This window comes from Mangifera indica, chromosome 6 (genome assembly GCF_011075055.1).
Source record: "Mangifera indica cultivar Alphonso chromosome 6, CATAS_Mindica_2.1, whole genome shotgun sequence".
NCBI classification, from domain to species: domain Eukaryota; kingdom Viridiplantae; phylum Streptophyta; class Magnoliopsida; order Sapindales; family Anacardiaceae; genus Mangifera; species Mangifera indica.
The window spans coordinates 13,796,485-13,940,663 of record NC_058142.1 but is presented as its reverse complement, the minus strand read 5'-3'; the positions used below and the strand labels follow the sequence as shown (position 1 = coordinate 13,940,663).

At 31.7% G+C, this 144,179-nt stretch overlaps 7 protein-coding genes across 7 annotated transcripts in view; 4 read left to right on the top strand and 3 right to left on the bottom strand.

Annotated features, from left to right (window-relative positions):
- Positions 1–27,465: 27,465 nt before the first annotated feature.
- LOC123219447 (phospholipase A1-IIgamma-like) lies at positions 27,466–29,055 on the top strand. The gene is made up of 2 exons (XM_044641425.1): positions 27,466–28,131; positions 28,278–29,055. Exons 1-2 carry the CDS (start codon positions 27,565–27,567, stop codon positions 28,896–28,898), a joined length of 1,188 nt encoding a protein of 395 aa, XP_044497360.1. The 5' UTR covers positions 27,466–27,564; the 3' UTR covers positions 28,899–29,055.
- A 27,183-nt stretch (positions 29,056–56,238) lies between these two features.
- LOC123219459 (phospholipase A1-IIgamma-like) lies at positions 56,239–57,810 on the top strand. Its single transcript, XM_044641438.1, has 2 exons — positions 56,239–56,897; positions 57,040–57,810. Exons 1-2 carry the CDS (start codon positions 56,331–56,333, stop codon positions 57,658–57,660), a joined length of 1,188 nt encoding a protein of 395 aa, XP_044497373.1. The 5' UTR covers positions 56,239–56,330; the 3' UTR covers positions 57,661–57,810.
- Positions 57,811–76,452: 18,642 nt separating this feature from the next.
- On the bottom strand, positions 76,453–78,529 carry LOC123218412 (berberine bridge enzyme-like 21). The gene is made up of 2 exons (XM_044639868.1): positions 76,792–78,529; positions 76,453–76,652 (listed from the first exon to the last, which is right to left on the bottom strand). The coding sequence occupies exons 1-2, from the start codon at positions 78,371–78,373 to the stop codon at positions 76,549–76,551; spliced, it is 1,686 nt and encodes a 561-aa protein (XP_044495803.1). The 5' UTR covers positions 78,374–78,529; the 3' UTR covers positions 76,453–76,548.
- Positions 78,530–96,786: 18,257 nt separating this feature from the next.
- LOC123219148 (berberine bridge enzyme-like 15) lies at positions 96,787–98,579 on the top strand. The gene has a single exon (XM_044640909.1). The coding sequence runs from the start codon at positions 96,832–96,834 to the stop codon at positions 98,419–98,421; it is 1,590 nt and encodes a 529-aa protein (XP_044496844.1). The 5' UTR covers positions 96,787–96,831; the 3' UTR covers positions 98,422–98,579.
- Positions 98,580–100,095: 1,516 nt separating this feature from the next.
- Positions 100,096–103,151, bottom strand: LOC123219149 (probable small nuclear ribonucleoprotein G). Its single transcript, XM_044640910.1, has 5 exons — positions 102,997–103,151; positions 102,540–102,585; positions 102,407–102,429; positions 100,592–100,713; positions 100,096–100,489 (listed from the first exon to the last, which is right to left on the bottom strand). Exons 2-5 carry the CDS (start codon positions 102,572–102,574, stop codon positions 100,427–100,429), a joined length of 243 nt encoding a protein of 80 aa, XP_044496845.1. The 5' UTR covers positions 102,575–102,585; positions 102,997–103,151; the 3' UTR covers positions 100,096–100,426.
- Positions 103,152–137,639: 34,488 nt separating this feature from the next.
- On the top strand, positions 137,640–139,243 carry LOC123218736 (berberine bridge enzyme-like 22). The gene has a single exon (XM_044640327.1). The coding sequence runs from the start codon at positions 137,640–137,642 to the stop codon at positions 139,233–139,235; it is 1,596 nt and encodes a 531-aa protein (XP_044496262.1). The 3' UTR covers positions 139,236–139,243.
- Positions 139,244–139,323: 80 nt separating this feature from the next.
- LOC123218735 overlaps positions 139,324–144,179 on the bottom strand; it is a 7,922-nt gene continuing 3,066 nt past the window's right edge. Inside the window, exons 5-9 of the mRNA XM_044640326.1 lie at positions 142,876–144,179; positions 142,568–142,698; positions 141,664–142,463; positions 140,550–140,662; positions 139,324–140,048 (exon numbers count right to left, since the gene is read on the bottom strand). The exon at positions 142,876–144,179 is cut by the window's right edge and continues 300 nt beyond it. Coding sequence (XP_044496261.1) covers positions 139,733–140,048; positions 140,550–140,662; positions 141,664–142,463; positions 142,568–142,698; positions 142,876–144,179 — 2,664 coding nt within the window. The 3' untranslated portion in view covers positions 139,324–139,732. The remainder of the gene's footprint in view (positions 140,049–140,549; positions 140,663–141,663; positions 142,464–142,567; positions 142,699–142,875) is intronic.

Below are 144,179 nucleotides of genomic sequence, written 5' to 3'. Positions count from 1 at the left end.
CAAAATGAAATAAGAAAGACAAATGATTATGGAAAATGTAAGTTTTACTGATAACTTTGTAAATGGAAATCATAAGTTCAATACAACTACTAGTTCATATATTTTAGAATTCTGATAAACATTGATAACCTTACACATATGCTAAGTCTACTGCTATGCAAGGCATTCAAGAGGTCTGCTTTTTCCTTCAACTCTTCTTCCTTCTTTTGAATTCTAAATATCTCTCTTATTTTATTCTCTTTAGTAGTCTGGTGACTCTTGTGTGTTGTATTGGTTCCATTATCATTTTTGGTGGTCCCACAATCAGTTTAGTAAATATCTATCCTAACTTTTTGTTGCCATTTGTCCTTCTTTCTCTAGAATTTCTTTTCCTACAAGAGACATATATGTGAGTCCTAACAAATCCATGGAAACTCTTATAGGTTTCAAATTACAACATAAAAACTTGCTCGGATCTTAGCTATAGTCAATGAATTCAATTTGTATCGAGAACCTCTTAGAAATATTCTTAATCTTTATTGAAAAACCTCATTTCAGTACTAATTTCATAAATTCTATTAGTATCCCAATGAACAAGCCTAGACCTAGCTAACCCTTGTTTTACACTATACAACCTTTGTTTCTTGAATTTTATAAATTTCTATACTATTTGAAATATTACAAAACTTGACAAAGATAAAGAAGACACATAAATAGTTCATCAAAAAAATATTCAACTTAAAAGGGATATAAAAGCTTTTCAAAAATTAATTTCTTCCACAACACATGAACGCTGCCACAGTTTTCAGATTTGATAGCTCAAGTTTTTAGTAATTTTAAAATGTCTTATATAACTTATAAAATTACAAAATTTTGCAAAACTAAACTAAACATATTAATGTGTAAATTAAAAAATATCAATCATAAAATAATTTGAAAAATCCTGTAAAACGAATTTCCTTCACAAATCAATACCACTGCAAAATCTTCTAGACTTAACACTCAATTTTATAACATTTTTAATAAATCATATATAACTTGTAAAATTACTGAAATTTCTAGAATTAAACTACACATACTAATTTATTTATAAAAAATGTTCAAGTTAAAAAGGATTTAGAAAGCCCTAAAAACAAAATTCTTTTACAGGACACAAACTTTGTAAAAGAAATTCCAAGTTTGACACTCAATATTATAATTATTTGAATAAATCATGTTTAATTTGTAAAATTTTAAAAAATTCCAAAACAAAACTAGACATATTAAGTTATATCTAAAAAACTTTTCAATTTAAAAATAATATAGAAAGCTATGAAAAAAATAAACCTTTTTACAAGTGACAAAAATTGCCAAAAATTTCTAGTTTTAACACTTTAAGATTATAGTAAATTTTACAAAATTTTTATAACTTATAAAATCATGAAAATTTATAAAAGGGTTAGTAATATTTTGTGACATCTTAAATAAAATTTTCAAAATTTTTAGAATACTATACATTAATTGAAATGCCCAAAAATTTGTTCATGGAGGTAAAAGTTCCTTGTTAGGAAGGTCTAGCCCAAAATTGTAATTTGTGAAGACTTATGAGGTTATGTGAAATATTGTGTAAGTATAGGGTTTAAAGAGTAAATTTTCCTTTAACTTAATAAATAAGGCCATCAGACTTTTTTCCTTTTCTACGGGGAAAAACAAAAAGCATAGAGGAGAAGAGAGAAAAAAGAGAAAGGGGAGAAGAAAAAAAAGAAGAAAGGAAAAGAGAAAAAAAAGGGGAAAGAAAAAGAAAGAAGAAGAAGAAGAGGAAATTGATAGGAAAATTGGGATAAGGTGTTAGAATATGCCCTAAAAACCATCGTTTTGTTGGTTTCAAGGGTTTTATATCTTGCATATACATTATTAATAAAAGAAGAGTTTTGTTATACTTCATATGTTTTCTACGTCACTTTTATATCTATGTTGTAGTTGTATATTATATCTATATTAACTACATGCATATGACATGTGAAAGGTCCTGATGAGTTTTAATAAACATCATCAAGTTGTTTCTTGCATAGGCAATCTATTTGGGCAATGGTATTGCATAGTGGGGTGTGTGCTATATCATCACAGTATATCAGTGGATGATATTAGACATGGTAGATATACATATGGGTAAACAATAAAACCATTTGATGATTAGAGAATTGATCAAAGGTTATTATATTATATTGTTTATTGTTTATCGAACGTGACTACTGAACGATGATCATATGGGCATTAATATGTAGTCAATGATACATCGTAAATCATACTAGTGTATAGATCCTTTGACTTGAGATATCACAGTTATGCTTCGTTTCGGAATGTATAGTTCATACGATGTATACCACAAGGCTAATCATGTCTTATTCAGATGCCACTTTGATCATATATTGCTTGAGTGAGAGGATAAGTGATGATCATATAGGGATCTGTCAGCTCGACTGCTCTCGAGTTCCTATACAAATATCGAGAAACATGAAACTCTAAGACACTGGCTAGTGTAGATAAATGACCACATGAAGAGAGTTTCAATGTGGCATGTTATGATATATTACTTGATATTTGAAAAGATTAAATATTAGATTTTGACATTCCATGAATCCAACTTAATTGGGATGTAACAACACAAGGATTGGACTATATGGTAAGTATGAGTAAGAAAGGTTCATTTGGCATTATGTGAAACTTGTACTTTATTGTGATGTAGGGGTTATGGGACATTGCTAGATGACACCATATAATCAGTGAGAGCTTCGTTCTGTAGCGGGAAATGAAGTATATCGGTTAACGATAATTTTGGGTTATACAATGATATAATAAAATATATCGTCAGATATGGGGCCCATAGCTATGTCACTATAAACCTTGAAGGTCATACCCATATTTCAAGGAAGAAAATGGTGTTATGAAGTTGAAAATATTTATCCATGGTTGCCTAGCACTTTCGAGGATAAAAATTATGCTTTTCAAATAAGATTCAGAAAAGGGGCAAAATTGTCATTTTGCACCTTTTAAATTGTTTAGAAAGTTGCCTGAATAATTTTAAGCATAAATTATTCAACATATGTCAAATTATGATTTACTCTTAATTATCAACCAATGGGAATTAAATGCATGATTTAACTTGATAAATATCAAGTTTTAGTTTAATAAATGGGAGAGAAATGTAGAAAAACAATACATTTTTTCTTTTTCTTTTTCTTCTTCTTCTTCTTTTGCTGGGAAAGCTTCCATTTTTCTTCCTTGAAGGTTGCAAGTTAAAAGATCACTTATTTTAGTGATTTAAGCTTCCTAACTTCAAATTAAATTACAAGGTACAAGGTAGTTTACATGTTTCTATGTTTTATTTCTTCAAACAACATGTAAATTTTATATTACTATTGTTATATATGATGTGAACATGATCTAAAAATTTTAATTTCCTTACCATAATCCTACAAATGATATCAGAGCAAGAGTTTGATGCTTGAATGACAAGAACATGCCGTAATTTTAGGTGTTTGGAAGTGTTAGTAATCAAAACCTAAGATATAAGTTTTGTTATGTGTGATTGGTTTAAATCAAGTGTAGATATGTTATTAGGAATGTCTTAATAGCATTTGATAATCTTTAAATTGTTGAAATTGTGTTGGATAACGTTTGACATAAATAAAAAAAAAACTATAATTTTAGAAATTTGGGTGTTTTTGAAATTAATGGTTTAATCATGATTTATACATGATTGTCATGATATACACATGAATTTTAATCTTGACTTTACATAGGAATGTGTTTTTAAGAAACTTAGTTTGTATGACTTGGTGAAGGGCATGAACAAGTTGACATGATTTTCATGTGTTTGGTTGATGGAAATAACATTCAATGTTGATTGAATTGTTCTTAATTCATTAAACTAGTGTTTGACTTGGTTTGATTTGAGAATTGAATTCTTGATAGCTTGGATTGGATAATTATTACATGGTGAGATGGATTATGTTTGAGTGATGAATGATTCATTTGGTGAAATGCATGACACTTGTGAATTTGGCTCACATTAGGCATGTGTTATGTATTTATTTTACAACTAGTCATTCTAAATTCTATTCATGTTTAAGTATGAACTGAAACATGTTTAGCAAGATTTTGGTGAACTTGGTATGTGTTTTGGAAACATCAAGAGTTAGGGTTTCATGGTTGGTTTCAAGAAAAATGTAATATAAAATTTTGGTTTAATTACTTTGTATACTTGTGATGGTTTGATCTTGTAGACATCAAACATTGGATGTGTTTGTGTTTTAGCAAACTTGAATAAAGAGCATAAAGTATGGTAAGTTATTTGTTAAGTTTACCAAATTACAAATTTAATTTCTAAGTTTGAATGTTTGACTATGGTGTTACAAATATTAGTATAGTGCCCACAATGTCATGTTATTATAGGTATATGTGATATGTGTGACATATGTATGCTATATGTGAGACATTATGACATGCTAAACATCATGCATCTAAATGCTTAACATTATGTATGCTAGATTGAAATGGATTTAACATATTAGATATGTTTGTTGTCTTAGATACATAAATAAGAACTCAAGTTTGCTAGTCTAGGATTAAGTTATAAGATATTGGATCTCTTACATGCAAGATCAACCTATTGTATATTTTAGATATGTGATATGCTAAGTTGTATGAAAATATGACTTCTTTTTATTATTGAATAATATAGTTGATATGTGTTCAATAGCATGCCTAAGTTTTATGTTTTAAATTATCATATAAATTATTTATGGCATATGATACATAGTTTTGTGTTTTAGAGAACTAAAACTTTTAGGCATGAAATATTATTACAAATACCATTTAGGATATTAGAAAAGTTTTCAATTGCATAAATTGTAAGAATATGGTTTAGTAACATGTCTTGGGTGAGAAATATGTATCCAAAGATATATACTAGACTACTCAAGATATAAACTAAACCTAATTAATAATAATAAAATCTTCCCCAAATTTTCAATATCAAATTCGAACCTTCTATTATTGGTTGATTAGGGTTACATCATAAGGTTGAAAATCCTAGATTTCTATTATATGACGAATACTATGCCATATGACATAAAATTAATCGATTGGTGTCTAGAGTACTATTTCTGTCATTCATTAGATTCTATTATGTGTAGGAGTGATGGGGTATTATATCTGGAAAACACGATTAGTTGAATTTGACTAGTTTAGAGTGCTTAGATCTATTATGTGCGGTGCTCAAAATTAGAGACTTACATGAATCATAGCTTGCATTTGGAATGCAAAAGGAAATCGATTCTAACTTATTAAGCTTGACAAACTTAGATATATTATATGTTGTTTGACAAGTTTGATAAGAACTTGATTCCCCACTAGAAAGTGATCCAATGAACTTTCCGAATCTTCAGCTAGGGAAGTATAAGATTTGAATAAAATAGTGGGAGCTAATAAGATTAGGTTTATTGGTCATTACTAATGAATTTGTTATTTCTTGCAGTATTCTCTCTTGTGATATAGAATCTCAAAATGTCAATGACAAACAATATACTCCTGAAATTGATGGACTCGCATATGCTTATTGGCCCCAATTTTAAAGATTGGCTAAGAAATCTAACAATTGTTCTCAATCTTGAAAAGTCAGCATATGTCTTGGAGGCACTTTTACCAGTAGCAGTGGACCCTGATGCCCCTGAGGAAAAGTAAAAGGCTTATACTGAATGGGTAGATGTTGACTTACGAGTTCTCAATTATATGCTAACATTAATGAATTCTGAACTTCAAACTCAGTTTGAGAACATGCAGAGTATGTATGAAATTATCACTACTTTAAGACAATTATATAGTGAAAATGCTCGAGTAAAGGATTATAATTTGATGACTTCATTATTCCCTCCAACTTTATATAGTGCATATGGTTTAAGAAGGGCATTTCCCTATATGATCATGTAATTAACAAGACTGGGGAGTTACAGATTATAGGCACAGATTTGTAGTATAATGTTCAGGTGAATTTGATTCTCCATTGACTCTCTTCAACTTTTAAGCCGTTTATTACAAATTATAATCTCAATAAGATTGAGAAAAAAAGGAAAACACCAGCTGAGTTGCTAGCTACTTTTGCCATGAGAGGCAAAAAAAGGCAAGCTCAAAAGCCTTAGATGAGACCAAAAGTACAAAGAAAAAGTTTTAAGAAAACCACTACCAAGCCTTCTAGGATAAAGGGTTCTAATATCAAGCTAGCATGTTCTCAGCCTCCATGACCATCTGTTCCATAGAAAGAAAAGAAACAGAAGAAAAGCAATTACTTTTATTATAACCAAGAGGGGCATTGGAAGAGGAACTACCCTTTAAACCTTCATGATTGAGAAAAAGCAAAACAGATACATATCAGTGTTATGTAATTGAATTTGAATTAAATATTAATTCAAACATTGATTATTGGATATTAGATTCTGTTGCAATTTCACATGTTTGTGCTTGTTTATAGCATCTATAGAATAGGTCTGCCTTGAGACGTGATGAGATTATACTTAGACTGGTCGATAGGGCACAAGTTTCTGCAAAGGTTGTAAGTGTATATAGTGTACAGTTACCTACTAGACATGTAATAACTTTGTATTTTGCTAATGCCACCAGAAATATCATCTCTATTCAAGTTTTGTATAAAAATGGTTATCAGTTTACATTTAATGGAAATGAATGTCTAATTTATTTTGGGAATAAATTAGTAGGAAATGTTATCAATACAAATGGTTTGTATATGGTAGAACTTGATTTACATAGCGTCATGTATTCCAAATCATCTAAAAGAACTAGAGAACACTAATCCAATAGTTCTATGGTATCACAGATTTGGTCATATTGGAGAGGATCGGATTCGACAATTAAAAGAAAATAGACTTTTAGGTTCGTTGGGTTCAAAACCCTATCCTACTTATGAATCTTGTCTTCAAGGAAAAATAATCAAGCTTCTATTTAAGAATAAAGGGGGTGAGCCAAAAATATATTAGAATTGATACACACTAATGTATGTGGCCTCTTTAATGAAATGGCCTGAGAGGGTTTTTCATACTTTATTACCTTTATCGATGATTATTCTCGATACGAGTATTTATATTTGATGAAATACAAATCTAAAGCTTTTGAAAAGTTTAGAAAGTTCCAAAAGGAAGTAGAAAACCAGATTGGAAAGAATATTAAAGCTTTGTGTTTAGATCATAAAGGTAAATACTTAAGTACAGAATTTTAAGAGTTCTTAAGAGATACAGGAATACTATCTCAGTTGACTCTGTTATTCACACTACAACATAATGGTGTATCTGAATAGAGAAATCATATTATATTAGATATGGCACGATCTATGATGAGTTTTACTGATTTGCTAGTTTATTTATGAGGATATGTTCTTCAGACAACACTACATGTGCTGAACAAAGCATTATCAAATTTCATTTGAAAGACACCATACGAATTATAGTATGACAAACTTCCAAGTGTAAACTACATAAAAATCTAGAGATGTCCAACATTTGTCAAAGTGGTTAGAACTGATAAATTGGAGTCCTAAGCAGAAAAGGGTCAGTTCATTGGGTATCCAAAAAAAATTTTAGGATATTATTTCTACTTTCACTTTGATTAAAGGATTATAGTTAGTAGAAATGTACATTTTCTTGAAAAAGAGTTCTTGGAGAAAGGTGGTGCGTGAAGGAAAATTGTGCTTAAAGAAGAGTTTAGAAAGCTAGTGACTGAGCCTGTTTACATAAATCCTCCAAGTATACAATCACCTTTACCAACTACAATAGCTCAAATAAGAAAGTCTGCTAGAGTTCCTTGACCTCTTGAGAGATATGGATTTCTGACAGAAAGGGATTTTGAATCGCTTCTAATAGGAGAAACTGAGCATCTAGAGGATCCAAAAACTTATCAAGAGGTAATGTTAGACATTGACTCTAGTAGATGGCTAAAGGCAATGAATTCAGAAATTGAATCTATGAATGCCAATCAAGTATAGATACTCATTGATCTACCTGATGGAATAGTTTTAATCGCATGTAAGTAGATCTTCAAGAGGAAAATTGGCAAGGATGGAAAAGTTGAAACTTATAAAGTTCAATTGGTAGCTAAAGGTTATACTTAAAAACAAGGGTTAGATTATGAGGAGACTTTTTCACCAGTCGCAATGCTTAAATCCATCAGAATCCTACTAGCCATCACAACACACTATTATTATAAGATATGGCAGATGGATGTTAAAACTGCTTTTCTCAATGGGTACCGAGAGGCATAAGTGTGCAAACTTCATCAATCTATATATGGATTGAAACAAGCTTCAAAAAGCTAGAATATCCGATTTGATGAAACAATTTGAGTATTCAGTTTCATTAAAAATCTGGATGAGTTATGTGTCTATCAATTGGATAGGGATAAAATTATCGTTTTCCTAGTCTTGTATGTAGATGACATATTATTAATTAAAAACGACATTGGCACTATGATTGAGATTAAGCTATGGCTAGTGAAATCCTTTTCCATGAAGGATCTAGGATAAGTAATCTATATTCTAGGTATTCGCATCTATTGAGATAGAGCGAAAGGATTAATAGGTTTATCTCAAAAATTGTAGATAGCGAAAGTGTTGAAACGTTTTCACATGCAAGACCCTAAGAGAGGTCTTCTGTCATTTCCTCATGGAACACATCTATCAAAAGATATGTGTGCAAAGACTGATGAGGAGCGATAACAAATGTATGAAGTGTCATATGCTTTAGCAGTAGGTAGTCTCATGTACGCCATGTTTTGTACATGACCAGACATTGCTTTGTAGTTAGTGTAGTTAGCAAATATTAGTCAAATCCTAGGAAAAGGCACTAGACAATAGTAAAAGCTATCCTAAAGTATTTAAGAAGGACTAAGGAGTTGATATTAAGTTATGGAGGTTCAGAATTAATGCTCAAAGGATACTCAAATTCTGATTTTTCGTTAGATGTAGATGATGGAAAGTCTATGTTTGTATTTTTTTTTGTTTGTAATTAAGGCACAGTCAATTGGAAAAGTGCCAAACAGTCGACTACTATAGACTTTACTATAAAAGCTGAGTATATTGCCTCTTTAAAAGCTACAAAAGAAGTCGTTTTGATGCATAAATTCCTTATAGAGTTGGGCGTGATTCCTCAAATGAGTCAACCAATAATTATATTATGTGACAATACTGGTGCCATAACATAGGTAAAGGAATCAAGAGCGTATTAAAGGTCAAAACATGTTCAACGGAAATATCACATCTTAAGGGAATTTGTTAGAGCTAGAGATATTGTCATTAAGAAGATTACTTCGGCGAACAATCTTATTAACCCACTAACTAAAACACTAACGCAAAGACTATTGGACCAACATCTAGAAAGGATAGGTATTAGGTACTATAGCAATTGGTTTTAGTGCAAATGGGAGTTCTTGTTAGAATATGCCCTAAAAACCAATCATTTTGTTGGTTTCAAGGGTTGTATATCTTGCATATACGTTATTAATAAAAGAAGAGTTCTGTCATACTTCACATGTTTTTTGCGTCACTTCTATATCTATGTTGTAGTTGTATATTACATTCATATTAGCTATATGCATATGACATGTGAAAGGTTGATGAGTTTTAATAAACGTAATCAAATCGTTCCCTACATAGGTAATCTGTTTGGGCAATAGTGTTGCATAGTGGGTATGTGTTATATCACCATAATATATCAATAGATGATATTAGACATAATGGGTAAACAATATAACTATTTAATGATTAGAGAATTGATCAAAGATTATTATATTATATTATTTATCAAACGTGACTGTTGAACGATGATCACAGGAGCATTAATATGTAGTCAATGATACATCATAAATTATACTAGTGTACAGATCCTTTGACTTGAGATATCACAGTTGTGTTTCTTTCTAGAACGTATGGTTCATACGGTGTATACCATGAGACTAATCATGTCTCATTCAGAAGTTACTTTGATCATATGTTGCTTGAGCGAAAGGACAAGTGATGATCATACAAGGATCCATCAGTTCGACTACTCCCGAGTTCCTATACGAATATTGAGAAACATAAAAATCTAAGACACTGGCTAGTGTAGATAAAAGACCACATGAAGAGAGTTTTGATGTAGCATGTTATGATGTATTATTTGATATTCAAAAAGATTAAATATTGGATTTTGACATTCCAAGAATCCAAGCTTAATCGTGATGTAACAATGGAGGAATTGGACTACTTGGTAAGTGTGAGTAAGAAAGGTTCATTTGGCATTATGTGAAGCTTTTACTTTATTGTGATGTAGGGGTCATGGGACATTGATAGATGACACACATGATCAGTGGGAGCTTCGTTTTGTAGCAAAAAACGAAGTATATCAGTGAACGATAGTTTTGGGTTATACAATGATATAATAAAACGTATCGTTTGATATAGGGTCCACGACTACGTCACTATGAACTTTAAAGGTCACACCCATATTTCAAGGAAGAAAATGGTGTAATGATGCTGAAAATATTTATCCATAGTTGGCTAGCACTTTCCGAGGATAAAAATTATGTTTTTCAAATAAGATTCAAAAAAGGGGTGAAATTATCATTTTGCACCTTTTAAAATTTTTAGAAAGTTGCATGAATAATTTTAGGCACAAATTATTCAATACATGTCAAATTATGATTTACTCTTAATTATCAATCAATGGGAATTAGACACATGATTTAACTTGATAAATATCAAGTTTTAGTTTAATAAATGGGAGAGAAATGTACAAAAATAGTACATTTTTTCTTCTTCTTCTTCTTTTGCCAGGAAAGCTTCCATTTTTCTTCCTTGAAGGGTGCAAGTCAAGAGATCACTTATTTTAGTAATTCAATCTTCCTAACTTCAAATCAAATTACAAGGTATAAGGTAGTTTACATGTTTCTATGTTTTATTTTTGAAACAATATGTAAATTTTATATTACCATTGTTACATATAATGTGAACATGATCTAAAAATTTCAATTTTCTTACGATAATCCTACATAAGGTATCAAATTTTCATCTAATAAACTCTAGAGTTTGAAATCACTATTTAAATTGGGGATTTCCAAATTTGAACTATGTTGCTTTAAATTGGTGTGACTAGGTGTAATTGCTTCAAATTTTATATTACCATTGCTCAAATTGTGAGTGAGAAACAAACCTTGAACTACATTTTTAAATTATGCAAACTTACGTTTTTGTTTTCAATCCTTGATAAATGATATTGTGGATTTTATTATGCATACTATTGATTTTGACTATGGGTAATTATAGAGTAAAGGCAACTTAAATTCAATGTTGTGTATTATTGTAAATTTGAATGTTAAATTAATTAAGGCTATATGTATGGCTGGGAGCAAAAGTCAATTAAGTAAAAAATGGCTTACTGAAATTCTGAATATTTAATTAATGATGTTGAGTAGTTGTAGAGATGAAAGGCATTTAAGTAGTTTAATGGGTGATTGAAATTTGTTGAATTTAATTGATTTAATGTTTGTGTAGCTTTAAAGTTGAAAGTATTTAATTCAATTCTATAGGTGACTGGAATTTTTTTAATGTTAGTTGATTTGACATTGTATGTAGCTGTAAAACTGAAAGATATTTAAAAACAGCTCTATGTGGGCCTAAAATGTCTAAATGTTATTTGAATTGATGTTTGTGAGCATGTAGAGTTGAAGGTGATTTAAATCTAGTTTATGGATGATTAAAGTTGCTAAATAATTTATTTATTAATAGGTGTATAATGGTAGAGTTGAAGAAACCCTAATTCAGTGATGGATATGGCTATATTGGTGAATGCTACCAAATTGGTATTATAATGGGATGTAGAATGAATATAGTTAATTCAGTATAGGAGGTCATGGTTATCTGATGATGATTAGACTAAGATTTTATTATTGAGTTATTAAATTATGAATACGGTATTAAAAGAATTATATCGTTGCATATCTAGTGATTAGTTGCTCTGCCTGTGTAGTATTTCACGCTAGGTATAACAGATGTTAGTTGGTCTGTTTGTGCAGTGTTTCATGCCAGTTATGACAAATTTTCAATTACTTTGCCTGCGCAACATTTCATATCAGGTATGACAGATGTTAGTTACTTTGCCTACACAGTATTTCATGTCAGGTATGACAAATTTTCAGTTACTCAGCCTATGTAGTATTTTACCCCGAGTATGACAGATTTCAATTGCTCTGCCCAAACAAGATTTAGCATTTTAGATATGATAGTTCTTTCTCGCTTTGCTTATGTTGGGGACACCCACCGAGTATGATAGATTTCTCCTTGAGAATATTAGTAGTGATGTATAGCTTAAGTTATTGTATTGGTGAAAAGTTCAGAAATAAAAAAATAAAATAAAATATGAGTTGTTGATAATCAGATCTTCTTTTTAAAGATGATATTCCTTAAGCATAATTTTATCACTCATGCAATGTGTGTTCCTTTAAATTTATTCAAAATATTGAGTACGCATAGGAACTGTTGGCAACCTCGTTGTCATAAGTGTGTTGCCATATAAAAAAAAAATATTGGATGTGGTCATGAACTTTGTTCAATGGTAAATGCAACTTTTGAAATATTTTGGAAGGTTATGTGTTCATTCAGTAAGAATTTCAATAATTAGTTCAAGTGTGATATTCCTGATTAATCTTAATTATTAGCAATAAATGATTTTATTTTAGTGATGATAGTTCTAATTATTTCTTCAGAATTAAATATCTTTGAATGGGTTAATATATTAGGAACTTTTGCATATTTTTATTGATATGTATGTAGTATTCAAGAATGTTTATAAACTTCCACTCACTGAGTTTTTAGCTCACCTTTATAGAATTTTGCCCTCTAGGACCGTATCGAGCAATAACTTTGCCTAAGGTTGTGCCACGATATAGGATCTTCAGTAAGTGTCCCAGTTTGTATACATATATTTGGATTTTCTTTGAGAAATTTATGAAACGTTGAAGGCCAGAGGCCTAGTTAAACTATTTTCATGATTTTGATTGGAAATCAAGATGTAAAATTATTGTTATGCATACGATAAGGTCGGAGGCCTAATTAAAACTTATTTTATGTTTTGAATTTGAAATCAGGTTGTTATTTTGCTATATAATTATAGTAAGGCTAGAGGTCTAGACATGATGTTAAAAAAAATTAAGTGTTACAGATGTGTGTGTTGCAAAATATTTAAAAAATTTACGGGATGCGTTTAGATCTCCTATGTTTCCATAAGGGTGTTTGGGTGTTATGGGGTTAGAGAGTTGGGATGGTTCCTGTCAAATTGGTATCACAGCCTAGGTTTTAGATTCAATGGGCATTTCATAAAGCATACACATGAGTTTGGTCTAAAGTAAATTTAAGTGCATGTTGTAGACATTAGCATAAGACGACGTGGCTAACCTTGCACGAGGCTTATGGGAGATTTCTTAACTCCCAAGTTGCAAGAGGGGAAATGCCTTTGAGTTGAAGTAATAGGAGTATTTATCTTCATTATTTTTTTTGCAAGAAGTAAATTCTTACCCAAAAAAAAAAAAGAAAATAACTAGACATGTATTCAATGTCTTGTTTAGGATATTGTAGACTTCCCTTTGAAAACCGTCTGACTTATGTCATTACTGCTTCTTCAACTAAGGATTACTCGTGGAAACTGTTTGCATAAATTTTATTACATATAGAGATACTAGGTTTGGAGTTTTTTATATATATATAGTAACTAGTTTGAAATTGATGAAATATCTCTTTTAATTATTCTCACAAAATTCATCCTTCATTTAACTCTTGCTTTTGACATGGATGTTATTAACTAATGCTCAATTGGTGTAGTGTTTTTCTTTACATCAGATTCAACATATAAACCCTTGTTTATATGAAATTGACTCAGAAACACTATTTGATCTAGTAAAGGGTAATTCCTCTTTTGTTTCAAGACCCTTAGCTTTACTAAACCTTCTCAATAAAGGTGATTAATTTCATGTCCTATCTCACTTTGATCAGAAATCAAAAACTTAGGCACCTAAGACTTTTTTATACCAATCTTGCTTGGCCAGACCTTAGGCATATAATACATTTTTCCTTATTGTTCCAATTCAAACAGAACTTATTTATTACCCTTATTCCAATATACATATCGATTAATATATATTTATATATATTTCCTTTGTTTGAGCACTTTGACCTATACAGGTGCAAGCATATTCTCTGGCTTAATATCCTTTTGGTTTTTGTAAAAATTGCAAGAAAGTCACTTAGTTATTTTGGAATCTTGTGGTATTTAAGTTCACTAACTATTATGTATGATAGATATCTTAAAATTTAGCATGTTTGTGTAGATGATTCCTTTTAGTTTAATTGATGTAGATGTCCTGAAGTTTTTGTAGCCAATTTATATTAGAATGACACCTATAATAACTTATTTCTTACAGGGTTATAGATATTGTTACTTTAGCGACTTTTGAGTGATGACAATGCTAATAAAAGGAGTACTGTGCAATGCATTAGAAAGTTGAAGTTGTTATGCATTTGTAAATTATGATAAAAGATTAAACAAGATGCAAGTATGGATCTTGATTAGTAATCATTTATTAATCTAGAACTCTTGATTTTTTGAATTTAGACTTTTATTTTCCTATTGTCTTGTATTCCTGAACTGTTCATCACTAAAATACTATCACACAAGAAGCGTACAGTCTACTTATCATCTATTGATTTAGTGTTCATTAATGGAGGTTGGTTTTCATCTTGAGAAAAGTTTGATGTACTTGTGTTTTCCCACATTTAGTTATTTGTTTTTGTTGCTCGACATCAATTTTAACATTACCAAAGGGAGAAAAAGAGGAATTATATGGACTAAGATATGGAGTTAGTAATTAGAAAATAAATAGATGCCTTATGAATTCTCAATGGCTATTGTGACTTGACCATCTCTCCTTTCTCTCTCTAAGATGATGATCGGTGATGCTTTTGCAATGTTGGCATTACTTAGCACAAAAATATTCTATGTGAAACAAATATAAGCTATGTTTGGAAACATGTTTCAAGAGTGCAGGTGTTTATTGAGATTAATGGAGTTTTCAATTCTTGTAAGTTAGTGATAGAATTTTGGAGGCATGAGCAATATTTGATGGACGAAAGATAAATGACTTAACATAAGTAGCTCATCATTATCCTCAAAAGTTCATATGCATTAAAAAATCAATGTATAGTATAATATATGGTCATATTAAGTATTGGTTTGTGTTATCTGCATGAATAATGGAACTTCAAGAAAGGAAAAAAATTTATAGAGAGAACATAAAAGAAAAAGAAAGGGTCTCTAAATGAAGTAATGGATTGTGAGTTGATTTATAATAAAAGATGATGACGTGCTAATGATGGGAAATGGAATGGTGTACCAGATCATAAGAGAAATTAAAGAGGGAAATTTTATAATAGGTTCATACTTCAGCATATGTCTTGCATATAGGTAGTACTGAGATGTATCATGCCTTGAGGGAACCTTATTAGTGGCAAAGAATGAAAAGAGAGATCAGAGAAATTGTTTTTAGATGTTTAGTACGCCAACGAGTTAAAGCTAAACATCAAAGATTAGTTAGATTCTTGCAACCCTTCCTTATCCCTCGATGGAAATAGGAGCATGTTACCCTGAATTTTCTGTCAAGCCTCCCTTATACTAAGAATGGTCGGGATAACATTTGGGTCATCCTAGATCGTCTAACAAAGTTAGCTAACTTTTTGCTAATCAAAGCCACACATTCACTCAATAAGTTAGAAACTATTTAGGTTTTAGAGGTTGTATGCCTTTATGGTGCTTCAATATCCATAAAGCCAGACAAAGATCTTAGATTTATGTCTCAATTTTGGTTAAGTTCTGGTACGAGTTGAAATTTAGCATGACATCCACTCTCAAATAGATGGGTAGTAAGAAAAAACCACTCAAACATTAAAGGATATGTTAAGGGATGGTGTGATGGAGTTCAGGGGAAGTTTGAATAATTAATTGTGTTTAGCAAAATTTGCCTACAATAATAGTTATCAAGCCAACATTGGAATGTCTCTATACGAAGCCTTGTTTGGTAAGAAGTGTAAAACTCCAATATGTTGGAGTGAAGTAAGCAAGAAGGTATTGTTAGGCCCTAAGATTGTGCAACATAACAATAAGAAGATTAATCTAATCTGAGAAAGACTAAAAGTAGTTAAGATAGATCGGAAAGCTATGTTGATAGGCATGGGAGAGAATTGGAGTTCAAGTAGGTGTTTCTATGAGTTTCACCCTAAATGGGAAACAAGGTAAGTGTTTCACATAAGAGCCATTCCTTGGAATGAGGTATAATGTGAAAAATTAGTTGATGAAGGAAGTGACTTGGGAACACAAAGAAAACATGCGAGCTTAGTATCAAAAATTGTTTTAATTAGGTATAACATTTTGAGGACGAAATTTTTTTAAGGGGGAAAGGTTGAAATACCCAAAAATTTGTTCATGGGGGTAAAAGTTGTATGTTAGGAAGGTCTAGCTCAAAATAGTAATTTGTGAAGACTTATGGGGTTATGTGAAATATTATGTAAGTATAGGGTTTAAAGAGTAAATTTTCCTTTAACTTATTAAATAAAACCATCAGGCTTTCTTCTTCTTCTATAAGGAAAAACAGAAAGCGCAGAGCAGAAAAGAGAAAAGAGAGAAAAGAGAGAAGAAAAGAAAAGGGAAAGAAAAGAGAAAAAAAGAGGGGAAAGAAAAAGAAAGAAGAAGGAGAAGAGGAAATTGATAGGAAAATAGGGATAAGGTATCAAATTTTCATCTAATAAACTCTAGGGTTTGAAATCACTATTCAAATTGGGGATTTCCAAATTTGAACTATGTTGCTTCAAATTGGTGTGAATAGGTGAAAAATAAGAAAGATTCATAAAAAATTCTAGCATCAACTTTGGGTCCGATCAAATTGTGAGTGGGAAACAAACCTTGAACTATATTTTTAAATTATGCAAACTTTTTTTTTTGTTTTCAAACCTTGATAAATGATATTATGGATTTTATTATGCATATTGTTGATTTTGACTGTGGGTAATTGTAGAGTAAAGGTAACTTAAATTCAATGTTATGTATTATTGCAAATTTGAATGTTAAATTAATTGAGGCTATATGTGTGGTTGCGAGCAAAAGTCAATTAAGTTAGAAATGATTCATTGAAATTCTGAATATTTAATTATTGATGTTGAGCAGCTATAAAGGTGACAGACATTTAAATAATTTTATGGGTGATTGAAATTTGTTGAATGTTAATTGATTTAATGTTTGTGTAGCTTTAAAGTTTAAAGTATTTAATTTAGTTCTGCAGGTGACTAGAATTTTTTTAATGTTAATTGATTTGACGTTGTACGTAGTTGTAAAACGGAAAGATATTTAAAAATAGTTCTATAGGGGCCTAAAATGGCTAAATGTTATTTGAATTGATGTTTGTGAGCATGTAGAGTTGAAGGTGATTTAAATCCAGTTTATGGATGACTAAAGTTGCTAAATAATTGATTTATTAATGAGTGTATAATGGTACAGTTGAAGAAACCTTAATTCAGTGATGGATATGACCATATTGTTGAATGCTACAAAATTGGTATTGTAATGGGTTGTAGAATTGAATAAAGTTAATTCGGTATAGCGAGGTTGTGGCTATCTAATGATGATTAGTCTAAGATTTTATTATTAAGTTATTAAATTATGAATATGGTACTAAAAGAATTATGTTGTTGCATATCTGGTGATCAGTTGCTTTACCTGCGCAATATTTCACGTCAGGTATGACAGATTTTCAATTGCTCTACCTGCGCAATATTTTATGTCAGGTATGACAGATGTTAGTTGCTTTTGCCTGTGCAGTATTTCATGTCAGGTAGACAGATTTTCAATTGCTCTGCCTATGTAGTATTTTACCCCAAGTATGACAGATTTTAATTGCTCTGCCCAAGCAAGATTCAGCACTTTAGATATGACAATTCTTTCTCGCTTTGCCTGTGTTGGGACACCCACCTGGTATGACAGATTTATCCTTGAGAATATTAGTAATGATGTACAATTTAAGTTATTATATTGGTGAGAGGTTCATAAATAAATAAATAAAATAAAATATGAGTTGTTAATAATCAAATCTTCCTTTTAAAGATGATATTCCCTAAGCATAATTTTATCACTCATGCAATGTGTGTTCCTTTAAATTTATTCAAAATATTGAGTACGCATAGGAACTATTGGCAACCTCGTTGTCATAAGTATGTTACCTTATAAAGAAAACAATATTCGATGTGGTCGTGAATTTTGTTTAATGGTAAATGCAACTTTTGAAATATTTTGGGAGGTTGTGTGTTCATTCAGTAAGAATTTCAATAATTAGTTCAAGTGTGATATTTCTGATTAATCTTAATTATTAGCAGTAAATAATTTTATTTTAGTAGTGATGGTTCTAATTATTTCTTAGAATTTAAATATGTTCGAATGGGTTAATACATTAGGAACTCTTGCATATCTTTATTGATATATATGTAGTATTCAAGAATGTTTTATAAACTACCACTCATTGAGCTTTTAGCTTACCTTTACAGAATTTTACCTTCTAGGACATCTCTAAGACCATATCAAGCAATGATTTTGCCCAAGGTTGTGCCACGATATAGCATCTTCAATAGGTGTCCCAATTTGCATACATATATTTGGATTTTCTTTGAGAAACTTATGAAACGTTGAAGGTCAAAGGCCTAGTTAAACTATTTTCATGATTTTGAATGGAAATTAAGATGTAAAATTATTGTTATGCATACGATAGGGCTAGAGGCCTAATTAAAACTTATTTTATGTTTTGAATTTAAAATCAGGTTGTTATTTTGCTGTATAATTATGGTAAGGCTAGAGGCCTAGACATGATATTAAAAAAAATTAAGTGTTATAGATATGTGTGTTGCAGAATATTTAAAAATTTTACGGGATGTATCTCGATCTCCTAAGTTCCCATAAGAGTGTTTAGGTGTTATGGGGTTAGGGAATTGGGATGGTTCCTGTCACTAATAATTTAATTTCATTAAGTTGATATGTAAACAAACTATTAGAAATTCAAGTTTTTATAGAATTTAATTAGTAGACAAAATAAAATAAAATACATATGAAATATTTTTATTAGAAAGTAGAAAAGTTCAAGGATAATATAAATCTTATAAATAAAATCAAGAAAATAATATATATATTTTATTTATTTTACATATTAATATGTTAATATAATGGAGCAAAGAGTATACAATGTAAAATAAGGAATTTTGTATCCTCTAACAGTAAAATTGAATTGTAATTCTAAAAAAAATACTTTAATTCTCGAATCATAAGTCATATTCATACACAAATATTTAAATATTGAGACTTACCATTCAACACTTCTAGCAATACTGTTTTACTACATTAAATTGTTATTCAGCAATGTTTTTTTTTTTTCCTCTTAAGGTAGTAATGATAATCTCTCTTATTTTTCTTTTTAGTTTTCTTGGTAGGTTGAATGAAAATTCAAAAAGCTTTAAAATGTTATCATAGTTAATCTCCAATTAATGAGAAATATTGGTGAGTTAATTCCTTATTCTTATCCCTAATTTATTTAAAACTTGCCAAATTCAAATTCACCTTGCCCTTATTAAAATTTATGTCCTAACACATCCCTTATCCCAATATAAAATTTATCCTATTTAAATAATAATAATAATAATAGTGCAGGGCATACAATTTCTCCTCCTAAAATAATTTTATCCCCAAAATTAATGAATACCTTAAAGAGTTAGGGATACTTCTCCCTTATTTTTGCCTTTCTTTCCCACGTGATCTCTCCTAACGAGTGATTTCTCCAACACATTTTTACAAATGGGATAACTCTAGTTCGTAGAAATTGCCCCTTTCTATCAATGATTTCCATTGTTTGTTCTTTATATAACAAATCTTCTGATATTTGGATCAATTGGTAGTCTAGTACATGGGAAGGATTAGGTAAATATTTCCTTAACACTGAAATATCAAACACATTATGAAGCCTTGAGAGACATTCTGACAAGGCCACATGATATGCAACTGTACCAACTTTTTCTAAATTCTTAAATGGTGCTATAAACTTAGGGCTTGGTTTCCCATTCTTTCCAAATCGAAAAACTCCTTTCCAAGGTGGTACGTTTGGAAAAACAAAATCCCCAACTTCAAACTCCAATTCTCGCCTATGATGACCAACATAATTCTTTTGTCTACTGTGAATTGTGTGAAGCCTTTCTCTAATTAACTTAATTTTATCAAATGTAATTTGAAAAAGTTCTTGTCCAAACAACTTTCTTTCTCCAACTTATCCCAAAAAATAGGTGATCTATACTTACATTCATACAAAGCTTTATAAGGAGTCATCACAATAATAGAATGAAAGTTGTCACTTGAAGCAAATTCTATCAATGGTAAATGGTCTTCCCAATAACCAACCAAGTCTAACATACAAGCTCTTAACATATCCTTAAGGGTTTCGATGGTCCTGTTTGATTGACCATTAGTTTAAGGATGGAAGCGGTAATAAAACTAAGTTTTGTTCTAAGGTTTATTCTAAGCTTCTGATGAAAACTTACCCAAATTTTAAAGGAGAACTATGCATCTTCATTGAACACAATAGACTGAGGAATTCCGTGTAATCTCATAATCTCTCAAATAAACAAGTTAACAAATTGGAACATATTATAAGTAGTTTTCACTACTAAGAAATGTGCTAATTTGGTCAAATGGTTAACCACCACCCGTACAAAATCATATCCCTTTTTTGAATGAGGTAAACCACCCATGAAATCCATTGAAATATGGCTCCATTTCCATTTGGAATAGGTAATGGCTATATAAATCCTCTAGGTCTTTGATGTTCAATCTTCCCTTATTTACACATCAAACATTTAGAGATATATTCAACAATATCATTCTTCATTTTCTCCACCAAAAGTTATTTGTCAAATCATGATACATTTTAATACTCCTTGGATGAATGTTATAAGCAAACTCATGAGCTTTGCTTAAAATTTCTTTTCTCAAATTATTATATTTAGGCACACATATTCATTTTCCAAACCTCAAAATGTCATCATCAGACAATCTAAATTCTAATTTGTTACCCTTCTTTACTTCTTTAGAAATCTCTAATAATAACAGACTTCCTTTTGAGCCACATTAATCTTCTCAATTAACGTCAGTTGAACCTTTATAATTGCTAGTAAATGTAAAACTTTCATCCAAGGTTACCTTTGTCTTTTGGTTGTATTTATGATTAATTATGTTTAATTATTAGTGTGTATGAATTTGGAGTGCACGATCAAATAGGAATGCCACATGCCCATGTATGTGTTGGCAAAGGTAAAATAGTCCTTTTCCATTTCATGTTTGATAATTGGTAAAATATGGATTACATGCATGCTTATGTATAAGTAGGTACATGCCCATGCATGATGGCCATACATGGTTAATGTGTTTGAATTTTAAATAAAGAGCAATTTCATGATGATTTCGAAAATTGTCATTAATAGGTAACAACATACACATTTTATGAAAATAGTACATACCCATTTATCATTTTTTCAATTAAAAAATAAAAGGATCTCAAACACGTTTGGCTAAGGTTGATCGTAATTCTCACAAATAATGCTCAGAGAGTTAAAAGGGATTTGAAGCCTTGGACACAAGAGAAAGTATTTGGAGATTTATCTAACCCAGATAAAAACAAGTATTTTGTTGGAAGGAAGGTAAGTAGGCAAACCTTATACCCAAGGTTGTCAAATTTTATGTTTAATCTAGATTGATTGATTATGTGATGATGGATTTATTTTGTAGGTACGTTATTGGATTGAAAAGATAAACTCAATGATTAATTGAAATTACTTGATGTAAGCTTATATGAATCATGTGTATGATTGTGTTCACGTATGGTTTTATGAATGAAATATTTGTGAGTGTTATTTGAGATCTATAATGGTTGTAAAGCATTTCAACAATAGCAGGTAACAGATTCAGTAGATGTGATCAACATATTATACATTTTAAAGAAAGGCAATTATGTTGAAGATTATAAGTAAAACAAACAAGCATATTACTTTGTGATTTGGATGTATTGAGTTACTTTTTTGATGTATACAATGGTAAAGTTGTGAGATTAGTATTGGTATATGGATTGATTTTGAGGCTATTCATGATGTCAAATGGACTAGAAAACACATAAAACATAATTCAATAATATATATTTGTGTGTTTTTAAGGAAAATTCTACCCATGTTAGGGTGAAGCTAGAGAAGTGTAAAATCAAAAATGGACACACGCCTGTATGGTATGGGACACATAATTGAACATAATAATCTGAATCAAAGCATTGCCAAACTATCTATAAAAAGGAAAAAAGGCCAATACTTGCCCTTCAACAGTTGTTTCATCTTTACGTGTTTGAAAAAACTTTCGATGATCCACTCTCCTTAATGCTTCTCTAGTCACATTAAAATCTCCTTTTTTCTTACTATTTGGCTGCAAAAATTAAATTTGAAAACCAAACATCATTTTGCTAACTTAATCAAGTCTTCCGCCTTTCTTTATTTTCCAATCAAACGTATTTTGCTAACCAAACATGATGGATGGTAATGCATCTTTTATGCACAAACATTCTTGTCATCATTTAACTTAAAACTTGTCCCAATGCTATTAGGAAACGTATCTTATCAAATTTTCAAATTCAATGAATGGATGAATGTGCATGCATTCCTATATGCTTGAGTGTTTATCATTTCCATGCACTTAATGTGAAATGACTGTTTTACCATCCATGAGAGACAAATGGGCATCCATCCTTGTGATGAACAACTGTTCGCTCACTAAAACAACTTACACTTTATCAAGTCACATAATTCAAAAGAAAAGACTAAAATAACCTTGTATGTATCTGTGGATATTACATAGTCACTTTTTACTTCAAATTGATTATGTAAAACCCTCTTTAGAAGTGTTGTCTTCTAGAGAAAGATGTCACTAACTTTGACAAAATAAGCATGAACAACTTAAAAGCATAAACTATATATGAAATACAACCATTCTAATTTACAAAAAATACCATTATATCATAACTTTGTGAAAACATAAAAAAGATTTCATATAAAATTAAATTCATTATCCAAATGTATAGAATGTTTGTAAGCTCGTTGAACACTGCTCATCTTATAACCATCAAGATCACTTATACCTACACATATAAAAAAGTATAAGAGTGAATTCAAAGTTACTCAGTAAGTAGAAAACTAAACTAATATTTTTTTCATAATTATAAAAATTCCCTCAGATCAATTTATCATAATTTCGTTATATAGAGTCTATCCTTAAACTTCTATTAGGATGGTAAAGGATCTTATATCTCACAAGAGTAACTCATTTTTGTACTTGAGAACCTTTAAGCTACATAACATATCTCTCGAGGTTACCTATATCCCACTAGGTCATTAAGGAATCATTATAGATCCCAAATTGACATGACCATATCATTCCTCAATGCAAGTATTATCATAGCAATAAACTATAGTTATATACTTAGTTGATCAAACTGGGCCAATATGGGGATTTGACATCTTGGCTATGTAAGCATTTGTTATGTAGTCCACTCATTTATACCATTATTGGATTGTCATATTGTAATTATAATTATGTTCCATTACGAGCAAGTACCTTACTACGAGTACAGTATCCTACTAAGTGCAGTGTAAGGAGTATATATTTATGGTGCCCCCTCCTAATAATCCTATGATATGTTTAGCATGTAGACATCTAGAGCATTAGATCACCTTGATATCATCTTAGTTTTCACTCTATACATAACTTGTGACCTACAATTATCTCATCTCTTTGGCACATTAGGTATTACTATACACACGAAACATTTATATTATCTCTCAAGACGATCTAATAAACATTTAGTCTAGTTCAACTTTCTTTACTTTGCTCTTATAAATAGGCATCCCTCATCAAGATACATGAGTGTTCATATTCTTACATACTAGACATAATTATCCCTTCAATGGCGTGCCTTTCTATCACTATAGGGACAAGCATGCTACTTTCAGAAGGTGAGACATCTCTTTTTTTTTATAACATGAACAACTATCTAACTTCATCAACTTTCATGGTACCCTTCTTTAAACATGAATAGGAGTTCTTTTATCGAAAGGATGGGCATGTATCCTGAACCAGACTTAATTTTTTTCAATACTCATCTCTATTTCAACCTAGTCATTTCTTAAGGCATTTCTATTATTTCACCTCACATAAGATAGTTCTCAAAACATGAATTAGGAGACTTCATGCCCTAGTTGACCAATCATCAATAAACGACATCTAATAATTGTTAGATTGTTATAAAAACTCAACTTAAAAACTGGGTCATGCATGAACGGATGTGTGTCCCATAACACATGACCTATAATATATATGTTTCACCACAATGGTCATCGTAATCATTACATAAAACCAGTAGGGGAAGACTCATCAATCAATCACTAACATACTCTATATAAAATTGAAAAGATCCTGCAAACCTAACTTTCCAAACTTGACGATTTGGAGATGATCAGAGACCTTCCTTTTCTTTTTCCTTGCTACTAATAACATCACTAGAGCCTTTGAAACAATCATCCTTGAACTTTCCCTTTTTCTGGATATTACACATGTTTGAAGAGGAACAAAAAAATTCTAAAACATCACTAATGACCTTCATTTAAATTGCTCATGCTTAACGCCATGAACAAGCGTGCATGCCTTGCACACACAGCTATTCATCATTTAAAATATTTTGATGTGGCACTTATCTTCAACTAATGTTGCCAGAGATGTATAAACATTCGTATCCCATGCACAATCGTGCTTCATTTTAATTTCATAATACTAAACTTATTTCTTCTTATCTTAGTCGTAAACATGCTTAAACAAAAAAATACATGAGAAATGACTATATTACCCTTGAGATGTACTCGTGGTTGTCACATAATATTAAATTGTGTCTTCCTACATTATACCATATTCACTACTTTCTTGACTAAAGTGAAATTGATCATTCCCTAAAAAAGTAAATCAAATCTATAGCAACACTTCAATACAATATGACCACTCTTTTCCACACAAACAAACCACTTTTATGTTCCATAAAAGACCTGTTTTTTCCTTTAGACAGATAACCATCATTGTTATAACCTCTAAGCTGTGATTATTGTCTATACCTAGAATCAGTCTTTATTGGACTACTGTTATCAACAAAAGCTCTCATATAACACATCACACTGCTAGACATAATTTGTTTTATCTCACTACCTTTAGTTCCTCTAGTAAAATTTGCTAGTCGCCATTTTACATCAAAGACATACCTTGAACCTCAAGTTAGCCTATGTTCAAACTTTTACAACAGATTTTTAGTTTCTATCAAATTAATCTTTTCTGTTTCATAATCAAGTCTTATCATAAGATCATACTCAACTCCTAGCCCATCTATGATAAAACTGTTAACTCCTCCTCAATAATTAATTGGCCACTCACAGTTATGCTTTCATAAATCTTTAAATGGGTAATTCTCATTCTAGATTCAGAGATAAAAGGACTCTTAAGAGAACTCCATATCTTATTAGTAGTGACACATTTAGACAAATTAGTGAGCATATTCAAAAATCGAAGCTAAAAGCTATGACATTAATACTCTATCATGTTTCTTCCAAGCTAAATACTACATACTTTGTCTTTTAATCATCTTGAAACAACTCTTGTCCTTAACATACATGGATGTTGAAGGACAAATTAGTAACTCGATTAAATGATCTTCAAGATCAAAAGTTCCTACCCCATCTTATTCAGACTCTGTGCTCCCTAATATTGATAGTTGTCTTTTGTTAACTTCAAATTTAGCACAAATATCACCATCCCTGAAACACCTTTGATCTATGCCACTAAAGATGTACCAACACTTTCAATATAGTCATTTCTCTTTGGTGTACTCATACCATATTGTGTTGCCAACGAATCCATCATCTTGGCACAACTAAATGATGTCACTAGTGGCTTAACTGATGTCATCAATGACATAAACCAACGAGTTGATAAATCTACCTTAATAAGGACTTTGATTCCCTCTTGATTATTAATTGTGACAGTGTCACAAACCCCTCACATGGCTACCTTGTGTCTCCACCAACAGAGACATGAACAAGGTGTGCTCAAGCTAAGCACCCAGAACTCTTTTTTGATGTACAAATGGCAACTGATATAACAAACTTACTGTTTTTTGACGAAACACGAACATACAGTGTGCAACTCCTCACTCATCTCATGAAGTGCCAACCCCCGAACATAACTCACATCCCAAAATCATAAGCAGCAATATACAAGTCATAACTTAAATCATGATAATGTGTAGGTCATGACTCACATTAACATAGTGTCAACATATGATGAGTAACCATTAACTCATGCCATGAAAACATAGAATCTCAACGTGCATCATATATCAGACATACTATTTACGCTATTTTGACATCAAAACCAAGGACCCCAATCCCCTCTCATCTGCTGCTGTTACAAAAATACAAACTTCTCACATTGCTACCCTTCATTCCCCTCGACATAAGTCAAAAGTTGTTTAATGGAAGGAAGATCGCCTAGGTTTTGGTAAAAGATTAAAGTCATTCTTGGGCAGCAAAGCTTAGAAGAGTACATTTTTTTTGTTTTTTGGTTTCTACAAAAGAAAATTCGGCCAAAAACCAAGTCGACTATATTGAATATTCCACACAATGGCATTTTTATGGCTGCATATTTCCAAATTTGAATTTCTCAATTGCAAAACAAACAGTATTATGGAAAAGTATTGACGTTCTTCTCCGAAGCCGAGTTGCTTACAACTACAAGTCAATGCCAGTGAGTTATAAGCCGAGTTGCTTACAACTACAGGTCAATGCCAATGAGTGATAAGCCGAGTTGCTTACAACTACAAGTCAATGACAATGAGTGATCTAAAGAAACAAATGACTTGGACTTCTTCCAAAATAAACTTAAAAGGAAAACATACGGAAGAAATAAAACAAACGACTAATCAGACGTTTAATGTAAAATTCATTCGGTTTCATTTTATTCGTGGAAAAGTCTTTAATTACTGCTTCCCCATGTCTGGTATCCTGGGAGAATGAATCTCCGTGTGCATGAGTCAACAGCAGCGCCAAATTTGATTATTTTGGCACGAAAATTCTTTGAAAGAGAGATTTTTATAGCGATTTCCTAGGTAATTTATCCCCCGCCATTTGTTTGAATGTGTCAATGATCAATATACTCTTTGTCAACTAACTGAAGTCTATAAATATCGTCCGGCTTTTCTTTGAAAGAACACATTACTCCATCTGCTTTCTCTTTGAAAGAGTACGAACATTACTACATTCTTAATTGATTTTTCAGATTCCAAGTCGCAAAACAAAAGCAAGAGTATTTGATGGGTGACATAACAAAGAATTGGAAACAACTAAGCGGTGAGAATGACTGGGAAGGTCTATTGGATCCTCTTCACATCAATCTCCGTCAATATATAATTCACTATGGCGAGAGGGTTCAAGCTGTTTACGACTCCTTCAATCACGACAAGTCATCTCCATTGTATGGATTTCCTCTATACGCACCCAAAGATCTCTTCTCCAACGTTGGCCTAGAGAAAGGAAATCCTTTTAAGTATACCATCACCAACTATCTCTACGCAATGACAGATATCGATTCCAGTATTGATTGGATTGTAAAGGACCAATCTTCGTGGATCGGTTACATTGCTGTGGCCACAGATGAAGGAAAGGCTGCTTTAGGAAGGAGAGATATTCTCATTTCCTGGAGAGGAACTCTTTTGAGTGGCGAATGGTTGAAGGATGTCAATTGGCCTCTAACTTCAGCTTCAAACTTATTTGGGGACACTCCTCACAATCCTCACCCTCATGTGCACCAGGGATTTCATTCGCTCTACACATCGTCAAACCCAAAATCACAGTACAGCAAATTCAGTGCTAGAGATCAGGTATCCATAAATGCTGAGATCATGAGAGAATTCTAATCTTAATATTAAGCATTTACTTAATAGTTTTAATTTGGGGTAATATGTGGTCATCTTGCTTTTCAAGTCACTAATGAATACTTTTTTTAAACTAATTACTACTCATACAGGTACTGCGTGCAGTGAGGAAATTGGTAGATAAATACAAAGACGAGGAAATTAGTATAACAATAACAGGTCATAGCTTGGGTTCGGCACTTGCGACATTGAATGCAGTAGACATAGTTTCGGGAGGATATAATAAGCCCACGGGAGCGGATAAAGCATGCATGGTCACAGCTTTTGTGTTTGCAAGCCCCAAGGTGGGAGACAAAGGCTTCAAGACTGCATTCAACAAATTCAGCAATCTTCATCTCTTGCACATTAGAAACATCGGTGACATAGTTCCTAAATTGCCTTTTATTTTCTACTTTAAAGTGGGAAAGCAGCTAAAATTTGACACTACTAAGTCGACGTACGTAAAAGCCGATAATGCTGAGGAAATAGGTGCTTTGCATAATTTAGAGAATTATCTGCATGGAATTGCAGGGACGATGTCAGAAGGGAGTGGTAAATTTGAACTGATTGTTAAACGTGATATTGCACTCGTGAACAAAGGAGCAGATCTTTTGAAGAGTGAATTTGGTGTACCACCTGAATGGTGGGATCCTATGATGAACAAAAGAATGGTTCAACAGAATGATGGCTCCTGGAAGTTGGAGTATTATGTTCCAGAGTGTCCTAGTGGCTAATATTCTTGGGAATAAAATGTAATGTTGCAGGACTCAGCTTGGGGGTGCTAATAAAAGCTTTGTTACCTAGTTTTTTGCTATTTAATAATTCATTTATTGGTTTGTAGCTCGGTGTAACTATAATCAATAAAATGCCTTGCTCTTTTTCCAGTGTTTATTTGATGTCATATTTATAGAAGAAAAGTTCGATATTAGTTTTAATGACATTAAATGGATTTGATTCATGGGCTGCCCAAACAAAGATCAGCTGTAACATTAATTCATAGTAAACTCCCTTAAGTCAATTATTAGTATATTAATCTTCTTCTTTTTTTTTTTTTTTCTCTTGTTGTTGAAAGTTGTCCGTGAGGGCCAAGACGTGAAGAGTGATTGTGAGTTATGTTAGGTAATGAAGGATAAACAATATATGAATATGTCAAGCTTTGCTAGAGTGTTAAACACTCAAAAATTATTGTCCAAATAATCAATTTCTTTCCAAAGACACAATTACTTATTGCTTTGAAACCCTATTTCTGGTGTATTATAGTTTACAAACATATAATGACACAAGTTAATGAAGCTATAATGTATTAGCCTGAAAATTTTTCATATAATTTCTATTAGGTTTAGGTTTACTCATAATAGATTGATTCGATCCGATTACATAAACTATTATAGACAATTAGAGGAGTAATTGAAGAGATAGTTAGATATATATAAAATATCCTAAAACTGTCACAGTTAATATGCTACGTAAATCTTTCTCTTCTCCAAAAAGAACATAAAAAATTTGTTCTCCCAAATACGCAAAATTTGATAGAGAATGCAGACATATAGAGGCAACAATGACATGAGACCTCCTGAAATTTGGAGATAAATTGGACATTGTAACTAAATATATGATGCATGTTGGTTTTGTATACACTTTATGGGTACAGTTATCACGTAAATAAATCAAGGGCCAATTTATCGATTTATTGATTCATTACATGCTGAAATTAATCACAAAATGAAATAAAAATAATCAAAAGTAAAAACGGTAATGGGGAAATAGTGTTCTTACATCCATGAGACCAACTCCAACCAATTTTAATTAACTAAACTTGTCAAATGTCAAATACAAGGAATTTGATCAAATGACACAACTAACCAGCTTACCCTGATAAACTTATAACTAATAAAGTATACACATATCTGAAATAGATACAAGTACCCACCCATGTTTTTAAGCTTTCCACTTAGGGTGCATTTGATTTGGGTAATTTTGTATTACCAATAATAAATATTACCAAAAGATAGATTATTTAAAAGATTATTAGGTATAAATTATTACTATATTTGATAAAAATTTGTTTGGATAGAAATAATAACATATTACTGAGTTATCATTTTAATTAAATGATCTTGGTATAATTATTTTAAAATATTATTTATATTACTTGTTATATTAATTAAAAATGAAGATATTTTTATTTTAAAAAATTAATAAGTAAGAATACAATTGTAGTAAAAAGATTCATAAACAATTTAAATAACATTATAAATAAAAGATACATTATCGACTAAACACCAAATTACCACCTTATTTTTTAAAAGTTGGATTGAATTAGTATCACAAAAAAATAGAAAATTTATACATAAATGTCCAACAAAAATAGCTCTTTTGCTATTAGATTTTGATACAATTATCATACAATCCATACTAGATTTCATATGGATTTTCTTCTTATTGTTGCACACAATTTGATTTTAAGTTTTATTAGAACTAACAAAAATATTGTATATGATGCCTAAATAATCTACAACAAGAAACCTCTCATCTTCTTCTTCTTCCTCCATGATTCATCTTGCTAGTAAAGTCGAATTGATGAACTAGTTGAAGAGAGGTGAGCAAAGACTTACAAAGCTTTACAACAATGGAGCATTCTTGAGAAACTTAAATATTGAAATGATTTTCTCAAGAATCTAGACCGAATGGATTGTGAGTCAATGGGTCACCCAATCCTAAGTCAATGGTCAGCACAATGACAGAGCAACAGTCGATCGAGTCAACCAACAGGTTGTTTGAACCAAAATCTAGGTCAACCTAAACCACTCTTGGCACCGTGCATGTAAGCATGAGCATTTTCCATCTGGCATGTGGAGGCAAGTTGTTAGCGTGTTCTTAACATTGAGTTTGCATTGGGCATTGCTGATATTGATATAGCATTACAAGTTGATGAACCTCCAAGACTTATTGATAAGAGTTCACCAGTTGAGAAAGAGTATTATGGAAAATGGAAAAGACCTAACACACCCAACATTATTACTATGAAAAGGATCATTGTTGAGTATCTTTTAGGTAGCCTATCAAAGTTCACAAATGCTAGAGAGCCTTTTGATATCATTAGATAGAAATATCAAGTTTGCAATCATGCTAAAGCTTCTTACTTGATGAATGAGCAGTTAAGATGATAGTTTTAAAGGGGTTAAGGAATTTATTTTGAAAATTGTGGGGATATAACCAAAGCTAAAAAATCATAATGCTCCCCTTAATGGCAATTATATTGTCTATTATGCCCTCATTTCTTTTCCTATATAGTTCATTCAGATTAAAATGGTTTATAATCCTGTAAGAGAGAATTAGACTGTTAACGACTTGATTACTAGATGTGTGAATGAAAAGGAGAAACTAAAATTAGAAAAGTAGAAAACTATAATTATGGTTGGTTCATATAAGAATCAATCTAAAAGGAAATGGCATAGTAAGAAATTCAAGTTTCATGGTCTAAAGAATACAAGTATTTCTAAAAGAAGGGATTCATATCATTCTTAGATGAAAGTAAGAATGAAGGATAAATGTCTTTTCTACAAGAAGAAAGGTCATATGAAGATAGATTATAAGAAGTTGAAGACTTGGTTGGAAAATAGGAAGAAAGGATAAGGTAATGTCCTAGCCTATGTGTGTTTTGAATCTAATATTATTGATGTGTCTAAAGATAGTTAGTGGATTGATAGTGATGCTACTATTCATGTGACTATTTTTTACAAGGTCTAATTAGCTGATGTAGATCAGTTGATAGGGTGGCCAAACTTAAAGTGGGAAATGATGTTGATATTGAAGTAATTTATTTTAGCACTACCAAATTATTATTAGAGACTAGTTTTGAATTTTGTTTAAAAAACTATTTTTATATACCCTTTTTTAGGAGGAATTTATTTTCTGTTTAATTGTTGGACAAATCTGGTTATAAACTTATATTTGGAAATGGAAAGGTTAATTTATGGTTAAATTCACAGTCTATTGGTAGTAGTTTTCTTTCTAATAATCTATATAGACTTTGTTTCTCTCGCAATAATGTTCATTATTCTTTCAATGCTAAAAATGTTGGCATTAAAAGGTCTTTGATTAGAAAGAAGTCATCCTTATTTTGACACAGATGGCTAGGGCATCTCTCTAAAGAGAGGGTTGATAGAATGATTAAAGATGAAAGTCTTCTATCTTTGGATTATTAAAATCTAGGGACTTATGTTGATTGTATAAGGGAAAAATTAAGAATAAAAAATGTTGTTCAACTAGAATTATGAGCTTCTAGAGCTTATTAATAAAGATATTAGTAGGCCCTATTCATCCACCTTATGTGGTAATAAGTATTTAATCACCTTTATTAATTACTATTCTAGATATAAGTATGTTCTTTTAATTAAAGAGAAATCTAGTGTTCTTAAAAAATTCGGATTTTTAAGATAAAATCAGAGAAACAAACTAGGAAATCATCAAGGTTGTAAGGTCTAATCAAGATGAAGAGTATTCTGGTAGATACAATGATTCAAGGCATTAAATCGATCCTTTTGCCGAGTATCTGCAAGATTGTAGAATTATTTCTTAGAACACCATGTCAAGGACTTCTCAACAGAATAATGTAGTTGAAAGGTGTAATCATACCCTTAGGGTTCATTTGGTTCCAAAATTTAAAGATTACCTTAGTAATCTATTTTTTATTATCTTGTTTGATTTGTCAGTAATAAAAAATTACAATAATCTTTTATTACTAATATTAACATGATAGGTAATATAGGTGGTAATCTGATTACCACTTTTACCTCATGTATTAAAAAATTACCAAGGTAATTTTGATTTTATTATAATTTATTTATTTTTCAAGAAAAAAAAATTTATTTTTAATTAATATAACAAATAATATAAAAATTATTTAAAAAAATTTATATTCAAGGATATTTAAGTAAAATAATTTACTAGTATTTTTTTTTATCTTTAACCAAATATAATAATTATTTATACTTACCAAATTTTATCAAACATAGTAATTATTTATACCTACCAAATTTTATCAAACATAGTAATTGTTTATACCCAATAATCTTCTAAGTAATCTATCTTCAAAGTAATCTCTCTATTTTGGTAATAAAACATTACCCAAACTGAACGCCCTCTTAAAGATATGGTTAAAATTATGATGTATAGATCTAATTTGCTAAAGTATTTATGGGGTGAAGTTATCAAGACTACATTATACATTTTGAACAAGGTTCCTTCTAAATCATTACCCAAGACTCGTTATGAGCTTTGGATAGGAAGAAAACTTAGTATTAGACAATTTTGAGTTTGGGGTTATTTTGTTGAAAAAAGGGTTTATAATCCTAACGAGAAGAAATTAGATCCTAAGACTATTCAAAGATTTTTCATTGGTTATCATATGCATTTCAAAGGATACATATTTTATTACCTTTTTTACAACACCAAAGTGGTTGAGTCACTAACAGCTAAATTTTTTGAGCTAGATTCAATAGAAGGTAATAGCTTTTAACCATTGAAGGACTTTGAAAAAGGTTTATATGGATTGGAGCTATTTACTAAAGTATGTAGTGGTATTTTATTAGCTCTTATTGAGGAACCCAAATAATAAGACTTTGATAATCCCACAAAGCATGAGCCTATTCAAAATAAAAGCACTATTGACGACACTTTTTTAGATCTCTCACTAGTTTAGTTGTTTATGTATGATCCTATACTCGATAAGCCCATAATTGTAATTCTAATTAAAAGATCATCTAGATATAGACAACTATCTATCTTTGATGATTATCATGTTTATCTTGGTGAATTTGATTATGCTATTGGTAAGATTGTAGATCTTGTGAATTTTAAATAGGCCATTTCTTGCCCTTAGTCAGATAAATGATTTAAGGCTATGAAGGAAGAAATGTAGCCTATGTGTTATAATGGTATATGGGATCTTACAAAGCTACTTGAAAAGAGTTAAATCTATTTGTTGTAAATGGGTTTTCAAGACCAAAAAAGACTCTAAAAGTATAACTGATAGATTTAAAGCTAGATTGGTTGCTAATGGTTTTACCTAGAGTAAATGCATAGACTTCAATGAGACTTTTTCCCTTGTATCTATTATTGATTCATTCAGAATTACTATGACTTTGGTGGCTCATCTTGATTTAGAGCTTCACCAAATAGATGTGAAAATGGTTTTTTCATTTTTAATGTAAATCTTTATAAAGAATTTTATATGATATAGCTAAAGTTCAATAAGAAAATAACTTCATATGAGTTTTTTTAAAACAAATTTGATTAAATATCAAGATCAATGGGAGGTGATTCATCTTTCTAATTTTTATGTTGATGATATTCTGTGGGCCAATAATGATGGTAATTTGCTTTATGAGTCGAGGCAATTTTTGTCTAAGGCTTTTGATATGAAAAACCTTGGAGATACACCTTTTGTCCTTGATATTAAGATTCATCGTGGCAGGGATCATATGTTACTAGAATTATCACAAAGGGTTTACATCGAATAAGTGCTTAAAAGATATAATATGCACAATCATACTGGTTGTGAGGTACCTGTGGTGAAAGGAGATAAGCTTAGTGTTAAGCAATATCCTCAAAATGATGTGGAAAGGGTATTTATTTCTTATGATCCTTATCCTAGTGAGATAAGGAGCTTACTGTATGCTTAAGTTTATACTAGGTCAGACATTGCATTCATTTTAATGTGCTTGGTTGTTACCTTTCTAATCCATGTACTAATCATTGAATTACAATCAAGAAAGTCACGAGATATTTACATAAGATAAAAGATTTCAAACTAATATACAAAAGGGTTGAGAATCTTAAAGTAGTAAGGCATCATGATTCAAACTTTGGTGACTACATTGATTATTACAAGTCTACTTTAGGATTCTTTTTAATGCTCTTTGGTGAGGTCATATCATGAAAAAATGCAAAATAGACTTTGATAGCATTTTCAACCATATATGCAGAATTTGTTACTTGTTATGATGTAGCCATACAAGTAATGTGGTTGAAGAATTTTATTGTTAAGCTTTAGGTAATTGATTTCATCTCAAAGCCTTTGATAATTTATTGTGATAATAATGCGGTTGTATTCTTTTCTAAGAAAAAAATTATCAATAAATTAAAACAGATGGAAATAAAGTATTTTATAGTCGGGGGTCTAGTCAAGAAATGTGACATTGTCATAAAATACATTGATGTAAACTTTATGTTGGTAGATCTACTAACCAAAAGACTAAAGCCCATTATTTTTAAACAATGTATAGTGAATATAGATGTCTTGGAATCTTTTGATATCTTAGGTTACTATAAGGAATTATTAATGTATTTCTTGTTGTCTTCATAAAGTTTATTGTGATAAGCATTCAAATATATTTTGGTATGATATTCATTGACTGATATAAATATATTAAATATATGTGCATATATTTGTACATACTATTTTATAAAACATGTATAATAAGAATAAGGTTTCTCTTGAGTATGACCATTTTACAATTGATGATGTTATGATATAAGCACAACATGTTCTCAAGAACAAGGTTTATGTTGAGTATGAAAGTTGTACAAGCATTTCTTTTGCATATCTCAAGATTATTGGTGAAATATGCAGGCTTCGTTGGAAGTTGTAGACTTTATTTGAAATTGTGAGATTTCTCTTGTTTATTTTGCAATAACAAGGTTAAAGAAAAATCATATAAAAAGGACCAACAAGGCATATATTTATTATGATTACATATGATATAATTGTAGATAATTGTAATTATGGGCATCCTATGTTGTTTTTTATAGATTTAGATTGTCTTGGTTCATTATTGGCATAATTGTTTTAGATTTAAGTGTTATTTTTGAACTATATTGTTTTCTTATAAATTAGTGGTCACTTTAAAATAATCAAATATCATTTACCCGAATTTATTTTAAAGGATTTTATATGTATGTATATATATATATATATATATAATATTGTAAAAGTAAGAGAATGTTGGAAATGGGCACACATTGATTAAAATTTTTATCATTTAATAAAACCAGATGAATATGTATTCTAGAAAAAAATTTATTTTATGAGCTAGATGTGATCATTTGGAAACGAGCTAATACACTTTATATTATGGTTATTAATTTAGATTATAAGTGTGGTCTAATATAAGACTATTAGGCTTTTGATAGGATAATCTAATTAACCAATTTTATTTTTTCAAAAAAAGAATAGGAGGATCTCCTTCCCAATTACGCAATATAATTCTTAACACCACTTCTATGAATCACTATAGAAGACTAGTAAAAAAGACTTACAATCCTGCAACACTTTTCTGCAATAAAAACTCAGAGCGCTCATAATCGAGTTATTTTGCAACAAAGTGGTGCAAATAGGTTTGTCTATATCCCTAATCTTCAAATATAGGGTTTATATTTTATTACGATTAAATCATAAGTTTGGGTAATCATTACGTTTTGTGATTTTGTAGTTGGGTGTACAATTATATTTTCTGCTTACATATTAATCCAAAATTTTTCCCAATAATAAAAATTATTGACATCTCACTATATGATATATTCATTTCAATATATATTTGGTTATTTTTCCAAAATCACTGAAATTTTAAACCCAATAATACAAGTTGTTCATCTATTAATTTAAATTTTTAACAACCGAATTTGGTATAGTGAAAGAAAGAAACAATCTTGTTTTGTTATAACATGTCAAATGTGTGGTGCCTATTAGTCTTGTACAATTATAAACCCCAATTGTAAGTATAGGAGTGTATATATATAACTTAATTAGGCTTTTACATACGTCGCTTTCACCCTTGAATCACATTACCCTTATGCCCTAACTTATGTGTACACACTCTTTGAATTGTTGAAAGACTGATTGTCAAGGACTTTTTGGTGTCATCTATCGTAGGCCATTGTCAGGATCTATGAAAGATGTTGACATTAGAAGTATTTACGTTCTTCTAGCTCCAAATTGTTGATTTGATTTCTTGTCACAAACTAATGTAACACCCCAAAACAATCATGAAACCTACATACAATACACTTGAGAAATTTCTTAAAAAATGTGAAGTCTTGAATACAAAATTTTTAACTAATAATTGTCCTCAACCTAAAACACAGAACCAATAAATATTAAGACTCAACTGACTCTTTAAATTTTTATTCCTGAGTTACTAAATAGTCACTTATACTCTATGTAATCTTTAATCTACAAAAAGTTAATGACAAGGAGGTGAGTTGTCAACTAGCTAAGCAAAAATTAAGCACAATATATGCATGCATAAACATTTAGTTCAAATACTAGTAGAAAAGTTATCAAACAAAAGAAGATTATTTCAAAACCTTTCAAATACCAAACTTAATTTAAAATATATTTTAAACTCATGTCACGTAGTGTCACCTATACTCTTGGTGACCTGACAAGAATTTTAGAATCATATATAACCTCTAATCTCAGCAACTTGACCAAAATTCAAAAGTCTACACAACGAAACAAATAATCTTATTGGACCAAACTTATAATTTCAAAGTTTAAAGTAGATATTCAAAAATTACGAACAATTAGTCAAAACTTACATATATGCAAAATCTCATATTATACATGAATAATACGTTTCTCCTTTTTTTTAGAAAATATGTCATAAGCAATTCTATTTTGGTTACTAAAAAAAATAAATTTATAAATCAATATCTAGTAAGTAAAATTTGGATAAAACAAAAGCATTTAGAGATAAACAAAATGAAATATATATAAAACTTACGAAAACATTTGTGTAAAATTTTGGTTTCAAAACAGAATGTTTAAAAAATATTATATAACTAATGAAAACCAAATTTTTCAAATTTGGCTATCGTTTCTAAACATATAGGGTCAAAATCAAATATTTATGTATATACAAAACGAATAATTTCTACTTACCTTGATTAAGAGCAAAGATCCTGATAAATACCTAACCAGTTGTTAAACGCCCCAACCTTCTCTTTTCTAGCTCCAAACACTTAAACTGCACCTCCAACAAACTTCAATAGTCTCACAACACTTAATAGTCCTCCAAACAGGCAAATAGCCAAGCAAGTAATACTCAATCAACAATTCAAATGTAAAATACAAAATGACACAAGCAAGATAAATGATTTTGGAAACGTAACTTTTACTGATAACTTTGTAAATGGAAATTATAAGTTCAACACAACTACTAGTTTATATTTTTGAGAATTCTGATAAATATGGGCAACCTAACGCCTACACTAAAACTACTACTATGCAAGGCATTCAAGAGGTATGTTCTTTCCTTTAACTCATTTTCTTTCTTATGAATTTTGATTATCCTTTTTGTTGTTTTCCTCACCTCTTTTATTCTCCCTAACAGCTTGGTGACTCTTATGTATTATGTTGCATTCTATGATCATTGGTGGTCCAATAATCTGTTAAGTTGACATCTATCCTAACTCTATTGTCATTTGTCCTCTTATCTTCATAATTCCTCTTCTAACAAGAGACATATATATGAGTCCTAACATTTTCCCTCCCATCTATAGACACCTTGTCCTCAAGGTGAAAATGAGAAAAAAGTTTACAAAATGAAGTAAACAACTCCCATAAGTTTCCACTTGTAAAAAGGCCTTTCCATTTAACTAAAATTTCTAATTTGCACTTCTATGAATAGTTGTACTATAACACTTCAAAGAGTTGTGTTTCTAGCTCTCAATCCTATATTATACACTTTGGAAGTGGTTGACTATGCATTGTGGAACTAACCGTCTTTTTCAATTGAGAAACATGAAAAACAAGGTGGATTTTTGCTAATGATGGTAAGGCTAGTTGATATGTTATTGAACCAATCCTCTTTAATACTTTGAAGGGACTATAGTACCTCAAGCTTAGCTTCTCGTTGGGTTAAGATGTTAATGATCAAAATCGGCAAGGTGGTATTTTAAGAAAGACAAAGTCTCCCACAGCGTACTGAATTTTTTAAATCTATTTGTCGATTTTTCTTTTCATTCTTACTTGCTTTTTGAATAGATTTTTCTTTGATTCATCTAAGATTTCATTTTTTTCATCCATCAACAAATTAACTTCCTCTACTTTTAAAACCTCTTCTATCTAGTGTAGTAATACTGATGAGTCTTATTCATATAAGGTTTTAAATAATGCCATCCTTATGAAGTTATTAAAGGTTGAACCAATATTTTGTCCATGGTAGCCATTTTAATGATTGTCATGGTTGATGAAAATAGAAACAACAAAGTTATGTCAATAGGCTTTAGTTCATGACTTTGATTTAACTGTCCAATTAAGGATGATATTTTGAATTAAACTTAAGAGATGTGCTAGTTGCTTTAAAAATATTGACCCAAAACTAACTTAGAAATAATTGATCCCGATCAAAAACTATAAACTATGGAAACCCATGTAATTTCACCAACTTTTGTATAAATTTTTTAGCCACTTTTACTATCGTAAATAGATGACATAGTGCCAAGAAATGCCCGTATTTAGTTAGGCAGTTGACTACCATTAAGATAGTGTCTAAATTCTATGTTTCAAGAAGCCTAATTATAAAGTCTAAGGATATGTCTTCCCACACTTGGGTTGGTACGGGCAATGGTTGAAGTAGCCTAATTGGAGAAATTGCCTCTTCTTTTATGTGTTGGCAAATTTCACACTTTTGTAATGAATTTCCTTACATCAGCTTTCATACCTTCCTAGTATAGTACTATAGCAACTTATTTGTACGCTCAAAAGAAACCAGAATGCCCCCCATGATATAAGGAATGAAATTTAGTCAAGAATATCAAGATAATGAAAGAATTTTTTGGTAAAACTAACCTTCCCTTATACAACAATCACCCTCTTCTCAGTTCGCACCCTTTGCATAAGTCTAGATTGGCCATCAAATCATGGATTATATTTTGAAGTCGGTCATCCCTAGACACCTCATGTTTTATTCCTTTCAGGCTGACTACCTATGTAGTAGTTACCACTTTCATTTCTCCTTTAAAATTTAGGTTCCTCGACATTGCATTCATTACTCTATTCTCCCTCCCTAGCTTGTATTATACCTCAAAATCAAACTCCAACATTTTTATTACCCAGTTCTATTAGTCATTTGCAATTTCTCATTGTTTAGTTAAAAATCATAGACTTCATTAATCTATTCAAACATTAAAATACATTCCTAAAAGGTGACAATGCCATTTCTGAAATGTCATTACATTCACTATTTATTCTTATTCATAAATAGGATTTCCCTTGTTCTAAAGTAATAAGGCTTTGTTGATGAAAATGATTGGTATCCCTTTTTAACTTAGGACAACTCCTAATCCCAATCCAAACGCATTAGTTTCGACTATAAATTATTTAAAGAAATTTGGTAGTGCTTAAACCAGGACTATTAAGATGGCTTCTTTAAGATTTTTGAAGGTTGTGGTTGTTTCATTTGTCTAAAGGAAAACATTCTTTTTTATAGCTGAGTAAGTGGCTCGTAAATTTTTTTGTACTTACAAACAAAGCTTCGATAGTATCTCATTAGCCTTAAAAACCTCTTAAATTCCTATAAGCATTTTGGCAATGGCCATTCGCTCATTACCTAAACCTTTTATAGGTTTACCATAACCTCTTCTAAAAAACCATATGCCCTAAATAACCTATTCTACTCTACCCAAAAGTGAGCATTTTCCAATTCACCACCAACTTGTGATCTTTCAACAACTCTAACATTACCTTTAACTATCTTTTGTGATCCCTAATGTGTTGATTGTATATCAATATATCATAAAAAACAAAACAAAACATTGCAAGTAGGGCTTGAAAATCTCCTTCATGATTCCATGGAATGTCATAAGACCATTTGAAAGGTTGAAGGGCATAATAAATAATTCATAATGCCTATCGTGTATTTAGAAAGTCATTTTTTTTATGTCTTCCTTTCTGACCCATATTTAGTGGTAACGAGATTTTAAGTCTAGTTTACTAAATGTGGTTATCCCTGCCAATTTATTTAATAGCTCATCAATGGTTGAAATAGGAAATTTATCCAAGATTGTTACCGTATAAACAAGATGAGACTAGAGAAAGGGCTTACACTTAACCTGATTACCCCAATAACTAACATTTCTATGGTCAAATGTTAGGCGATAAGGCATTCGATAGTAGTTTGATAGTGTGGTCCTAACTTCTTTAGAGGAGAAGCCTTGTAGGTTCTAGAAATAGAGTCTCACATTCCTTTAATAGCTTTTGTAACCATTAACCTATTTTTGGTTCTCCAAACTCCGCTATCTAAAAGAGTCCTTTAAATTCAATCCAATAGTCCTCTCTTCTTTCTCTCAACAAATTAACCTTCTTTCTAAGAGACAACTTTAGATGACATAGAGGAACATCACCCTTTAATTTAGTGTGCTTGTCTTCCCAATCATATTTCATTATCTATAACTTCTAGTTCACTTTCACATCTTCCAGTTTATAGAGCTAATCAACACATAGAATTACATCTATATTTCCCAATTTAAATAGAAAAAAAAATTTGTACCACTTTTATCCCCAGACATTCTTTTTCAATCCTATCACATCTTTCTGACCCTTTAAGCCTTCATTCATCCCCTACAGTAATCATGAAACACATTGGCACAATTGGCAAACTAGGTTCTTTTACCATCCTCTATGATATAAAATTAAGGGTGTGCCACTATCTAAGAGGATAATTACTTGTTGGCCTTTGATTCTACCTATGAATTTCATAGTCTTAAGGTTATCCAATTCCACCATTGATCTCTTGTTCAAAGTCAACTTCAACTCCCTTTCCTTTATTACTGTTTCTTTCTCCTATGGTACTTCCATCTTTTCCTCTTCCTCTTCCTCTTCATCTTCTTTCAAAGCCACTATAATCCAAAGTTGACAGAAATGACATATATGCCTTAGGTAGTACTTTTCATCATATTGGAAACAAAGTCTTTTTTCTAACCTTGGTTAAAACTCCTTGACAAAAAGTCAACGATAGCTTCTTTCTTTTGATGGCTGATTTACAAATTCTATGAAGTTGTTTGCTCTATTTCGTGTCACATCGATTGTCACATTTGAGGATGTAGCGAATTTTATCAATTGGGAATTTGGTGTAATATTTAGTAACTAGTTCAAACCAGTTTAGGCAATGGTTTGTAAACTTGGGTTAAGTTGGTTTGGGAGTTAGTTAGGTTATGTATTTAGGATGAAGCTTTGGGCGTGGGTGGGAGCTTAACATGGCATTAGGCTTTGGCAATAGAATAAGAAGTAATAGAGTTTAGGGATTAGGTTTTCACATTTGAGCATTCGAGCAATTCTTGGGTCATGCATCAATTATTCAATTTTTTTCATCGATCTCTTAAGCTTGGATCATTGCTTCATTAAAGATGGACAAACCAATGAATTTAACTTCATCTCTCACCTTATTTTTTAGACCATTCATAAATGTCGATAGCAACAACTCATCTGATGACTCTCTTAATGGTGTCAATATCACCTTAAATAGACTCCAAAAATCTTTCATAGTATATATTTACCTCAAAGCCATTAAATCCTTGTATAACGACCCCTTCTATGTTGAACAAAACTGAAGAAGCAACTCTTTTTTCAACTTATTCTAGTTAGCGAATAACTGCCAAGTCTCATTCTATTAGAGCCATCTCAGCGTTTTCCCATTCATACATACGGTGATGGTTGCTAGCTTCTCACATTCAGTAAGTCAATTGATAGAAAAGTAATATTCCACCTAAAAAATCCATCTTATCAGATCCTCTCCCACGAATACAAATAACTCTAGAAGTCTATGCACGAAATCACAATAGATGCCCCTTACATTATTACCAATGTTGATCCTCTATTCTCTCAGTTCTTTTTCTTACTCTTGCTCTTCGATAATGATTCATGATGAAGAAGGTGGAGGCTTCATAAGAGGTTTTCTTTAATCTACAATTCTGTTATCCTTTGCAACCAATAGCTCCCTAAATTCATGTAAATACTCTTTTATTTTCTTTATTCCTGTCTCTACGCCCATCAGTCACCCCTTAACCTCTTTCATATTTCTGTTCATATCTCCTATTTTCCTTTTATGGCCTTCCTACTTGTCTTTTACCATCTCCCGTTCCCTCACCATTCCATCGACCTTAGCCTTCATCCTTGTTATTTGCTCTAATATTGGGTTTGATAGATACTCGACTAGTTATTAAACGTCTAGCCTTCTCTCCTTTGATTCTAAACACTCAGACTTTACCTCTAACAAACTTCAGTAGTCTTACAACACTCAGTAGTCTTTTGAACAACCAAACACCCAAGCAAGCAATACTATACTAACAGTTCAAATGTAAAATGCAAAATGAAATAAGCAAGATAAATGATTCTGGAAGATGTAAATTTTATTGATAACTTTATGAATGGAAATCATAAGTTCAATACAGCTACTAGTTCATATTTTTTAGAATTCTGATAAACATTGATAACCTAATACATATGCTAAGTCTACTGTTATGCAAGGCATTCAAGAGGTATGCTTTCTCTCTCACCTCCTTTTTCATCTTCTGAATTTTGAATATCTTGTTGACTAATTCAACAACGTAGCTTATTGCATGTCTTTTTAAAACTTATTTAGCAAGTTTGTTGCTTATTTTATTCCTAGTCTTATGAGTTGTCCTTGTCTTTAGGAGAAAATAATTGAGATAAGTTAATATTTTATTTGTTGTTATTCTCTAGTTCACAAGTCTATATAAAGGCTTGTTCGTGAATTTTTAGTGTACTCTGCCACTCATTTAATAAAAAAGAGATTAGAGTTGTTTTCTCAAAATATTTGTGTCCAGTTTGATTTTCTTTCTAACTAATAACATTGTGGAATCAGAGCAGGGTTTAAAAGGCAGAAGAGAGATAATATGCAAAAGGAGCAGAGAAAAAAAAAAAAAAACACCAATTGTAGAACAGAACAGCTAGAATTTGCCAAGTCTGATGGCATTTAATAATAATGCTAGTCAGAACATTCCCATTTTCAGTGGTACCAACTATCAATTTTGGGCTACAAAGATACAGACTTTTTTTAAGTCTCTAGATCTATGGGACTTAGTTGAGAATGGATTCAAATAACCTATAGAAATCGATCACACTCCAAGATTACCAGCAACCCAACGAAATGTGTTAAAAGAATAGCAAAAAAAAAAAGATGCTAAAGCTCTGCACATCATTCAACAAGGTGTAATAGATAATCTATTTTCAAAAGTCATGGGAGCAGATACTTCAAATGAGGCATGAGACTTGCTCAAAGAACAATATAAAGGGTTGAGTATTGTAACAATAAGACTACAGTCACTACGATGAGAATTTGAGACTTTATGGATACAACCCACTGAGTCAGTTTAAGAGTTTTTAGTAAAAATAGATTCTCTTGTGAATCAAATCCGATCCTTTGGTAAAGAATTACTAGATCAAAAAATTGTTGAGAAGGTGTTAAGGAGTTTTCTCCCAAAATTTAATCACATTGTAGCACCTATTGAAGAATCCAAAGATTTGTTAGCATATACATTAGTTGAACTAATGGGCTCCTTCGAGTCTTATGAATCTCATTTGAATAGATTAACCAAGATGCCTCTTGAGCAAGCTTTTCAAATGAAGATGGATGTAGAGAAATCTTCAGATAGTGCGGGAAGAGTTAGAAATAGTAACAAGAGTGGATGTGGGCACGGTCAATCATATCGTGGAAGAGGTCGAGGTCAATCAAATGGTCAAGGGAGAAATCAAGCATGTTCTCACAGTGGTAAAACTAATCGCATTGAAAAAAAGTGTTGGTATAAAAATAATGATAAAAATGTTATTAAATGTTACAATTGCAATAAGTACGGTCATATTAAAGAAATTGTAAGGTGATGTAGTAGGCAAATTTCCATAATAAGAATAAAGAAGAAGATAATTAGTTAATAATTTGTTTATTGCTTGTTTGACTACTAATATTGGCTTGTCTTCTAAAATTTGGTTCTTAGATAGTGGTTGCAGTAACCACATGACTGGTAATAAAAATTATTTTGTAGAGATTGATGACTCGTGGAATTTGGAAGTCACTTTAGGCAATAATAGTCAAGTATAGGTGTGTGGTATAGGCACGATTTCTGTGGAGTGCAAAATTGGTAGGAAACTTTTTCACAATGTTATGTATGTGTCTGGTATAGCTCAAAATCTTTTGAGTTTGGGTCAATTATTGAAGAATGGTTATTATGCCATATTTGACAATGGAGAATGTTTGATCTTTGACAAAAAAAGCAATAAGCTAGTGTATTCCATGAAGATGTCAGCAAATAAAATGTTTCCTATCAATTTTTCACATCTTTATTTTATTGCCTTTAAAGTCTTATGTGATGATGCAATGTTGTGGCATAGAAGATATACACATCTTAGTTTTGGTGGGTTGAATATATTGCATAAAAAAAAAATGGTGTTAGGCCTACCATTGATACAGTTCATTGACAACAAATGTAAACCTTGCAATTTTGGAAAACAACATCAGGATAAGTTTCAAGAAGGAAAGTTTTGGAGAGCTAGCAGACCGTTAATGCTTATTCATGCAAACATTTGTGGTCCTATGCAAACTTCATCCTTGAGTGGAAGTAAGTATTTTCTCATCTTTGTTGATGATTTTTCAAGAATAACTTAGGTATATTTTTTGAACAAGAAATCAAAGGCTTTCAATTATTTCAAACAATTCAAGACAATCGCAGAAAAGAAATCTAGAAACTTAATCATAAAATTAGGGATTGACCGTAGGGGTGAATTTGCTTCTAAGGAATTTCAATTATTCTGCAGAAATGTTGATATACAATGACAATTAATGGCTAGCTACACACCACAACAAAATGCTGTAGCAGAGCAGAAAAATATAACCATCATTGAAGCAGCCAAGAGTATATTCCTAGACAAGAATCTTCCAAACAAGTTTTGGGTAGAGGCAGTAGCTACAACAGTGTATATAATCAATCAATCACCAACACGAGCACTTGAAGAAAAAATTCCTTATGAAGCTTGGTGTGATAAGCGACCAAATGTGAGACACTTGAAGATTTTTAGATCCATTGTCTATGCTTTTGTTCCAACAGAATTAAGGAGGAAATTAGATGAGAAAAGTGTCGAGTGTATTTTCATCGGATATAGTGAAGAAACAAAAGGCTACAAGCTCTTTAATCCCATCACCAAAAAATTAATTATTAGTCGGGATGTTATTTTCAATAAAGATGAAGCTTAGGTTTGGGAAGATGAAGCTTAGGTTTGGGAAGATGAAGCTTAGGCTTGGGAAGATGCTGCTCTACAAACCTATAAAGAAATTTTAGATAGTGATTTTGAGTTTACAAATACTCTTTCTGATGTTCCTTTTACTACAGATTCTCCTTTAAAAAAGGTAAAAAGCTTATCAAATATTTATGCTTCCACAAAATTTGTCTCTTTTGTTGCAAAGCCCACTTATTTTAAAGATGCAGTCATTAGTGAAGAATGGGTGAAAGCGATGAAAGAAGAGATAGCAACCATTGAAAAAAATCAGACATGGACTTTGGTAGACTTGCCAGAAAAGAAAAATGCAATTAGCTTGAAATGGATCTACAAGTCAAAGTTCAATCCAGATGGTACCTTAAAAAGTAATAAAGCTCGACTGATTGTGAAGGGCTATTCTCAAGTTCCAGGTACAGATTTTACAAAAACATTTGCTCCTATTGCACGCTTAGATACAATGAGGTAAATTTTAACTATAGTTGCTCATCATAATTGGCCTATCTTACAATTACATATTAAATCAGCCTTTTTTAATGGTGATTTAATTAAAAACATATATGTTGAACAACCAAGGGGTTTGAAGTTAAAGGAGCAGAACATAAAGTGTATAAATTACACAAAGCATTCTACAAACTCAAACAAACACCACGGGCATGGTATAGCCAAATTAATTCTTATTTGGCTAAAACCGATTTTCAAAAAAGTGTTAGTGAACCCACTTTGTATGTTAAGAGTTGTGGAGATGATTTTTTGATAGTATGCTTATATGTAGACGATATAATTTACATTGGAAATTCTTTTGAGATGATGGAAGCCTTTAAGGAGTCTATGATGAAGACTTTTGAAATGTCTGATTTGGGACCACTCCATTATTTCTTGGGTTTAGAAGTTGTGAAAGATACAGGTGGAATATCTCTTTATCAAAAAAAGTATGTTATGGATCTTTTAAAGAAATTTGGAATATCAAATTGCAAAACTGTCAATGCTCTACTTAATGTGAATGAAAAATTGACTTTAGATGATGAAGTTGAAAAAATAGATGAAAAGTATTTTTGAAGCATGGTGGGTGGTTTGATGTATCTCACAAACACACAACCAAATCTGATGTTTGTCGTAAGTCTTATCTCTCGATTTATGCACAGTCCAAGCAAACATCACCTTGGAGCAACCAAAAGAATTATAAGGTATGTCTAGGGAATAATCAGCTATAGGATCAGGTATGAGTATAGTTCAAGCAATGAACTTTTAGCTTTCACAGATAGTGATTGGGCTAGTTTTTTAGATGATAGGAAAAGTACAATAGGATATATTTTTTGTCTGGGGACTAGAGCAGTTTTGTGGATGTCAAAGAAGTAACAAGTCACTACCTTATCTAGCACAGAGGCTGAATATATAGCTACTACAACCACAGCTTGTCATGCAGTCTGGATAAGAAGAATATTGTAAGATTTGAAGCATAAGCAAGCCTAACCAACAACAATTTTTTGTGACAAGAGATCCACCATTCATATCATAAAAAATCCAGTTCACCAAAGAAGAAGCAAGCACATTGAGACCCGATTTCATTTAATTAGAGAACTAGTTACCAAAGGAGAGATTAATTTGCATCATTGTAAAACTCGAGACCAACCTGCTGACATGTTAACAAAAGCTTTGACTGAAAGCAAAATTGAGAAGTTACGAAGTATGGTTAGAGTAGTTTCCCTTCTTTAAATAAAGGGGGGAATGTTGACTAATTCAACAACTTAGCTTATTATGTGTCTTTTTAGACTTATTCAGCAAGTTTGTTGCTCATTTTAGTCCTAGTCTTATGAGTTGTCCTTGTCTTTAGGAGAAAATAATTGAAATAAGTTAATATTTTATTTGTTGCTATTTTCCAGTGTCACAAGTCTATACAAAGGCTTGTTAGTGACTTTTCAGTGTACTCTGCCACTCATTTAATAAAGAAGAGATTAGAGTTGTTTTCTCAAAATATTTGTGTCCAATTTGATTTTCTTTCTGACTAACAACATATCTCTCCCTTTTTATTCTTCCTAGTAGTCTGGTGACTCTTGTGTGTTATGCTGTGTTCCATTATCATTTTTGGTGGTCCAATAATTAGTTGAGTTGACATCTGTTCTAACTTCTTGTTGCCATTTGTCTTCCTTTCTCTAGAATTTCTTTTCCTACAAGAGACAAATATGTGAGTTCTAACATATCCACACAAACTCTTACAAGTTTCAAGCCATCACACAAGAACCTATTCAGATCCTACCCATAGTCGATGAATTCAATTTGTATCAAGAACCTCTTAGAAATATTCTTAATCTTCATTGAGCAACCACAATTCAATACTAATTTTATAAATTCTAATGGTACCTGAATGGACAATCCTAGATATAGCTAACTCTTGTTTACACTATATAACCTTTGTTTTATGAATTTTATAAATTTTTATACTACTTGAAATATTACAAAACTTGGCAAAGACAAAAAAAAAACATATAAATAGATCACCAAAAAAATATTCAACTTAAAAAGGATATAAAAACTTCTCAAAAAGTAATTTCTTCCACAGCACATGAACACTACCACTGTTTGTAGTTTTGATAGCTCAAGTTTCTAATAATTTTAAAACATCCTATATAACTTATAAAATTACAAAATTTTGCAAAATTAAAGTGAACATATTAATGGTTTACATTAAAAAATATCAACCTGAAAATAATTTAAAAAATCCTGTAAAACGAATTTTTTTCACAAATCAATAACACTACAAAATCTTCCAGACTTAACACTCAATTTTATAACATTTTTAATAAATCATATATGACTTGTAAAATTGCTAAAATTTTTAGAATTAAATGAGACATACAAATTTATTTATAAAAAAATGTTCAAGTTAAAAAAGATTTAGAAAGCTCTAAAAGAAAAATTCTTTTACAAGTCACAAACTTTGTAAAAGAAATTCCAAGTTTGACACTCAATATTATAATTGTTTGAATAAATCATATCTAATTTGTAAAATTACAAAAAATTCCAAAATAGAACTAGACATATTATGTTATATCTAAAAACATATTCAAATTGAAAATGATGTACAAAACTAAAAAAAAAAAAAACTAAACTCTTTCACAGGTGACAAACATTGTCAAAAAATTTCTAGTTTTAACACTTTTAAGATTCTAGTAAATTTTATGAAATTTTTATAATTTATAAAATCATGAAAATTTTTAAAAGGGTTAGTAGTACTTTGTGATATCTTAAATAAAATTTTCAAAAATTTTAGAATACTATAAACTAATAATTTCATTTCATTTAGTCAATGTAAACAAATTACAAGAAATTTCAGGTTTTTATAAAATTTAATTAATAGACAAAATAAAATAAAATAAAATGTATATGAAATATTTTTATAAGAAAGTAGATAAATTCAAGGGTAATATTAATCTTATAAATAAAATCTAAAAATAATATATATTTTTTATTTATTTTATATATTAATATGTTAATATCATAGAATAAAGAGTATACAATGCAAAAAAGACATGTTCTATTCTATAACAGTAAAACTGAATTGTAATTCTAAAAAATACTCTAATCCTTGAATTATAAATCATATTCATACACAAATATTCAAATATTGAGACTAACGGTACAACACTTCCAAACAATACTTTTTTGCTACATTAAATTCTTATTCAACAATGTTTTTTTTTTTTCTCTTAAGGTAGTAATAATAATTTCTCTTATTTTTCTTTTTAGTTTGCTTGGTAGGTTGGATGAAAATTCAAAAAGTTTTAAGATGTTATCACATTTAATCTCCAATTAATGAGAAATATTGGTGAGTTAATTCCTTATTCTTATCCCTAATTTATTTAAAACTTTTACCAAATTCAAATTCATCTGACCCTCTTTAAAATTTAAATCCTAACACATCCCTTACCCTAATATAAAATTTATCCTATTTAAAATAATAATAATAAATGCAGGGTAATACAATTTCTCCTCCTAAAAAATTTTATTCTCAAAATTAGTGCATACCTTAAGAGTTAGGGATATTTTTCCTTTATTTCCACCTCTCCTTCCCACATGGTCTTTTCAAATGAGTGATTTTCCAACACAATTTTACAAATAGAATAACTCTAGCCATAGAAATTACTCCTTTCTATCAATAATTTTTAATGTTTGTTCTTCATATGACAAATCTTCTAATATTTGGATCAGTTGCTAGTCTAGTACATAGGAAGGATAGGATAAATATTTCCTCAACACTAAAATATGAAACACATTGTGAAGCCTTGAGAGACATTGTGGCAAGGCTACACGATATGCAACTGCACCAACCTTTCCAAATTTTCAAGTGGCCTTATAAACCTAAGGCTTACCTTCCCTTTTTTTCCAAATCAAAAAACTCCTTTCCAAGGTGATACTTTTAGGAAAACAAAATCCCCAACCTCAAACTCCAATTCTCACCTACGATGACTAGCATAACGCTTTTGTCTACTTTGAACTGTGCAAAGCCTTTCTCTAATTAACTTAATTTTATCATAATTAATTTGAACAAGTTCTAGCCTAGCAACTTTCTTTCTCCAACTTCATCCCAAAAAATAAGTGATCTACACTTACATCCATAAATAGCTTCATAAGAAGCCATCACAATACTAGAATGAAAATTGTTATTGGAAGCAAATTCTATCAGCGGTCAATGGTCTTCCTCAGAACCATCCAAGTCTAACATACAAGCTCTCACCATATCCTCAAGGTTTTGGATGGTCCTTTTTAATTGATCATCGGTTTAAGGATGGAAGCGATACTAAAACTAAGTTTTTTTCTAAGCTTTATACCAAGCTTTTGATGTAAACTTACCAAAACTTTAAAGGTGAATAGTTGATCTCCATTGAACACAATAGACTGAGGAATTTCATGCAATCTCACAATCTCTCAAATAAACAAGTTAGCCAATTGGAACATATTATTAGTGTTTTCACTGCCAAAAAATGTGCTAATTTGGTTAAATGGTTAACCACTACCCATACAGAATTATATCCCTTTTTCGAATGAGGTAAATCACCCACAAAATCCATTGAAATATGGTCTCATTTCCATTTAGGAATAGGTAATGGCTATAGAAGTTTTCTAGGTCTTTGATGTTTACTCTTCCCTTGTTTACATACCAAACATTTAGAGACATATTTAATAATATCATTCTTCATTTTCTCCATCAAAAGTTATTTCTCAAATCATGATACATTTTAGTAATCCTTGGATGAATGCTATAGGTAGACTCATGAGTTTCACTTAAAATTTCTTTTCTCAAATTATTGTCATTAGGCACACATATTCATTTTCCAAACCTCAAAATGTCATCATTAGCCAATCTGAATTCCAATTTATTACCCTTCTTTACTTCTTCAAAAATCTCTAATAATAACAGATCTTTCTTTTGAGCCACCTTAATCTTCTCAATTGATGTCTATTGAACCTCTATAATTGCTAGTAAATGTAAAACTTTCATCCAAGGTTACCTTTGTCTTTTAGTTGTATTTATGATTGATTATGTTTAATTAATAGTGTGTATGAATTTGGAGTGCACGACCATGTGGGAAGGCCACATGCCTATGTATGTGTTGGTAACGGTAAAATAGTCAATTTCCATTAGAGGTTTGATAATTGGTGAAGTATGGATTATATGCATCCTTATGTATAAGGAGGTACATGCCCATGCATGATGTTCGTACATGGGGTTAGTGCATTTCAATTTTAAATTAGGAGTTGTTTCGTGATGATTTTGAAAATTGCCATTAATGGGTAACGACATACACATTGTGTGTAAATAGTACATACCCATTTATCATGCGTTTCAGTTAAAAAAATAAAAGGATCTCAAACACATTTGGTTGAGGTTGATCATCATTCTCACAAAAAATAGTCATAAAGTTGAGATGGATTTGGAGCCTTGGGGAGCCTTGGACACAAAAGAAAGTATTTGGGAATCAATCTAACCCACGTGAAGACAAGTATTTTGTTAGAAGAATGGTAAGTAAGCAAACCTTATACCTAAGGTTCACTAATTCTATGTTTAATCTAGATTAATTGATTATGTGATGATGGATTTATTTTGTGGATATGTTAATAAATTGAAAAGATAGACTCAATGATTAATTGAAATAACTTGATGCAAGCTTATATGATTCATGTGTATGATTGTGTTCACGTATGGTGTTAGAGATGAAATTTTCTTGAGTGTTATTTGAGATCTATAACGGTTGTAAAGTATTTCAGTAATAGCATGTAACGGATTCTATAGATGGGATCAACATATTATACATTTTAAAGAAAGACAGTGATGTTGAAGATTATTAGTAAGGCAAATAGACATGTTACTTTGTGATTTGGATATATTGAGTTACTGTTTTGATGCATACGGTGATAAAGTTATGAGATTAGTATTGGTATATGGATCAATTTTGATGTTATTCATGATGTTAGATGGACTAGAAAACACATAAAAACATAATTTAAAATTTTGAAATTCAGCAATATACACTCTTGTGTTTTAGGAAAAATTCTCCTCATGTAAAGCGAAGCCAAAGGAATGTAGAATTAGGAATGGACACACGCCCATATAGTATGAGACACATAGTTGAACATGGTTATCTCAATAAGAGAACTGTCAAACTATTTATGAAAGGGAAATGAGGCCAACATCTTACTTGCCTTTTAATAGTCATTTCATCTTTGCTTGGTTGAAGAAAATTTTAGTGATCCACTCTCCTTGATGCTCCTTTGGTCATATTAAAGTCTCTTTTTTTCTTACTAGTTGGCTACGAAAATTGAATTTGCATGACTTAATCATTTAATTTTGCTAGCCAAACGTGATAAACGATCATGCACCTTTTATGCACAAACGTTCTTGCCATTATTTAACTTATCCTGGAGCTATCAGTAAATGTACCTTATCTAATTTTCAAATTCAATGAATGGATAAATGTGCACGTATTCCTATATGCATGGGTGTTTATCACTCTAAAGTTAATATTTTTCGTGCACTTATTGTGAAATGATCATTTTACCATCTATGAGACACAAATAGACATCCACTTTTGTAATGAACAACCGTTCACTCACTCTAACAACTTATACTTATCAAGTCACAAAATTTAGAGAAAAAGACTAAAACAACCTTGTATGTACCCATGGGTGTTAGATAGTCACTTTTTACTTTACTCTTATTATGTAAAACCCCCTCTAAAAGTGTTATCTTCTAAAGGAAGATGTCACTAACTTTGACAAAATGAGCATGCACAACTTAAAAGCATAAACTATATATCAAATACAACCATTCAAATTCACAAAAAATATCATTATATCATAAATTTACGAAAACGTACAAAGGATGTCATATAAAATTAAATTTATCATCCAAATGTATTTAGTGTTTGTAGTCTATAGATCATATCAACACAAACTAGAACATAACACCAATGCCCTTATGCCAGAACTAAACTCGTTAAACACTGCTCACCCTACAACCATCAAGGTCACTTGTACCTATATATATGAAAAAGTCAGGGAGTGAATTCAAAGTCACTTGGTAAGTAGAAGACTAAACTAATATCTTTTTCATAATCATAAAAATTCCCTTAGATCAACTGATCATAACTTTGTTATATAGAGTCTATCCCTAAACTCCCATTAGAATGGTAATGGATCCAATATCTCTCAAATGTAACTCATTTTTGTACTTGAGAAACTCTAGGCTACATAACATATCTCTTGAGGTTTCCTATATCCCACTAGTTGAGTAAAGAATCATTATAGATCCTAAACTGGTGTGACTATATCATCTCTCAGTGCAAGCACTACCATATCATTAAACTATAGTTATATACTAAGTCGATCAAACTAGACTAATACAAGGATTGGCATTTTAGCCATGTAAGCATTTGTTATGTAATCCACTCGTCTAAACCATTGTTGGATTGTCAACTTGTAACTATAACTATGCTCCATTGCGAGCAAGTACCCAACTATGAATACGGTATCCTAGTAAAAGTAGTATAAGAAGTACATATTCATAATGCCTTTTCTAACGATCCTATGATAAATCTAGCACGTATGTATCTCGAGCCTTAGATCACCTCGATCTCATTTAGTTTTCACCTTATACATAACTCATACCCTACAATTATCTCAACTCAACTTCTAGTCCATCTATGATAAAACTAATGAACTTGTCCTTAGTAATTAACTGGCCACTCACAGTTATGCTGTCATAAATCTCAATATTTTTTCTAATATATTCACATATGTTCTTTAACCCATTTGTTAGTGTTTGTAAGCTTGTTTTTAAATGGGTAACTCTCATTCTAGATTCAAAGATAAAAGGACTTTGAAGAGTACTCCTAATCTCATTAGCAGTGACACATTTAGACACGTCAGTGAACATATTCAAGATTCGAAGCTAAAAGCTATGACATTAATACCCTATCATGTTTCTTCCAAACTAAAAACTACAGGCTGTATCTTTTAATCATCTCAAAACAACTCTTGTCTTTAACATACATGAACAGTGAAGGATAAATCACTAACCTAGTTAAATGATCTTCAAGATCAAAAGCTCCTACCCCACCATATTCAGACTTTGTGCTCTCCAATATCAATAGTTGCCTTTTGTTAACTTCAGATTTATCACAAGTATCACCATCCCTGAAACACCTTTGATCTATGCCACTAAAGATGTACCAACACTTTCAACATAGTCATTTCTCTTTGGTGTACTCATGCCATACTGTGTAGCCAATGGATCCATCATCTTGGCACAACTAAATAATGTCATTGATGGCTTACCTAAGGTCATTAATGACATGAACCAGTGAATTGATAAATCTACCTCAACAAGACTGCGACTCCCTCTTGATTATTAGTTGTGACAACATCACAAACCCCTCACATGGCTACCTTGCATCTCCACTAACAGAGACACAAACAGGGTGTCCTCAAGCCAAGCAGCCAAAATCAAGGACCCCAACGCCCGCTCATCCACTACCGTTACAAGAATACAAACTTCTCACATTGCTACCCTTTATTCCACTTGACACAATTCAAAAGTTGTTAAATGGAAAGGAGATCAGCTAGGTTTTGGTAAAAGATTGAAGTCATTCTTGGGCAGAAAGCTTAGAAGAGTTCAATTTTTATTTTTTTTTACAAAAAGAAAATTTAGCCAAAAACCAAGTCGACTATATTGAATATTCCACACATTGGTAATTTTATGGCTGCATATTTCCAAATTTGAATAATTCAATTGCAAAACAAATATTGACGCTCTCCTCCGAAGCCGAGTTGCTTACAACTACAAGTCAATGAAAATCAGTGATAAACCGAGTTGCTTCCAACTACAAGTCAATGAATATGAGTGTGTCTGAAGAAAGAAATGACTTGGACTTCTTCCAAAATAAATTTAAAAGGAAAGTATACGGAAGAAACAAAACAAAGTACTAATCAGACGTTTAATGTAAAATTCATTCAGTTTCATTTTATTCGTGGAAAAGTCTTTAATTACTGCTTCCCCATGTTTAGTGGCCTGAGAGAATGAATCTGCGTGTGCATGAGTCAACAGCAGCGTCAAATTTGATTATTTTGCACGAAAATTCGTTGAAAGAGAGAATTTTTATGGCAATTTCCTAGGTAATTTATCCCCCGCCATTTGTTTGAATGTGTCAATGATCAATATACTCTGTCAACTAACTGAAGTCTATAAATATCGTCCGGCTTTTCTTTGAAAGAACACATTACTCCATCTGCTTTCTCTTTGAAAGAGTACAAACATTACTACATTCTTAATTGATTTTTCAGATTCCAAGGCGCAAAACAAAAGCAAGAGTATTTGATGGGTGACATAACAAAGAACTGGAAACAACTAAGCGGTGAGAATGACTGGGAAGGTCTATTGGATCCTCTTCACATCAATCTCCGTCAATATATAATTCACTATGGCGAGAGGGTTCAAGCTGTTTACGACTCCTTCAATCACGACAAGTCATCTCCATTGTATGGATTTCCTCTATACGCACCCAAAGATCTCTTCTCCAACGTTGGCCTAGAGAAAGGAAATCCTTTTAAGTATACCATCACCAACTATCTCTACGCAATGACAGATATCGATTCCAGCATTGATTGGATTGTAAAGGACCAATCTTCGTGGATCGGTTACATTGCTGTGGCCACAGATGAAGGAAAGGCGGCTTTAGGAAGGAGAGACATTCTCATTTCCTGGAGAGGAACTCTTTTGAGTGGCGAATGGTTGAAGGATGTCAATTGGCCTCTAACTTCAGCTTCAAACTTACTTGGGGACACTCCTCACAATCCTCACCCTCATGTGCACCAGGGATTTCATTCGCTCTACACATCGTCAAACCCAAAATCACAGTACAACAAATTCAGTGCTAGAGATCAGGTACCCATAAATGCTGAGATCATGAGAGAATCCTAATCTTCATATTGAGCATTTACTTAATAGTTTTAATTTGGAATAATATGTGGTCATTTTGCTTTTCAAGTCACTAACGAATACCTTTTCTAACTAATTACTAATGCAGGTACTGCGTGCAGTGAGAAAATTGGTAGATAAATACAAAGACGAGGAAATGAGTATAACAATAACAGGTCATAGCTTGGGTTCAGCACTTGCGACATTGAATGCAGTAGACATAGTTTCGGGAGGATATAATAAACCCACGGGATCGGATAAAGCATGCATGGTCACAGCTTTCGTGTTTGCGAGCCCCAAGGTGGGAGACAAAGGCTTCAAGACTGCATTCAACAAACTCAGCAATCTTCATCTCTTGCACATTAGAAACATCAACGACATAGTTCCTAAATTGCCTTTTATTTTCTACTTTAAAGTGGGAAAGCAGCTAAAATTTGACACTACTAAGTCGACGTACGTAAAAGCTGATAATGCTAAGGAAATAGGTGCTTTGCATAATTTAGAGAATTATCTTCATGGAATTGCAGGGACGATGTCAGAAGGGAGTGGTAAATTTGAACTGATTGTTAAACGTGATATTGCACTCGTGAACAAAGGAGCAGATCTTCTGAAGAGTGAATTTGGTGTACCACCTGAATGGTGGGATCCTATGATGAACAAAAGAATGGTTCAACAGAATGATGGCTCCTGGAAGTTGGAGTATTATGTTCCAGAGTATCCTAGTGCCTAATATTTTTGAGAAAAAAATGTAATGTTGCAGGACTCAGCTTGGGGGTGCTAATGAAAGCTTTGTTTTGTAGTTTTTGGCTATTTAATAATTCATTTATTGGCTTGTAGCTCGGTATAACTATAATCAATAAAATGCCTTTTTCTTTTTCCATTTTTTATACTATGTTATATTTATAGAAGAAATAGGTCGATATTAGAATTGCAAATATGGCTACAATGACATGCGTCCTCCTGAAATTTGGAGATAAATTGGACATTGTAACTAAATATATGATGCAAGTTGGTTTTCTATTAGAGTTTGTGAGTACAGTTATCATGTAAATAAAATCAAGGGCCAATTTATCAATTTATCGATACATTACATGCCGAAATTAATCACACAACGGAATAAAAATAATAAAAAGTTAAAACGGTAAAGGGGAAATAGTATTCTTACATCCATGGGACCAACTCCAACCAATTTTAATTAACTAAACTTATCAAAATGTCAAATACAAGAAGTTTGGTCAAATGACACATCACCAACGTGCTCTGATAAACCCTAAGCACAGAGAGCTTTTTTGTCCTCTTATGCAAATACAATTGTTTTTGGGTTCTAGCAAACTTTGAGTACGGTCAAACCTTCATTGTTGTTTTGTATAAATATCAAATAGCTCACTTACGCTTAGTTCTAAAAACATGAATTCTCACCATCAAAAAAAGACCAAGGAGTTGCCTACACTGATATATCATATATACACCCTATGAGTATTTTAATAAAATGTTTGTGAATTTATCATACTATGAGTGTAATCCGAAAGAAGTTTTTACAATTTGTTTATATTGTTTAATTAAAATATTGAATTGTTCTAAGACTACAAATTCCTTACAATTGATGCACATTTATTTGATTCCGCATCATGATCTCAAGCAATCAAGGTTGTTAGTTGATTGAGCTCATTTTTCTTTTTATTTTCAACAAACTAGTGACTCAGCTCTTTCAAAGTGACACCTTTTGAAGCCATTCCAAAATAAAAGTGATTGATCATTCAAGCAAATCAGAATGAAAAGTAAGCTAATGAAAGTATTCTCAAATGGTGAACAAGAATACGTATTTGGGGTTTAAAATATGTGAAATTGATAAAAGTACATTTAAATCATTTATTTAGTATTGGATAATAAAGCAATCTAACAACCCAAAAAAACATCAAATTATGTTTACAAGTGGTTGAGCATGTGACCACAACTAATAATAATATTTCCTCGAAGGAAAAACTGATCACAAGGAAATTTTTAAAGAGATCGAGCACAAATTGACAAACCTTTTCTTAATAAAAGAAATTTAAGTTCAAATCACCATTGAAAAAAAAAATTCACAGGGGGTACATCATCTTTTGAGCACGCCCCACCACCCCCACCATGCAAACACCGCTCCCTATTGTTCCCATTCATGTAACTTTGTGTAGCTCTCACACTTACAATGAGGTAACCCTCTCCACAATAGATCTTCCAAAACATAAGGAACAATACATTAAAAAAGATTAATCAAACATGACTTTCACACTCCAAGGTGAACTTTGAGTGTCAACATGACACTTAATAAGATTCGGTCATGCATGACCAAGCAATATTAAATTATACATTTATTGATCATTATATTAATTAATTCTAATTGAATCAGAACAATTAACTTCCTCAAGTTTACAAAAGTTTGAAAATCAAGTGTCTTGGTGAATAAGTTAGTCAATTGTGCATTAGTACGAATGCAATCTAAACAAACAGTTTTCTTTTTCAACACTCTATGAAGTGAAGGTTTTCTCAGTAGTACCTCTTTTGTTGCCATGATCAACAAGACAAGTAGTTAGTCTTTTACCAAACTCTTGGAGCTTGATTGAAACCATATAGTGCCTATTTAAGTTTGCACACATGACCATGCAAGTGAGGATCCTCAAATCCAACAGCTACTCCACATATACTTATTTCATCAAGAAACCATTCAAAAAAGCACTTTTACATCCATATGATATAGTTTAAATTTTAAACAACAAGAAAGTGCAAGCATCAATTGTTTCTATTTGATTGTATCCTTGAGCAACAAATGAAGCCATATTCCTTACAATATTACCAAACTCATCAAATTTGTTTTAAAAATACTCATTTGGTTCTAATGACATTTTCATCAGTTTGTCATAATATAAGACTCCATATGTCATTCCGCTTGACTATTGCTCAAGTTTTTCTTGCATAACAAAAATCCAACAATCATTCATCAAGGTTTTTTTTGCAATTTTTCGGCTTTATCAAAGAGACAAAACATAAATGATTTATATCATTTTTCAATTTTCTCCTTGTAACCATTACCTCTTCTAAATTCCCTATTATAATTGATGGTGAACGAACTTTATGATGGAGTTTCCCTTCTTGATCTTCTCTAAGGTTAAGTAGCTTCCTCTATTATTTTCAATGTTGTAGGAAGTTTGAAAAGATTCAACTTCTCAATCAACTTAGTGGTTAGAACTTCTTGTATGTACTTCAGAAGTAGAAGATATGGTTATAGTAAAGTTTGGTGTTAGCACAAAACTTTTGATCTCATCTTCCTTTAAGTCTTTACATAATTTTCCTCTTCACAAAGCACAACATGTATAGATTCTATAATCTTCTCAATTTGCATATTATAGATTTTATAAGATCTACTGTTAGCTAAATAACATAAAAATATTCCATCTTTTATAGCATCAAATTTTCTTAAATGTTATCTATCATTAAATATGTAACACCTAAACCTAAAAATATAAATATAAGATTGAAAGGACTAGGTGCCCTAAGCTCATACTAGATCTGATCAAGTCAATTTCAACTCCTTACAAGGTCAAAACTGAAATCAAATATGTAACATTTGATGAATAATATTCATTTAGTTTTGCAACCCTAATTTGAATTTCTTCATGGTATTAAAGTGACAAAAGTCCTTCTATTTTTTTCAACTCTAAAATTTGTTTCTTTAATTTTTTAATTTTGTATTTAAAAAAAAAAAACCTATTTTCTTTACTTTCTTTCTCTCCCTAAGTTCATGTCGTTCTTTCTCTCTATGTTGCACGACACCCCTTTATCTCCAAGAAGCATCACACTGAGACCAAGCATCTCGCACTTTATTCTATAAGTCGGTTCTTCTCTTTTCCAGTTTAACACTTCTCCCCTCCTGTGGATGAGTTATCTTATTCCAGTCTCTTTTGCTCTTGAGTTCTTTTCACCAGTCGCCTTTTTCAATCGTCTAATCATCAGTCTATATGGTTGATTTGAGAACAACTCCGATTTAGATGCCTCTCGGTAGTCCTCCCCTTAGTTTCTTATTGTTGACCACTTCTTCTCCTACCTCAATTCTTATTGTTTCCGTGGGGACTACTTCTTTTCATCATATCTTCCTCTAAGCATGATTTCTCTGACTATTCCTAGCTCTTGTGCCTCGCTCCCTATAATGATTAATATTGGTAGCTATTTTTCCTTGCTCATGGTACGCGATATGTATCTTGCATAGAAGTCTCAATTTATGAATGTACTTGCCATTCATCATTTATAATATTTGATTGTTGGTGATACACATCCTCCACCATCATTACTTCTTGATGGCTCTTCTAATTTGGCTTACTTACATCGGTTACTAGCCAACAAATTACTTTGACTTGGATTAAATCAATAGTATCACCTATAATTATTCAGTTTTTGTTGTTACCCTATGTTATTATTGTTGAAACATTGTCTCTGATTGATCGATGTCCGAATTCAATTTTGAGAATTCATCTTTGCTCCCTCCATGACAAATTGCAAACTCTCTAAAAAGCTTTTAATCAGACCATGATTGATTATCTCATTGATGCCAAGTTTATATTTGACTCTCTTGCTATAGTGGGATTTCCTATTCTGGATGTCGATTTTGTAAAGTATGTCATTAATGATTTAGGTCCCAAATACCAACTGTTTATCACATCTTTGCTTTTTCATCCTTTTATAACTTTTGATGAATTATATAATCTTCTCCTTCTTGAGGAGCATTTTCACAAGAACATATTCAGGTATATCCTATCCAGATGTTGCTATGGCTATGGCTATGGCTTGATCATCCTCAAAATCTTCTGGTTCCTCTAACTTTTCTAGCAAACACAACTCTTATTTCTGTGGTGGTAATAATTGTTGGCATAGGTGTAGGCGTGGTCATGGCCATAGGAGCGGCGCTTAGTCTACTCCTTCATAACCTATGTATCAGCCTCCCTTGGTCCTGACTCGACTAGTGTTCTTCCTTAAGGGCCTTGTCAAATTTGTGACAAACATGGGCACTCTGCTCGGGTTTTTCCACAACAAGGAAACTTTACATATATAGCTGATTTTATGGCTACTTTTTTTGCTGCTATGTTCTTATTCAAATTAGTTTATAGACTCTAGAGATATACATCATATGACACCTAGTGCTTCAATTTTCATCCTCTCCTTACCATTCCACTGGTATGTCTTCTGTGATTATTGGAAGTGGTCATTCATTGTCAAATCACATCAGAGGTCTATTTGTCTCCTAAATTACCTTACTATCCATTTATTTCTATGATGTATTGTGTGTTACATCATTCTATAAAAATTTGTTATCCATTCATAAGTTTACCTTTAACATTAATTTCGTATGTCTTATTGACTCATATGGTTTTTTTATTAAGGATAAATAGATAGGTCAAATTCTTTTTTCTAGTTGTAATAATAATATCTGTATCAATTTACTTCTCTTATTACTATCGTCTATTCCTCTATTCATGTCTCATCTAATGTTTTGGAGTAGTCTTTTGTATTCATGAAGTACCCTTCTGGGTTCATAGACCTTAGTCAACCATCCCATATTTGTCATCTTATTAAGGCAATCTATGCCCTTAAATAGGCAGCTTGAGTGTGGCATCAATTGTTATATTCCTTTTTACTTGACTTTGGGTTTGTCAACAGTCATTCTAATCCCTCACTCTTCATTCATCGTACCTTCACATCAGTTGCGATTATATTTATTTATGTGGATGATTTGGTTATTACTTGCTCTAATACATCAGTTGTTACAGAATATGTTTCTACTTTATGTTCTACCTTTGCTTACTAGAGTTTGAGTGCCTTCAATTTCTTCCTTGGTATGGAAGTTGTTCGACAGTCCATGACTTTGCATCTATCTCAATGGCGTTACATGGTGGATTTGCTCTGTCAATTCCAACTTGGCTCGTATGGTCCTTATGCCACCTCTCTTATTAATTTCAAGGTATCACCATCTATTGATGATGATTTTCCCAGACCCTACACTCTATCATAGCATGATTGGTGGCTTATAGTATCTTACTCTTATTCGGCCTGATATCGTCTTTGTTCTCAATCAAGTAGCTCAATGCCTCTCTACACCTACTCACAAAGACATGCGTGTAGTTAAGCATATTTTTGAATGCATTAAGGGTTCTTTATGTCATGGCCTCATATTTCTTTGTGACTTTAATCCTCATCTTATTGTCGACTCTAATGTTGATTAAGTTGTTGATGTTTCCACACACCACTTTGTTATTAGTGGTTACATTTTTTTTTTAGATGCAACCTTATATATTAAACCACCAAGAAACCAGTTGTTGTGTACTAATCTAATGTCGAGTTAGAGTTATGTGTCCTCGCACATATGATTGTTGATGTTTGATGGTTTTGCATCTTTTACAGGAGCTCAAAATTCCACTTCATTCATCTCCACCTTTGTTGTGTGACAATCAGTTAACTCTGCACATGACTACCAATCTTGTGTTTCATGCTTGCACTTAGCATATTGTCATTAATCTACCTTTCATTTGTGAGTTGGTTGCTCATGGGTTTATTCGACTTTGACATGTTCTTACCATATCTCAACTTGTCTATATATTTACAAAAGGACTGTCTCATGAACACTTTATCTCCTTGTGTCATCAATTGTAGCTCCATGAACTATCGCTGCAATTGTATGGGAGTGTTAAATAAAATATTTATCTTATTATTTCATGTGTAATTAGTTTTAATTATTTACTAGGATTAGTATTCCCTATACGATTCATATTATTGTTCATATTAAGATTCAAAATTCTATTAATATTCAGAGTGTCTTGTAATATTATAAATTTTACTTCATTTGATGAATAATATTCATTTAATTTTACAATCGCAAATCGAATTTTTTCATCCCCAAACTTGGTTCAACTCTTAGATAACCTTAAAAGCCAAAATTACATAAACAAACTTTTATCTTGAAAATGTTAGTAAAATTGAGACACTATGAGATAAAAGTGCTGAAAAAGAGAAATGGAACTAAGGGATAAAAGGGTTACCTTGAAAGAGCCTTAATTTTTGGGTCACTTTTTAAGTGAACCCTTCAATACTAGTCAAATAAAATTTTCTGTCAAATTTGATAAGGATTTATTAGTTTGATCCTTCACACTTCACAATACTGGTTTATAGGTTTTGCAGTATCTCTGTGGAAATTTTTGGGCTTCTGGAAGTGGACTCCATAGGGTTTGCTAAATTGGTTTTCCAAGGTCCACTAATCTTAGGCCAGAGTTTTTAGGCCATTGGTTAAGTTGTCTTTTTCATCTTTATGTTGTAAGAGGGGCAAATTTTATATATTATGTGTGTCCATTAGTCAATCGATCATGTCACTCTTACGGGAGATTGGACTTGATCATAGATACATAGGAATATAATACAATAATAAATGAGGGATTAAAAGGATGTTAGTATTATCGAGTAAGTTTGAGATACTGTAAGACTAACTTTTTATCATTTTATTCAAGTTGAAACGACTATGTTATTCCTAACAAATGTATAGTAAATTAGCTCCTAAAGTAGGTTGCAAGACACATTTATCAATATGAATTACTCTATTGTGTGAGATTTCTGTGTAAAAGTTCTTAGATTTGAATTACCCCATCATGTATGAGTGGGAGATATTTGATCTAGTCCACCCATGATTGATTGACCCACTCAATTAAAGTTAAAAGATGTCTTTTTTTTAATAATCCTTATATTAAAAATAACTTCTTTGCTCTTGGCAGTTATTGAAGTTAATTGTCTCTCTTTCTTTTCAATAAAAAAGTCATGTAACTTTAAGAGTATGTAAGTTCTGTTTTAATAGAACTCTCAAAACACGCTCTTTTTACTGTTTCTCCTCTCTGGAATATTTCTCATAGAAAATAGAAAGGCAAATTAAGCAAAGTGTGTTATGGGTTGTTAATTAAAACATATCGGATTACTAATCATCATCAGAGTACAAGATATTGAATCTGGGTATGTTTTTTTTATGATCTTGGATTTTTTTTGTTTCTACTAACAAGAGATATACAATATGCTCTCAAAGTCGTGGCCACCATTACAGATTTTGAGCTAATAACCAACATGTTTGGTGCAAATAACAACTATTTGAACATGGGATTCTCACAATAGGGTCATGATAAGTAAAGGCTTTGGCATTGATGAAGAATTGAACTAAGCAATTTTGATATACGCTCGTAAAACCAAGGTATATGATGCATTTGTTTTATTGTAGACTATGTTGGAGACTCATTGTGTGGAGTTTCTTTGATCTGTTAAGCATTGGAGAAAGGTTTCATAGACTGAAGAAGAAGTAGTCCATGGAGTAAAAGAAACAGTGGAATAAAATAAGTTAATTTTTCCATTAGTGTGTGGTGACTGGTTTGTAAAGAGTTTCTCAAATACAATCATGAATAATGTAGTGAAATTTGGTAAAGTTAAGTAGAGGAGTAGTAGATGCGAACAAGTAAGACAAGCATAAACATTGACTCATAAAATGTGAGAATAATCAGATGACCAAAGCACTTATTCCTACCCAAGTTTTAGTCGACCCCAAGCACTCACCTCTAGGGTTTTAAAAACTCAAATTCTCACCTATCATCCAACTGCAGTTAATTTTTTTTGTTAATTGTAAGGGTAAAATCATCATCATACTATTAATATTAAAATAAATAAAATTACATCTTATTTTCCCGTCTTAGTTTAAAAAACTAACGATTTTTCTCACCTAAAATTTTAAAAACTTGCATTTTCCACCTATTAAGGTTGGTTTTTTCATTTGGGCTTTCTGGTGACCAATTGATTTTGATTGTTGGCTAGTCATTTGTGCATCTTTCTCCCCAATGGTTTCTTTGCATGAAAACCACCAAAATTTGGTCAAAATGAAAATCTATGGGACATTGCATAGATTTATGCATTGTCAATCATTTGTGCATTGACCAGTCTGATGACTCACAGATCCATGTGACATTGCACAAATATGTGCAATGTTGTCTAACTATTTTAAGAAGATTTTGGATGGTTTTCATTTCAGGAAACCACTGGGAGGGAGGTGCATAGAAGATCGGCCAACCATCAGAACTGATTGATTGTTAAAGAGCCTAAATGAAAAAATCAAACACTAACAAGGAGAAATGCAACTTTTCAAATTTTTGGGTGGGGAAAACTGTTAATTTTTTATATTAAGAGGAGAAAATGAAATGTAATTTTATTTATTTTAATATTAATGATAAAATAATAATTTTACTCTTATAATTAAAACCTTATATATGGGTGTTTGAGAAGAAACTAAAACTTGGGTGGGAATAAGTCTTTTGACCTAATCACTCTGATAGTGATGGGGATCATAGTTAGTAAATATACATATTATTCATGTTCCTATATTATTCGTGTATTAAACATGTTCAAACCAAAAAGTATTAAATACGTATTTCATATCTTTCCCATATTAAACACGAATTATATGTTATATTTTTCGTTTGTCATATTTTTTAATTTTTGGCTAAACGTAAAGTGCAAAATTGTCACTTCTATTTTTACTTATTTATGAAAATGACACTCTCATTTTAAAAAAAAAAAACCCTACAACATTTCTTTCTTAGTTCTCAACCCTAATTTTGCGTTTTTCTCCCCTATGACTTAAACAATGATTCAGTCTAATCTAAAGTTTGAAATCCAAACTAATTAATTTGTTTATTTTTTCAATTAGCTGGTACGTTACTTATTATATAAAGAATTTTGATTATATATTATGTTATATTATATTTAATAGTTAATTAAATATTTTACATTTTAATTGTTATATTGATTTTCAATAAGAAATTCGTAAAATGTACTAAAATTATTATAATATTATCATATTTTTAAAAACAAATTATTGACGATGTACCATATTGAACTCCTATATTCATGTTTTATGCTTTTCTTGTATGCAAATTTTATGCGTTTTTTTTACAAACATATTTTTCATAATTCATTGTATTATACCCGTATAATTCATGACTAGGGTGGGGATGACAAGATAAGAAGTTCAAAAAAAAAACTAATTTTTTTTCTTGATTCAAACAATTTTCGAACATTTTGGGTGAAATAAAAAAAATGAGTTTATCATTAAAATTTTAAAAAGTCATGTAAAAATTCCACATGTTGTATAAAAGACTTCATGTGATCCCCCAAAACTTACACAAAATTACATTTACCGTTTAATTACACAATTTGTCAGTCTAATTAGTAAAGACACGAATAATTCATATTTAATTTGCATACTAAATATAGTGTTTTGAATTTTTAAACTCAAAACGTATTAAACGTGTATTTTACACATTTTCCATATTAAACACATATCAAACAGTTGTTTTATTCATTTTTTGTTTTTTTAATTTTTAAAGAAATCCAAAATGACATTGTTTCGATGCCCAAGGTAAAATACAAAAGTGTCCCTCTAATTTTCAATTAATTACCATAATGTCAACCCATTTTTTTCAAGTGCCTAACCTCTCCATTCATCACATCAAATCCGTATTCATAACAACATCAAATTTTTTTGTATAAAATTTTTTACAGCAGATCGATGTTTTTCTTTTTATGAGGCTCAACACCTTAACTGTATTATTCTCCAAAAAGGTAAATTTTCATTATCTTTTTCTTCGCTTATTTGTAACTTCGTCATGTGTGTAATTCATTTATTGTCTAATATATGGATTGATTTGAGGCACCAATCTTTCATTAATTTTGTTACATATATCACTTGGATGGTGTAGTGGTTAAATATGATGTATTATATTATATTAGTTTTAATAGTCAATTAAATATTTCACATATGAATTATTATATTGATTTTAACAAAGAGATTAATGAAAAGTGATAAAATTATTATTGATATTGTCATATTTTTAAAAATATAGTACTGACGATATGTTGTATTAAACTCGTATGTACATGTTTTGTATTTTTTTAATCCAAATTTTATAGCCATTTTTTTTTACAAACATATTTTCACCATTCACTATATCATACCAGTATAATTTATGTACCCTTTTTTCATGTTCTCGTATTTACCAACTAGATTTGCAAGTTTAGTGTAAATTTGTAACAATGTTTTTAAAATCGGACCAATGATTGAACCGCTTGTTTCAATGGTTTATGGTTCGACTGAAAACATGTTAGTTCAACTTATTATCAAATTATAATGAACAGATTTTTTTTTTTAAATTTGTAAAAAAACTAAATCAATCAGGATATTTAAACCTATGGTGATTAAAACATATCATTTTTAAAGAGTGATAATTATTTATTTGATTTCAATAAAATAATTAGAAGAAAAAAGTCTCTATCTCATAATATTGAAAAAATATATAATTCTACAAATCAGTGTCTATAAAAAAAATTTCATTTTATTTGAGTGAAAATTACTTATCTAATTCCAATTAAACAACTAGATGAAAAAAATATCCTCATCTCAAGACAGGGACAAAAAAAATAATTCTATAAATCATTGTGTACAAAAGATTTTTTAATAGATATAAGATATTTTTCTTTTTTATTTTATTTTTAAACTTATATTTTCTTTATAAACCTTTAAAAATTTATTCAATCTAATATAAAATAATTAAATTATCTAAAAATAATTAAAATTTGAAAACCGGTCAATTTTTCGCATAAGTATGGAGGGGGTTTACGCTAGTTTTATGAAACCACCTAATACTCACATTTCAAATATGGAGTGATTTGTAATGTGAGTTTTAGGTAGTTTCTGAAAATTTTATGTGACGTTCGCAAAACTAGCGAAAACCCCCTCCATACTTATGCAAAAAATTACCAAACCAGCTCCAAAGTCCGTACTCTCATAAAACATGCCAAACCCCCTCCAAACTCGCACAAAGCATTCATCTGCTCCCAGTCGCGTAAAAAAATTCATATACGCCAAGGAAAAAAGTACGCAACCTGGGTTTAAAAATTTTATGAGCTGGGTGTATTTTTTGTCATTCATGTTGAACTTTTTTTCCAACTTTTTGCATCCTGAAATCTCTAAAACTATTTACAAACTTATGTAAAACATATTATGCACTATTTAAAGTTAAGATTCATCTTCATACTAGTAATATTTTTCACTTGTTTTAAGATTTTGAGTGTGAGATAATCTAAATAAGAGTTTTAGATGGATTAGATTATGTTTTGTTTCAGGGTTTTGATGAATCATTAAATATAATCACACACAAGGTTTTAAGGACTAGATTAGATCATAAACCATTTTGAAGTCTAGTTCTGATTGAACCAATCAAACTGATTTGATTGACTCATCCAACCGGATGTTTTATTTTATGCAAAATTATATAGTTGTCAACATACATTATAACACATAAAATTATGTAATCATCAACAACATACATACCAATAGAAAACATACAAAGAAGGGACCACACTGAACCGGACATACTCAAAATAAATTACATAACAACATATATAACAAATCTATAATACTTCATATAAGTCCATTTATCTGTAAACGGTTATCATTAATGAATTTTTGTCAGATAAAATGATAAAATATACAATTTATATGGTAATAAAAGAATTTAATTTTCAATACATATTATAATCGTTACATCAAAGGAAAAACTAAAACCTATGCCTCTTTTAATTATGGTATCAAATACTTTTATTTGAAGGTAAAGAAATTGTCAATGCACCATCAAAATACACACTTTTTTTATTCTTCTTCAGCCAGCTCATCCTTTGCGTGGCAAGGGCCCTTTTTTCCTTCTTCAACCAACATTGTCCTTTGGCAGATCAAATATGATGATGATGATGATCAGAGTGATGGGATGGTAGTGGTTTCACGATCTATCAAACCAGCAGAGACGTCACACAGAAGCAAACCAGCATGCAGAGCTGAAGTTGAAGAAGATATAATCCCTTTTTTTTTTTTTCTCTTAAACTTTAAAAACTAAAAATTTCCTCTAACCAAAGTTTTAAAAAATAATAATTTTCTCCTAAAATTTAATTTTTAAATCTCCGATGTCATCTCTAACGCTATTGTTAATAACTTATCTCTCCCAAATTTTCTCTTCCTTCGGCGGTCTCTCTCCACCTATTTAGACACTCAATCAATGTCGAATGAGGTTTGGGGGAAGATGGGAAACGAAAACGAGATTTTGTCTTGGTCCTGTAAAAATTTTGGTCTGGTAAGAAAGTGTTATGGTAAAATTGTAATTTGATCTTATAAAAAAGTGCTTTGTAAACCTAATGACGATACAGTAGTGCTTAGGGTAAAAAGGTATTTGTGATTAAACATTTAAAATTTGAGGGTCCATTAATTCATTTTTCCTCTTTTAAGGTTCCGTTTGATAAGAAATATAAAAAATTACCATACGAATGTCGACTTGGAAACCTTACGATAACCTAGCGAGTGATATTGTGCGCATTAATTTATAATTTTTTTGAAGGAGGTGTGGAACATGACTTTCATAAATGAATCAAATAAGCAAGGCTTAAATTCCACCAACCCTAACAGAAAATATTGATGACTATTAATTTCAAGTTGAAAAAGAAAAGACCTAGTCAGCTGAAGGACAAAGTTTAGCCGCCTATCTTTATCATAGTTTCTTGCACTTCTTCTGGCTCTTAGGCAGGTGATAATTGTAACATCTCTGGTCTAATAATCTGGTTCATTGTCAAGCTATTATCTACTTTGAACACACAGTTCATCATAGTTTTATTTTTAGGTTTTGCAACCCAAAATTCGTTTTAATAGTTTAAGGAGCTCACAGGCTATTTAACCAGTCAAATCTCTCACCACTAACTGATGTGGGATACATAGACAGACCTAGCATCTCTCCCATGCTTTGTTGATGTGCAATTTGCCTAAAGGTATCACACACACCCCCCTTACGGGACTCAGCCCTCGCTAACGTTTGCCCTACCATCATTCAGAGGACGCATAGAGCCACTCTTATACCATTTGTAACATCTTTGGTCTAATAACCTAGCCCACTATCAAGATATTATCCACTTTGAATACACAGTCCATCATGGTTTTTTTTTTGGGTTTTGTAACCCAAAATACGTCTTAATAGTTTAAAGAGCTCACGGACTATTTAACTACTCAAATTCTCCCACTACTAACTGATGTGGGATACATAGATAGAGTACAGACAGACCCAACATCTCTAATGTATTTTGTCGATATGGGATTTCTCTCAGAGTATCATATATACCCTCCTTACGGGACTCAACGTCCTCCTTGAGGTTTGTCTAATCATCTTTCAAAAGGACACGTGGTGCCGCTCTTATACCATTTGTAACATCTCTAGGCTAATAACCTGACCCACTATCAAGATATTATCCACTTTGAACACACAGTCCATCATGGTTTTGTTTTTGGGCTTTGCAACCCAAAATGCGTCTTAATAGTTTAAGGAGCTCACAGACTATTTAACTACTCAAATTCTCTCACCACTAACCGATGTGGGATACATAGATAGAGTACAGACAGACCCAACATCTCTTATGTATTTTGTCGATGTGAGATTTCTCTAAGAGTATCACATACACCCTCCTTACGGGACTCAACGTCCTCCTTGAGGTTTGTCTCATCATCTTTCAAAAGGACATGTGGTGCCGCTCTTATATCATTTGTAACATCTCTAGTCTAATAACCTGACCCACTGTCAAGGTATTGTCCACTATGAACACACAGTCCATCATGATTTTGCTTTTGGGTTTTGCAACCCAAAATGCGTCTTAACAATTTAAGGAGTTCACAAACTATTTAACCAGTCAAATTCTTCCGCCACTAATCAATGTGGGATATATAGACAGAGTACAGACAAACCCAACATCTCTCCTATGTTTTGTCAATGTGAGATTTACTTATGGCTATCACATACACCCCCCCTTATAGGACTCAATGTCTTCACTGAGATTTGCCCCACCATCGTTCAAGAGGACACGTGAAGTTACTCTGATACCATTTGTAACATCCTTGGTCTAATAACCCAGTCCACTGTCAAGATATTATCCACTTCACACATACATTCCATTATGGTTTTGCTTTTGGGTTTTGTAACCCAAAATGTGTCTTAACAGTTTAAGGAGCTCGCAGGCTATTTAACTAATCAAATTCTCCTACTACTAACCAATATGGAATACATAGATAGAGTACAAACAGACCCAGCATCTCTCTCATACTTCGTCAATATGAGATTTGTCTAATGGTATCAGAGCAGCTCCACGCGATGGTGGGTCAAACCTTAGCGAGGAGGCTGAGTCCGTAAAAAGGGTGTATATGATACCCTTAGGCAAATCCCACATTGACAAAGCACATCGAGATGTTGGGTCTATTTGTACTCTGTTTATGTATCTCACATCAATTAGTAGTAAAAGAATTTGACTGATTAAATAGCTTGTAAGCTCTTTAAACTGTTAAGACACATTTTGGGTTGCAAAGCCCAAAAGCAAAACCATGATGAATTATGTGTTCAAAGTAGACAATATCTTGACAGTGGGTCAGGTTATTAGACCAAGGATGTTACAAATGGTATCAAAGCGGCTCTGCATGTCCTCTTGAACGATGATGGGGCAAACCTAAGCGAGAACATTGAGTCCCGTAAGAGGGGGTATATGTGATACCCTTAGGCAAATTCCACATCAACAAAGCATGGGAGAGATGTTGGGTCTGTTTGTACTCTGTTTATGTATCTCACATTGGTTAATAGTGAGAGAATTTGGTTGGTTAAATACCCTGTGAGTTTTTTAAACTGTTAAGATGCATTTTGAGTTGTAAAACCCAAAAGCAAAACTATAATAGACTGTGTGCTCAAAGTGGATAATATCTTGATAGTTGGTCGGGTTATTAGACCAAGGATGTTACAATAATGGATTAATTATGTTCTTAACTTGATTACTTATTTTGCCTGAAGTAATGTTAAAGTTTAATTCACATTGTGAGAATAGTTCTTTTCATTAAATTATCACCTTGTTTAATCCTTAACCATGCTTAAAGGTTGCTTGTTTTTATCACTTATGTCTAATCCGAATAGGGTGTGCAGGAATGTTGTCGAAGCAAAAAACTACACTAACGGGATGTACATTAAATTGTGATATCAATTCAGTACAAAGAATTAAGAATAATATATATAAATTATGAACTAATTAAGTGCAATTTTTAAATAATCATAAATGAAGAAAAAAAGATGTTGGTGAAGATGAAAAGTCGTGGAAGAAAATGAATTTGTCAGAGATTTGCTTGAGTCAAGCTAGCTAACCTATTACTGAGCCAAACACCAATTTGGGGAACACTTTACTCTTGGTATAACTGTGTTAAATGCTACTTGAAAATTCAGAGTGAGATCCTACTCGGTTAACCTGATATGGAATATCGTAATATGAAAGAAATCTGAATTAAAAAAAGTAAAAGGGAACATGACCATTCATCCACTAAATAATTTATCAGCAATACTAACAGTATTTCTCATTGTAGTAGTTGAATAACTGCATATACATGCAGAAACAATCGCCAGCTTGGCTATGCACTTTGATGAAAAGTAGCACAGCCACTCTGCAAGATTTTTGTTTCCTATAGGAAATGAAGGTTTTTTACACCTGAGCAAAATGAGTTTAAACATGAATGGAGTTTATTTTAGCCTAGTAATATAATTTTTTATCTAAATGAATATTAACCATATCCATGGATAACTCTGATACGAATTACAAAAAGACCGAGAATTGTCCTATGGCTTACTTGGAGGAGGGATACTCTGCTTATTCCAGAAGAAATTTTCTGGATCAAACATTGTCTTTACTTTCACCAATCTCTCATAGTTCTAATTAAAATACTTCAACTCATAAACTTCACCTTCATTAACACAGTCTTTTCCATTATGGTTAATGCCAATATCAAGATCTTGTAGTTCAAGTAAGCCCTCCTAGGATTTTTTTGACACAAATTGAGTGATGAAATTGTAAAGGTTTATTATCTGAAAGGTGCAGTTCTTTTCAACCTCAATATCAGGCTTATCCCAATTCCCTGAGTATTGTATCTTGGACAAATTTCCAGCTCTGTGTGGACATGTTGTCTCGGATGATGAAATTTCACTCATTCTCCCACCATATGGATTGAAAACGAGTCCATTTTTTTTTTCCAGTTCGATCAAAGTTTTATGTGCCCTTATTTATTTCCAATAAACATAGTGGGTACATATCGTATAGGAATATACTTTTGTTCTCGCTGGTTGATTTTAATTCAATGGTGCACAGTACCTCAAAGCCAGCATTGTTGACTGGATTTGCAATCACAGCAGGAGATATGAATGATGATAATTCGTTTCAACAAAACCAGCAGACAACCTGACAAACAATAAATAATGAACCATGACTATTTCAGCTTTTCAATTTTGAAGTTGATGAAAATAAAAATAGCTAGCTGCTGAAACAAACCGACTAATATGCCTAGCGATTTAGTCTTGGTAGCTTTGTTATCATTTTGGTAAACCATTCCCATCTGATGGACTTAGGGTAGGTTCCAGCCAGCCGAGCCTGAATGAAAGTTAACTTGAGCTTTATTTGAATTTAAAAATTTGAGTTCTAGTTAAGGATGAATTTGACTGATATGTAACTGAAAAATGCCAAAATAATCATCAAAGAAATAGAAATTATTAACGAAGAAGAAAAATTATTGAAAATGATGAATATATTAATGACTTGCTTGAGTTAAGTTAGCGTAACTTAAACCCAACTTAAGTTTGGTTCATTCTTACTAAACATTAAGATGAGCTTGAGTCATCCCCTCTGTAGATCCATCCATACTCTTAATATAACAGTATCAATGCTACTTAGAATTTAAGAGAATAAAACGTAATATTATACTTTTGTCAACAAACATGACATTTAGGGACACTTAGTTTAGAGAATGTTTTATTATTGAAATTAGAGATTATCTTGAAGATAGATTATCTTGAGAATTAGTGGGTATAAATTATTTTTATATTTGATAAAATTTGATAAACTAAGCAGGTATAAATAATTATTATGTTTGGTTAAAGATAATAAAACAATAGTAATATATTATTTTACTTAAATATTTTTTAGTATTATTATTCTAAAATTTTTTATATTATTTGTTATATTAATTGAAAATAAGATTATTTTTACTCTAAAAAAATTAATAAATAATAAAATAAAGATTACTTTAATAATCTTTTTAATATCTAAGATGAAAGTGATAATCAGATTACCCATTATATTACCTGTCATATCACTATTTGTAATAGAATATTATTAAAATCATTTATTACTTATAAATTAAACAAAGTAATATAATTAATGAAAGATAGAATACTAGAGTAATCTTTAATACCTTCCAACCAAATACATCCTTAGTTTAAAGGATTCATCATGACCAGTCCAATGCCAATTGAATCATGTATCCTTGAGAGCAGCATTATGCATTCAGAGTGAGATCCTACTCGGCTAACCTGATATGAGACTGTTGGTTTTAGGGTTAATGACCAATTTAACCCGTTATGGTAATCTTTATGGATAATGCAAGCAAACGTAAAGCATCAAAAGAAACTCAACCAAAAAAGTTTCTTGGTTCGGGTTTGCTGACTGATCCCAACATTTAATTACTTTAATCGAATCCACTTGATATAAGAGATTTATAGTTTATGGTACAAACAAATGACCTCGTTCTAGACAAGATATTATGCAGAATTCTCGAAACAAAGCAATACAGGATCACAGCCAACTAATCTCATCGAGACCAGATCAAAAAGCAAACAAACTATTTTCTTTGTTCCACAATAAACCCTTGCAGATAAAAATGAAAGAAGAGAGACGAGCGAAATGCTCATTAAAAAGCGCCGACTCTATTAACCTTGGTTTATATACCAAGGTCAAGAACGATATTTACCCAGCAGATGACTATTTTAGCCCTACAGACAATTACATAAAACTCCCTGCATATCACAATTACCTTTATAACCGTGACGTTATAAGTCTAAGACAGTTATATTACAGAAATATTCAAATGTGAAAGAAATCTGTATTACAAAAAGTTAAAGTGAACATGACCATTCATCCACTAAATAATATCAAAACGAGTGGAGCCAAGATTTAAATGACAACTGACAATCTTATTGATTGGTTAAACTAGTATTTCTTAGTGTACTGGTTGAATTACTGCATATACATACAGAAATGATAGCCAGCTTGGCTACACACTTTGATGAAAAGTAGCACAGAACCCACTCTGCAAGATTTAAAGGACACTAGAAAATCTAATTGGTTCTACATCTAGTTGTATTTCATAATGTAATGTTTGAATTACTGCACATACAAACAGAAATGGCTTTACAGCTTGTAAATAAATTTTGATGAAATGTAACACAACTCCAATTGCTAGATTTTGTTAAGCTTGGAGAAGAATATTGAAGTGTTGGGCCACTCGGATACAATTTTGCAGTCCGCAAAGAGAAAAGTGTGTGCCAATTTGGATTTATTTAAAAAAAAAAAAAAGGCCTTAACGATACGTCCCACTGAAGATCCAGAGTCAAAAATTGCAATAATGAAAACTCCTTTATGTCAATATAATTCTACAAAAGAGAAGCGAGTACATCAAGAAAAGAACTCCAAGCAGCTTCCAGGAAATTGAGTTGGAGGTCCATTGCATGCTTTTTACACCTGAGCAAAATGAGTTTAACATGAATTGAGTTTATTTTAGCGTTGTAATATAACTTTTTTATCTGAATAAATATTAACCATGTCCATGGATAACTCTGATACGAATTACACAAAGACCGAGAATTATCCTATGGCTTACTTGGCTGAGGAGGGATACTCTGCTCATTCCAGAAGAAATTTTCTGGATCAAACATTGTCTTTACTTTCACCAATCTCTCATAATTCTCATTAAAATACTTCAACCCAAAAACTTCACCTTCGTTAACACTGTCTTTTCTATTGTGATTAATGCCAATATCAAGATCTCTGTAGTTCAAGTAAGCCCTCCTAGGATTTTTTGACACAAATGGAGTCATGAAATTGTAAAGGCTTCTTATCTGAAATGTGCAGTTCTTTTCAACCTCAATATCAGGCTTATACCAATTCACTGAGTATTGTATCTTGAACAAATTCCCAGCTCTGTGTGGAAATGCTGTCTCAGATGATGAAATTTCACTCATTCTCCCACCATATGGATTGAAAACCAGTCCAGTTTTATCCAATTCGATCAAAGTTTCAAACAACAACATCAAGGAATTCTTCGGAATTGGCTTCTGAACATAATCTGATTTCCTCTTCAAGAAAATAGCTGAGTCAAGTTCTCTATCAAGCAGAGCACTTGCTGAAAATGAAGTGCCATTGTTAAGCTTATACCACCAAAGAATTGAATCAGCCCAACTCATCTCCATACAATTTTCTTTCTTCAACCCTAGTTCAGGAAAATCCTTAGCCAACAGAGACACAAGACTCTCAGCCCCGCCTAAATACAATGTCACAATCGATATTCTAATTGTCTTATTCTTATTTCGAGTAATGGGCTGTATAAGCATTCTCATGAACAAATTATTATCAGTCACTGGTGCCACAAGCTGCCATTTATAGGCCACCTCAATCGCATTTTCTTCCAAAACTCTTTCAATTCTGAATACAGTAACCATTTCAGGAACAGCAACCAACTTGATTTTATAAGATAAAACAACCCCAAAACTTGCTCCACCGCCTCCTCTAAGCGCCCAAAAAAGATCCTCCCCCATTGCTTTTCTATCAAGAATTCTCCCCTCAACATCAACAATCTTTGCATCCACAACATTATCAGTCGACAAGCCGTATTTTCTCAACATATTGCCATAACCGCCGCCACTCAAATGCCCACCGACACCAACACTGGGGCAAATACTAGCTGGAAAGCCATGAACTTTACTCTTTTCCCAAATCGCATAGTAAACCTCACCCAATGTGGCGCCGGCTTCAACCCACCCCGTCTCTTCTCTTATGTCAACAGATACAGATCGTAGATTCCCCATATCAAGAATAAAAAAGGGGTGGTCAGAGATATACGATATGCCCTCAAAGTCGTGGCCGCCACTGCGGATTTTGAGCTGATAGCCAACTTGTTTGGTGCAAATAACGGCTGCTTGAACATGGGATTCTTGTAATGGGGTCATGATAAGGAAAGGCTTTGGCGTTGATGAAGAATTGAACCGGGCGTTCCTGATATACGCTCGTAAAACTGAGGTGTACGATGCATTTGTTTGGCTGTAGACTATGTTGGAGACTTGTGTGGAGTTTGCTTGATGAGTTAAGCATTGGAGAAAGGTTTCATAGACTGAATTAGAACTAGCCCATGGAAAGGAAACATGGAGTAAAAGAAGAAGCAGAAGTAAAGAACTTGATTTTTCCATTAATGTCCGGTGATTGCTTTGGAAAGAGTTTCTCACATACAATAATGAATTATCTAGTGGAATTTTGCAAACTTGAGTAGACGAGTAGCAGATGGGGACAGGTAGACAGGCATAAAGATTGAGTCGTAAAGGGTGAGAAGAATCAGAGTGGCGGAGGTGGGGATGAGCACATAATAAGAATAACTAATTTAAATAATTATTTAACAAGTGTAGACACGGCGTCGGGTTGGACCGGCTTTGGTGCTGCCCACTATATCTGCGGGCCATATCAGGCGAGGGTCTATATAATAGCAGGTCTTGTCGACCGGGTCAGCTTGCACAAACACTAAGGCTCACAGTACGGCCCACTCTTTAGGAGGTTGTATCATATCATACTCTTACCAAGTCGATCCACAGATCTTGTCATTGACTGACTTGGTTTTTAATTAATAAATTGATTTTTTAAATTATTATTAAATTTTATAAATTTATATTTATTTTTTAATTAATACAACTGATACTCCTAAATAGTAGGTTGATCCTTCCAATAATATTTTGTATTTTAAATAATGTAAAATTATTTTTATTACTTATTATTATATTTTATTTAAAAAAACTCTTCATTTCATCCGTTTTCGCATTGAGACTTTTTCTTTAACTATATTTTATAGTTCACTTGACATTTGAGTTAGGACAACTATCGCTCATACGTTCCCCCAATAAAAAGAACCAAGAAACTCGCGTGAATGGGCATCAAACATTGTCGCTTTTGTCTTTTTGTTTTATCTGCTACTCAACCATTTGTTGAATGACTAATAACTTAGTTTTGATTTTGTTTTAACAATTTTGTTATTTTTTTCTTTAAAATACCTCAATAATGAAAATTTTTAATATATTTTAAACAAAAAATGTGTTCAAACGATTGAAACAACTTCACTTTTATAGACTCAATTTACCCAAAATAAGTATAGTGTAAACACTATAAAAGAGACCTTATAGAAACAAATCAAAACTTTTATTTGTTTTGATGAGGTCTCTCTTACAGTATTTATACTAAATTTATTCCTTTTCATTTAAACCTATAAAAGTGAAATTGCCTCAATTGTTTGAACACTTTTTCCATTTAAAACATATTAAGTTTTTTCTTAATTAACAAAATTAGAAAAACAAAGTAGAAAATAAGTTGTTATACATTAAAAAAATAGTAGAAGTATCATATAAAATGAAAAAACGAGTGACACTGTCTGAAGGTTATACGTGCGACTTTCTTAATGCAAATGTTGGCGAAGTGTATGAATAATAACTATCTTGGATGTCAAGCATTAGGTAAACCAAGAAAACGTAGTTAGAAAAAAAAACTTCACCCAACGTAATTGATAAAATAAAGAGTTTTTTTCATTAGAATATAATAATAAATAATAAAAAATGATTTTAATCATTTAAAAATAAATACAAAATCATTTTAAATCATTTAAAAATAAATATAAAATGTGATTTAGAGAATCGACCTACTATTTATGATCCTCAGTTGTATTAATTTGAAAGTAAGTATAAATTAGTAAAATTTAATAATTAATTTTTTTAAAAAAATTAATTTATTAATAAAAAACTAAACACAAAAAAATAAATGAAAAAAATACAAAATTGTTAAACAAACGGAATCTAAGTTACTAGAGAGAATTAAAATTTGATTGAAATCTAAGAGAGTTTGAGATTAAAATTAAACGAAGAAAATGTTGAGAGTGATTGAGAAATCACGTTTGGGTTGTGGTTTGGAGGGTGGGCAAAGGGGTTTAGATAGAAAATAAAAAAAGAAAAAAAATTAAAAAATGAATAAACTTTTTCAAGGCACGACTTTTGCGGGTGCAGAAGCAGTTTTGCACCAACAAAAACCATTTAAAATTTATTAAATTTATTTTTATTTTTTAAACCACCTACTAAAGTAGGTGGTCATATCAAGCTAACTTGTTCTAATAATGGGTCATGCTCCCACAAGCTAGGCTTTATGAAGGGCCTCAAGCCAGGCCTTGAGCTGGCCGAACCCTCTTTGCCCTGTCTAATCAAGTTTTAATAAATATAATTAATAAAAGTTCATTTTTTTTCTAAGATTTTTATATATTAATTTATATTAAAACCATAAACAAATATAATTTCAATAAAAGTTAATATTATTAAGATTTACCACAAAATCAAAGGAAAAAAATCATTATATCATTACTATTATCATACTTCACTATTTAAAAATCTATGCATCAATTGAAGGTTAAAATGTTTTTTTTTTTTAAGTTAGGGTTTTCGAGTTTTTAATATTGATTTCGATGTAGTAAAAGAAATTATGAATGTTGTTAAGATTTAAAAGATTAGAAGTGTCTATTTATTTATCTATTGTTTCAGGCAGTTTTTTGACAATATGGGTGAAAAAAATCGATTTAGATTAATCACTTAAATATAAAAAATGTATTTTATGTTGCATTAAAAAAACTTGAGGAACCATCTAAAACTTTCATGAAAAGTTCACTTACCTCGTAATTATATGATATGATAATTAAGTATAATTTGTTAACTCACATTTAAAGGTTTTTTTGAAATATTACCTAACCCATGTAAAAATAGTAGTGTTATATATACAATTTTAATGCATAAACAATAACGTGTCATTATATAATTGAATACTTAAAAATTAAATATAAAATAATACCCAATAGTATATGATGACATATTGTTGTTTGTATACAAAATTATGCATAAAACTTGTGCATATAGTTTTATTGGTGTAATACTTAAAAAGAAAATGACTAAACTCCCTCCAAACTCATGTAAAAAAATTATTTACTCTCACTCATGTAAAAATAAATCATATACCCATGTGAAAAAAAGCACATAAAAATTGTAAGGGCTTGGTATTTTCTTTGTTATTCAAGTTTGACTTTTTTTTACTATTATGCACCCTTGTTGAATCTCAAAAACTATTTTCAAACTTATGTATAACATATTATACATCGTTTAATGTTAAAATTCATCTTCATACCTAAACATAATAATGCTTTTCATTTAATTTTAGATTTTAAATTGTTAGGGATGTGTCCTAAGCCAATTGATACAAGGTCATCGAATTGTCTTATACAAAGACCATTATGGTTTGACAACACCTAACGTCCCACCACCAATAGAGGACACTCTTGAGCACAAGAGAAGACATTTCTAATGAAAATACTGAAAAACATCAATGGCCATATAAATCTGTGGTCATAGTGGGATTGGGTTAAAGCCTTATCCAGATTATTCAATCATTGATGAATATCATTTCATATCCAAGACTTGTTGAGATAAACACATATCTGTGTCTTAGCTTTGAGAGATGTTAGTTATTGAAAAGATCATATTACGCGTAACTGTGGAGTTGGTAAGACTTTAAAGTTGTTCATTGACACTATGTTCACTAGGTGGTCATGATGTTTTGTTAGAAACCAATCTTGGTTTATGTTTAAATTCAATCCGAATTCAAACACTACCAACTCAATAGAGAGCTTATAGGTCACACATATATTAGGAGTTGTTTTAGACTCATAAGACATAGGATTATCAGAGATGGATCTGTTTCAGATACTGGATTGAGGGTATTGAGTCTTGGAAGGTTTTAGAGACCAAAATGTAATAATCTTGGAGTTTATGGGTTGTGGAGAAAATGTGATTGAATTGGGCTTGCCCAGTAGAACTAAAAATCTTAATTAGCTTTTGCCAAAAGAACAAACAATCATTCCTCTTACAAGAACACTCGTTCATGTTAATTCAAATTTGAATATTTTATTTGAAATCTTATCTATGTGCGCAATGCAACTTCCAAGGTTTCACATATTTGGATAATATAAGATAAAAAGTGGAATGATCATGTATTACAGTACAACGATCGTATATAGATAAGGTGCTGACTAGATTCAATATGCAATCAATAAAAACCTGGTTATCTAAGTGTTTCTCCATAAAGGACTAAGGCGAAATAGATCTCGTAGGCTATTTGGACTAAGTCAGAATGCATACATAGATAAGGTGCTGACTAGATTCAACATGCAAAAATCTAAGACAGGATCTTGCCCATGTCTCATAGTGTATATCTGTCAAAAGAGATGTGCCTTTAGAGACAATTTGAGAGGAATAAGATAATTAGGATCCCATATGTATTTATTGTAGGGTCTGTCATGTATGTCATGCTATGTACAACGATTCATATCTCATACGCTTTAAACATTTGCAGTCGATATCAATCGTATCTAGGTGAAAGACACTTGAAAACTAGTATAAACATTCTAGAGTACTTGAGAAGGATTAAGGATCTATTTTTAGTTTATAGGGAAGAGCCTAAACTCATTGTAAGAGGATATAGTGATGTGAGTTTCCAGATAGATTAGAATGACTTTAAATCCCAATCAGGATTTTTGTTTTGCTTGAATGATGGTGCATTTTGTTAGAAAAGCTCTAAGTAAAGTACAATAGCTAATTTCAATATAGAGTCCAAGTACATTGTCCTTTCTGAAGTGGTAAAGGAAGTTGTTTGGAGCAAGAAGGTTATTTTAGAACTTGGAGTGGTTTCCAACATTGTCGAACCAGTAAAGCTATATTGCAACATTAATGGAGTCATTTCACAAGCAAAAGAATCGCAGTTTCACCAGAGGTCTAAACATATACTTGGACAATATCATCTGATTCAGGAGATCATTCAACATATAGTTATACAGATAGATGATAATTTGCTAACCCATTGACAAAGCCTATGTTACAACAGAAACAATGTAGACATGTAGTCGTATATGATATTAGACATATGAATGATTGGTTGTAGTGTAAGTGAAAGATTTTTAGGGTTATGTCTTAGAGCCAATCAAATTTGTGTATTTGTAATTGAATATTTATTAATTATTATTAATAAATGGTTTTATCATTTATTATATTTGTGATTTAACAATATGTTCGTAAAAATGATATACCTATAGAATAGTATAACTGTGACGATAGAATCAAATAACCAATCATGGAAACCCTATATACATATTAAGTGGTCATTCTAAAAGCATCTATAATCTTGACATTACATTGATTAAGGGCACAAACAATGATAATGAGATTATCATTGTGTTGAGCAACTCTATTGGAAAATGGCGATAGTTTCTGTGGAAGGCTTAGTGCAATACAAGGGTGCATATTGTTATTCTAATGTCAATGGAATAAATCCTCTAACTCATGGGTGCATGTGATCCTTTAACTTGAGGTCATCAGGGCATCTCATACAAGCACTATTATGGTTTGATGTTACTCAATATGTCATCGTAAAAAAGGTAGCTATAAAGGTGGTTGTTGGTCATATCAAAATCTGTATGGAGGCTATAGTAGATTAATAAAGGATTTGCCACTCTTCAGCATGAGATAAGACATCTCTAATAAGAATACTGGAGGGTATTAATAACCACTTAAATCTGTGGCCATAGTAGGACTAGGTCAAAGCCGATTTGGATAATTCAACCATTAATGAATATCAGTTCATATCTATTGATGAATGGATCATATTACGCATAACCTTAGATTTGGTAAGGCCTTAGAGTTGTTCGTTGACACTCTATTGATCGGGTGCCATGAAACTTTATTAGAAGTCAATCTTAGTTTGTGTCAAGATTTGATTTGATTTGAACATTATCATCTTAATAGAGAGCTTATGGATTGCACACATATAAAGAGTTATTATAAACTTAGGAGACATAGGATTATCCGAGATAGATTCAGTTTGGATATCAGATTAAGGGTTTTGAGTCTTGAAAGGTCTTAGGGACCAAAATGTAATAATCTTAGTGTTTATGGGTTATGGAGAAAAAGTGAGTGAATTAGGCTTGTCTATTAAGATTGAAAAGCCTAATTAGCTTTTTGCCAAGAAGACGAATGACCATTCCTCTTGTAGTTTTAACCTAGTTTATTTGATAGGGACCAAACTATAAGTTTTTTGAAGTTTTGGGTTGAATTAAAAAACATGTAAAAATTAAGAGAGTAAAATATAATTTGACACTTGGATATTCCATTTGCTCAAAAAGTATAATGAATTATTTATAGTTGATGATGCTAATAATGGTGCTTCTAGTTCTTTCTCACAACCATCAACTCTACCTAGTCTTTCCTCTCCAACAACTTCTACAAATCCTCATAGCTTTACATCTTCAACTCTGATCTCCTCTTAAAGCTTTTCATCAACTCTTCCAAGAAAATGGAATTCTTTAAAAGAGATTTATAAATAGCTTGAAAGATGTCAATTTACATCAGTTCAAGAGTTAAATTGTTTTGAAGATATTGTCCAAATCAAGGAATGGTATGCATCTATGGATGAAGAAATCAAAGCTTTAAAGCAACATGATGCTTGTGACCTTGTCAAGTTAGCAAATGGCAAGGAACAAGTGGGTTTAAAATCAGATATAGACCTAATAGTTCAATACAAAAATACAAAGTATGACTGGCTGCTAGAGGCTAAACACAACATGAAGGTATTGATTTTAATGAAACTTTTGTTCTAGTAGCTAGATTTAACACCATTAGAATTGTTTTGACTATTGTTGCTCAGTATAAATGGAATTTTTATCAATTGGATGTAAAATCAGCTTTTTTAAATGGTATTTTGAATGAGGAAGTATTTGTAAAGTTGTTAATAGGTTATTAAGTTAAAGGGGAAGAAAATAAGGTTTTATCAACTAAAAAAGGCTTTGTATGGCCTTAAGCAAGCATTAAGGGCTTGGTACCCAAAAATGAATGGATATTTCAGCAAACTTGGATTGAAAAAGAGTTCTAGTGAGCCAAATTTGTATGTCAAAGCTAAAGGAACTCAATACTCATCATTTGTCTTTATGTTAATGATTTAATTTATATTACAAATAGTGTTGCCTTGATGAGGGATTTTAAAAGACTGATGATTAATGAATTTGAGATAACTTATTTGAGTTTGATGAGCTATTTTTTTAGGATGGAAGCAAAGCAAAATGGTGTTGGAATTTTTCTTTCTCAAGAGAAATATGTAAATGATCTACTTGAGAGATTTCAGATGCAAAATTGTAATCTAGTGAAGACTTCTCTTAACACTAAATAGAAATTCAATTTAGAAGATGGAGAAGAAAAAATTGATGGCGATATGTATCAAAGTTTGATTGGAAGTCTATTATATCTCACCAATAATAAGCCAAACATCATGCATGCAACTAGCTTATTGTCACAGTTCATGCAAAATCCAAGCAAAATTCATTTTGGAGTTGTTAGAAGAATACTTAGATATTTGAAAGGAACTACCTTTTATTGGCTTTGGTTCTCTAATGTCAATAATCTTGTGTTGTGTGGTTTTTCACATAGTGATTGGGCAAGTTCTCCTGATGATCAAAAGAGCACATCTAGATATGTTTTTAATCTTGGTTTGGATGTTATATGTTAAAACTCAAAGAAGCAATGACTGCTATTATATCCTCATTAGAAGCTGAGTGTGTTGTTGTTACTTCAACAACTTGTCAAGCAATATGGTTATAGTGAATACTAACTGATGTTGGGCAAAAGCAAGAGAATGAAACAACTATTTTTTTGTGACAACCAGTCAACCTTGCTATGACAAGGAATCCAATGCATCATAGTCATTCAAGACATATTGAGACTTGACATCACTTTATAAGGGAATTGGTGACTAAAGAGAATATAAAGATAGTTTATTACAACACTAATGAGCAATTACCTGATTTTATTTACAAATACTCTTTCGCGTGAAAAGTTTGAGTACTTGAGGAATATGTTTGATGTTGTAAAATTCTACATTATGTGGGAGTGTTAAAGAATAATGCAAATATTAGTTAGTGTATTTTCTTATAATTGTGTCATTACTAGGTCAATTTGTAGTTATTTGTGGGTTGTGTTTCTAGTTTGTAGGAGTTATGTGTTAAGCAGTGAATGTGTTTTAGGAGTTGTGTTAAATGGTGATTGTATTTCTAGTTTGTAGGAGTAGTGTGTTAAGTGGTGATTACGGTGTCTAAACTTTAGGTATTATTATTTTATTTGTTGTGTATTTAAAGGAGGCTTGATGCATAATAAACTTGTAATTTTCTGCTCAATATTTCTTATGCCTATAACCTATTTGATTAAAAAATTTTCCTAATTTTCACTTTTTTATTTTTTGTCATTGAAAAGAGAAGCTTGTGAGAGTAATAGAGCAAAGACAACGCGGAGTGGTCCTTGATCACTGTACTGAATATAGAGCAAGTAAAGAGTAGTTACGATCTTCTTATCATGCTATGGGAAAACTGCCTGCACCACGCACCTACTTAAGATTATTGAATGTAAATATTAGGCCAAATGACTTTCCCACCCAAGGTTTGGTGCAATTTCAACTTTTTATTCGTTAACTATTGAAAATCTAAATATCCACCTGTCTATTAAATTTCACTGTTACTATTAGGGATAAAATCATCATTTAAAGATTTTATTTAAAGGAAAAAATCCTTTTCCCACCTTAGTTTTAAAAACTAACAATTTCCCCCTTAGCCTCAAATTTCCCATGTTTAAAAACTGATTTCCTCCTCCCCCCAAGTCTAGGGCTTGCACAACATCTATATTTGTTCTATTGCAGCCACCCCCTAACCTTCTAAAACATTTGAGTTTCACTCTCACTTCACCATTAGCTTCCAAATCGTCGCTGGAAACCTTCTTCCTCCGTCTTTGACATCTCTACCATCAAGCACGAGCCATCGACATCCATCTCCCTACCATATCTCTACCGTTCAAAGCAAAAATCGATAGAAATCAAGTGAGAGATCTTGCTCGATTTCAGCCTCCTTGGTATATCATGTCAATGTGAGGCACCAAAGAGGCCGAAATCGAGCGAGATCTCTTGCTCCATTTCCATCGGTTTTTGCTTCGAACGACAAAGATATGGTAGGGAGATAGACACCAACAACTCATGCTCGGTAGTGGAGATGTCGAAGACAGAGGGAGAAGGTCACTGACGACGATCTGGAAACTGATGGTAAAGTGGGGGTGAAACTCAAATGTTTTAGAAGATTGGGGGGCAGCTGCAATAGAAAAAATATGGAGATTGTGCAAACCTTAGACTTAGGGGGAAAAAGTCAGTTTTTAAACTTGGGAAATTTGAGGCTAGGGGAACATTGTTAGTTTTTAAAATTAAGGTGAGAAAATGAACTTTTTTTATATAAAATCTTTAAATGAGGATTTTACCTTTACAGTAACAATGAAATTTAATAGACAGGTAGATATTTGAATTTTTGATAATTAACATATGAGAAGTTGGAATTGCACTAAACCTTAGGTGGGAAATAGTCATTTGGCCTAAATATTATCGAATGTAATTAATATGTAAAAAGGATGGAAATTAAGAAAAACCCACTATGTGAAATCGGAATCTCAATACCATTACTGATCATAGTATCATCCATCTTTACCATCATATTCGAAATGAATGGATAGGTTCTGTAACAAACATGAATATTTACGATGAGAGGCTTTAGGGTCTAAATCCTGTTTTTATTGCAGGGCAGATACAAAACGAGATTTACAGTGTAAGGTAATGTGACCCAATTTGTTATAGAGCTTGCAAATTTCACAAGACTGACTGAAATTATTTGATAAAGGCGACCATCTTGTTGGCCAAATATATGGGTTTTTGTTCTCATCCCAGCAATTCTGATGGTTTTTTGTAGGACTAGCATGGCTGTTATTGTTGTGATGTGGTTAGCTCCCTTTCTTTTACAGTTGTCGAAGCAACTTTTATGCTTTTTCTTTGCTTTTTGTTACGTTGGTTGAATTAGCAAGGTAGTGATGAGCTTATTTTCTTTTTTGGTGTCTTCCCTCCTAAGGGAACTCTCATAGTTGCCTAATTTGTTACAAAGATCTTCTAAAGTGACTAAAATGTCCCCTTCATGAATAATTTTAATCTTCTTATATTTATGTTCAAGTTAGTTAAAACATATAGAACTAAACATCTTGGGTATTGGGATTCTTTCATTAACATGGGTTTTGTTCTTATGCCATGAATAGTTTCATAGAGTACAGTTTGCAAGCTCGAATTTGAACTTGCTATTATTAGAGTTAGTATGGCAATTCTATTATTGTATATCCACAATATTATTCTCACGTCTCAACTATTACCCATTTACATAGTTTTCTTCAGTTACTAAAGAATGAATTCATCATGACCAATCTTGGATCATTGAATTATTGTTTTGGGCATTATACGCTTCTCATAATGATGAATAGAACATACATGTTATTCTTTCATCTATCCCATATACCATTTATATACGATGATAATGTAAGTGCTACATACATGGCTATCAATCCTGTTTAACATGCTCAATTCATACATATTGAAATAGCTGTTCACTTAAGTGAAAAAGTTATTATATTATTCTGCACAAATGGTTACATAGCGTGGTGTTGTTAGGCCCTATCTAATTTTATCATGCTCAAAGATTGGTCAAATTCACATATAATATAAATCCTGAAAACCAATTTTCTTTTTTCAGTACTGTAATCATACTTGATTTGTACATTAGTATTTGTAGTATTTCCAATACCACGGATTTCATTAATGCAAAAGATGATGGTTCGCTAGCCGGACATGGAGCCATCGCTGTCACTTTTGCCATAGTAAACTGGATCCAAGCCTCTCTTCAAGATGCAGCCCACATTCTACTATGATAATGTCAACACAATACATACATTTGTTTACTTCACCCATACTTGTCTCTGGCCTGAAACACATTGATTTCAAACACAAGGTTAAAAGTAGTTTACAAAGAAAAACTTCTTATAGTTAAAATCAAGACTGGTGTACACAATAATTGCACACATTCAGGGGTGTGTATAATTCAGTTTGGTGTGGACAAAGGTTCCTATAAAAAGGGGAAATGCCCTACCTTTGAGTGCGGTTTGAATCATTGATTTACGTAACTGGAAGTAACTAATTAGGTTTATTACAAAACCTATGAATCAATCACTAATCCAATTTGAATATCTCTTTTGTATAGGCCTCAATAGAAAACTAAAGAGTAATAGCAATAAGTGTTCAAATAGATTTTCATATGAATTTTCTTTTTTTATGAAAATTTTCAAACCAAATTGAAAAAATATAATTTGTTTTTATTTGGATTATGTTTTGAAACAATAAAAAATTGGTATACTTACAAATATTTTCTACTTAATAAATAACAACTTCTATTTCAATTACACCATTGTCCCTATAAAATAGAATAGACCAAAAGCATTCTTTCTTTTTTTTTTTCAATTTTCAAAAACCTATGAAAAAATTCATTAACACTCCTCCTATTTTCAAAACTTAAATTTACCCCAAACATACGAATATATATCATTAAAATCTCTATCTATATTTATTCTAGTAATTTTTTATAATTTATAATTGAAATTAATATAAATTAAAATAAAAAAATTATTTAATAAAATTTGGAAACAAATTATATTTACTTTAAGTGTTTTTTTAAATCTTTTTATTAATTTTATGAAAAACTTAAGAATTTATAAAATACTTATTTGGTCTTTATATATTTTTAAAAACATACACATTTTGGTTTAGTTTTCAAACCCCACGGTCGACTGTTTTTCCAGCGTGCCAGGAAACTAATCTTATTCACAATTAATCAGCCGTCGCTTGGCTTCTTCCAATCAAGCAATTAAATCAAAATGACGATTGGTAGATCACATATATTAATCCTAAAATTCGGTTTTCACTATTATAATAATGCCAGCTATATATCAAATTTGCATTTCTACATAGTTTTATGTATCAATCAATGCATACAAATTGACAAGTAGAATGAATGAAAATCTTCCCTTAACTAGAAAAGAAATTCTAAGCGCCTATATTATCAAAATATTGTTAATTCATGGTATCTTATATAATAGGGGAAAAGGACAATTTCCTACCCAAAATTTAGTCTATTCCTAAATACATATCTATTATAAATGAAAAACCTAAATACCCACTGATAAGCTAATAGTTATTAAAATTTTTAGTTTGAGATAGGAGTAAAATCATCATTTTACTCATAAACCCTAAAATTTTAAAAATTTATATTATTATCTTTCCTTAATTTAAAAAACTAACAATATTTTCTCACCCCTCCATGATAAACTTTGAAAAATTTACTTTTCCCCCCTTTCTAAGTTTCATTTTCGATGGCTTAGGGAATCAACCCAATGATCGAGAAGAAGAAATGGTCTTCTTTGATGAAGGATAACTCTTCGTCATCCAAATCAAGAAGAAGCAATGAAAGATGACGCTTTGTCGTCCTTTGTATTGTGGGTGACTGTCTTTCGTAGTTGGATTTGGAAGATAAGTGAAAAGTGTCAGTTGTTAGCCGAAGAAAGGAAACAAACTCTAGGGGTAAAATTTAAACTTTTCAAATTCTGAGAATGAGGTGAATTAATTTTTAAAACATAGAGAGAAAATGATATAAATTTTCAGATTTTCAGATTTTCAGATTTAGGATAAAATAATAATTTGACTTTTATCTCTAACTGAAAATTTTAATGACAATTAATTTATGAGTAGATGTTTAAGTTTTTATTTATCATAAATATAATTTTAAGATTGGACTATACTTTGGGTGAGAAATAGTCCTCTTCCCTATATAATAATTAATAGCCCTAGAATTAAAACATATTATGTTTTGAAATTTCATGCTTGGCTATTTTTATTTATGATAGGGACAGCTTACCTTTATGATCAGACAGCTTCGGAAGTCCGTTGCCATTTCCAATATTTTCTAATGTCTCAATTAAATTGAAGAAATTTGAAAGTACTCTTTTACATTCATATTTTTCTATTTGTTAAATGCCGCCATTGTTGATTAATAAAAGGGCGAATCACGAGATCAAGCCAGAAAATCCAACGAACACTGCTGGATTAATTCCCATCGAAAGGGACTTCCAAAGTCAGGAGATATGCATAGCAAATAATGGAAGCATACATAAGTTTTGTATTTTTTTAAAGAAAAAAACAATCTACCTTCAATAACAAGAGTCTTGGCCCTTGCATTCCATTATTTTATTTATAATCAATGTTATATATATATTTTTTAAATATATAAAATAGATATATAAATAATAAATTACGATATTATTTAATTTAAAATTATTTAACTATATGATAATATATTATTTATATATCTATTTTATATACTTAAAATATATATATAATTTATTATTTGTTTATTGAAATTACGGAAAAGTTCATCAAAAATACTATTTTCTTATTAAAGAGAATGTATTACGTGGAGCCATCTAACGCAAGACGTGTTATGCGAATACATTAAATTAAATTCTACATTTCATTTTTACATATATCCTAACATCATGTAATATTTAATAATAAAATTATGTGTATACATATATTTTAGTATATATTGAGATACATAAATAATATATTATTATATAACTGAATAATTTTGAATTAAAAATAAAATAATATTTAATCATATAATAACATATTACCTATATATTCAAATACATACTAAAAATGTGAACATTGCACAACATTTAATTGGGTAAAGATCATCTCCTAACTTAATATTTTTCCTTAACAAATAAAGATTTATAATTACTAGATATAAAACAATACTATGTGTATTCAGTTTTAAGTGCTACTTAGATGATCATGTAATTATTTATTTAAAATTACTCAATCACATTATAATATATCATTAAAATATCTAATTAGATATTCAAAATTATATGTATACAGTGTCACTGATAGTTATATTATACAAATATAACAATTGTCAACTCTAAGTAAATAATCCTTGAAGTGAAGCATTACTATAAAAGTAATGTTATGTGTATAAATAAAAATGTATCATCATATAATTAGATTAGTTAAAATTAAAGATAAAATAATATTTAATTATTTAATAATATATTATTATTTATGTACATAATTATATTGTTAATATAAAACATTATTTCAGAGTGTAATCCTAACCGGGTAGCCTGAAAAATCCTGTACAAGTCGGAAAGGAATCTTTATTTCTATTGGAGAAGTTAATGGGCAACATGACCATCCACTAAATGTTTCATCTGCAACAGTGGGAAATATCAACACCAGTGGCCATAATTAAAAGAACCGCAAACAAATATCTACTCAGTGCATGAATTTTTCATCATGTGGCAGTTGAATTACTGCACAAAAGCAGAGACATGTTAGACTTATAAGAAACTAAATTTTGCAGAAGCTGAATGAATGACCATTTTGTGGGCATGAAATTAATGTAGTGGCACAGATGCATGGCACAATCTGCAAGATTTGTGGAGCCTGGATGAAGAGGAATAATGGGAAATTATTGAAGGATTTCAAACAAGATTGTTGTGCGGGAGGGTAGGTGGTTTTGTGTTGAATTTTTGGGCATTCAAAAGGACATGAGTTGGTGCAGTCTAGAAAGTTGAAAATGAAATTTACCTTTAAGAAATTTACGGCATTATTCAATGAAGCTTCAATCTTGAAGGAGGCATATATGGCAGTGATGAAGAATTGACGAGGAAAATCAAAAGAAGAATGGGCTCATTCATCACCGCATTCAGCGGCGCATGAACTCGGTTGATAGCCGAAGAACGGGAGACATGGGTCAACAAATATTATGTTGCTTTTTGTTTTTTAATATTTTTGGGTCTTAACTCTTAATTACTGCACACGCCATTATATTTTTATATGATGAATACTCAAGTTTAAATATACATAATTTTATTAAAGAATAAAATTATATGTATGAATTGAACGATAAATATTAATTGGTATAAATAAATTAATGTATCATTATATGTTTGAGTAAGTTAATTATTCTTTTATCTATAATTAATAATTATTAAATCACACTTATAATATGATGATACATCAATTTGTGTATATTCATTGACACTTAATATGTAACTGTTTTGTTAAAAGTGGAATTATATATATTTAATAAGAGTGTTGTTGACAGTAAAAATAATTATTAATTAAAAAATATTTGTATTTTGTTGAAAATAATTCATCGTGAGGGTCAAAAATTGAATCTTAGTATCCCCTAATATATAATATCAAATATCATTCAAATTGTTAATCAAGCCTTTGTGACACACATGTTCATCTAAATTAATTAATTAATATACTTAGATGGACTTCACATGAAAGCATTGAACTTGTTTAATACGCATAATAAATAATTAATAAAATTATGTATATTTAATTTTAAATTTTTATTAAATTTTTAGATAATATGTCATTATATAATTGAGTAATTTTGAATTAAAAACAAAATAATATTTAATTATATAATAATACATTATTTAAATATCCAATTCGATAATTAAGATTGAATACATATAACATTATTATTAAATAAATAATTATATAATAAAACAAGCATGCACACATGAGAACAGAACATATAGCACATGATCCATAATCAAACAAATTTATTGGTAGGGTGTTATCATCAGCCACAACTTCAAAATATTCCCTTCCCCATATAAATATATAAATACTAACATAATTAAATAAATAAAACTTAATCACAACATTAATTAAATTTATATTACATAAGATTGACATATTGCTTAGGGCAACAACCTGTTAAAATAGTAAAATCCCTTTCAGCCTAGTCTTATCAAGCTTAAATTAATCATGCCTTTCCATAAAGAAGAATTGAAAATAATTTATCATTTTTTAAGATATTCTTTGACCCATGCTGCAAAATAGAATTTATATCCAGAACATGTAAGCTTGACAATTGTCTAAATTATATGAAACAGGTAGAAATATTAAACTTGAAAATTATGAAATAGTCAGCATCAGTTTGGATCAATAATAGCTGAGTGTCATCTTGTGTTGCTCTTTCAACATGCAGCCTTCATTTTCAACTTTTTCTTTCAGTTCTTTTCATGGTTTCTGTTTATATGAAATCTTGTGTATTTTCATGTCTTAATCTCTTAATGATGGCGGGTTGGACCAACCTAAGAGATTAATTTTATCATCATGTTTACATTGAATTTTTTTAACACTTTGCCTTCACATGTTAACTAGTCTATCACACATTTAGATATATAAATTATATATTATCATATGATTGAGTATTATTTTATCATTAATTCAAAATCGTTCAATCATATAATGATACATTATTTATATATATAATTGTGTATTTAAAAGTGTGTACATATAATTTTATTAAAAAAACAGTATTATGTATACCCAGTTTTGAATACTTAATTGGATAGTTAAATAATCTGTCATAATGTAATCATATTTTATTTTATTATTGATTCAAAATTAATCAATCATATGATATTATATTATCCATATAATTAATTAGATATTCAATTGGATATATATAATTTTATTGTATATGTAAAGGCTGGAAGTGATGGAGATATTATTTGGGTTTAAGGGATACAAGTTTGATGCGTGTAAATATTGTGAAGACAAAATGTGTAAGAAACAAGTTGTAGTTAGACGGTCGATTTGTTCATAATTTTAACAATCCCTAGAAGCTTGTTTTGGGAAGTATAATATTGCTTAATCTGGTGAACGATTAATCTTCTGTATCAATCTACTTATTTAAGGGCTAATTTCAATCGTCCTCAACTGATCATGAACATCCTTAAGTGGCCCAAATTTGGAAATTATTACATATATCTATCATGGGATTTTTTTTTTTTTTAAATACTTTTATAAGTGAAGTTTTAATATTTTTAGAATTTTTTTATATATTTTAAGAAGATCAGGAATAATTTAAAGAGTTATTTAATAATTTTTAAAAAAAATTAGCCTTTTGAGATTAAGCAATCTCCAATGGGAATTAACCCTCTATTATTATTACTATTATTTGTTGTGGGATAACTGTACTTAATGATGACATTCCATGCATATCTCTTTAGTTTTATCAAATGACTACAAAATGGAAATAATTTTACTGAAGTTTAGTGAATTTGGAGTTTCTTCTTTGAATGTTTGTGAAGAGCATAAAGTCGATGAACACGGCTTTAAAAAGTTTGAGACACAAACAATGGAGGTTGTTGAGTCATTTCGAAAATTAATATTATTTATTCAACGTGAGTTCTACTCAGTTGAATGAACAATCCTCATTTCTAAAAGACTCTCTTTTGATTTCTTCACATGCATGATTCACGCGTCAATTTTTTTTTTTTTTACCAAACTCGGTTGGTGTAAAGCCCAATTACCAAACTAATAAATCTAGAAAAGATTAGTCTAATAATTTACTATTAAAATTTTCCAATTCGATATAAATATATCAAAAAATGTTCGTCTGTGTGTTTAAATTTATATGTAAAGTATAAAGTTAAACTTGAATCCTGTAACTCTAAACTTAAAATTTCATGCTCTAGTCCATTGTTCTTCCGAAGGTGGATCACAAGAAAATTTTACACAAAAGTATAATAGGAATTCCAACCCTTTTCTCTGTTTACCTCTTTTTAATGATTTTGGTTTATGTAGATCTCCATTTCTTGTTAAGTGGAAAAGAAATTCAATGTGAAGTGATGTTACCAATCTATTATTACTTGAACTGAAGAATCAGATAACTTGGCCTAACTTTTGGTGGACAAATTAAACGTTATCCATGTGCATCATATTACAAGAACCACCTAATGATCAAATAAAGGAGGTAGACGAACTCAGGTTTGACCCTGGGCCTCCCAGCAAGTCCATCTCACAGTTGAAAAATCATTAAATGTTAGAACATTAGATATTATTATAAATGTATCTTATATTCATCAAAAGTTAAGTATAAAATACACATAGTAAATGTTAACGTATTCGTCACAAAATTATCATGACCTTTTTTTTGTAAGAGGTGTTATTTTAGGTTTAATGATCAACTTCACAACTACTATATTAAGTAAATCAAAAAATTAATTTCAAAATATCGTCAGAGGATTTGAGCTCTTGCTTTTATGTTTAGAATCTCACTTCTTCGTTACTCGAACTACAATAAGAGGTAAAATTATGACAAACAATATTATGAGTATTACTTTGTATACATAAATAAATACAAATATAATATATGTCATTATATGATAGAGTGTTATTTTATTTTTAATTTAAAATAATCAATCAGATAATAATATATATCATATATGTATCTATTTATACATTCAAGTAGATATGTATACTTGTATTGAATTAAAATACATTGATTAGAAGAGGACGACCCCGAGATACAGGTGTAATTGGAATAAGAGGAAATGGACAAATTTTCTGAGTCACAGTTCAAAGTCTAATTCCCAGAAATTACATGGAAAATTCTACTTAAATTAATGCAGTAAGAATGTAAATTCGAAACATGACGTTAGGATTAGCTCAAATACACGTTATGATCATCCCCAGAATTCATATATAAATACAACTCGAACTCTTACTTCTTTTAACACAAACACCGAAGAACTCTGAGAAAATGAAGTTTACAATTGTATCATTGCTCATTTTTTTGTCAGCTTCATGGGCAATTTCACTTCCAGTTCAAGAGAGATTTTCGCATTGCCTGAATTCTAATTCTCAGGTTTCCATTCCCTTCTCAACTTTTTGCAGCCCAAACGACTCTTCATTTTCTTCAATCCTGGAATCTTCCGCTCAAAATCTCAGGTTTTTGGAGCCTTCAAAGCCAAAACCAGTGTTTATCTTCACACCTTTGTATGAATCCCATGTCCAGGCAGCTGTTATTTGCTCCAGGAAGCTTGGAATTCACATGAGAGTCCGCAGTGGAGGCCATGACTATGAGGGAATCTCTTATGTCTCTGAAATCGAAACTCCGTTTATCGTTGTAGACCTCGCCAAGCTTCGATCCATAAGTGTTAACATTCCAGATAACAGTGCCTGGATTCAGGCAGGCGCCACAATCGGTGAAGTCTACTACAGGATTTCAGAGAAAAGCAACACTCATGGCTTTCCTGCAGGCCTTTGTCCAAGTTTAGGCGTTGGGGGTCACATCACCGGAGGTGCTTATGGCTCCATGATGAGAAAATATGGCCTTGGAGCTGACAATGTTATCGATGCTCGAATCATTGATGTTCATGGCAGAATTCTCGACCGCGCAGCAATGGGAGAAGACCTCTTTTGGGCAATAAGAGGAGGTGGAGGAGCAAGTTTTGGAGTAATACTTTCCTGGAAAATAAAACTTGTTCCTGTGCCACCAATTGTGACAGTTTTTACAGTTACAAAGGCCCTTGAAGAAGGAGCCACAAAGACTCTTTACAGATGGCAACAAGTTGCAGATAAACTTGATGAAAATCTCTTCATTAGAGTTGTCATTCAAGTGGCTCCAAGCACAGTTAATAAGGGCCAGAGAACTGTCACAACCTCATACAACGCCTTGTTTCTCGGCGGAGCTGACAGGCTTCTCCAGGTTATGCAACATAGTTTTCCTGAACTGGGATTAACTCAAAAGGATTTCATCGAAATGAGCTGGATCAAATCTGTACTTTACATTGGAGGCTATCCAAGCAACACAACACCAGAAGTTCTCCTCAAGGGGAAGTCTACATTCAAGAACTATTTCAAGGCCAAATCAGACTTTGTCAAAGAACCAATTCCCGAAACTGCATTGGAATGCTTATGGACAAGGCTTCTTCAGGAAGATTCCCCATTGATGATATGGAACCCATATGGAGGAATGATGAGCAAAATTTCGGAAACTGAAATCCCATTTCCTCACAGGAAGGGAACCATTTTCAAAATCCAGTATGTAAGTCTGTGGGAAGATGGTGAAAAGAACGCAGCAAGGCACATGGATTGGATCAGGAAGCTGTACAATTACATGGCTCCTTATGTGTCAAAGTCTCCCAGGGAGGCTTATGTGAATTACAGGGATCTTGATTTGGGGATGAACAAGAAAAGCAACACAAGTTCTATTGAGGCTAGTGCTTGGGGTGCCAAGTATTTTAAAGATAATTTTAACAGATTGGTGAGAGTGAAGACTATGGTTGATCCTGGTAATTTCTTTAGGCATGAGCAGAGTATTCCTCCACTTCCTGTGAAGCATTTCTAGGAAGAACTTCTGGGTTATTAAATTTACAAGTCTAAGTGGTTTATTTTGTAATGGTTTTTTGTATGGCTGGTTAATTACACAGAATAAAAACGATAAAATAAAAATGTGTCATGGCTTGAAATGTTATAGAGAAGATTATGTAATGCTTTCTCTGCCAAGTTTGTTTGGTTCTACGCTTTCATTGTCAGGAAAAGTAAAAATATGAACTGTGGACAGGTACCACGAAATTAGACTTACTGCTTTATCTTTCAATTTGTGATCTTAAACGCGAGACTTATAATCTTTAATATAAATCCATCAAAAGAACTTTGGGTTTGCATGGAGAACATGATCAAGAGCTAGTGAAGTTGTCCCTCATGTTATTACACTAGATGATACGAATGCTGAATTGTTTTATCTTTAGCTCTTGCATAAGTTAATTGAACCAGACTATTTCAGCTCCAATTTGGGTCAGAGCTCTGTATTCACTCTTGGTGTTAGACTTGGACACTGCCATTTGTTTCTTTAAACTTCAAGCTATGAGATTATTAGTGGAATTCTATATAGAAATCTCAAGTAGGTTATCCATCTTTTAAATCACACTCCTCATCTACATTCAAAGCTTGAATTTCAGATTTTCCTTCAGAGGTGTATAAAATATTAGGTTAACAGTCCCCTTCACGTATCTCAACATTCTCTTTAACTCCTTACCAATGACGTTCCACTGGACCACTACAGAAATTTTATAGTTTATTTGTAGAATTGTCTATGTTAGGTCTTGTAATCGTAGCATATTGAAGTGTTCCAATGGTACTTTTATTAGTTCTATAGGGCTAGGCCTTGAGAAAGGATTCCCATAATCTTTAGTTTATTTATGGCCTACAATCATGGGTTTAGGACATGGACGGTTTGCAGTATTGAATTTGAGTCTTTCAGAAAGCATCTTGTATACATTATCTTTTTGAGAGGTAAGAGATATTTCTTGTTTGCTTGCTTGAATTCCTAAGAATTAAGACAAAGAATCTAGGTGCTTTAAAGCAAACTTCTTGTTGACTATTGTGATAACATAAGACATGATTGATGTCGCACTTCCTATGATGATAATATCATCAACATATAAGTAGAATAAGAACGCCATCTTGTTAATGAAGATAGAATTATGATAAGTCAGTCTTAAAGCTATTGAAACCTCATCGAACTAAGCTGATGATGAGATCCCCAAAGATAAAGAAGCTTCATTAAAGAAATGAAGTCTTTAAAGAAAACAAATATACCAATAACTCCTTAGAACTAAGCTGATGATGAGATCCCCAAAGATAAAGAAGCTTCATTAAAGAAATGAAGTCTTTAAAGAAAACAAATATACCAATAACTCCTTAAATCGAGCCAACTAAACTCAAAGTCGAACTAAAACTACTCTTAACTCAAGTTCAGCTCATTCAAACCAAATACTAAACTAACTCAACTCAAATGCCTTAGGTAGTACAAATTTCTAGGATAGTTTTCAGCGATTGGTTAGAGTGAAGACCGAGGTTAATCCTTACAATATCTTTAGGCATGAGCAGACTATTCCTCCAGTTCCTTTGACGCAAGGCTAGCAGGAACTTCTGGGTTGATTGAAATTACAATTCTGAAGCAGTGTATTTTGTCTTGATTAACTGTTTAGTCAGTTCGTTAATTAAACAGAATAAAAAATATAAAAATCTAACTCATGCCTTTAATCTTAAACAAACATGAACTTCGAGGCGTCCAAGAATACAGAATGTTTACAAGCAGCCTTCCATAATAACAGTTCCCTGTCAAACATGGCTCTCCTTCCTAAGCACATAGACAATTTAGCATTAAAGTAATAGGGCCTAACATCCAAGGATTACAACTATCTGACATCTTCAACACTGTACTAACCAATATCTTTGTTTTTTAATGCTAAGCAATAGCCTAACCTTCATATCGAGTTCATCAAGTTTGAAACTCACTAATAAGAGTAGCAAAATACATTAGCTCAGCATCAATGGGAAACCAAAGATCACTGTGCTCTGCTTACAGGTTCAAGAGCTTCAACAGTGACAACACTGTTTCCTCTGATAACCTGCAGGAGATATGTGATTTAATTAGAAAGACTGTTGCAATGTCATTACTCAATTGGAAGTTGATCATGGGTAAACAAAAGGTAAAGACAAAAAAGACTCACCACCATCCCTATGTCAGTTTTCTCATTGCCATTCACCTCCACTGTGTTGTCAACCACAAGATTCATAAACTGATCAAACCCACGAAGTGTTCCAACAATCATCCGGTTGGCATTCAGCTTGACTGCAGTACGGAATACAAATTGAATTTTTTAAATGTTTGGAAAATTAATTAATAATCTTCCTAACAGATGTCCATGCTATCTATGAAAGACATAAACAAGCACACATCGAATGTCAATCAATGCTACAAGTCTGTGGAACATGCCCCAGAACTCTAATCATGTTTGTTTCTATGGATGTTTATGGGATTGTCTTAGAAAGGGTTTATCCTGATCACTTTACACAGGCACTAGACAAACATGGTAGTGCAACATATAATGATTACCAATAAAAGAATCTAAAAAGCAATTTTTTTAATGGCTAGAAAACAAAGAAGCCATAATAGAACAAAAAACCATAAAAAAATGAAGAAAAGACACTATAAAACCATTAAATACTGTAAAAGAATGAAATGGAAACCCACCAAAGATATGCATCAAAGTTAACATCAATAGATATGCATAGGCAAATATACTACTATTGATCACTTGATAAACAAACATGATAGGAGTAAACAGAAATTTTTAAAATCTATTTTTTCAATTGAAGCAAATTACAATGTTATAACTACAAGGACATAGATGCCACATTTATAATAATGTAATCCTCATATAGACTTTACTTGCTTTGATACTGGATCTCACTGTTGAGTAGTAGTCCATCAACTGATATCCAGCACAAAGAAAGATATATTATATATAAAAATGAATCAGCAAAATGAGAAAACAAAAGCGATTTAGTAGCATTGCTGGAACAAATGCAAAGATAGTGCCCCAGCCACAAGAAATTTTTCTTGGACTCTTACTCACTTCTAAGAATTTTAAAATAAAAAAGTTAGTTGACAGTTAATTTAGCAACAGAAAAGGGTGCCCAAATTCAAGGACAAAATAAGTCAGCGTGGTTCCGTTAATTCTTTCATTAAAGTTACTTGCTTCAGCTTATAGAAATACGCATCTGAAAGCCAAAGCACAACCCTCATCAATAGGAGAGTAGCTGAAAGTGGAAGTAACTGGGGAATGCTTACCAAAAATAAAGGAAATCTTGGCATTCTCTTAATGAGTAAGCTACATACCAAAATACCATATAGTTAACAATGTTATTCCCCCAATAACATAGCATTTTGCACAACCCAAATTTCTATTTCTAGTAAATTTACATCTCAGACAGGTTAAAACACAATGATACTACAATAATGTCAATCAAGAAGTTTAAGTTTCATTCATTTGAATATAACATACAAAGAGTTCTGTCCTGGAGAGGGAAATGTATAATTAGCTAATTGAAACGGAAAATTGCACAGAGTATATGAAAGTAGAAATAAAAAATGAAAGTTTCTTGACGCAGAATTACATAGCCAGGAAATCTATGAAGAAGTTCAGTTCTAAGGAATCCATAGCAGGACCTCAACAAAAATAAATTGAATTGATTGCATAACAACAATCTCAACTGAATTCTAAAATGTAACATCCATGAACAAACTGAACCAAACATTTGAGAAAGATTAACATACCCATACATAACCCATGAGAAAACACAATAATTAATTTTCCAGAAACCCAAATACTAGCTGAATCAAGCTGCAACCATTATAACAAATAAAACAAAAACTGTAGCCCAAGTATTAGGATCCTAGATAAACCCTACTTTTTAGCACAAATATAACTGTTACTCCCCAAAAACCAAAAAAGAAAAAAAAAGCATAGAAGATAACTTACTCTGAAGCTTCTTGTCCATGTACCTGAATCAATGCAAAATTCAAACCACAATCAGTGTGGTGACTTAAACAACAAACATAGATGCAACAATAAAATATAACATTACAAATAAATAGAGAGTGCATGAAATTACTTCTTCAAATCCGGAGGCTGGCCCGATCTGCTCATAGTGAGATTGACTGAGAGACAAAGAAAGCGAGCGAGTGTGAAGGAGGATAGTTACGAAAAAATAGTATAAAAAAATAGCAGAAAGCATAAATATGAAAAAACAGAAATAGAAAATTAAATCACGTATAATCGAAAATTTCGCAATGCAAGTTTTTGCAGATAATTATTCCTGTAATATATAATTATCAAAATATTATACAAATAAAATCTTAAGTATCAGTAAAAGAAATGGCAGATATAATAGCTCTACTCCAGAACTCATGACTTCATCAATATGGGAAAATAGCATGTTCTATAAAGATTAAACTCGGAGATTTCAAAACTCCTAAGAAAATTTAAACGGAGAAAACGAGTTTCAAGAACTTCAAATTTCTCGGTAACCAAACACGCGATAATTAGACAATGAAGGACGGAGGAAGAACCTGAGGTGAGGCTACTAACAGCTGCTCAAAGTGCGGCTCAGTAGGCAATAGGAAGTCGGCGTCGTCGGTAGCAGCTCTTGGTATTGTGTTGAGTCTAGGGTTTGTCAATTTATGCTTTTCTTTTGGTGGCAATGGTTGGGGGAGGGAATATCGTCTGTGATAATTACACGTAAAACCTTTTAATGTAGCGAATGATCAACAGCCACGTCGACATCACTCAATAGCAATCCTCAAGTGTACATGAATCAGGTTCGGGCCATTTAATTAATAGGGAAATTAAAATAAATGCCCTTTTTTGTGGGGTAATAAAAAATTAACCTCAAATTTTGGGGTTAAAGATAAATACCCTTAAATTGAAGTATTTAAACGAAAATGCTCCAAATATCCTTTTAAATACCAAAACTACCTTTCTAATTTAAATTACTATTTTATTTAAGGGTAATAAATAAATTTACCATAAATTTTGGGGTTAAAGCATAAATACCCTTAAATCAAAGTATTTAAACAAAAATGCCCCAAAATAATACCAAAACTACCCTTCCTCTATTTCTATATAAACCACATATCTTCTTTCATTTTTAACATATCTGAGAGAGATTTCTGAAGAGAGAAAATAAGTTCGTGTTCAAGATTTCAGAGGTGAAGAGAAAAGTTCGTCATTACGAGGTATTTATCCATGTCATTACTTTAATCATTATTATTTTATTAATAATGCAATTATATGTAATATTTTATATAATAAATTATAGTTATATGTAATATGTAAAATAATAAAAATTAGATAGGTTATGCTTTAAATATTATAGTAGTATAGGATAACATGATATTACTTCAATCGTTATTATTTTATTAATAATGTAATTATATGTGATATTTTATATAATAAATTGTAATTGTGTATAATAAGTAAAATAATAAAAATTAGTAGGGTATGTTTAATAATATTATTTTGTCAAATTGAAGTATGAAATAGATATAATTGTGTAATAGATATCTGTAAATACTATTTTCAGTCGTATTATTTATGTTGATTATATATTTGATTTAGGCAATATACAATTTAGCTCCAAATTTTAGGAGTTAAGCGAAAATACCCTTATATTAAAGTATTTAAACAAAAATACCCCAAATATCCTCTTAAATACCAAAACTACCCTTTTAAATTAAATTATTATTTTTTAAAGGATAATGCCAAAACATGATATATTTAAGTAGTCACAATATATAATAGAATTACAGAATAGGTATAATTATGTAATAGACATCTGTAAATATTATTTTCAGTCGTATTATTTATGTTGATTATATATTTTATTATAGGATTAATCTAAATTGCTGGATATGCTTTAATTAGATATGGGGGAAATTGGATAGAAAAGGGTGATAATATTATAAAATATGTTGGAGGTAATAGGAAATTGATTAAAATTCCCGAACACACATCATTCGAAGAATTAATCGAAATAGTGAGCGACAAGTGTAATATAGATCGACGGATATTTAACATTCAGTTGAGTATGAAATCGAGACATCTCGACGACGGTGCTCCGATAGAAATTTCGAATGATGAGGATGTTGAGGTTCTTAACGGTCTATCTAACCTCTTCAAAGAATGTGTTCCAGTTTTTGTTATAACTACAGTTACTAATGATATTTATGAGACTCAACAAGCAAATGAAGATTTTCAAGGTGGGGAGTCGAGCAGTTATCCAGAAAATCAAACTATTGGTGTAGAAGAGATTCAAAATATCGAGATCAATCCGAAACAAGAATTCTTAGAGGAAGATTTTGCACATATAAATGAAGTTAACGTTGATGCATTGTATCGCGCAGAAGAATTCCTTAATGGGAACGAAGCAACTTTTTTCAGACTAGAGTGAATTTAATGGAAAGGTTGAACAGAATATTCCAATCGAAGAACCAGAGATTGAAGAGAAGATCTATGGTAATAACGATATTGGAGGTACGAGTTATTTTCCAAAAATAAATCCTGTTGGTGGGAATGTTCTTACTGATGCATTTCATTGGTTACCACCTTTTCCTGATCAACCATCTACATCTAAAAACTCTAAAGCATCGACCGATACTGATTCTCCAAAAGCTGGTACATTATTTCCTAGTAAACAACATGTCATTGATGCGATAACTCAAGACGCGCTTCGTAGGGGATATCAATTTTTTGTGAAAAAATCAGACACGCATAGATGGGTTATTAAATGTCGCAACACAGAATGTAAATGACATGCACGGGCAGTTAGGGTGGGAGAATTTGATAGCTTTGAATTACGTCGTATAGATAGCTGTCACACATGTTGTAGAAATCAGATATTACCTCATCATAGGCAAGCAGGTGCTCGAGCTTTGGGGCAGATTTTGAGGACCAAATTCATTTTAGTTGATCGTGTTTATCGATCGAAGGAGATCATTGCTGATATCATTGCAGCTAGTAAATGTGGTATCATCGACGTATATCCCAACATCCTTTGCCTAAATAGCTCCGGGTCAGCTGTGAAACTCTGTAAGGAGTCGTAAACTATAATCTTCCACTCCTTCAAATCCAACACCCCTGTTACCCAATGAGCATCTTGTAATTAGATCTTAATCGATTATTCTTCAAAATGTACTCGATACTCGATTACTAACCTCATCGATCATACCACAAGGTTGCAAATGCAACTCAGGTAGGTAATCTGCATCCACCATACGTGTAAAGAGCGAAGGGAACTGGTAGCCATCCGGATCCCTCGTCCAGGCCGCATACTCATGAGGGATATATCCAACAAAACAACTCAAAACCGTCGTCCAATTCTGCCGAACATTCATCGTATCGTCATGCTGGCGTCGACGTAGTAACCCCAAAAACAAATCAACATGCTGAAAAAATAGAAGATATAACGTCATCAGGTCATAAAAGGATTATATAACCAAAATACGAAATTCATTTGTTAAAGTGAACTCACCTCGTCAGACAACCATCCAGAGGTGTTCATGAGTGTACCCCAAAATGCAATTTTGGTCCGTACACCTATGTCATACACATGACGTTTCTCGAACATGTTCGGCTCTGCATACCACTTCTTGAAAACCTCCTCATGTTCGGTTTTCGATAACTGCACAATGGGTCTCGTTCGTTGGCCACGTGGTTTTAGAGGATTCGTGTATGGACTACAAATCAGGGGTCCCTTCTTGACAATCCTACCATGAATTGTGTGAAAATACTACACCAAAACAAATGAAACATTAGGTCAAATGAATAATAAATTATTACAAGCAAATTTATTAAATTTATTAAAAATTTAAACTTTTTAATACCTTCTGTATCGCTGGAGTCATAGCTGGAGAATCTGCAAGTGAAGCTATCTCGAATATATTTTCTTTCGAGACCGACTGTATTCAAATACATGAATCGACTAAATAGAATGATAAATTATTTAAATGAAAATAAGTTATTAAACTTCTTGAAAATTCAATTACCTGCTCCTGGTCCTCGTGTGCAGTGATCTCAACAACATCATCAGTGACCTCATCATCCTGAGAAACAATATCGATCACCTGTTTTCCTTTGCTTGGAGTGTTGAGATAGATCAAACGAAGATCCTATTGTAACAGGATAGAAAGGTTAAACAATTGTTGAAATTAACAAATGTAACATATGATAAAAGAAATTTCTGGCACTTCACCTCAACCTCCTCCCAATCCGTAATCGGAGCATCCGCATGTGGTGATCGATCGACATCGGTAATATCCTATGACAATATTAACATTTAATATTAGTAAATCAAACTATTAAGAAAAGAAATAACAAAGTATTCATTATACAATGTACGCACCTCTAATGTCGAAACAGACGTTACAATGGGAGCCGTAATCAGAGCATCCGCATGTGGTGATCGATCGACATCGGTAATATCCTATGACAATATTAACATTTAATATTAGTAAATCAAACTATTAAGAAAAGAAATAACAAAGTATTCATTATACAATGTACGTACCTCTAATGTCGAAATAGACGTCACAATGGGAGTCGTAATCGGCGCAGCCACAGAAACGTCAGGCCGCTGTCACAAAGGACGATATTAACAAGTTTAGAAAAAATCAAATTACATATGTGTAAATGAGATATAATATTGTATATCTATGTTTGACTAACCGGAATAATCACAGAAGGTGTCGACGAAGAAGACCGCATGTGAAGTGATCCATCGTCGCTGACATCCTGTATCAGTATTAGCAATTAATATTAATTAATCGATAAGTTATATTTAACGGGATTAATAAATGTATAATCAAATAATTCAGATATAACATTTATTTCAAAATGACGTTCTAATTACCTGAACCATCGTATGAGGTGTCATCAAGAAAACCTCATGCGATGATATATAATCGCTGATATCAACAGTCAATATCATATCTTCTCGGGATGGTCTCTCATCAAATAACCGACGCTGTAATAATTTTAACATATTAAAATTTATTTCAAAAGTAACATTCTTAAAAAACTATAAGCAGTTAACACTCACATCGATAACAGGTGGAGACGGGAACGTGAAAGCCCCTGTCGATAGTCTGTCACCATCGTCCCGAGAAGGCTGTAATATAATTTACAATTATTATAAAATTACATATGATTGCGTATATAAATAGATGAAATATCTTATAAAATATTAACTTTTTTACCTGTCCGACAGTATCTGTGTGGTGATGAGAGTGTCCGACCTCCGTACGAGTCATCGTATCCACTATACGACTCAATCTATCCTCCATAAGAGTCATCCTACCCTCGATGACTCTAAACCTATCCTCCATCCTAGCCTCTAATCCAGTAAGTCGATCTAAGATAAGATTTCCCCATTGAGCCAATGCAGCATCAAAATGATGAATGGAGAAATCTGATCCAGTGGTAGGAGGATCATCTGATATCTGCTCAGTGGTAGGAGGCATAGGCACGGGATCCGGTGATATGTGCTCAGTGGTAGGGGGCCTAGGCCCGGGACCCGGTGATATAAGCTCCTCGATAGGGTCGCTAATCGGGCACGTGGGAGGAGGCTGAACAGAAGCATCAACAGGAGGAGGAGCAACGATCGGAGAACTGACGTCACGAGGACTCGATGGTGCATCTCCTGACGCCGAAGAAGATCGACTATCCGATATCCCTGTATATCGAACGATATCCTCATACCACTCCGTATCTCTCTCAACAGGAGATAAATCTAATGGAAAATTAACATCATCCTACAAGATATTTATTTTCAGTATTCATTATTGTCATATCCAGAGTATTTGTTAATATTTAATTAATTAGTACTTACTAGATCTCCAGTGAAGATAGCTGAGATAGAATCCCATCCCAGAATGTCCTTCGTGTGCCATCTCAACATCCGGACGGCTCCAACATACGGCGACTCGTCTACCCATCGAAATAACGAGTCCAGCGTCTCGTAAATCCAAAACTGCAATATCAATATAAATCGATTATTGTATATATTTACAATCATATTAAACTAATTTTATTTTAAACATTCATTTTTTGTTTGAATTAATAAATATCATAATTACCTGAAACGCTAATGGAAATCCCATAATGTCATACTGCTTAAGCTGATTTTTCTTTTTCTTTTTCGGATCGGAATCAATAGAAATTTGGGAGATGTTATCGTATATAGAGCGATATGTCATCTGCCACACTCGTACTCCCCACGGGTATGCATTAAACCCATCCAAATGATCAGCTAATTGTAATATCTTCTGGGGAATTGTTTTTCTCAAGTCACTCCCTAACAACCCCATGTGAAGATAAAACAACAATGCTAACTTAACTGCATCAGTGTCATCCTCCCCCCACGGTCTCTGCTGGAAAACACGACTTAGATCAGCATATGTAACTGATTTACACCCGTGAAAATATGTCTGGAGGATCCGATCTGTGGCCTTCGATGGAATATAGAGGTCGATATCTACCAAATGACTGAATCGAAGGCCTGTCATAATAGCAAACTCATATGCATTGAATCTGACATCCACGTCATTAACTAGAAACCATAACTCCTCTCCCGAAGTCACCTTATTTACTGCTCGAAGGATGAAGGAATGTATTAGGACCCCACTAAATCGACTATCCTTCAACTCTAGGAAGTGTCCGAAACATGTACGTCGAAACATTTGTAATTGTCTCTCTGTTAATAATTTTTTTATCACGGCTCCAACATCTTTATATCCACGTGTAGTAACTTGAGCCTTGAAGTGCTTTTCGAGAGGGAATCGCAGTTCATCTCTGCTTTCGTCTCTTTTTCTCTTTTGTACAGCTCCCTGTATGAAAATTAAATTACAATTATATTAAATTTTTATAAATTTTAGAGAATAAATTATTCAATTCTATACAGGGAGAAGGACTATTTCCCACCCAACTTTTGATGCATTCTCAAATTGGCACCCACGGCAGATGAAAATCCAATTTTCCCACCCGTGAGCTGTTAAAATGGATGATTTCTGTTTGCATAAGGATAAAATGTCTATTTTACCCTTGTTAGATGAAATGACAAAAATACCCCTCAATTTAATTTCTCAAAATTAATGTGAGAGTTTCACCATTCACCCCCCTTAGGTTTTAGAAACTAACATTTTCACCCCACGGCAGATGACAAAATACCCCTCAACTTTAAAAACTAACATTTTCACCCCAAACCTAGGGTTTCCATATTTTTCAAAATACAGCCGCCCCCCATAACTTTTAAAACTAGCATTTCACCCCCATTCTCCAACTTCAACTCCGGACGTCTTCTCCGGCGTCGTCACCGGCCTCCTCCTTCTCCTGGTGCGACGGCGGTGGTGCGACGAAGAGATCTTCCTCTCCTCATCGCACGGTGCGACGAAGAGACGGAGATCCCTTCATCGCATGATGCGACGAAGAGACGGAGATGGGGGGCGTCGATCTGGAAGAACAGACGGAGATGGGAGATCTAGAAGAACAGACGAAGCGTCGTCGTCGTCGAAGTGTCCCTCGTTGAAGCGTCGTCGTTTGTAGTCGTCGTCGAAGCGTCGTCCTTCGTCGTCCTTTGTAGTCGGAGATGGGAGATCGGTCGAATGCGTCGGCCGTCGATGGTGGCCGGAGAAGGAAGCAAACCCCAAGGGTGCAATCTAAACTTTTCAAACTTTGAGGATGGGTTAGTTATTAGTTTTTAAAACCTGGAGGGGGGAAACGGTAAAATTTAAAAATTTTAATGTTTTAAATAGCAAATGACGATTTTGCCCCTGTCCCTAACTGAAAAATTGGACGGTAGTTTGGTCACGGGTGGGAAATCTGGATTTTCATCTGCCGTTGGTGGCAAGTTGAGAACGCATCAAAAGTTGGGTGGGAAATAGTCCTTCTCCCTTCTATACATAGAGGCCTTATTCGGAAAAACAGATATCAAATTCGAATTCTACACATCAAAAAACCTTAAGATGGTTAAATTTCAATTTGATCCCATATGAAAAATATCAAAACAGCCCTAAAATTTAATAGAATTGTATTCTGCCCCCCTGATTCCAACAAGAGCAAACGCATGTTGGATAACTCTGGAAAATCACAATTTGCCCCACCACATGAATTCGCCTGTCCACCACGCGAATTTGCGCGTCAACCGCGCGAATTCGTGAGTCAATCGCACAAATTCGGGGGGTTGACCGTAATTTTGCCAGCCCACAACGTTTTCCTATTTATGCTATGCCCCACCACACGATGAAAACACGCATTTTCATCCCCAACCACACAAACACGTGTAGTCCAGGTGGTTTGAAAAGTTCAAAACACCTCCCCGTCCACACGAATTCTGACCACACGAATTCGTGTGGTCACTGCGCCATTCGCGTGGTGACTGCCGAATTCGTGTGGCCACATTTCACCTTCCAAACTTCGTTTTTCAAACTCCATTTCAATAACAATCAACTCTAAACCTAATCTAACATAAAAGCCCTAACAAAATTCATCAAAATCAGCAAGAAATCAAGCATTTTCTTCGAAAATTTCAAACCGTAAACCCTAACTCAAAACACCCAAATTTCGCATCAAATCGCTCAAATTGTGAAACGAAATGCATAAAGAGATGACAAGGGTTCTTTTACTAACCGTTTTGTCCATCGTCGTTGCCGGAAGACGTCGGAAAAATCGTCGGATGAAATCGAAGTTGCCGAGTGCGCGAATCGTGTATTCAAAATTTTCAGTTTTGTGTGTTTGGTTGTTGTGCGCGTGGTTTTGGACGATTTTGAGTGGAGGGGCATTTTCGTCTCTTTACAATTTTGGGGCATTTTCGTCTCTTCACAATTTTGGGGCATTTTCGTTTAGTGTCAAAATTTAGGGGTAATTTCGTTTTAGCCCTTAATCTTTGGGGCAATTATTTTAATTTCCCTAATTAATAACTTGAACGCAAATGAATAAATTCAAATCTGATTTATTCTGATCAAATGGTTGGGTAGGTGTACCGGTATGGATTCAGTCTAAATTCACTGTTTATCTTGAACAGTTAAATTTGAATTAAAACAATTTTAACATATTGAATCTAAATAAAACTTGCGATCACGTTGATGATAAAACTCATTTAACTGGTTGATTATTCTTTTTTTTTAATTATGATTATTTATTATCCTCTTTTCTTTATCTTTGATAATTTTTCTTTTATTTTTTAAACAATTTTTTTGTATTATTATTCGCTTATTCAAAATAATCATTTTAAATTTGATTCAAGTTCAAATATAAAAGGCAATGCAAAATTATGGTTTCAAATGCATAAACAATTATATCAAGAAATGGCATAGGAAGAATTATAGGATGTGCCAACTAAACAAATGGCTAAGAGATAAGGTTGTCTTGTCAATGGGATTAAAGAGAGATTAAGTGCATATATCCAAGCCCAAAGGCCCACCACCCTTAATTATGTAGTCAATCTAGTAAAGTTTTTTGAGAGCTAGTCCACTTCTATACAAGCCTCTCAAATTAGACTCGTGATCCCAAACCCACAAAGAGGCTCTCACCCAGGGTGATTAACTAGTTTTAACAATGGGATTTTGTTTTGCCATGAACACTAACACCGGTGGCTAGTTTATACTTATGGATTTACAACAACGTTGCCAATTGGGCTTAGACTTTCATTGCATTGAATCGTTTATGGCTAACCATGACTATAAGAAGCTTTTCCTCATTAATTTAGTTGGAACAAGGAGTTGATAATGACCCATAAAGTGAGTTGGTAGATTTTATACCCACTAGCAATTTTTGTTGGTTTGCCAATCTTAATTCTACAACAGTTTTACTTGTTGAATAAATCTTATTATTTGTCATATTTTATGGGAACCAATTGCTATTTTTCCAGCAAGTCAGTGTGCATGTTGGAGATATAACCTTGATTTTGGGATTTAATTGTCATTCTTTTGTTGCATCCATCAATACCTATACCTAGATAAAGGCATCATTTAGAAATTGATTGTATCTAGTTTTCATTGCTATAAGTAATAAAACATTCTTCCTCCTCTTGGTTTTTGCTATTTCTTTTATTCTCTTGCATCATTTTATTGCCATATTTTTATCTAGTTACAACTGTGGTATTAGAGCTAGTGTAATGAATAATTCAACTCAAATTTCAAATCCTGTCTTGGATGGGAATAATTACAACTAGTGGAATGTCCAAATTAAGGTGTTGTTTGATTACCATGAATTGCTAGATGTCATGGAGAATGGGGTAACTACTTTAGCATAAAATGCATCAACACACAGAAGAATACCTACTATGAGATCAAGAAGAAAGATAAGAAGACATTATATTTCATCTATCAAAGGATGAATAACGAAGTTTTTTAGAAGATTGTAGGAGCAACCATATCAAAGCAAGCATAAGATATCTTGATGATGTCATACAAAAGTTCTGAGAGAGTTAAAATGGTAAGACTCCAAACTTTGAGATGTTAATATGAGCTTTTACAAATAGTTTTTTGAAACTATTGCTAATTACATTAGTCAAGTTCTTGCTTTGATAAATCAAATGAAAAATCAAATTCTAGCTATCAACAAAATTCAAGAAGTCATGGTTATGGATGTGGTAGAGGAAGGTATGAAAAATCCAATATTGAATGTTCGTCTTGTCATATATGTGGCCATTATTCAAGTGAATGCAAAATAAGGATAATATTCAAAATGCTCATTATACACAAGAAGAAGATGATGATGACAACCACACTTTCTTGATGGTCACTGTAGATGGCGAAACACCAAACTACCACACATGATTCCTTGACACTAGGTGTACTAATCATATGTGCAACAAAAAAGGAGTTATTTACTGATCTTGATAAGTCATTTCACACCAAAGTCAAAATTATCGATGACAAAACTATACTAGTGACTGAAAAAGGGTAGATTCTTATCAATTTAAAGAATAAAGATCATAAGTATATTTTTGATGTATTATGTGCCAGACATGAAGAGTAATTTGCTTTGTGTCGGCTAATTGGCAGAGAAAGGGTATGCTATAAACCTTCATGACAATCAACTCTTGATTCTTGATAAAAAAAAATGTATATTCATTCTTAAGGCCCCTTTAACAAAGAATAATATGTTTTAAGTTTATATTTGTAGAAATTTTTATGATTGTCTCAATTCTATTATGAATGATGAATCTTGGTTGTGACATTTTTGCTTTGGACGTTTGAACTTTCGAAGTCTAAAATTGCTTACAAACGAAATATGGTGAAAGGCATGCCTAGTATTCATCATCCAAAACAATTGTGTAAAGCTTGCACTCTTGGAAAGAATCATATTTTCATTTATAACAGAATAATGGCAAGTAATACAAGCACTGAAGCTCATTCATTCCAATGTAAGTGGACCAATGAATATTTTGTCAAATGATAGAAATACATTGTTTTTAACTATTAATGATGATTTGATGATTTTACTAGAAAAAATTTGTTTTATGTTTTGTAAAGGACGTTCGAAGTTCTTGATTGCTTTTAGAAGTTCAAGTTGAAAGTTGAAAAGCAAAGCAACTATCAAGTTGAAATTTTACGAACTAATGGTGGAGGTGAATATATTTCCAATGAATTTAATAACTATTGTGAAGAACAATGAATAAAGCATAAAGTCACTTTTCCCTACACTCCACAACATAACGGAGTTATTAAAAAGAAAAATAGAACTATAATAGACATATGAGGAGCATGATAAAGGTGAAAGGTATACTTAATTCATTCTGGGGTAAAGTTGTTTCATGTTTTATTTACTTGTTGAATAGGTCTCCAACAAGGATTGTTCAAAATATCATTCTTAATGAAACATGGAGTGATTTCAAGCCAAGTATGAAATATCTTAAAATATTTTGTTTTGTTGCTTATACCCACATTCAGACAGAGACAAAGACAAAGTTAGATGATTGAGCAGAGAAAATAGTTTTTGATGGTTACAAGTATGGGGGTATAAGTTATTCAATCCTAAAAAAATAGTTTTTGTTGGTCACAAGATGTAATCTTTGTTAAAAAAGAAGCTTGGAAAAGGATGTGGATACCCATAAAGACTTTAAAAAATCTATTCTCTATGCTCTTGAAGAAGAAGTAGAAGCTTTCATCATAAACAAAGTAGCCTCATCAAGCTTTGCTTAAGAATTTTTTTTGCCAAAAGCCTTAATAGAATCTAAAAGGCCCAAGATGACAACACCACCAATTAGTATACCTATAAGATTATAAGGTAACGTTTGAAGATAAAATTGATGATGATGGAACATTAGTACAATTTGCTTTCTTTGCTAATATTGAACTTATGATATTTGAGAAGGCAATTCAAGATCTTGAATGGGTGAATGCCATGAATGAGAAGATCAAAGCAATTGAAAGAAACAATACGTGAGAACTAACTGATATCTAGTGAGGTCGTAAAACGATTGATGTGAAGTATGTTTTCAAGACAAAGATAAAGCCAAATCGCAAGGTGGAGAGACACAAAGCAAGATTAGGAGTGAAAGGATTTTAGCAAAGGCCTAGCTATGATAACCAAGAAATTTTCTCGCCTACTACCCCAATTTGAACAGTTAAACTTTTAATTGCTTTAATTGCTCATAAGCAATGGAAAATCCATCAAATGGATATGAAGTCAACATTTCTAAATGGTTCACTTGAAAATGAGGTTTTTGTTAAACAACTTTTTGGATTCATAAAGCATGAAAGTAAAGATAAGGCATACAGATTGAAGAAAGCACAGTACAATCACAAACAAGCACCACAAGTATGGATAAGGTGCATTAACTCTTTCTTCCATAGAATCGGTTTCAAAAAATGCCCATTTGAATATGTTTTATATGTGAAGGTTGACAATTCTTGTGATGTCTTGATGTTATATCTTTACGTTAAGATTTAACATTCACAAACAATAATCTTAAAATGATTGAAGATTTCAAAAAGTCTATGATGCAAGAGTTTGAAATGGCTAATGTTAGGCTCATGTCGTATTTCATTGGTATTGAAGTAATGTAAAAATAATATGAGATTTTTATCTACCAAAAGAGGTATGCCACTAAAATTTTAAAGAAGCTTTGTATGTATGATTGTAATCTTGTGAGAACTCTTGTGGATGTTGGTACTAAATTGTCCAAGGAAGGTGATGATAAACATGTTGATTCTACTTATTTCAAGCAAATGGTTGGGAGTTTGAGATATCTCACATGCACAAGGTCAGACATCTGTTATGGTGTCGGTATGATTAGCTAATTTTTAAAATCTCCTCATCAATCTCTTATGCAAGTGGCCAAAAGAATCATGCGATACCTAAAAGGCATTTATGATCATAATTTATTTTATTCTTCATATATTGATTATGCACTTATAGGTTTTTCAAATAGTGATCAAGGTGGAGATTTAGATGATCAGAAAAACACTTCTTGTTTAGCTAGGGTTTAACAATAGTGGGAGAGGGAATATTATTGGTGGATAAGTATATATAAAACCTTCTGACATATTGAATGATCAACAACCATGTTGACGCCAATTAATAGTAATCATTAGGTGTAGATGGACCAAGTCTAACCCATTTAATAAATAACTTGAACCAAAATGAACAAATTCAAATAGAATTTACCTTATTCAAGTGGTTAGCTTGGTATACAATTATGGATTCATCCAAGCTCATTGTTTGGCTCGAATGAATCCGTTATGGTGTCGGTATGATTAGCTAATTTTTAGAATCTCCTCATCAATCTCTTATGCAAGTGGCCAAAAGAATCATGCGATACCTAAAAGGCATTTATGATCATAGTTTATTTTATTCTTCATATATTGATTATGCACTTATAGGTTTTTCAAATAGTGATCAAGGTGGAGATTTAGATGATTAGAAAAACACGTCTTGTTTAGCTAGGGTTTAACAATAGTGGGAGAGGGAATATTATTGATGGATAAGTATATATAAAACCTTCTGATGTATTGAATAATCAACAACCACGTTGACGCCAATTAATAGTAATCATTAGGTGTAGATGGACCAAGTCTAACCCATTTAATTAATAACTTGAACCAAAATGAACAAATTCAAATGGAATTTACCTTAGTCAAGTGGTTAGCTTGGTATACAATTATGGATTCATCCAAGCTCATTGTTTGGCTCGAATGAATCAAACTTAAATTAAAACAATTTTAACTTATCGAGTTTGAATGAAACTCGCAATCAATGTTGACATCAAAACGCATTTAACTAACTATTCCTTTTATTTTTACTATTCATTATCCTTTTTTTTCTCTCTTTAAGAATTCTTCTTTTTTTAAGAATTCTTTTTTTTTTTTTGGTATTATTTGCCTATTCTTAATAATCATTCTAGATTTTATTTGAGTTCTAGTATCAAAGGCAATACACAATTATGGTTTCAAACAAATAAATAATTATACCAAGAAATGACGTAAGAAGAATTATAGGACGAGCCAACTACGCGAATGGCCAACAAGTAAGGTTATCTCATTAATAGGTTTAAAGAGAGATTAAGGGCTGATATCTAAGCCCAAAAGCCTCCCACCTTTAATTATGCAATCAGACTAGTAAAGTTGATTGATAGTTAGTCCACTTCTATCTAAGGCTCTCAAATTAGACTCATCATCCCTAACCCATGAAGAGGCTCTTATTAAGAGTGTTCAACTAGTTTCAGCAGCGAAACTTTTTTGCCATGAACATTAACATTGTTCGCTGGTTAACACCTATGGATTTATATTAATGTTATTATAACACCCACAAGCAAGCTCAAGGGTATTTTAGTCTTTTTACTTAAATTAAATTGAGTTCATTAATATTTTCTAAAGTGATAGTGAGTGTGTATAAAGGTATACACAACGATGTATTGTCAACAAGTTTGAATTTTTAAATAAGATAAGAATTACAATAAGATTGGGTGTTTCCCTAGTTGTGCAATGCAACACACGCTTGTGTAGAGTTCATACATGCTAGTGTATCGCATCTAATAAGCAAAAATAAAAGTGTGTTAAACCTAATTTCTTTCATTCTTTTGACATTCAGTCTCCCCCAATCGAGAGAGTTGTGAGAGGAGAGTCTTGTAATCACTGGAAAAGGGTTGTCAGTTGTCAGAAATCATTGTAGCCACGCAAAGAATTATTTCTACTTCAAAAGACAAGTAAGTAGGTTTCTTATTCTCACGACAAAACAAGCATACTCGTAATTGGGTTAATAGTTGTAATGAAAAGTTATGATTTCAGGGTAGATACATGATGTGATGATGAGTATTCAATGTTTGTAACAAGTTTGTATGTTGTTATATTTGTTCACAAATGTTATGGACTAATTTTGTAGGATATCTTAAGGTTTAAAGATTATATTGTCAATAATTTATGATGTTGAGTGATTTTATGTGTGACCAATTAATGAAACATGTTTATGATGCTTAGATATTCTTTTTGTATGATAATATGTGTTAGAATCACTAAAGGTTTGTCAGAATTAGTAGAACACGTAGGTTTTTATGATATTTAAATCATGATACACGGTCATGTATGGCTTCATACAGACCTATTTATCCCTAGTTTAAATTAGGAAATTCCATAATTTCCACACTTATTTTGAGAAAAGTCAAACATGACCATGTGGTATGAGACACATGTCTATGTGTGACTTTCCAAAAATAGATACCGTGGTTAAAAGTGGCACACAGGGGTACGCCCTATGTATACACTTGTATAACCAGCAAAAGGACCATTTTATCCCTAGTTCAAGCATAGTGAAAGGGAAGAAGAAAAAAAACTAAGAATATGAGATTTTAGTAGAGAAAACATAGTTAGATAATATTAGAAAGAGTATCCAACTATAAGGAAGATGACATGAGACTTTGATTGAGTCAGATCTTGATAAAAAAGAAAAAACGTTAAGGAAAGTTGTTCACATCCAGATAGCTACTAATTGTACGCATAAGTAGTAATATTTGTGAAAGCACTAGAGTTGGATACCAATGAGATGCATCATACACTTGGCACCAAGGTGCATAACCACCCAGTTTATTTAGATGTGCATGGTAAGGATTGTGGCTTTTCAAATATTTCCTTATGTAGTTAGCAAGATGCACCACGTATGTACCTATAATATATGGCTATTCTAAGATGGTTTAGATGACAGTTTTGATTAGCTTATGTGGTCAAGGAAGTAATTACTGCCAGATTTTTTTCCTATGTGATTAGGGTGTCTCAAATAGCTAGTCTAATCGGCCATATGACATATGCGTAAGACAAAACAGATAATAACATATAAGGTGTCTTATGCTTTCACTAGGACATTAAACATGTCAATTTTAGCTTAGGCCTTAATAATCTTTATAGATGGCCTATGTCAGAGCATGAAAGTGCTAAGTTATGACCATATTCAAATTAACAATTGAAATTTTAGGCTTACCAGTTTTATGAATATTTAGAGTGTCAAAAGTTTAACAACTTACTAAGTGTTTTCACTCACGCGTTCTTTTTTGTTGTTTTACAGGTAAAAGTGAATAGTAAGGCATGCAAGGGAGTTAGTGGTCCAACCAACAGATGCACGAGGTGAAGGGCATAACTGCCATTTTTAGACTTTCTTTCCTTTTATGTATTTTGAACATTTTAGTTACGTTTCTAAGATTTATTTATACACAATAACTTCTGATGAAGTTTTTAGACTTTTCATGCATTGGTGAATTTTCAATGAGGTATATTACACCTTTTTGCATGTTTAAATATTTATGATCATGCATTAAATGATGAGATTATAAATTAAATAGTTTAGTTATGCACGTCTCTTCAAGTCATATTCCAAGTAGGGGTATGTATTTATAGAGTAGTATTCCAATTGCCAGTAGGGCATATGCTTTCATTGCATGAACCATTCATGGCTAACCATGATTGCAAGAAGCTTTTCCTTATTAATTAAGCTGGAATAGAAGGCTGATGATGACCTAAAAAGTGAGCTGGTAGATCTCATATCCACGGGTGATTTCTTTTAGTTTGCTAATCTTGATTCTAAAGTGGTTTTATTTATTGAATAAAACTTATTATTTGTCATATTTTTTAAGAACTATTTTTATTTTTCAAGCAAGTCAATATACATGTTGGAGATATAGCCTTGATTTTAGGATTTAGTTGTTTTACTTTTGTTGTATCAGTTGGTATTTATGCCTATATAAAGGCATCATTAAAAATTGATTGTATCTATTTTTCATTGCTATAAATAATAAAATATTCTTCCTCCTCTTGGTTCTTGCTGTTTTTTTAATTCTCTTGCATCATTTTTTTGCTACATTTTATCTAGTTATAATAGTGGTATTAGAGCTAGTGCAATGAATAACTTGATTTAAATTTTGATTTTTGTTTTGGATAGGAAAAATTACAACCAATGGAATGTCCAAATGAGGGTGTTTTTTGATTACCACAAATCACTAGATGTTGTGAAGAATGAGGTAACTATTTTAGTAGAAAACAAATTGACATGTAAAAGAATGCCTACTGTGAGATCAAGAAAAAGGATAAGAAGACATCATATTTCATCCATCAAGAGGTGAATGTTCAAGTTTTTTAAAAGATTGTAGAAGCAACCATATCAAAGCAAGCATAAGATGTCTTGATGATGTCATACAAAAGTTTTGAGAGAGTTAAAAAGGTGAGACCACAAACTTTGAGACATTAATTTGGGATTTTACAAATTGAGTCTTCTGAAACTATTTTTACTTACATTGGTTGAGTTCTTAGTTTGACAAATCAAATGAAAAATCAAATTCTAGCCATTAACAAAATTCAAGAAGTCCAAGAAGTCATGGTTGTGGACGTGGTAGAGGAAGGTATCACAAATCCAATATTAAATGTTATTCTTGTCATAGACATGAACATTGTTCAAGTGATGCAAATATAAGGATAATATTCAGAATGCTTACTATGTATAAGATGATGATGATGATGGTGGTCATACTTTCTTGATAGTCATTACAGTTGGTAAAACACCAAACTACCACACATGGTTCCTTGACACTCGGTGTACTAATCATATGTGTGATAAAAGGGAGTTATTTGCTGATCTTAATAAGTCATTTCAGAACAAAATCAAAATTATCGATGACAACACTATACCAATGATCAAAAAAGGGTAAATTATTATTAATTTGAAGAATGGATATCATAAGTATATTTTTGATGTATTCTATATATTAGGCACGAAGAGTAATTTGTATTGGGCTTAGTTCACCCATGATGGGTTGACAAAACTGCCCTTGGTAGTTACCAGCAGTTGGGATTTTCAAATCCCAACTGCCTCCTAAATAAAAGTAACACAAAAAATATAAAAGGATAGGAAGACTAAGTATTTCTTTCATATCTTCCAAAAACTTTTCTTCATATACAAAAAACCAGAAACTTATAATCTAAAGAGAAAGAGGGTAAATAGTGTTATGGAAAATTCAAGAGGTTACAAAAGCTTCTACAAAGAATCATCAACCAGGTAAGTCAATAAAAACCTCGATCTTGGAAATTTATTTTTCTTTAGAATTGATTAATGGAAATGCTTACATTGGTATCAGAGCCTATGTTTTTTTGTTGACTTATGATTGTGATCATTTTGGCTTGTGAATGATTAGATTGTGGTATAATTTAATCTAATTTTTGATAATTTATAGGTTAAATTTTTATATAAATTTGGGTTGTGTTTTTGCTTAATTTGATGCAATTGAATAAAATTGATGCATAGAATCATTTTAGGATGATTGTTGGATGGTTGTTGCATGTTTTAATTTCAAAATCTTATCGAAATTGGCTTCAACTTGCTGAATCCAAAAGCCAAAATTGCCACCTTATGACATGACTTTTATGTCCCAAATTCATTGAATTTAGACGATGTTGACATTAGAAATTATTATGACCAAAGATGTTATGATATGGGTTTCAATAGCCCTATCATGTTGTCATTGATCGACACAAGAAGGCAATCAATTTCATTGGTAGCAAGTTTAGGGTTTTTCACAGATGCAGGTTATGATCGAGTTGGAAAAACCTGATTGACCATCCTGTTGGTCAATAGGTTAGTTAAAACCCATCAATCAAAGGGTCAACTAGGTGGCCCAATGTGACTCTTAACTTGTAGGTCAATTGACCGTCAATGGTTAATGTTTGAGCAATCAACAATTAAAGTTTGACTGACACCAGTAAAAGCAGAACACCAACACTTAAAGTGTTTTCTCTAATGTATGATAGTGCATAAAGAGTTTTCACTAGTGCATGGCAGTGTGTGATAATGTGTATAAGCTTCCTATTGATGTGTAACAGCTTGTACAGGCTTAGATCGATGCATTGACTCAAATCGTATAGGTCATATGTTGTGTAAGAGCTTGTATAACCTATTTTTGCATGAAACGAACATTTATCGATGTTTTCGAGATGTGTTTTGAATTAGACATTACAAAATAACATGTGAACGTATGTTGTTTGTATAGATATGCATGTGTAATTTATTATTGTCCATTTGTTGTTCATATATAAAGTGAATATATTGACTAAGGGCTACTATCTAAATTATAAGATGAATCCAGAACATAACCTCTTCAAACACATTTGGACCATAATTGAGAAAATATTGGAATTAAGATATCAGAGCATGTCCTTAGCCCGAAATGAAAGGATATATGGACTTTTGATGTCAATGTCTAACCATTGGGCTCCTACAATCACCATTCTTATCTGGAACAATAACAAGGTAATGACCTATTAGGATCGTTTGTGTGAGTTACAACTTGCAAAAGAGCAAAACATTGTCATAAACATAAGAAAATCAATGGATTTGTCCATTTTCCCAAATCAATGAAGTGTGAGACATGTAAGCTATCACAAACAATGTAGAAACTTTACCATAGATAAAGTCATTTCGAGGATCATTGAAAAAGCTAAAAAGGTCTTTAGCCCCCATGATTGGTATAGATTGCAAGAATAGTTGTTAGTTAAAATGTCACGTTTTAATGATTATAAGCCTCAAATCAAAGACGGTTTAGATGCCAATTCTAGTCAGGAATAGTTTTAGTCATTAAAATGATTTGAATTTCATGTATATATGATCGTTTCTGTTAGTAATGTTTTTGTACAAAACTTCATTATGGATTATAAATATGTTGAACCATTTGTTGATTCTATAATTGTCTTGATCATTTGTGAGAATTTTGATATTGGTAGAATTTAATAATTTTTGTCTAGAATTTACATTGGCACAATTGGATTAAATTTTGAGATATTGAACATTTGTATCATAGACAATGATTGAGAACATAGTAAATTTTTGACTCTATGTCTTATGTAAACTATTTTAATTTTAATACACAATTGCGCAAAATAAAATTTGTATATATCTTGATTAGTTGATGATGTGTTGCTATGTCTTTGTAGTTCTATAAATAATAGCTTCGAAAAATATTATCGTCGACTTGAAGAAGGGAGATAGATTGAATGGAAACAACTATAAGATCTAAAGAATGAGAATACATTATATCCTAGATGAACAGGAGGCCTTGAAGGCTGTAAATCAAGTCATGGAAGAGCCTCAGCTGGCTGGAGGGTAGAATCTTAATAATGGCCAGTATAAACATGACATGGATGCTTACAACACCTAAAAGAAGAAAAATTCAACTGCTAGAAGAATCCTTATCAGTTCAATGAATGATGACATTGCTTATAAGTATGAGCAATGTAAAACTGCATATGTTATGTGGGTGGCATTGATGGAGAAGTTTGAAGGAACCACCGTCTCCAAACTTAGGTAGATGACTATCAAGTTCAGCATGTACAAGAAAACTTCCAATAAGTCAATGAAACAACATTTAAGAGAAATATCGAACATGATAACTGAGCTAAAGAAGGTTGGGCATAACCTGATTGATAAACAGTAAGTTAAGGATGTTATACAATCTCTTCTTGATAATTAGGAGTACATAGAAGCTGAGTGCATAGAGTCTACTAGACTAGGAGTTTACACACATGTTGTTAAGTTTAGTTCCAAGAAGTTTTCTAGCTACAAGTGAAAATGGCATTTGTCTAGAAAATGGAAATAGATCATCCAAAGACCTGTGAATAAGAATAAACAATTCAAGTGCAAAAGAGATAAACACATTGGGAAAATAGATAAAACCAATTTGACATGTTACAACTATGGGAACAAAGGTCACTTCGCCCGTGAGTGCACAAAGCCGAAAAAGGTATTGTCTTATCTTGTCTTGAATTGTAAGATTTATGTTTTTAGTACCATTTTATTATCTAAATCTTATCTTATGTGAACTGTAGACTTATGAGCCATAGACTATATAGCTCGTGATAAAGGAGCTTTTGTAAAATTTCATCGAATACCAAAAAAGTAAAGGTAAAAGGAATGGGCACATGCAAATTAGTTTTGTGTGGTGGTCAAACCTTATTCCTACATGAACTTTTGTATGCTCTAGAAATTCAACGAAAATCGATCTCTATGCTTGGTCGATTGAAGCCAAGATATAATTTGTTTTTCTTTTTGAATTTGGTTAAAATTTATTATGGTACTACGTATTATGAATCTGGATTTTTGTTAAAAGGTTTTATGGTACTAGATACTTTATTATGTAATTATGATAATTTTGTTAGTTTTTTGTTATTTGCAACTTCTAGTAGTTTGGATGTGGATGTGAATATATGACATGCTAGATTAAGATACATTGGCCTATGAAGATTTATTAGGATCTATCACAAAATTAGACTTGCCTGTTTGTGAACACTGCCTAGTAAGAAAAACTATTAAAAAATCTTTTGAAAGCTATTAGAAAAGGTACATCATATTTCATCACTTCCATATTTGATTATTCATATTTTGGTCATGTTTATTTGATCTCCTATAAATCAAAAGCAATAGATTGTTTTATACATTATATAAATGAGGTTGAGAATCGATTAGACAAAAGAATAAAAGTCTTGAGAACTGATCAAGTTCGTGAATATTTATATACCAAATTCAAGGAGTTATGCAGTGAAAAAGGAATAGTGAGATAACTAACAATTCCAAAAACTTTGCAACAAAATGGTGTAGTAGAGAGAAGTAACCGAACTCTATTAGAAACGATTAGGTCTATGATGGCACAAGCAAATATTCCAATTTTGTATTGGGGAGATGCCTTGTTGACTACAACTTATGTACTTAATTGCGTGTCCTCTATGTCAATCACTTTTACTCCTTATGAGTTATGAATATGTAGAAAATTTGATTTGAATATGATATGACCTTAAGGGTCGGCAACATGCATCCATGACTCCTCGCATAAATTCAAAAAATTGGGACCAAGGGGAAAAAAATGTATCTTTATAAGATACTCAGAACACTCCAAACGATAGGTGTTCATAAAGAAGGACTCTGATGAAAGAGTGATTGAAATAGAACTTAGATGCAACATTCATAGAAAATAACTTTCCTAACAGGGATGACATTAAAAAAGTCTTCATCTAAATGAGATAAAAGAGAAATATAGAGAAGGCATGTCTTAATGACTATCAATTGTGTCATAAAAGACAATGTCTTTACTTGTTCCAAATAGTAGGAGCAATGAGATTGAGATCCAACCTATTTCAGATAATAGTAGTGAAGATCTTCAATTTCGTAAGAGTAAACATCTTAGAATCCCTAAGTGACATTTTAAAATTGAAAACAAAGTTTTCATAACCGTTTCTCTAAAAGATTAAGAGTCTAAAAATATCAAAGAAGTTCTATTATCCCTTGATAAGGAAAGATGACAAGAAACATTGGAGGAAAAAATGAAATCCATGGAAATTAACTAAGTTTGGAGTTTGATGGACTTATCGCTAGGTCAAAAACCCATTAAGAATAAATGGATTCTCAAAATTAAACGTAAGATAGATGGCTTAATAGACAGACATAAAGCTCGTCTTGTGGCAAAAATTATACCCAATAAGAAGGTATAGATTATGAAGAAACTTTTTCGCTTGTCATAAGATTTACTTCAATTCGTGTAATTTTTGCTATAGTAGCACATTTAAATCTTGAATTGTATCAAATGGACGTTAAGGCAGTTTTCCTTAATAAAGAACTTGACGAAGAGATCTACATTGATTAACCTGTAGGTTTTATGGTAAAAGGTCAAGCACATAAAGTATGCAAACTCTAAAAATCAATATCTTGCCTGAAACAGTTATCAAGACAATGATACTTAAAATTTCATAAGGCTATGTTGTCTTATTATTTTAAGATGTTAGAATAAGGTCACTGTGTCTATATCAAAAGTTCTAATAACAAGTTTGCAATTCAATTTCTTTATGTGGATGTTGTACTAATAGCTAAGAGTGATTTGAAGTATATGATAACCATTAAGAATTGGTTATCCACAAATTTTAACATGAAGGATATGAGTGAAGTAGATTATATTTTGGGTATTAAAATCAAAAGAGATAGTTCTAAGAAACTTTTGACTTTGTCACAAAAGCATTATATCCAAAAGATTTTGGAACAATTCAACATGGCAAACTATAAACCTATAGATAATCATGTGTCAAAAAGCAATTTCTTGAGCCAAGACATATGTCCTAAGACTCAAAATGAGAAAAACGAAATGTTGTTAGTACCTTATTCAAATGTGGTTGGAAGTTTTATATATGTTATGATGTGTATTCACCCTAATATTTGTTTTATTGTCTAGTTGATCAGTCGATATCAATCAAACCCTAGAAGGGAACAATGAAAGACTATTAAGAGGATATTTAGATATTTAAAAGACAATGTGGATTACTATTTATGCTACCAAGGATCATATTTGCATATTGTTGACTATTTGAATACCAACTAATGTGGTGATTTAGACCAACGCAAATCAACTTCTGGCTATGCTTTCTTACTCTAAACAGATGTCATGTCTTGGAGTAGTAAGAAATAGAAATGCATAGTCTTATCCATAATGGAAGTAGAATTTGTAATTTATTCTATAGCTATGCAAGAAGTTGTTTGGTTATGGAGATTTTTTGAGAATTTAGGCATGCAAGATAAAATAATTGGTCCAATAGTCATACATTGTGATAATCAAGTTGTTATAGCTTTCATAAAAGATCCTAAATTCCATAATAGAATCAAACAAACCAACACTAAATATAATTTTATCAGAGACATCATTTCGAAAAAGAAAATGATTGTATAATATATTTCTATGCAAAATATGGTTGCACACATCCAAATAATTTGTGAATACCATATGTGAGTTCTTAATAAATAGTAATACCTGAAAAATTGGAGAAATGATTAAGAACTTAAGTTAGACATTAGATATAATGACTAAACTAATATCTGTACAATGATAGTAATGACATTTGAGAAGATACACACTGTAGCATATGATTCATACCATGTGTGCGTAAGTAAGACGACCATTTGAAGTAGTGAAAGGATGAATCTCTACTCCCTTACTATGTGAAACTTTATGAGAATTACCTCATGTTGGTACCATTTGACTCTTTATTGTTATTTGATGTTTACTCTTAATGTTGGTATTTTAGCTTGACACTTATAGCCACACATGATTAGAAAAACAGCTAAATTTAAATTGAGAATTTCAAGTAGAAGAGGAATACTTATATATTATGTGTATCTATTGGTCAATCGATCTTGTCACTCATATGAGAGAATAGACTTGATCATAAATACATATAAAAATAACACAATGATAAATTAGAGATTAAAAGGAGCTAATGTTATTGAATAAGTCTAAAGTGTTGTGAGACTAATTTTTTATCATTTTCTTCAGGTTGAACAACTATGTTATTCTGAATAGATACATAGTAAATTAGCTCCCAAGTATAGGTTGCGTGCAAGGTCGTATGACATATTTGCTAGTATGAAATACTCTACTTTGTGAAATTTCTATGTTAGAGTTTTGATATGGATCACCTATCACATATGAGTGACAGATATTAGGCTTGGTCCTCCCATGATGTATTAACCCAACCCATATCTAGATAATAAGGGAATTGTCTTGATTGCCTTTGGGATAGGATTTGACAAAATCACCTTTAGCAATTACCAACAGTTAATATAAGTTAGAATTTTGAAATCTTAGCTTTCTCCCAAATAAAAGTAACGCAAAAATAGAGAAGGATAAGGAGACTACGTATTTCTTTCATATATTCCCAAAATTCTTCTTCATATACAAAAAAACCAAAAACTTAGAATATAGAGAGAAAAAGGGCAAATAGTACTGTGAAAAATTCAGGAGGCTACAAAAGCTTCGTCTACAAGCAATCATGAATTAGGTAACTCTAAAACCTTAATCCTAAAAATTTATTTTTCCCTAAAATTGATTTATAATTTGCTTAGTGTGGGTCAGTTGGTAGTGAGAAGGTATGTTATAAACCTTCGAGACAATCAACTCTTGATTATTGATAAAAAAATGTATACTTATTTTCAATGCCTCTTTGACAAAAAATCGTATGTTTTAAGTTGATTTTTTTAATGGCATTTATAATTGTCTCAATGTTATTGTAAATGATGAATCTTGGTTGTGGCATTTTCACTTTGGACATTGGACTTTTGGAGTTTAAAATTGCTTGCAAAGGGAAATATGGTGAAAGGTTTGCCTAGTATTCATCATCTAGAACAATTGTGTGAAGCTTGCACTCTCATAAAGAATTACATATTGTTGTTTATAACAGAACAACAAGGTGCAACACAACCACCAAAGCTTATTCATTTTGATGTATGTAGCCCAAGGAATATTTAAATTCTATAAACTGACAGTAGAGGTGAATATACTTCTAATGAATTTAATAAATATTATGCGAAAAAAAGAATAAAGCATGAAGTCACCTTTCCTTATACTCCGTAACACGGTGCAGTTGTTGAAAGGAAGAACATAACTATAATGGACATGGCGAAAAGTATGACAAAGGTGAAAGGTATGCTTAATTCATTCTAAGGTGAAGTTATTTCATGTTTTGTTTTCTTGTGGAATAGGTCTTTAAGATGGAATGTTCAAAATATCAACCTACTGAACACGTGAAATAGTTTCAAGCAGAGTGTGAAACATCTTAAAGTATTTGGTTCTATTGCTTATGCCCATATTCTGACAAAGACAAGGGCAAAGCTAGATGATTGAGTAAAAAAGATAGTTTTTGTTTGTTACAAACGTGAAGGGTACAAGCTGTTTAATCTTGAGACAAAAAAGGTGATTATCAGTCGAAATGTAATATTTGCTAAAGAAGAAGCTTGGATATGAGACGTGGATACCCATAAGAACTCTAAAAAACATCTTACTATATCCTTGAGGAAGAAGCAAAAGCTTCCATCACAAATGTAGTTTTATCAAGCTTTGCTTAAGAAATTTGTTTGCCATAGGATTTAACAGAATCTAAAAGGCTAAAGTGACAATGCCAATAATCAATATGCTTGCAACATTATGAGGTAACTCTTGATGATAGAGTTGATGATGACAGAGAATTAGTATACTTTGCTTTCTTTGTAGATATTGAACCTGTGACATTCAAAAAGGCATTTCAATATCCTAAATGGGTGAATGCCATGAATGAGGAGATCAAGGCAATTGAAGAAATAATAAGTGGGAACTAACTAATATCCCACGAGGGCATAAAGCTATTGATATGAAGTAGGTTTTCAAGACAGATGAAGTCAAATGGTGAGGTGGTGAGACATAAAACATAATTGGTGGTGAAAGGATTTGAACAAATGCCTAACCATGATTACTAAGAAATCTTCTCTCATGTTGCTTGAATTAGAACAATTAGACTTCTAATTGCTTTAGCTACCCTCAAGCAATGGAAAATCCACCAAATGGATGTGAAGTCAGCATTTTTAGGTGGTTCATTTGAAGAAGAGGTTTTTGTCAAGCAACTATATGGATTCATGAAGTAGGGAAGTAAAGATAAGGTTTACACATTGAAGAAAGCATTGTACAACTTAAACAAACACTACGAGCATAAATAAGGCACACTAACTCTTTCTTCCATACAATTAGTTTCCAAAAATGCCCATCTAAATATGTTTTATATGTGAAGGTTAACAATTTTGGTGATGTATTAATGTTATGTCATTACGTTGATGATTTAACATTAACAGACAATAATCCCAAAATGATTGAAGATTTTAAAAGGTCTATGATGCAAGAGCTTGAAATGACAAACCTTGGGCTTGTGTATTATTTTTTTAGTATTAAGTAATGCAAAGAGAAGATGAGATTTTTATTTGCTAGAAAAGGTATGCCACTAAAATTTTAAAGAAGTTTTGTATGTATAATTGTAATCATGTGAGAACTCTTGTGTAACCTCTCCTAACCATTAGGGGTGTTACAAAAAAACGGCCAGAGTTCCCCAATTTTAGAGGGCCCAGAGAAATTTTTTATTATTATTTTTAATGCCCTGTAACATTCCTAATTAGCAATTCATACAAACTAGTCCTACTAATCGACTGGATTTTCATCAACATAATCACAATTAACAAAATAAATACTTAATAGTAACTATCATAAAAATTAGAACCTACAGAAACTTTATAACCAATTTCAATGACTAGTCATATATATATATACATATATAGATATAGATATACACAATCACATATATACATATAGGAAACAAAATATATACATATCCACCAATATCTATATCAAGTGTGTGTGTGTGTGTGTATATATATATATATATATATATATATATATATATATATGTATATGCATATATTCACATATACATCAAAAACATATAAATCAACAACAATATGGTGTCTTCTTCCCTCAGCCTCATGTCTCACTAGTGCTCCCCGGGAACCTTTGCTGCAACTCTTTACCTGTAAAATATTAAGTTAAACGAAGTGAGTGACCATGGGTCAGTAAAAAGATCATACTCAATACTCAAAGCATTTCATATCAATACTAATTTCTTTCATACTCAGCATGTCTGGGCTATTTACAAACAAATAATTGACACGAAACACGCATTAAACACATATCATAATTCTCTTCTGTCACCCATTTATTTATTTCCTTACTATATAAATATAATTCACTCGTTATGATTTATGTATGTATGAGTGTCATGACTTTCATAAAATATTTGCTAATTCTTTTTCTTTTTTTTTTGTCAAATATTTTCATTGACCGGTCTAGACTACATAGAACAGTACTCGCAGTCACCATACAAGGTACAATCCTTTCTTACACGCATATTTCTCTATTATTATTTTTTTCTTTACTATCCACACAGTAAAGCTGACATCTTTATTTGTTATCCACACAATATAATTAATATTTTTCTTTGTTGTCCACACAGTATAGTTGGTGTGTAAGAATTTTAAGCATGCTTTCTGTTTTCTTGTATCATATGAGTCATTATAAAACCAAAAACACTTGTTTTCCATTTTTTGAAAACATGCATAACTTAGAAAATATTTTTCCTTTTTCTTTATTTTTCTGAAATATGCATATGCTATGATTCCTTATGTATACATGTATAACCATAATATGAAATATGTTCATTCATTGTTTTCCCTTATTCTTTTCACTCCTTATCAAACATCATATTATTTTCTCATGCATTTATATATATCTCATGCATCAAATTAATTTCAAAATGTACAATATAGGCTTATTATAAAGGTTATTACACATATCATGCACATAATTGAGCAAAATTAACATATATCACATAAAATGACACTTTTGTCCTTGTGGCCAAAAGTCATATGCCTACCCTTAGTGTAAATTATTCCATCAATTCATCAATTCTCACATACTCAATACACAAAATCCACTAAACTAACCCCAAGAATATGAAATGTCTAAAATACCCTTATGAAAAAAATTACATCATAAGTCCTAATGAATTTCTTTAATCTTTTAAGCATAAATCACCTTAATTCTAATACCTTACACACTTACATAAGTAAAGGTTATTTAAATAACCTATCTCAAATTACTTCAAGTATGTAAAGTATGAAATTTTTACCTTTTCTTTGCTAATTAGGTGATTTAAGTCTATCCTCCTTTTCTTCTTCCTAGCAACCTTAATCAACCAAAAGCAAAATCATTCATTAAAACTCTAAACTTTACATCTCTTAAAAATTAAATTTTTTACCTTAGAACTTACCAGAATTGATAGATCTACACTTTTTATAACTGGAGGCTCTGGAAATTAGGTGATTTAGTTAGGTCTTTTGATGAATTTTTGCTTAAAGAAAAAGCTTTAGTAAAATTATGGAGATTCTCGGCCAAGGAAGAAGAAAATGAATAGTTGGTTGGTTTTATAAACATTTTGGACTAATTTACCCTTAACCTTTTTCAAAAATGACTATTTTATCCTTATCCAATTACCAAAAACCCTTAGCACCATTATATAATTTCAAGTATCATTCAATTTACATTCCCACTTTGTCTCTTAAATCCTTCTAAAATAACCATTTTACCCCCTTTAAAAATTATTGCTCATTTAATAGTTTTCTATAATTCTTTTGCAATGTCTTTAAACAACAAGTTATAAAATCAACTCTAGGGGTAATTTTGGAAATGGAGTTTACTAACATACTTGATTCCGGGTGTTACATCTTGTGGAATTTGGTACCTAATTGTCCAAGAAAGGTGATGATAGACACGTTGAATCCACTTATTTCAAGCAAATTGTTGAGAGTTTGAGATATCTCACATGCACAAGGTTGAACATCTATTATGGTGTTTGTATGATTAGAAGATTTTTGGAATCTCCTCATTAATCTCATATATAGGTGGCCAAAAGAATCATACAGTATCTAAATGACACTTATAATCATGGTTTATTCTATTCTTCATATATTCATTATGCTCTTATAGGTTTTTCAAACAATGATTAGGATGGAGATTTAGATGACCAAAAAAGCACTTCTGGTTATTATTTTAATTTTGGTGTTATAACTTGTTCATGGTCTTCAAAGAAGCAGCCTATAGTTGCACTTTTAACTTGTGAAACAGAATTTGTAGTCGTAACTTCAAGTGCATGTCAAGCAATATGGTTGTGTAATGTAGTAAGCCAATTAAAATCTTTATTGACAAAGTTTTTTGCAATTGACTTGGTAAAGAATCCTATCACACATGGAAGAAGCAAGCATATTGACATACACTATCATTTCTTGAGAAATCAAGTTAGGAAGAAAGTAATTGAGCTAGTATTTAGCAAGTCTGACGACCAATTGGCGAATGTTCTCTTCAAACCTTTGAAGTATAAGACATTTGCCAAATGGAACCGTATGCTCAGAATGATGACTTTTCCAAATCAAAATTAAATGAGGGTGTTGGTTTGTTAATCTTGATTCTATAACACTTTTATTTGTTGAATAAGTCTTATTATTTGTCAAATTCTTTAGGAAATAGTTGTTATTCTTCATGCCAGTCAGTATACATGTTGGAGATATTGACTTGATTTTAGGATTTAGTTGTTTTTCCTTTGTTGTATCTATTGGTACCTATGTTTATATAAAGGCATCATTCAAAAATTGATTGTATCCAATTTTCATTGCTATATGTAATAAAACATACTTCCTCCTCTAGGCTTTTCTATTTCTTTTATTCTCTTACATCGTTTTATTGCCAAATTTTTATCAAATTACAACAATTTCCTTACAAGTTCAATCAAGAGAAACAATGCTAGTCCAAGCAAAGCTTGGTTTGTCGGCTTTACATCCACTCACAATTTCTTAAATGAAATAGTGGCTTGGATCATATGACCGTTGATGGAACAATGTCCTTCTATGCAGGTTATGGTCGTATCTGGTGAACAAAAAAAAAAAAACACTAGAGCAATGGGCTATGTAAGCTTAATAAAGTAGACTTTTGTAAAAAAAAAAAAAATTCGAACTAGATTTCGTCTACTATTAAAAGGGTACGTCATGATTTTAAGATTTCAATAGCTTCAAATAGACAAGGGAATAGGTCATGTCGGGTCAAATTCGGCATGGCTTTCTATGCCCACGAGTTGTATTGTGCCATGACTTGCCCAAATAATAGGCTTTGCAGGTTGATCAGTTATATTATATATTTTAATTTTAAAAAATTAGTAATTTATAACCATTTTCAAATTAAATGAAATGATTACAATACTCCTAATAACAGTTGTTACATGATAGTAAAATAAAAAAATAAAATCGTACATAGAAAATAAATCACTAACAAAATATAGAAGTATCAGTATTAATCTATCATACTTTTTAGTCATCTTCGACATCTTAATTCTTGAAGTCTTCAAATATATATCTCAGCTACTTAATCTTACAACTTGAAATATGTAGTCACTCGATTCTTCATGCATATAATGACCTCGACCATATATTGGTTTAAATTTGACTATTTGTCATCCAAGATATATTCACCTTACACTACAAGCTTATTTAAATGCAATAGTAGCCACCAAAGTGTTAGTAAATTATGTGTCATAATGAAAAACACAAAATGTTTCTTTTTAATGTTTTTCCCTATACCAGAATATCAAAATTTTCATTTTCATTTATAATTTTAGATAATTGAGCAATATTATAATAATTAGTAAATTCACTAAAATTATAACTGAAACCTATAGGTACATTGCTTACCTTTCGTGAGGATAAAGAACAAGTGCATCTTGCCTTTGGACAAATCGGTTGAACTTGTTGTGCTTATGAAGTGGATGCAATGTTTCCATACATAACTTCATACACAATATACATTTTATACAAAAAATTATTAACATCATCTACTGTTACAGATAAAGGTTTTAACAAAATTTGAACTCCCAATAGTTTAGACTTAAAATCTAAAACAATTGCTACAACAAAGGTGTATCTTTCTAATATTTCTTAAATTTATCTTTAATTGGTTTTGCAACATGTCTAAAAATGTGATGATATCAATACTCTTTAAAAATAAAACTAATGACTATTATACGACATAAAACTAAACAAGTTGTGGGATAGTAATTTCCTTTAAATTGATCAGTAGAATTTTCTAATAGCTTTAACATATTCATTAAAATACAGTCAATTTTCTAATCATGTTTAGTAGAAAGAAAATAGGATTTTTAAGATCTTTTGGTTGTATATTAAAAAATTGGGTCATTATTATTTTATAGATATCACAAGATTTTATAATTAAACAAGTTGAATTTCATCAAGTTTTAACATAAGGTTTTAATTTTTTCCTTATTAAACCCATTTATTTATACATGATATGGTGTGCTTGTAAACATGCCGAAGATTATGAAATATAAGTTTTGACATATGTAATTATTCCTATTTCATCATTTGTCTGACTCTTTCTATTTTGTGTTATTAAGTTCATTATATGACAAATGCATCAAACATAATTTTCTATTAAATGGTAAACTTTAATGTTTTATCATTAAATCAACAACTTTATCATTAGATTTTATATTATCAAATGTAATAGAACAAATATTTTTATTTATTTTATATTCATTAAAGATGTTATCTAATGTTGTATAAATGGTTACACCTAGAAATATACATAATTCAATTTAAACTATAAAACCAGACTCAACCGTTCAAAAATTATGATTTAATTTGGTTTAGATTGAAAATTGTTGGTAAAACGGTTAATAGTTTAGGTTAAGGTTTGAGTAATTTCTAAACCAAACTGTATTTTTTAATAATATATAGGAAAAATGACTATTTCCCACCCAAGGTATGATGAAATGACATATTATCCCTTTTTAAATTTGAAAAAAATATTTTTCTCACCATATACTAAATTTATTAAAATTTTAAATTTTTTTATAAAATTGTTGAATAGACAAAAGACCCCCAAGTTGTATAACACTTTGTTCCTAAAAATTTTAAACAATTTTTGTATCCCTAATTTATATTAATTTCAATTAAAAATAAAAAAAAATTATAAGTATAAATAGAAGTGTCAATGTTATATAAGTGTATGTTTGAAGGTGTTTTGTAGTTTTTAAAAATTTTAGGAGTGTTAATGATTTTTTGCAAGGGTTTTTGGAAATTCACAAAAAAAAAAAGTTTGGGGGTAATTTTGAAAATTTTAAATTTTAATATATTTTTTAATAGTTTCAAAAATGGCATTTACACCCTCAAATAATTGAACATAATCTAACAAATTAAAGGTTTACATCATTTGTTTTTTTATATTTATCTTGTCATTTTCTTTACTTGTTTGTTGTATATATATTTCATTTTAATTTTACATATTTATTTCATATCTTAAATAACTATAATTCAATATTATTTATTTAGTAAAGAATATTTAAAAATAAATGATTTTTAAAATATTCAAACAGTAATTCAAACCAAATCAAAATGTATTTTTCCAATTTGGTTTGATTTGAAATTTTTTCAAATTTTTTTTTTCAATTTAATTTTAAAAAGTTCTTAAACTGCATCAAACTAAACCATACATACCTTCAGTTACACCATTAGTGATGATATTTTATCACTCTAAATGTAATAATTTTTTTTTTTTTGTAATTGCCCATCAAGATGATAAAATGAGTAGCTACGCAAATATACCTTAAATTTTGATTACTAGATAAATAAATTAGAAATTATTAAAATAATACTATTAAAATTACTTAGTTCAGTTTTAGCTTAAATTTTTTTAAATTTAAAAATTCTAACTATATCTAATTTTAATATTGTCCTAAGGACTTTTTTAAAGATTGGTTGAACATTATTTTACATCATCAATTTTAATATTGTATCATTAATATAACTAAAATGTTGATGATCAATGATTACGTATTGACTATGTAGTCTCATATTACTTGTTAATTGTAGTTGAAGTTGGATATTTCCTTTATGTTGAAACCAAATGATTAACTTGAAAAAGATTTATAAATTAATCTTGATTTTGGAAAGACAATTTGTTGTTACCCTTTCAAGTGTTATGATTTTTTTTACAATATTGTTGATGGAGACGTTTGGTGCCCTCGAACTTGCATATAATAAGCATGAACTATATTGTTTGCACATAATTTGTTGAACCAATTTACCATTTATGTTTTTCCTTAGTTTGATCAAAAGTTTCCACACAATCAATTTTTACATTTTTTTTAGTGGTAGTGCATGCTCTTGAGAGTGAGATTCTTCATTGAAATATTGATTTTTTTATTTTTTTTGTTTTCAAAATAATCAAAATTATTAAACTCGTGTGATATTGGATTCAATTAGATATGAATGAAATGAAATAATAATTGATAAATTATTGAATAGAAATCAAAACAAAATAACTTGGAAAATTGAAAATTGATATAAAGAAATTGAGACTGAGAGAATTTAGGAGAGAAAGCGGATTCTTGTTTGAAATTATGAATTTGGGGAATATTAATAATTAAAAAGAAAAAAGAAAGGCTCCCCCACCAAATTAAAAGTACTAAAATTAAAAAAATATATTGGTTTTTTAAGACCCCAAAAAAGAATTTGACCATGAATGTAGAAGGTGGGAAGAGGCTATTAAAATAAGTTTGACACAAGCCTTGATGCAAATAAAACATTGAAGCCTTGCACATGGAACCTGTAAATTACTTTTATTCATGAAGACAAAAGCAGTCCGACCAATATACTTACAGGCCTTATTTCAGCCGATGAAAATGCACGGTGGGGTGGCTAGACATATTTTCAAATCGAACAAAAAAAAAAAAAGGAGTTTCGTAAAATCTCAAACTAAATAAAACTACCCAAGTTTTAAACCAAACCAAATCAAATTAAAAAATTGTTATTTGATATAATTTGTAAGCATAAATAAAGTGAAGTGTTCTTCACTTTATTTTGATTATTATATTATTATTCTATCGATCAAATCATTCGAGTTTTTTCTACTAGGTATAACCAACCTTCTTAACAATATATAAACTAATATATAAAGTTATCATGCTAATTTTACAAATTTACTATTACTATCATTTTTTAATACATTTTTGTTGGATTTATTTTATTATATGCTTGCATTAATAAAAAGGACAAACGCAGTTAGTTCCACATAGTGTCTCACCTTCAATATTGGAATTATCAACTTTCTTTTGTTTGAATACAGCTTGTTTAAGCAGCTGCCGATCAGAAAAGATCTCCAGTTGAAATATTACATCCCACAGGGACAAAACTACTCAAATATAAACACACTAGGACTCAATTGCATAAGAAGCTGAAAATGAAACAAATTATTGTTCTAATTTCTATTTTGATCGCAGTTTCATGGGCAACTTCTCGTCCAATCCAAGAAGAATTCAGGCAATGCATGTCAACCCAATTCAAAGCCTACACTAGAAGCTTTGAGATAATTTTCCCTCGAAATTCCTCTTTATATTCATCTCTCTTGCAGTCTACTATACAGAATCCCAGATGGTTAAATGCCACAACTTTTAAGCCTCTTCTTATAGTGACACCATTTCATGAGTCTGAAGTTCAGGCAGCCATTCTTTGTAGCCGAAAATATGACCTGCAAATAAGAGTGAGAAGTGGGGGTCATGACTATGAAGGCCTTTCTTTCCTTTGCCGGACCCCGTTTATCATCATTGATCTCATCAATATGAGATCGATTGAGGTTGATATTAAAGAAGAAACAGCATGGATACAGTCAGGAGCAACGCTCGGTGAGCTTTACTACACGATCGCAAAGAAAAGTTTAGTTCATGGATTCCCTGCTGGGTTGTGTCCTACCGTTGGAATTGGTGGGCACTTGAGTGGAGGAGGGTTTGGAACATTGGTGAGAAAGTTTGGAGTTGCAGCTGATAATGTTGTTGACGCTTATCTTATAGATGTTAATGGGAGACTTGTTGACAGAAAAGCAATGGGAGAGGAGTTGTTTTGGGCCATTAGAGGAGGTGGTGGAGGGAACTTTGGGGTCATACTTTCCTGGAAAATAAAGCTTGTTCGAGTTCCCAAAAGTGTGACTGTTTTTACAGTTCCAAGAACAGTGGAACAAAGCGCCAGTGAGCTTATTCATAGATGGCAATACATTGCACCTGAAATGCATGAAGATCTTTTCATTAGAATTGTCATTCTGGGTGTGGGAGAAAAGAGTAGTAAAGGTAAGAGAATTGACAATGTTTCTTTCAACTCATTGTTTCTGGGGGGAATCGACAGCCTAATCCCATTAATGAACAAAAATTTTCCTGAGTTGGGATTGAAGGCTGAAGATTGCACTGAAATGACCTGGGTTGAATCGACTATCTATTTTGCTGGATTCCCAAAAGGGTCACCCTTAGAAGTATTGCTGGACAAGGAACAACTGTACAAAAGCAAGTTCAAGGCCAAATCTGACTTTGTGACAGAACCAATACCAAAGAATGCGATTGAAGGAATATGGAAGATGTTCCAGGAAGAAGAAGAAATAGCTATAATGATAATGGATCCTTTTGGGGGAAAGATGAATGAAATATTAGAATTTGAAGTTCCATTTCCCCACAGAAAAGGAAATCTTTATAATATACAGTACATGGTGAAGTGGGATGAGGATGGCTTGGAGACATCCAGCAGGCATGTGAATTGGATTAGGTCATTATACAATTACATGACACCATTTGTTTCAAAGTTTCCAAGGGCAGCCTATGTTAACTACAGGGATCTTGATTTGGGAACCAACAAAAATGGTAAAACCGCAACTTACCGGGAAGCTGCAGCTTGGGGTGACAAGTATTTCAAAGACAACTTCAAGAGATTGGCACGGGTGAAGAACAAAGTTGACCCTGAGAATTTCTTCAGAAATGAGCAAAGTATTCCATTGCTTCCTGAACCATGGAAATAGAATTAGGAAATTATGCAATAATGTTTCCCTTCAAAATTTTGAGATGTCTGAAATTCATCTCCTCTGCAATAACAGTAGCCTTGAGAAGTTTTCACAAATTTAAACTCAGAAATTTAATGATTCATAGAAAATTACAGGAAGTTCAGGCCAAAACTCAGTTCCATAAGAATAAAACTTGACCAAAGGTAGATACCTAGCTTGAACATTGCAAAGCATCAGAAATACAAAATTTTATTACATGAAGACTAACAAAATCTACAAATTTACTTAAGAGGAATGAAGCACAAAAGACTTCATCAACTTTTTTTCAAAATTTCTCTGGTGATTCAAAATCATAGTTTCCGAGAAGCAACTCTGTTCTTGATAGTAGAATCCATCAAAATTTTCAGTTTTGATCATAGTTCATAATAGACATAACTTCAATAAAGGCATCCATCCCACTTCAAAATGCTGGGTACCCAGAAGGTAGATATACATACGGTTCTGGAGTTATAAATTCAGGGTTTTGTAGCAAAATCAGGGCACTGCAAGAGGCTAAATGACAAGGCCTGATTCTTGTTGCTCAGAGATGAAAACCATTTCTTTATATGATCAGCTGCTGGAATTGACTGACTTGCAATGGTTGAATACTCCTTGTTAGTCTTAATGATTTGCTCAAAATCCAGAGAAAGAAGCCCAAGCAGAGCAGAAACAATGGCAATTTGAACAGGAAGACTAGCTCTAGTGGCAGTATCCCGCCACAGAAAGGTGGACAATTTGCTTCTGAAGCTCTCAACTTCCTTATCTTCATACCCACAAGCATTAACTCTAAGTCTGAAATTTATAACATAATTTGAAGTAAGAATAAGCTTACATACAATATAATTAAATTATCTTTTGTATATGTAAATAACAAAATAGAAAAATGAGTTCCATTTCTTTTCTCTAACTAAGCTAGGATTGACATTACACCAATTTAGTCAAACAAAAAGCACTGCATATGAGTAGAAATTAATTAGAGTTCACAAACAAAAATTTATAACAATAAAATTCAGCATGCAACATAAAAACGAAATTGATAAATTCAGAAATAAGAAAAATATGAAATAAATTCTTAGGCCTTCATAAGTTATCCCCTGCCAATGGTAAGCTGGCTGAAACAGACAAGATATCTCTTCCTATACTCAAAGTCCATTTAACCGAATAATAAGAGGCAATGATATCCGGAAATATGAGGAAAACAGTTTTTCAACAACAGAATCAGTAATTGGAAAAGGATTCAAATACGTTGAAAATCATAGAATAGATAATGCCAGAGCACAACTTTTCACAGACCTTCCAAGCTGCCCAAGAAGAATGACAATGGCTACCGTGAAGCTCTCCTGCATGGGTGATTCCAACATCCTCAACAGCTCAGGGATTATTTTAGTGCATGTCCAATCCCATCTCTGCATTTAAAGAGGAAAACAAGTCACACGTTAGGTTTGATTCTCCCAACACCAGATGGAGCAAACAATAATTCAGGAACCACTTATGTTCCCCCTCAGATTTTCCCGTTTTCACTGAAGAGTGTTCTTGTTTCACTTGTCAAAAAACAGCATAAAACAATTGCAAGTTTTTTGGTTTGTAAGAGAATACAATTTTTCAGTCGTTTTTTCAGAAATTTGTTAAATCGTCACATCTTCAAAAGACAACACTAGCTTATAGTGATCATGCTCCTGAATCACAATGAAATGGCTTCTAAAACTATCATGGCTCAAGGGACAAGAAGATTTGAAGTAAGAGTGTGCACGGTTTGATTTGGTGCGATTTGAGAGTTTTTCCAAACTAAACTAAAAAAACAGTTTGAAAAATTTTCAAATCAAATCAAACCATTTTAGCTTTCAAACTAAACCAAACCAAACTGAAAAAATACAATTAAGTCCGGCTTGAATTATGGTTTGAAACTATTAAAATCAGTCACTTCTAAATACATATTATTTAATAAAATTAATTGAATTATAATTTTCTAGAACATAATATAATCATATAAAATAAATATAAAATATATATATAATATATATGAAAAGAAAATAATAAAATAAATATAAAAAAAAACAAGTTATACATCTAATTGCTTATTAAAAAATTGTCAAATATAGTTATATATATATATTTTAAAAAATAAGGTTTGGTTCAAAACCACAATCCAATCTAAAAATTGTTTTTCAAAATTTTATCACCCCAATTCAAACCATTTTACAAACCAAACCATAATTTTTAAATGATTTAGTTTGGTTTTACAGTTTAAATCGAATTAAGTACACCCCTAATTTGAATCTAAGGTACAAAAATGCAAGTAGTTAGAAAAGCCTACTTCCATGGCTGTCAAGTCAAGAACATCTCAAGGTGACAAGACAGTGAGACATGACAGAAGCATTAACAGTAAAATAAAGATAGAAAGCCATACCATGTTGCATGCAAGCAGTTCCATCAACGACAAAACATCAGTGACATGGCACAAAGTCATATTGACAACAGATTCTGATTGGAAAGTGGGCATCTCATACTTTTTCAAGGAGCATGATTCATCATCCTTCATGTCACAAATATTACAAAGGTCTTGGCAAATTTGTTCAGTTTCGTCCTCATGGAATAGGACATTCACGGTCTCAGACTGAGTACACCTCTTAAGCTTTTCCAGGAGCAATGATATGGCAAAATCTACAGAAACTGCATCCTTTGCAAATGGGCATTCAACACAGGGAAGGAACTCAGTTTGAAAATCACTTGTAGATGGAAGACAAGAAGTTTCAGCAGATTGTACACTTCTTCTCTCAAGATATGTGACTATTGATTTCACTACAGTCATTGTTAAATTGTCTTTTGCCAAGGTAACGAACTCTTCCCCACCCAAGTAAGCCAAAATGTGAAGAACGGTCAGCAACAGGGGAGGATCATTCCTGTGTGTCCGAGAAACATTGTATGCAGCCTCACTAATATAAGCAATGTGATTGGTTGATGCAGATATTGATGCCAATATAATGCTCCCTGCTACCACCTGGTCAGCTGAAGCTGCTTCAAATGAGAACATTGCATTTGCACCATCTAGATGGACATTGACTTTTGAATTACTTTCGCTCAATGTTGCAGAAGATCCATCAGTGCATTTCATGACTCTTCCATCCACTAGGAAATCCTCAATGAGACTGAGCAGCTCATCCAAACTTAAATCTTCTAGCATGCTTCTTGCCTCAGCATCAGACATTACTACAAATGAGCATTAAATTCAACTCAGTGTATCAATACATAAAACAAGCAGATTGTAAAATTTTAATAACTAGTGATTACATATCATACTCCAAATTCCATACCTGCATGAACATGTCTGGCAAAAGAATCTGAGCAGACCGTGAAATCCCTACTCAAAATGTTCCCAGGCTGTCCTGGAGCGGTGATTGAGAAGTTGAGAAGTAACAGTGAAAATAATACAGAGGCTTTTTCCCTAAACAGGTCAACAGAAGAAGTAAATTAAGTGGTGCTGATTAGCTATCTGAATGAGCATTAAATTTCTATAAATTAACTACCATGGCAATATCTAACAAATGCAGACAATAAACACAAAAAGCATAAGCTAACTGATAAACATATGAAGAATCCAACAAAGTATATAAGAACTTACTTTGAAAGCAAATTTTCTTCCATTTTAAGAGCAAGCAAAAGCTTTTGCAATATCCACTCTGTTTGAGTAACCAACAAGCATCGATCCATACAAGATTTTGTGGCACAATATATTCTGGATATACTGCTATTGTCCTTAAAATCACCTAGTACAATGAAGAGGTTAGAAACATTATTACATGCAGGTCCAACTTCACTTTCAAAAGGCACAACTCCATCTCTAGATCTAAATGGATCAGATATTACCCCATCCAATCCAAAGTCCTCAAACAGATGATCACAAGCTTTTCCTGCTTGCTTATTACCATGAAAACCATTATCATTACCCCCTTGAGGTTCATAGGAATCGACAGGACCTTCATTCTCATACAATAATGAAGTAGAAATACATTTCTTTAAATCATTGGAATTAATCTCAGCATTGATGACTTCAAAACTGCAAGAAGGCACCATATTTTCTTTTTCATCAGATAAACCGTTGTACAAATTTTTTTCAGCCAAAGGTTCAGATTTACTCATTTCAGATGTTTCAGCACCCTGAAACTCAATCTCAGGAAGAGTAGGCGACAGAGGCATTTCCATTGCTGTTCTGTAACATTCCTCATCAACAGGATTATCCAAGTCCAGCAATTTCATAAAATCTCCATCTGCCATTTCCTCAAATTTTTCATTTGTTTGCACGTCACTAATAATTGAATCATTAATAAGCTCTGCACATGGCCATGCAGATCCTATTGGACCAATAGTAGATTGGCAAACTTCTCTAGACAGATTTGCATCTTCATGGATATTACCACCAACTTTCTGTGTCTTCTTCCGTTCATCAGTACTCAACAAATACTGAATACCTACAGTCTCTTTATGTGATGTCTTTTTCTTCTTGTGGCACCGCTCATGCTTGACAAATGAATTCTCTTGAAGTTTAGGTACTATATTATTTGCCTCTTCCAAGGATTCACCAACTTGTCTGTTTAACTTACAATGAAAATCAGACAGCTTCTCTTCCATCTGTAGATGCAACTGCTTACCCTCTGAGTGCAACAATTCAATGGATTCAATTGCATCAAGTGATCTCTTTCTCTTCTTATTAAATCCATTGCCATTTCCAATGCCAGAAATTTTAAGAGGACTTCTAACATTATCTTCAGTGACCACAGCAAGATTTTTCTTGCATCTCATTTTGTTAACTTCACCAGACATATTGGAAATTGTTGGCTGAGCATTCAAGCTCTCTTCCATAAATTTTGAGCATGTGGTGACAGAAGAAGCACCTTTTCCCTGAGAGCCCATGAATAGTCCATCAGA

Bases quoted from the DNA above. Each gene is read 5' to 3' on its own strand.
- LOC123219447 (XM_044641425.1), top strand. From the start codon at position 27,565: ATGGGTGACATAACAAAGAATTGGAAACAACTAAGCGGTGAGAATGAC. The intron at 28,132-28,277 runs GTATCCATAAAT...CTACTCATACAG, and splicing joins AATTCAGTGCTAGAGATCAG to GTACTGCGTGCAGTGAGGAA.
- LOC123219459 (XM_044641438.1), top strand. From the start codon at position 56,331: ATGGGTGACATAACAAAGAACTGGAAACAACTAAGCGGTGAGAATGAC. The intron at 56,898-57,039 runs GTACCCATAAAT...TTACTAATGCAG, and splicing joins AATTCAGTGCTAGAGATCAG to GTACTGCGTGCAGTGAGAAA.
- LOC123218412 (XM_044639868.1), bottom strand. From the start codon at position 78,373: ATGGAAAAATCAAGTTCTTTACTTCTGCTTCTTCTTTTACTCCATGTT. The intron at 76,653-76,791 runs GTAAGCCATAGG...CATTTTGCTCAG, and splicing joins GAGTATCCCTCCTCAGCCAA to GTGTAAAAAGCATGCAATGG.
- LOC123219148 (XM_044640909.1), top strand. From the start codon at position 96,832: ATGAAGTTTACAATTGTATCATTGCTCATTTTTTTGTCAGCTTCATGG.
- LOC123219149 (XM_044640910.1), bottom strand. From the start codon at position 102,574: ATGAGCAGATCGGGCCAGCCTCCGGATTTGAAGAA. The intron at 102,430-102,539 runs GTAATTTCATGC...GCATTGATTCAG, and splicing joins CAGCCTCCGGATTTGAAGAA to GTACATGGACAAGAAGCTTC. The intron at 100,490-100,591 runs GTGAGTCTTTTT...TATCTCCTGCAG, and splicing joins AAACTGACATAGGGATGGTG to GTTATCAGAGGAAACAGTGT.
- LOC123218736 (XM_044640327.1), top strand. From the start codon at position 137,640: ATGAAACAAATTATTGTTCTAATTTCTATTTTGATCGCAGTTTCATGG.